A 144179-nucleotide genomic window follows, 5' to 3' on the forward strand; every position below is an offset into this window, starting at 1 on the left:
GAAAGTTTATTTTGCTGTATCACCGGTTATTTTCAGGATCATGGCCCCTGTAGTTTCGAATAGAATAAAGTATCCTACTGTTCATTCCAATTAAACAAAGAGCTATTATAACAGGAAAAGGAAACATGACGTTAGTTCTGTTCCTTAAAATATTTTACGTTATTTTTAATAATTACACATTTCGTTTTGGATTTGTGTTCAGACGCAGTAGGTTTTGAGATGACTTTAATGCGGTCGAAACGGTCTCTCGTTCGTTGCACAACAGGGACACTGCATGGCACAGAGCTACCATCACGTGTAAACAGGCGTGTCGGGGGAATTTACAGAAAGTTGAATAGCAGGAAATAACAAGATGGAAAATTCCCTGGTACGTTCTTTCGTTTTAGAGTCAACTCACGTTGAATTTCTATACCGTACCTACTCGAATTTAAATAGTTTAAAGCTTCCTTGCATCAAGACATGAATAATAAAAAGTATCTGGTGGTACAATGGAACTCGGTTTTTAACATTTCTTATCCTGATTATATGTCAGTTCAACCTAATTGTAAATTAGAACAATTAGAATAATGAAATATTATTTCAATTTCTTGTAAACTTCTGGATATATAATATTGGTTTCACAGAGTTTTCTTTTAACTGGATTATCCCATATTAATTATCAGCAACACCAGGACACTGGATGGGAGACCTCCTGGGAAAAACTAAGGTTGCTGCTGGAAGAGGTGTTAGTGGGACCAGCAGGGGGCGCTCACCCTGCGGTCTGTGTGGGTCCTAATGCCCCAGTATAGTGACGGGGGCACTGTACTGTAAACAGGCCCCGTCTTTCGGGTGAGATGTAAAACCAAGGTCCTGACTCTCTGTGGTCATTAAAAATCCCAGGGCGTTTCTCGAAAAGAGTAGGGGTGTTACCCCGGTGTCCTGGCCAAATTTCCCATTGGCCTTTACCAGTCATGGCTTCCTAATAATCCCCCTCTCTGAACTGGCTCCATCACTCTGCTCTCCTCCCCACTGATAGCTGGTGTGTGGGGAGCGTTCTGGCGCACTATGGCTGCCGTCGCATTATCCAGGTGGGGCTGCACACTGGTGGTGGTGGAGGGGATCCCCATTACCCGTAAAGCGCTTTGAGTGGAGTGTCCAGAAAAGCACTATATAAGTGTAAGCAATTATTATTATTATTATTATTATTATTATTATTATTATTTGTTAATCTGGATGTGTGAAAATACCTTTTAGATTTAAATTTAAGGATTATCTAAATTATAACATTATTCTTGGGTACAGTAAACATGGATCTACATTTGCAAGGAGGGATACTGTAAACACAGTAAAAACCAAAAAGCAATAAAAAGACTTGGCCGACAGTGAGTGAAACATGAAGCAGATGAAGCAGACAGGAGTGAAATATTTCAACAGGTCAGGATTCTAACTCTGGGATATGTGGTGCTGAACCAGAAGAATCAACACATGATAGCGATTAGGATTTTACACTATTTTACTGTTCACAATACGAAGCGACGAGAAGCAACAAAAAAGCCTAAGAAGTTGTATTTAAATCAGTTAATTTTATAACTGTAGACTTTCTGTCACTGAGGTCATCTGTCATAGTGTTACTGTCTCTCAGTCAGCCTAAGGTCAAGGCTGACTGGAACAAGCAGCCTATTATCAAATGCACAACAATACAGCATACAGCAGTAGCTGCTGTCAATGAAATGTCTTTTCTATGAGCTCACCGGGGGGGGGGTAAAAATCACACACAAAAATTCTCAGCAAATCCAGCTTCGTACCAGTCTGGACTTTTCCTCTTTTTCCTGCCAAAGGTGTCCATGGCTCTGATGTAGATTGCATCACGGATGTGGTTCCATCTCTTCTCGGCATTGCCTACTAGGCAATTCTGGAGCACTTTCTCGATGGAGTCTGTAAAACACTCGTGCAGGTCTGGGACATGCTGTCTTCACAGTATTGATGCGAAGGCAGCCTGTGTAGCCTGTGGGCTGGATCAAACAGAACTGTGGGACTGAGCCCATTTGAGATCATCATGGGACAACCAATGAAACTTCCTGGAGTTCAATACCTTCTTGGTGTTGTCATATCTATCAGCCACAAACAATAATCAGAGCTCATGTTGGGTTTGTATTGCTATACCAAGATATGCTCATGGGAGGGATTTACCATTGGCATGGGTAAATATTTCTGCTTTTAGTCTGAGTGTAGCTCAAATGTATCAGAATGCAACTAACCGTACAGCCCCTCTTGGGGAGGTTATGACAGCTGAAGGTTTCCATATCACAGACTTTAGTGCCAATTATGCTCTCCGCTATAGTCACAGTTCAAGGCCACCTTCTATTAGGCTGATAAGCAGCTGTTAAGGTGAGCGAGACTGTGCTGTTCTATTCTATGGATATAGGCGGTATCAACTTGAGCCTTCCTTTACCCTCAGATGTCACACCTAATGGGACATACTTCATTTGTGGAAAGAATGCTTACCCTTGGCTGCTCAGGTAGCTATAGGGTCCTCTCCAGGGCACAAGCCTGGGCAAAGCGTATGGAGACCCTGGGTTGCCCAGTTGGCAGAGTCCCCCTCTCGGCCTCGTCAGTGTGGTCCGAAGGAGTGCAAAGCATGACCTTTGGCACTAACTCGGTTGCAGGAGCTGCAGGAAGGATGACTAACAGTCAGACCAACCGCCTTTGGGGCTCCAATCCGGGGTTCACTCCCTTAGCCTTTACCTTTCCCTAGCCCCCCCCACAAGGCAGTGAGGCTATTTATAATAATAATTGCTTACGCTTACATAGCACTTTTCTGGACACTCCACTCCAAGCGCTTTGCTGGTAATGGGGATCCCCTCCACTACCACCAGTGTGCAGCCCCACCAGGATGATGCTCCAGTACTCTCCCCACACACCAGCTCTCAGTTGGGAGGAGAACAGAGTGATGAAGCCAGTTCAAGATGGGGATTATAAGGAGGCCTTTTTGGTAAGAGCCAATGGGAAATTTGGCCAGGACCACTTCCAGCAGCAATCTTAGTTTTTCCCAGGAGGTCTCCCATCCAGTTACTGACCAGGCTCACACCTGCTGAGCTTCAGTGGGCTTCCAGTTGTGAGTTGCAGAGTGATATGGCTGCTGGCATGTGTGTAAGTGTGGATTTACCCATAGCTGGAGGTTGGGTTCGTGGGCACCAGGGCCTAACCACTGGCCGGTGGTCCATTCTGTCAAGGGTGTGCTGGCTGCTTGCCGCCTCTTGCTTCCAGCCTCACCGCTGGCTAGCAGTGCTGCTCGCAGCACCTCGAAAAGAGAGCCGAGTACGTAAGTCTCTCCTGCCAGTACACAGACTCTCCAAATCAACCCTGTGCAGCGCCTCCTCGTGACGACAGATGGTAACTGGGTACCGCAGGGCCCCAGGCTAGTCTGCAGGTCCTCGGAGGTGGTTTGGCACTCAGATGTGTGACATGCATTTTATTTTAAACATACAGTAACTACTGTTCATCAGTGAAAAAAAATTGTTTTACGCCAGCTGGTGTCACTATAACACAAAGAATGACAACTATGTTACTGTATTATCCACACTATGCCTGTGAGAAGAATGGCATGTTTCCGAGTTTTACCTGTTATTTTATTCAGACATTGCCTGTTTATAAGACAGATTCAGAACAGCCTTTTCTTTCATTTGTTCATTATTTACAACTTTTATTCTGCTTAGTGAAAAAAAACAGTATTGTCAATTGCACTGTTTATAAGCCTAGTATGAGTAATATTCATACAGTATGTATTTTACATGTTTTTTGCTCATTTAAGGAGGCGGTTATATAGCTATTACTGTGATTTTACATATATTGCTAAACATTAATTAAACAAATCTGAGCTTAATACAGATACTGGAATACTACAGTTACATTACAATGAATAACGTGGATTCAGTACAGTAAATACAGTACTAAACATTTCTCTATCATAATTCCAAATGTTTTTTCCACTCCACAGTTAAACATTTCCTAAAGCTTCCTGGAACTGTCATTATAAGTCTCCATACAATAAAATATAAATGATGTGATAGCATTTCAAAATTAAATATTTTTAACTATTTTTGCCTTATTGCAATTATCTTCTTTTGTTTGAAAATTTAGAGCCATTACGCCTTTACACTTTCATTAATCATTCAATAAATTAGTATTATCAATCTAGGAGAATTAAACTAAATTGTAGGAAAAAGTTTAAATGTGTTTTAGTAGAGTAGATTTGATCATTTCCTGTTAACATCAAACCACCCCCGGCCTTAAACTCAGGAAATCTTTTGTCTCAATAGCAGGTCTTAACTTGGTAAAACTGACTTACAAGAGCTTACAAGAGCTTACAAGATCTCAGCAATGGGATGTCAAAGAATCGTATTAATTTGGTGCCTATTGTGTTGCACATCTCAGGCTTATTCTGGTAAGTAAGAGAAATGTATCATATTAATTAGTTTACAATGCACTTTATTGTTGGAGGGACAGGGTGTTAAAATTGAAACCCCTTGGTTTCTTAATATATTTGTATCTGAAAAATTTATCTTTTCTAGATAAAAATATGTAATTCATAATTTGTATTTCATGTAATTTTTTTCTATATCTGTAATACTGGTATAAAGGTTCAAAAAAGAGCAATTAATTTGGTTGGTATAGCTATTAAAATTTTAACTGATTTAAGTTTCTTTTTTCTTTATAACTTTTATAATTTGGATATTTGCATTTTAATTACTCTTGAGAAGTGAAAGGGACTTTTTCACAACTAACAGTAACTAACAGTAGGTAAAATAATTGCATACCTCCTTGTCCAACTGAATATTCAGTTATAGACAGATATTTTTCTATAACTATTTTATAGTTTCTTTAAAAGAAAATTGTTAAATTGTATGTCATCTTTCAAAAAGAAATTCAACTCCATTTATTCAGAATAAACTGAACTCATCATTCAGTAAGGGACTTAGAGATCTAAATAAATACAAGCTCTTAAGTATAAATTATGATTTTTTTTAAAATACAAGTCTTTGCATTTAATATCTCTATGAGCAAGGCTTAAATTGAACTACTGGATTTCTTGTTACTTAGTTTTATCTGTGAATGAATATGGTGAATATGAATGCTTCGCTTAGTTAAAATGTTTTTAAAAATTATTGTATTTGTATTTGGGATTAAAATCCCTATTGTAAACGTTTAAAAAACAATATTGATTTATATTTACTACACAATAATTAAGAACTAACCTATACTTTGGAATAATGGGAAAAAATTAATTTGAAAGATAAATTTAATTGTTTAAATATCTTTAATTTGTTAAATATAATAATTTGAAGAAAACTCCAGAAACCAATGTTTTCTGAGTGTTTCACATTAGTTAACAGTGGAATCTGTAAATTAATCACAGGTAAACTGATTTGAATTGTCCAAATTTTGCACCTTAGGTTTTTATTTAGAAAATCAATTTAGAATGTGATTAGTTGTAAAGAATACATAGTAATCTTCTTCCATACGATCCACCAATCTGTGAAGAGTAAAAACAAATAAAATCAAATAAAGTTTTTAACAGAAAAGAACATTTTTAAAATGAATAATTTGGCTAAAGCCATGTTCTTTTCACCTGTCTAAAAAGGGACAAAGTCAGGATTAACTATGGTTGTTCTAAAAAACATATCGTTCAATATATTATGTGAATATTGACCACATTCTTCAGAGAGTGGAATCCAGGCATATAGATCATTGATGTTTATAAAAGCAAATAAAATCACTTCTGAACTTCAAGAGAGCACGGTCATTTCTTTTCATCATCTTAAAAAAATATAGGAAATTTTAGGAAAAGTGGTTGGGAGTTGGTTATATTAATCTCAAATTGAAGTTCATATTCATACTGTGCCTTTGAGGCATCATACAGTATATATTTAATAAAAAAAGAGCACTGCACTTGTGTGCAGTGTAATTCAACAGTTTCTTTGAGTTTTTTTTTCAAAAGCGGCACATCAATCATCACACAATGAGATGAGTTTTACAGTATATCAGTGATTCAGTTAGCCTTAGCCTGAACATTTGGGTCATCACTGCTCAACACTAGAAAGGACACTTAGTGTAAAACAATATTGTTCTTTGTTATTCTTTTTAGCTTGATTAATATTGTCTTTTCCCTCTTCTCTCCTTCTACTCTGGATAGTTATAGATAGGTAGGCTGTTTGTTTGGTCCCCATGTTAGTGTGTTGGTTTCTCATTACATATTTCTTAAGCACACCCTTTTATCACAGAAATAAACAAATTGTGTGGATATGTATCGTAGAATGTGCACTTCCATATATGAAATGCCTATAAAAACCATAGAATATGCTGCATGAGTTTATTTTTAGACTCAGTATTTTTGTATTCCCAAAATAGGAGTTCCTTACTGCAGCAACACACTATGCAGAGACAGTAGCAGTCACATCTTCTGGGTGTTCCTGACACACTGCATATCTGAAGCCGGTGCCACCCTCACTGGTGCCTAATCAAGCAGGTGCTAATTAGTGACACAGGCAGCTGTTATATGTCAAACCCAGGACTTCCTCACAGCTTTGATCTGTTGTTGTGACGCAACTCATTCTGGGTGGGAGCTTCATGGTGATAAGAGAGCCAATTGCTTGGCTTTCTGCTTCTAATTTTCAGAGGAAAATCTGGTCATGTCTGTACTTTAATTGAATTGTTTCTAAATTGTAACAGAAATAGCAATAGATAGTGGAAAACCACGACCAAGCTAGGTTGGTTCACCACAATGTCACTGACTTCAGAATGTCTTTTTATAGTGAGGTCCTTCAGCTGTTATTGCCAGAAGATAGAAAGGTTTAGATTCGGGCGTCCTTGTTTCAATATCGCAGATGGGATATTCCTTTAAAACCCGGAAAGTGCCAGGGCTCTGTTCTTTGGACTAGTCCCAAAATAGTCATTTCTGTATTATAAGATGGCAACACAAATTCTACAGAATTTTTTAAATGAGGGCTTCCTGATACGATACAATTTCTCAAAACATTGCTTGATTTAAATGTTATACTTTTTATTATATATCCATACATCTGTAAAGTACTTCTCATGGGTAGTTTCTGCAAGTTCAGTATTTCCCATATTAAACGTGTAGTATATTTTTTTGCTACCTGCTTGTAACTCCCTACTTGTCAACATTGTGTCATCTGTTTACCTAATCTTGAATTCTGTCTGAACCTGTCTGGATCTCCTCTTCTGCATTAAGATTTGATAACTCTCCTGTTTTGGCATCATCATGGACTGCCCTAGTTTAACAACAATAAGAAATTACTTTTACTTCCATACATTAGGAAGAGCAGTGATCCTAATACAGATTCCAGAGGCTCTTCACTAATTACATCCTTTTATCCTTTACATCCATTATCTATAGTATTTTCTTTTCTTACAAAACTACCAAATACATGTATTTCCAGGCATGCCTTCAATTTTCTAATCAAGAATTAATCTTTCACAAAGAACTTTATCGAGTGTCCTGCAATGTTTTTGTTTGTTTAAAGAACTGTAACACATTATTTGAATAAGATCTTCCTTCTTTAAAACCATTTGGTCTATCACCTAGAATCTTACTAGTATAGAAATTCTCATTTTTGAATGTTGTTTCCATTCTCTTAGATGTAATAGGAGTTATGGGAGTATTGACCTGTTGGTCTTAGGCAAATTAGGCACATCTTTTGGTTTATTTTAGTCGCCTTTATTATGTATGAGTGGCTCATTCACAATGTTAGAATATACAACTAAAATAAGACACGGCTCGTTAAAATTATATAATGCAATAGTAAGACCTCATTTAGAATACAACAAAACAATTTTGAAAAAATACATCCTTTTTTTTTAGATATAGTTCGGTGGAGAGCAATTCTAGGGTTTTAAGAAATGACCTATTCCAACAAGCTAAAAGAACTTTAGTTCTTCCTTTTAGTTTAAAACAAGAAAGACTACACTGTAAGCATGCCATCTTGAAGTATATATCTGTTATGATACTGGGAAAGTCAACCCATTGAACTGTTTCAAACTCCACAGTGAAACCTGTACCAGAGGACACATGTGGAAATGATGAATTATGGGAAAGCTCAGTTGAGCTGAGAAGAGGTGGTACTTTTTTACGCAAAGCGTTGTGTAAGTTTGGCACAAGCTATCACCCATGTTTTCAAAGCTAGTACCATGGCTTCCTTAAAGAAACACCTTCCTGAGATCCTCAAGTCATTTACAGCAGCTAATAGAATCCAATCCAGCTAGATGAGCCCGATTTCCTTCTTTGATCATTCCTTCTGGTCTTCCCTCTTCTTTTTTATAAACAAATCAAGGGGAAGTAAATGACAAAAGGTATGCACAGAATTTTCTGCAGAAACAAAGGCAATATAATTATTTATTGGAATGTGTAAAGCTGAACAGTATTAATTTACTTTTTTTTTTCTTGTTCCATGTATTGTGTTACTACCAAAAAAGAAAAACGTTGCACCGTTTTGGGAAACCGTGAGGAATTGAAATTATGGGAACCTGAGAAAAAGCTCAAGGATATAAAAGATATAACCTGGAGAAACAGCACACATACTCTTGGAAGAATAAAAAATGGAGTGAAATCTGGACTCTTCAATATTTCTGAAGATGGGACTCTCCAACTGGGAATTTTACAAAATATAGCCATAAATAATTATTCTGCAAAAGTCTTTAATACACAAGGGAAATTAATTCATGAAGCTGTCATAAGTCTACAAGTCATAGGTAAGTAAGGTACCATGAGAGCTAATACAATGATTGCCACTTGTATGCATTCCCAAAAGCATTCCCTTTATAAGCCAAGTATTAGCTAGAAGGTCAGAGTTGATACAGATCTGAGCAAATGAGAACCTCTCAGCTGGTGTTCTATAACGCTGTGTGATGTGGTTAAAACATTTGATTTTGATGAAGAATGTTTTATGAATTTTACTACTAAAGCTGAAGTTTGAATTGTTTCGTATAAAGGTCTATGACATATTAGTTCCCTTGTTTTTAAGATATGCTTCAGGGTATATGCATTTTGATGCTCTACTTTTTGTTGAAAAACTTTATTAGTCTATTAATCTACTGTATTAAAAGGGGTATTTGTTTTTATTTTAAAAATACTGAGGTTACTAAAAGTGCTCACTTGCCTTGTGAAAGTGTTTTTCATGTTTTTTTATTTCAATAGAATATAAGTAACAGCTGTACTTTTATAAAGGCACCATACCTAAAATCCATAACTTTATTTATTTGTTTATTTTTACAGAACCCATTCCTAAGCCATCATTGGCATTCATGTGCAAACCAAAACTAATGATTCATTGCAATTTCACACATGCTCCAGAATCTGCAATCTATTGGGAAAGGAATGGAAAACCAGTAGATGACACAAGAGCTACCTTTAAAGATGATAAAAAAACAATGGTTTTAAATGCACAGTATGAACCTACTGATAGGTTTGCATGCATAGTACAGTACTGTGGAACTAAAGTGAAAAATGAAAGTACAGTACCTTGTACAGCTGAAGGTAAGCAAGTATTGCAAATTCAGAACAGAAGCTTTCAGTTGTCCTCAGAGATGCTACTTCATTGCTCTACTGGCTCAGTCATAAAATGAGTAGAAGTTTATAGCATGTGACAGATTTTGTTTTTCTCTTACTTTGTCTTAAATGTCATGGTACCGTACATTTTCACAGAGAGTTTAAGTCAATCATTCCTTTATGAAGGTGCAAACAGGGGCACTTAAAAATAAAAAAGTGAATTCTGAATAACTAGCTTTGTGCTTCTTTAACATTGTGTAGAAGATTTAAAATGCAGCATAAAAGTATTGAAATAACTAGCATGGTGTAGATAAGTGAAGGCAATGGGAAACAGTGGAAGAAGGGGACAGCAGGGTCAGACTGTCAGCAGCTGCGAATGGGACGGGCAGCTCTGGGGTGGGGGCTGCAGGACAGACCCCTGGAGTGCAGAGCCAGTACAGTGTGAAGCTGTGGGCCCACAGGCTGGGGAGGAGGGGGAAGGGCAGGAGACAGAAGGTGGAAGACATTGCTGTGGCTGAAAGCGGACAATGAAGAAATAAGAAGACAGGAGCAGGGGAAGAGCAGACCCGACGACCGCCAGGAAAACAGGAAGAGAAAAAGAAGGAGGGAGAGAAAACACGGGCAGAGAGAAGTGGATGGGAGGTGCCCTCAGGGGCACTGTGTGCTTTGTGGAGTGGTAACTTCATCAGGACAGGAGAATGGAGGATGGCGTGGGGACTCCAACGAGTAGGTTATTATCCATCGCAAGCAGGAACAACAGACTTGTGTGGCTGCTGGAAGAGCTGAGAGTGAATTGCTCTGGTGGGGGGAAGATTGCTGGTTTTGGCAATGTAGAAATGTGTGTAATCAGTCTGGCTTACGTTACTTGCCAATTTGGCATAGCCCTGGGGTTTGGACAGGCTGAAGGTGAAGGAGTCTTGGAGAGCTGTACAGCGAGGTCTGTCTCTTGTGAGTGCAAGAATATTATCATGCAAAAGGAAATTTGTTAGTGTAACGAAACAGTTCTTTCCAGACCCTATGCGGACGACACAATCCGGGGTTGAGTGAGAAACACGGGGGAAAAAGCCATGCAGGAATCGGGGATGAAAACAGGGGGTGTGTCCTTGGTGCGCTGGTGTTCGGGGGAGGTGTGGCCGAGGCAAACCATCCAGGAAGAAGTCCAAGGAAGAATCCAAAAGGAGGCAAAAGTCCAAAACCGGGCGGTCCATCCAAGACAAACAAGATAAAAACTGGAACCGGGTCGGAACCGACGGGGGGAACGGGAACAGGAACAGAAACTTAAAAACATGACGGAGCAAGGCGAATACAGGTCCTAGACTCGCACGATATGGGAATCAAATGCAGAGCCCCGAATAAAGTGAGCGCCTGGCTTTTAAGGAGAACTGAAAGGGGGTAGAACAGGGAGCAGGTGCGGGCGATGAGTGGAAAACAAGGAAGGGCTGGAGCATCTACGAACGTGACAGTTAGTAAGTAAGATAGAAATGTGATCTAGAAGTGGAAGAGATCACGGTTTGACCTTCCCCAATTCATTTGATTAAAACTCTGTTAAGGAAATGAAGTTGATACTCCTTGGTGTTAATACTGAGCTTTTCATGATATGGTGCTAAGAGAGCAATTAATAACCACCACTTACCTGTACTTGGAAGTTTTATATTATTTATTTAATTTCAATAGAATATAAGTAATAGCTGTACTTTTATAACTGCACTATAACGAAATCCATAGTTTATTTTCTTTATATGTTTATTTTACAGAGCCCATTTCTAAGCCATCATTGACATTCAATTGTTTTTGTTGTTGTTATTGATATTGAAAAGTAAATTAGAAAAAGTTATGATACGCAAGTTTTTCCAAATACATTTTGCCTGTTGAAAATTAACAAGCTTATATTCAACTAGTAATTATTTTTGTTTATTATTTTAATTGCTTTTTAGTTAGACAAAGAATGTCTACTGTATATTAAGAATTGTTATCCATTGTACATTATAGTTGTGCATCAGAACGATAACTGTCCCATTAAAATTTCATTTAACCCGTGCTTGTCCAGGAAACAGGAGGAACAAGATTCTGGGCCTTGAATTCTGGTACTTTGTTGCTGCAATTGCGGGTGGAGGAGTTCTTCTAATCATCTTGGTCTCAGTTCTTCTTGTCTACCAATGTCAGAAAAAGAGAAAACAGCGCCAATGTCAAGGTAAGAAGGGGAAAGTAGATCTACAAATATGTTGGAAAACATGATGCAAAACAATGTGTGTGCAGTGGAACAAATTCATTTAGGCATAATCATTTTCAGGAAAATCAAAGGAACAAGTAGAGGTTAATTACACATGGAAAAGTAGAAAGAAAGAAAACATAATGTTTTGGCTGTTGAGCTTCCTGCAGGTGTTAGACCTCACCTTCTTCTTCTTTCCACCAAGTCAGTAACCATGGAACTCCAACCTGATTTGGAAGGTAAATGCGTCTTGAACTCAACACTCCCCAGAACTCCAAACCCCAGTCTCTAACACTTGCACCCTTCTTCAAATTCTTCCTGCCCCCTGTCTCCCTTCTGGCAAGACTCACTGCAACCAGCTTCCTCCTACCTCCATCTTTCCATATGTCAGCCACACAACTCCACTCTTCCAGCAGCCAAATCCATCTTCTTGTTCACCCTCAACTTTTCTATAAGTTAGGCAAAGCCGTCCCACCCTTTCCACATGCTCTCCAGAGTGGCCATTTTCCCTTCTACTTCAGATGATAGGTCATGCCGCCCCTGCAGGGAGCTCCAGAATAGTTGCATAACAGGGGGCATCGTCTGCCCCTTCCTCTATGCCCATCTTTTCTCTCCTTCCTTCACTGTTTTGCTCTTTCTGTCACGCCCAGTACACCTAGAGGGCGCTCTACTTCTCTCCTGTTCCTAGGTCCCTGTGATTATTAATGTTTTTCTGGTGTGTCTTGTTGTGTAGCCTATTTAACTTCCTGCGTCTGCTCTGCTCCTCGCTCAGCATTGAGGTTCGGATGTCCTGAGACCCGCCTAGCACCAGGTCGCCCCACGTCCGCTACCTGAGGGCATAGGTTTCTATATGGCATTTCCTGAACTGCTGAGCCCGGGCTAACCCCTGTCTCGCCGCTAGGGTCTTTTTCCGCTCACCTGCCATTCCACGGTTCGTCCCTTCCGACATCCGTGACACTTTCTTTCCTCTGATTTTCCCTGTTCATCACAACTTCGGACCCAGCAATGTTGTGTTTTCATCTGCCCCTTCCTGTACTCACACATTCCCTCTTTGCCTGGCTGCGAGCATGTGCTCTGTTCCCAGTGAGGCATCAGACTGATTCGGGTCTGATTTCCACATTCACATAGGGTTACCATACATCCGATTTCTCCCAGACATGTCCTCCTTTTTTGGTCCTTAAATGTTGAACTGGGAGGAATTTTCAGGTATCCTGAAATACCTGGGATTTTTCCTTATTCTTTCACCCCAAAGGTTTTCAATTTGAAATGGTTCTTGGGAGCAAGAGAATGTTGGTCCTTCAAAAGAGAGAAACCGTGTGTTGATTATAGTCGTACACTTGTGTTACTCACCAGACGTTCACTATCGACCATCTTGCCACACCCACAACAGGCTTGTATTCAACTGCTCTCTGTGTGTAGTGCACTGGAGAATCAACTTCCATACATCCTTTTTCTAACCTCTTTACCTCTTTCCTCAGCATTGGGTCGCAGGGGAGTCAGAGCTTAAACCGCCAATCAACGGGCACACAGCAGGAAGCACCCTGGATAGGATGCAGGGAACACATGAACACATAAACACACACAACCCTGAGCCAATTTTCCCAGAAAACAGCAGTGTGCCTTTAGGGTGTGGGAGGGAACTGGAGCACCCAGAGTAAACCCACACAAACAAGGGGAGAACATACAAGCTCCATTCAGATAGCGGCCCAGGAATTAAAACCCAGGGTGTTAAACCATTGCAATGGTGATCACAGTGACACTGTGTCACCCGTGTGAAAGACATATATTTCATCTAAAGTTAGTAAGGAGGTTTCTCTAGAAATTGTATAAGTTGATTGGCATTTGATGTTTTTTGGTTGTAGAATGTACAGCATGAATGTGGTAACCTACTGTATGAAACCTAGTTTGTAACTGAAATTGTCAGTTTTGTAGGGCAGTTGCAGGTAGTGCTTTACAGAAGTAGGACCCAGGTTTTAATTACACCCTTGGATTCTTCCTGCATGTTTATTATGTTATTATTTTTTTCGGATGAAGCTGTGATGAATTTGACAATCGTACAATCAAGCAGACAAACCTCATGTCTTTGAAGAGGTATCATACATCAACATGTTAAACCGCTGGGGGCACATTAGTCCCACTTGAAAAAAAAGAAAACGCTGCTTTTACAAATATAGTATCAAACCAGTCACTTGAATAAGCATGTACTGTTTACATTAAAGTTTACATTGGATATGCTCTCTTAATTTAGGGCTATATGTATTTGGAAATTATTTCATATTTTAAACTGCTGAATAAATACCTCTTCAGCACCCTAAAAGGAAAAAAATGTTTTAATGTGTTATCCAATGTGCTCAATCTGTTCAAAACACAGATACAGCAGATGCATTGTGCTGCATTTCTGACTGAAGGATATTTTTCCTGTAATAAACCATGTGTAAATTTGTCTTTTCTTGTGGGGTTCAGCCTCTGAAAGGCTTTATAATTGAAGTCAGTAGGTTCAGTATTTGGAGGGGATTATATTTAGTTTTAATTTACATATATATTGTACATACTTCAGCTACTCAAAGGTCGGTCTCAGTCTGATACTAAAATATGATTTAATATTTTTGTTCTCTGAACTAGTGTTCTGGTGCCGTACATTACGTCTTCAAAGCGATTGCCCTACGACTGCTAAGTTATAGCTGTTCACTGTTCTTTAGTGTCGTCACTGTGTACCCCACCCTGACACAGAAACTCTGCTGTTGCTGTGCTGTCGGGTAACACACCAATTAAAACAAAAAGTAACTTAAATATATACAGTATATGAATTGACAGCACAAGACAATAACATTGTAAACTAAATAAGCATGTGGATGCAAATGGACATTGAAAAGAAGTTAATTATGAAGGTTACAAATAAAAGGAGAGTTTAAGGCCCATTTTAACTTGGTTGGTTGCTAGAAGCTGATTGACTCCTAGCTAATAAAGTAAATAAAGCCCCCTTTTCTTAATACATTTCCTCAGTGTCTTAAATGCACGCCCCCTTGATTTCACCTGTGCCGGCTCGTCCAGGTTTCACAGCTGAAGATAGATAGATAATACTTTATTAATCCCGTAGGGAAATTGATGAACATATGTCCAGTGAGGCTGAGCTTGGGGTTTCCAAACACGGTGCTTGAGGACACAAAGTCCTTTCAGAGTCTTAGCTGCTCAGGATGAGAGAGGTTCTTTCAGCTTGTTGGTGCTGGAAACCCCTTCTGGCCTGGAAACGTACTCTGTCACTCTGCTCTGAACAAACAGTCTCCTTCAGAACGTGGAAACTAAAACTTGTATGTGAAATCTTACTAATGTGTTCACAACTTTAGCATAAGGTTACTTGATTTGAATTTTATGATTTAATTATCTAGGACTCCTGTCAGCGGGCATCCCTTATACTGCAATGACAAGCAGTTTGAAATGGTATGGCTACCTGTCTGAACACTGGATTTACAATTTATAATCTTATTTCTAATTTACTGCACAACAAAGTGAGTCACAGAGTTGGGCTGTTCAACTTGCGGTACTTCACACCTTTGCAGTATGTTTGACAGAACTGGTACCTTAATTGCTACATTATATGCAATGTTTTAAATATCAATAAAATAATTTAAATAAGATCTGCTTATAGCAATGTTGTACAGTAATAACTGGATTTGAAGAGGCATGAGCTGAACAACCATACTATGGAGAATTATCTCAAATAAATGTTGGTGTCACATAATTTAAAGAGATCTATTAAATAAGGAGCACATTTCTGAAATATGTCTGGCTAATGCACTTCATACAGTGGTGAGAATGAAGCTGCATTTTTGTAAACAAATCTACAGCTAAATAACAGAAATGGCAGAATTTACCTGTGGTCAGTAAGGGTTAGCCACTGGCACTTGTTTCATTTATATGATTTCACATTTTATGAGGAATGGTGTCAATTATGTATACTGCAGGATGCTTCAGGTTGTGTTTTTCTTTCCTTCGATTAGACGAAGACCAGTTCCTTCCCAATTTGTCAACTCCTTCAAATCAAGGCCAGCAGAAACTGCAGCCCCCTCCGCGATCCCAGTCCCGCGGGCCTCCAGTCCACCCACACGGACCCGAGCTGCCCAAGCCCAGGGCCAAAGGGAAGTCCAGGCCCCCTCACACCGCCGGGCCCCCACTGGATGATCAACCACCACCCAGGCCGAGACCAAGGCAAAGGCCCCCGCCGCCGAGCTAGCGCCCGCAGCCGGGCTTTCCCGCGCACTGAAGAGACGCACGTGGATTCACACGAGCCGCGGTGCCAGGTGTAGGTGTGCTCTAAAAATCTCCTTCATGGTAACTCGAGTTAAGTGTTTTTAATAACCCGTTCTATCATGACATTGAAACAATGTGGTTGGTAACTGGTAACATGACCCACGGGTTGTGATAGTATCTTGCTTTAGCTACTACTCTCCATACTGTATTTGCAATGGTGAGCTGAAACCGGAGTGCCATTCTGATCTTATTCCACAAGCCAAACATATTTTTGACTAATTAATACATGACATAATATGATGTATTCTGTAACTAAATTAATACATAATAAATAAAAGAGTTAACCTGGTACAATATGTTTTTTTCAGTATTTAAAATTAGTTATAAGTATTGGAATTAGTATTTCAATTTTTTCATATCTATTATTTTCATTTAGCTTGCTAATGAAAGAGGCATTTAAACTATTCTTGTTCATTATTTGCTGAAGTATGTAATTATCTGATGTGTCACCTTCTGGACATTACTGTTTGTCATATGTTTGTTGGCAACTTCATTACTTCTGTTAATTTTTCTTTAATTTATATACTTTTTTGGACATTATCTTTACTGCACTGTTGAAAATAAAACACAAGTTTCACTAAAATCATATCAGACTTAGGCCTGGGCCAAATCAAAACCTCAAACCACCTAATTGCAAACTAATTCCATTATCTGCTGGTAACATACTGTATATATATAGTTCAGGTGGGTAGCTGCGTCACCATGCGTAGGCTGCAAAGGAACAAGTAATAGGTTTATTCCTTCCTGAAAAGAGAAGAAAGAAAATAAACCTTTCGGCCATGGAGCTTTCTCACACCTGAAGAAGGCTCCATAGCCAAAACGTTGTGTTTTCTTTCTTCTCTTTTCAGCATGGGATAAACCTACTGTATATATATATATGTATCACATAAGATCTGGTAACCAGTCACTGTGTGGACAGTTTGGGGTTGCTGGGCTGAGATTTTGAATTAACCCAGGCCTGACATCAGAATATGGCTTATGAAACAGTTATTGTATGAACTTGTTTCTTAGTTCATAATTTTTATTTTTAACAATACTTGCAAATGTTAAACTACAAGGGTATTCAGAATTAATTCATTATAATTCTGAATACTTATGTAGTAATGAATATAATGAATAAAATTAGCTATAAATAGTATGAACTGTAAATAGCATAATTTAGAAATAACGTTTAATATTTTTACAGTAGCCTAACTCTGCTGTGGTGTTTGTTTTCCTGTCCTTGGCATATTTTCTCTCTAGCGACTAATCCCATGCGGATATGTATGAATTTTAAATTTAAATCTGCTTTCCGATTGGTCTTGTATTTATGAATTTAAAGTTTGTAAATACTGTTAATGTCCGGGTAGTAGCGATTGACAGTCTATCGTTGTGGTGTTTATTTTAATTTATCAGTGGAGATACTGGAAATACTTTAATATAAACGTGTTTTACAGACATGCAGTAGTTAACGGCAATGTACTGTAAGTTCCCATCTTAAAAAACACATTTCAAAATTTGCTGGAATCCACACCATTCTGGAATTGCGCTTGTATACAGATGTTCAAAGTGAATACTATGTTGCCGTGTGTAAGTTATTCGTAAAGTTTACTGGCCTTGTGTTTGAGATGAGACAATTAAAGGTGTAACACTTCAAACTGGAAAAAAACCACAGAGTCTGCATTACGTGTATGAAATCATTTATTATTCCCTTTCAAATTTCATTTTTCCAATTGATTTTTTTAAAATTATTTTTAATCTGAATGATGGATTCTGATAACTGAAGGGCCTCCAGTGGCGAAGTTATGGCAGCGGGGGAGCGACAGGGACCAAGCAGAGGTTAACTGCGCGTCGAGCATTGAGATACGAAGAAACAAAATAGTTTCAGTTGTGGAGCCTCTTCCCGTGTGTGGGGGGAACAGGGGAAAGAGGAGAAGGAAGACATCTCCCTGACACTGGAATTGGTCACTCAGATTTCCGCGTCGCAGGGTGCCATTCTCCCGATATGCGTGACCTTTCCCGTTACCACCATCATTTTAGGGGCACCACTCCCGAAATTATCTTTTTCCTGTTTTCACTTCTCTGCACGAAATTAACCTGCCGGTTCCTGAGTAACAACACTGATGAAATCTAACACGTGTTGGATCAAGGGCTCTGATGATGAAAGGAAAGGATAGTTTTCTATTTAATACTTTTGAACTTTGTGTAATTTCGTCGTTTCATTTTTTTTTATGGAAGAAAATGCTTTCAATTGGAAATAGACTCACTCCTCGGACCATAGAAAAAAGTCAACAGACTTTCACAAACACGCGATCTTTTATTTAAGTATTATCGGACAGAGAAGTGACATAGCAACGAAAAGTATTAGAGGTTTGCTCGGCGTAACTTGCTTAGCTGAGGGAATGGCAGTCGAACCGTTCAAAGATGAGGCTGATTTTGCGGCGGCGCTGTGGTTAGCATCGCCGCTTCGCAAAGCTGGCCTCCTGGGTTCATTGGCTGGGGTGTTCTCTGAGTGAAGTTTGTATGTTTTTTTGCGTGGGTTTCCTCCCACAGTCCAAAAACACACTGTTATGTTAATTGTCTTCTGGGAAAACTGGCCATGGTGTGAGGTTGTGAGCGTTTGCGCTTGTCTGCGTGTCTGCCCGGTGATGGACTGGCATCCCGTCCAAGGTGTGCCCTGTCTTGCGCCCGTTGCTTGCCGGGACAAGTCCCCCTTCCTCAGTGTCCCTGCACTGGATAAAGTGGTTAGAAAAGGATGGAGGGACCCTCATGATGAACGAGCTCAGGGGCTGAAAGTGGGGTAGAAGTAGTGAGAGAGTTACCAGTGAGGGGAAGTTCGTGAGGCGAGATAGTTTCTCATAGGAGACCGGAGTTTGCAAGGACAAGACAAGTTGGCAACTTGTCAAGTTTCTGTTAAAAAAAGGTTGATTAAAACTTGACAATATCCTGATTAAACTATGTCTTGAAAAGACAGACAGACGTTACTTTTTTGAGTCTACACACTGGATATTTACTTTAGAGGAGGAATTGGATTTTATGAGGGAACATAATGGTAATTATTGGAATTTATTTTAATTTGATCATATGCATTTTTTCTTGTTAGAAACGAAAGATAAAATATAGAATTAAAGAGGTTAATCATCAGCATTATATGTTTAATTATGCCCTTAAACTCCTCAGTTATGTTTTACCACAATAATACCCTCTTGTCAAAGCAAACTTGGACAAATGAAAATAATTTCCAAAATAACACTTAAAGGCATTTTTAAGGCTAATGCAGTAAATGTTTATTTTGAATAATGAAAATTTTACATTTTACAATTTACACAGTAAAAGAAATTAATAGATTTTTGTATATAAACATGCACATTATAGGCTTGCAAACATACATATACAGTATATCAGGTGGGTAGCTGCTTCAGCATGCGTAGGCTGCAAAGGAAAAAGTAATAGGTTTATTCCATGCTGAAAAAAAGAAGAAAGAAAACACAACGTTTGGGCTGTGGAGCCTTTTTCAGGTGTAAGGTCAGGTTCTTCAGGTCACACCTGAAGAAGGCTCCACGGCCGAAACGTTGTGTTTTCTTTCTTCTTTATTTCAGCATGGAATAAACCTATTACTTGTTCCATATACAGTATGTACTGTACACATGTATAACTCAGACAGGCATTTGGTTGTCACAAGAAGTTATATACTGTATATACTGTAGTCTGCATTGTAAATATGACTGCGCCTAAGAAGAAACACATAAAAGGTATATGTGATATTTCACATTGTCTTCTCACAAGTGTTCTGTGATCCTTTCATTTTACAGATATTATCTGTTCGGTAAATGTGCATACACGTTCTACCATGCTTTTATCAGATGAGGTTTTGCTCTTTCCTGTTTTTATATCAATGCACATATAGTGCCTGTGACGCTCTCACTGTGGTTAAGCCTTCAGCTCTGACAATGGTAGTTTACGAGCACATTTACTGAGAAGTGCCATGTCCTTTTAGCTAGCTTTCTTCTGTTTTACAAATGACCTGTATTTTCCACTCTTGCAGGAAAAACAGTCATATTCCTCTGATACTGTGCTGTTTTATTATTTTCCTTGAATGTTTTAAGTTCGTTTTTCACTCTTATGTCAGAGTAAGCAAACATCTTCAAGTCAAGAATGGAAAGAAGACAAAAACATCTGTGCAAAGGCGTGGAGATCAGAATGAAAGTTCCTTTGTTGGTGTCATAACTTTTTACGGTGTAATGCACGTCTTTCACGAAGACACATCACAAGAGGCAATGAAAATGTGAAATGGAAAAAATACACTGACGTTTTATTTTAAAAAAAAACAATGCAAATTTAAAACGAGTTATGAGAAATCTGACTCTATGACAAGAAAAGCCAAAATCCCCATATTTTCTAGTCCCCATTGTAACAACTTTGTCTTCTTGGAAATTTCCTGGCCGTTGGGAACGGTTCTACTTGCAAAACTCACCCAGACTCCTCACACTGCGATAAATCTGCTGTTCTAATCTTGAGGCAGGAATCCCATTTCAGGTCATCAGGACTTGAACACAGAAACATGCTTACTACTGCAAGGCCAGAATACCTGACCTGCTTCTTAGGGGATTACCTATGCACTTTAAGTCACATTCATTACAATACTGTGATATTTTTCTTAATGAACTTTACTGGTGGTAAAAGTGAAATGACCTACTGTTCTAAACGTTACAATTGCTGAGTCTTAACCAGACAAAATATTTTAGATCAGTGTATTCTGGATTGGTTATGCCTTGTATCAGACCTCTCCCATTCTTAAGCAGTCTTCTAGACTGGAAATTAAAAACTGCAGATGTTGCAAACTATTGAACCTTGCTTCAATGGCTGCCCGCTCATGTCACCTGTTATGTGGCGAGACGATGCAAACCACATGTGAAGATGTGCTGCTTCCCAACAATGCCAGGTGATTCAGACAAGCTTAAACACACTGTGTGATAATCTTCTTCCTATAAGAGACAAAAATGTCACCAAACAAGTAATCACATGAATGTATAAATGCGGAGCTGAAACTCCACGATGATATTCAGGGGGGTTAAAGGAGTTCTTTATTTGAGAAATATGAATATAAGATACTGTAATTCCCCAACATTATTCCTGAATGTGATCAAACATCATCTCAACACACCCTGATGGCCCATTAAACTAGCAATACCATAATTATAGAACTTAACTCTTCTTTAACCACATAGTCTTAAAAACCATACACTGCAGAATCGAACTGTCAGAACAAATAGCGGTTGGGGCTCTAGGAAGTTTTATTTAACTGTTTAAGTCTATACTGGCACCTGGCATGCTGTTCAACTAACTTTGTCCAAAATCTCACATTGTTAAACAGTATCAGGACACTGTTGTCAATGTCCCAAACTGTTTTGAACAGACTTGGTGCAGCTCTGACATCAGTGGTTAACACAACAATGACCAGTGTTTGTAGTTTTCTGTGGCACACAGCTGAGTGATGGAACTCCTTTTGAATTGCAGGGTGTGGAAAGCGCCCAGGAAAGGGCTATAATTACACTAGATGTCTCTACATGGCCTCCAACATTGGTAAATAGTCTCATAATGGGGGATAATAAGCAAATTAAGATTTAAAGGGCAGGAATGGTGATAGTGGTGGCTGGTTTGCTTCTTTCCTGGAAAGGACTACAATAAAGCCTCCTGGACTTCACTTCTTGTGGCCATCATGTATTTTGTACATGCGGACCCTTTCGATTAGCCTCTTAAAGACATGGTCAGTCATGAAGAAATACCGGATCTTACAATCTTGCCAGATGAAGTTGTGGTGCAGAGGTTTTTGGGGGGTGGAGATGCTGGCTTCTCTGTTTTCCCAGTTTTCAGGGTTGTTTTATTACACTGACACTTCCCAGGCAGGCCGACTATTCACATCAGTGGGGAGGCTGTAGAGATGGTTAACGGCTTCCAGTTCCTGGGTAACTTCATTACTAACGATTTAACGTGGTCCCTGCATGTAAGCGGAGCTACAAAGAAGACACAACAGCACCTTTACTTCCTTAGACGGTTGAAAAATTGGGTCTATTTTCAGATATTCTTACTACATCCTACATACTTCATACTACATACTACATGTGCGCTATTGAGAGTGTGCTCACATGTGTTATTACAGTGTGGTTTGGCAGCAGCTCAATGTCTAACTGAAAGGCGTTACAGGGGGTGACCAGGTGAACCCAGTCCATTAGTGGAGTACAGCTCCCCCGTATTGTGGACATTTTTACAACCCACTGTCTGAGGAAGGCTGAGAATATTGCAAAGGGTAACAATCACCCTCGTTTTCCACTTTTCTCTCCCCTTCCCTCTGATAGGTCTTATAGGACCATAAAGGCACTGACCACCAGATTGAGGGACAGCTTCTTCCTGCAAGCTGTCTGATTATTGAATCCTGCCTCAGCCCCTTATGCACACTGATGTTTGTTTTCTTTTTGTGCTACCTTTATTTAAGTTGTGTGTTATTTAACTGTTGTTGATGCTGCTGATCTGTGTTTAAGCTTGGTGTTTTCTTAGTGTCTTTGTATAGGAGCATACATGCAAATAAGCATTTCATTGCACTTGTGCATATGACAAATAAACTGAACTGAATTCTGAACTCAATTTCTTTACATTGCAGTTTAAGCAAGAGGTGTCAACCCCAGCAACCACTTGTTCTGTAGATGAGAAAAGGTTTTCACACTTGTAACTAACCCAGAAAAAATAATCTGAATGCTTGTTTTTGTTCCTGCAGATCCATCTGTGTTATTACAACAGGAAGCTCTTTCTAGCAGAGTTGCAGACTTTACATATACCACTACTTTATGCAACTACAGTATGTATGCCTTTTTTTCTGTGTCACTGCCTACAATTAAAATACAATTTTGTTTTTTTCTTTCTCTTAATTTGTTAAGTGTACACATGAGGTGTAATTTGACAGAACCGCCACATTTTTCCTGATTCCAGGAAATACCCCCCACACACGTCCGAAACACATGCATTGTTTGTGCAGTTGAAAGCAAATGACATACGTGTGGGTGTTGCAAGTTGAATCTGAGCCCCAGTGTGAGTAAAATAAATCTTAAAGCTTCACTTCTCTGGCCAGCGTCATCTACTGTACAACCCAGACTTCAGCAAAATGTACTAGTGTGAGCGAAATGATGTTCAAAGCATGTGCATTTTATATATTAGCCCATATAAATAAAGTTTATTAATAATATCTGAAATAGAAAGGGAGAAACGTTTGAACAGTGCTATATGCTATCTCCCTGGGGATTGAAATGTACTTGTAAGTGTATATTTAACTTGATCATTTGTGTTTAGTTAATACCTCTAAATGCTGAGTTTGGAATGTTGCATCGTTTCCTGCTGTTGAAATTAAGAATTGCTCATGCATCCACATCCACAGTGTTAAACTCACAGTATGTAGTGCTTTGGAAAAGTATTCACCCCCTCCCATGTCCCATTTTGTTGAACTACAGAAGAACTAGTTCAGGTGGATAGCTGCGTCAGCACGCGTAGGCTGCAGAGGAACAAGTAATAGGTTTATTCCATCCTGAAAAGAGAAGAAAAGAAACACAACATTTCATCTGTGGAGCCTTCTTTGAGTGTGCGACAAAACGTTGGGTTTCTTTTCTTCTCTTTTTCTTTTCAGCGTGGAATAAACCTTTACTTGTTTCTTTACAAAAGAAGTACAATATACACATTTTGCGAAAGTGGATATTTTAATCAAAACCCAAATGCTCAAACTGCACACTTTTATGGGTGAAAGAAGTTATATGTCAAAAACAACAAAGCAGAATGCTGGTGCACATTTCAATCAGTCTAATTTTGCTGCCAGTTACTGCCTATATATACTTCACAGGTGTGGAAGTCCTGCTTTGTCCTACTCTCCTAGCACATCCACATACGGTATGCCTGTCAGTGCCACACACACAGCCAGTTCTCTGCTGCTGCTTGGAGCCTGTTGTCATCGCAGACGTTTTGACCTGGGAGAGCTCCCATCAGCCCACAGAGATGACCATCAGAAAGAGCAAGAACCAGATGTTAAGCTGGGTAGAGTAGACGTTCAAATCCAAGCCTCCAGCACATTGACTCACCTCACAACAATGTCTTTTGACATTATTTCTGCTGTTTATTAACACCATATTCACTCTTTGTAGGATATGCTACTTAAGAAATACATTTGATTCCACTTTATCTTCATTATTGTCACGGATGTCGGAAGGACAAGGACAGCAGTGGAGACCTATGCGTAGCAGTAACAGGGGCAACACGGGGGTTAGCCCAGGCTCAGGGGGTCGGACGATGTCGGTACAGAAACCTATGCCCTCAGGCCACGGATTATATTGGATTTGCCGCCTCAGCCTTTCCCCGTGCACCGGATCAGCACCGTCACCGCCCCCTGTCTGTCCACCCGACCGATCCTTACTGTGTCTTCCCTGATGTGCTTCTCCAGACACTCGCAGAGGGTCTTTAGCAACATGCTCCACGGATTCGTGACAGGCTCCTGCTCCCCTGCAGTGCTGTATTGGATAAAGTGGTTAGGAAATTAGTGAATGCATATACAGTGTACTTTTTGTTGTCAATAAACACACATAAAGGTGTCAGTAATTGTAAGCATATTAATATATACCTCTTTAAGGAAAAAATATTACCAGAAACAGAGCACACTGAGAGAAAACATGCATTATATTTTCTTAACTACTGTAGATTAGCAATTAATGTTGTACATCTAATGTGGGTTTGTGGTTAACCCTGTTTCTGTATCAGAGGTGTGTATAGAGAATCTGTCAGCAAATGTTTCCTATAATGCAAATTTCACACTGCTGTATCTAATAGCTCTTGACCTCTAAGTTAGGGAAAACTGAAATAATGCTTTACTCTGTATAATTAAAAATCCTCTAAAATTAAAAATGGCACACTCATATTTATAGTATGTGAACTATAATGCTATAGCTTCAAGTAATAAACAGACCAATCTTTGCATAATCATTTAAATGAATCTACGTCAGCTTTCATTTCCTCTTTGTTTGATTCCGAGGTCAAGTTCATATCAAATTAAAAGTTGACTTTCAGTATGACTGGTTGTTCGAGCGAAGCGGACTTTGAAAATCAACGACTGTTACAACCCCAAGTGTCTAGGGGTAAAGGGCTGTAACATTTAGCATGGTTTTGGATGCAGGTGGATTTCTGGTGAGGGAATTAGGAAGTCTGGTGCAAAAGGGAATTATTTTAAAGCAAATTAGTTACTGGTACCTAATAGGACATAATAACACACAGGGAAAGGAAACTAGAGTGGTGCCAAAGAAAAGAAAATAACAAACAAAATGGAGCTGGCTAAAAAAGTGAGGGAAAGCTAACCTGACTACAAAACAAAACCCAAAACACTCGGTCAGTGTCTTCTAACGCCCTGGCTAACCTTCACTGAGTACCCAAAACCATACAAGACAAAAGGATGATTCACATTCTAAATAATATTTTATGCTTTTGCTGTCTTCTCTGCACTCTGTACTTGTCCAAGTGTTTGCTCACTCCTGAATTTTGCGAAAACTTTTGGAATTTTCCTAGCAGCTTCTATAGTTTTTGCCAATCCTCCTATTTTGCTAACATCTCCAAACATGCCTAGTTTACTAAGTATAACAGAATCTAAGTCCTTTATGTGGTAAGAGCAGCCATCTTTATAAAGATTCCTGTGACAGTTTAATTACATCAGCCCAATTTGAGCATTTACCCCTTATCCCTTATCTGCACTCCCTGTATCCATTATCCTATCCATTAACCAGATCTCAATTCAAACACACACATTACCTTGAATGCATTGTGCCTACAATCGGAGAATTAATATTTTATGAGGAACTTTATTCAAAGCCTTCTGAGAATCTCAGTGCACTGCTTCAGCTCTATGTTTGTCCATTGTGTTGTTTTTGCTCAGAGAACACTGTTGAGTATCTTCTTGAATCCTATTTTCACATATAAGATCTTCTGGCTTATTTATTATTACTCTATTATTATTGTTATTGTTTATGTGCACTTATATTTAAATGAACTGAGTATTATTGGTCTATGATCACTTTTATTTATTTTTAAGGATCGGTGCAAACATATTTTCCAGTTAGTGGGATGTTGCCCTGCTACAGTATGTGATATTATGATACAGTATGTTATGCTGACCATGTTGTTCAAGTGACCTTTGACCAGCTGGTTGCAGTCTGTCCAGCGGTTAATCACGTCACTGCATTAATGCTCAAGGATGTCATACGCAATGACTACATTCATAGTTTTAAATACAGATTGTTGTGCTTCATGCAAAGATTAACATTCTTTGATCTGTATTCTTCTCTGATTGCACATGAGTTTCCTGGCTAAGTTTAAAATTTGTACATGGTGTGAACACAACATACCTGAGAGACGTATTAATGAACTAGTCAGAATCAGGAGGCAAGTTAAGCTTTTATTGGCGGAATCAGGATATGAACTAAGTTCTCATCAAATTAGAATAATTGATTTAATCTCTCAGGCTCATTTTTCTTTTGTACCTAAAGACCAGATAATTTTAATTCCATTGATGGACAAACAAACAAAAGCTCACCCAGACTGCAATTCCTTCACATGGACTTGATTGCAGCATTGATTATTTCTCAAGGAAAGACAATTTCCCTGCACGTACCACATATAATCTTAAATGGGAAAACAACCTCAAACTAATTGTTTTGGCAGTGGATCTGTCAAACACTCAGATGAAAAGCTTTGAGAAGATTGTTTTTAAAGACACTACATAAAGTAAAGCTTATTATTATATTAATGATTGCGATCTTGCACATTCCTTGTTTGTGTCTTATCATGTGTGTGTCATTTTCCAAATAATTAACCCGTGATTGTTTCAATCATCACAGGAGATAACAGTATTGATACTGTAGCTGACTTGCAGTTGTCCTTATAAAGGCTTCATTTTCTTTGCGCTTTCAGAAAAGCTGCAACTCAGGTGCATTTCTTGGGTTTCATTGAGGAACAGGGTCACAGATGGCTGCATCAGAACACAGTGTAAAGAGAAGGAGGGCACTAGCAGTTATAGTCTTCCTGTCGTTTTGGGGTAAGTAGTGGAAAAAGATTGAGGTGATAGAAATGCTTGTCTTTTTTGTGAATGAGCAGGAAACTAATTATGTAAAAACATACAACATTTTTCAATGTCTACTTGTACATATTGTTTTTCAGGGAAATCATTGTTTGATGACTTATTTTCCCTGGTGTGAAGAAACCCTTTATTTCATTATATACTGTGTATGTATGTATCAGGATGGTGTCTGGTCATTTCTCTATATGTTTCTGCTTTCTAGCTTACTGAAATCGCCAGAGATAGTTAATATTCACATTCTCATCAATTATAGTGAAAGCTTATTCATAAACACCATAATCCCTAATGGTTTTCCTAGTATGACATACAAATATATATATAGTTCAGGTGGGTAGCTGCGTCAGCATGCGTTGGCTGCAAAGGAACAAGTAATAGGTTTGTTCCATGCTGAAAAGAGAAGAAAGAAAACAACATTTTGGCCGTGGAGCCTTCTTCAGTTGTGATATATAAATAAATAAAATTATAAATATATATACTAACAAGAGTTCTTAAAAAATAAAATAAATGAAGAAAATGCAGAAAATGAATTAGTATGTAGCTGGTGAATTCTGCTATGCATATCCATAGTTCTTAATTCACTTTGGAATCTACATTTTGGAAAAAGGCTCCTTTCAGATTCTCAAAAAATAAGCTCTTATGCCCTTGAGTATACATTGAGAGCCGCAGCCTATTACTATGCAGTGTGCATATATTAATATGCGGCCTTGGCGACGCTAATTCAACCTGATGTGAAGTGTTTCACTGTGTCTGACCCCGTGGCCACACGGACAGCAGCAGGTTTACAGTTTCTAATTGCTCATTATTGCAAGAGGCGAAGACAGGAATGTGCAATGTGCAAACTGTTCATGTTGCAGCCTTGCACCGTGGGCAGAGAGTGGTGAAAACGCAGCAGGGCCCCTTGGTCCGGACACAGGGCTCCCACATCACCCTGGCCTGCAATGTCAGTGGATACAAAGGCCGCCCCAGGCAAGACTTCCAGTGGTCCGTTTACCCCCTGGCCCTCCCGGCTGTGGAGATCCACATCGTCAGCACAGCCGACCCGCACAGCACCTACGCGCTCTACCGCAGCCGTGTGAAAAACGGGGACGTTTACATCGAGAGGACTGGCCTGGACTCTGTGCTCCTGCACATCGGCTCCCTGCAGCTCCAGGACCAAGGGGTGTACGAGTGCTTCACTCCCAGCACCGACCCGGAGTACCACGGCACATACAGCGACAAGATCAATCTCACAGGTGCCCGTCACACACACCCCACAAGAACACAAATCCCATCCCCTCACGTTTAATTTAATCGACTGTGTCAAGGCATCAACTTTTCAGTTTTTTAAGTCAAGTTAGGTTATGTTAAAACCCAAAACAATCACTTGTTTACACATGTCTAAGTGTATGAAATAGCACTTTTTCACAATATTTGCAGAAGTGGGAAGAGGAAGCAGGGATTTCTTCATGGTCAAATTGAAGATGGTTCTGATGTGGAAATAAATGTAACTGATCTGTACTGAATTTGAAAGTTACAACGATACTCGGGCCAAGTCCTCTGAAAGAAATGTTTTTCACACACTGTAGTGAAGCCTTCTAAAATAACATGATGATCAAAACACCTGCAGAAACAATACAACATGCTTTTCTGTGTACAGTATGTGTAACGATCCGCTCCGAAGCCTGTCCCCACTGTCAAAAGGCACAAGACTGGAAACACGTTGGGCAGGACACCAGTGCATAACAGGGCACAAACCGACATGCCCACACTCACACCAGGGCCAGTTTCCCCAGTTTCCCCAGAAGCCAATTCACCTACCGGTGTGTCTTGGGCTGTGGGAGGAAACACGGGGAGAGCACACAAAACCCACATGGGTAGCAGCCCAAGATTTGAAGCCAGGGCCCCAGTTCTACGAGGCAACAATGCTAAGCACTGCGCCGACATGCCACCCATGTAAAGGTTGAGGTTGCATGCATATTGATATCCTTCTTTTTCCATGCAGTGATTCCAAACACTCTGCAGGTGGGAATGCGAGCCGGGCCCGTGCGCAGGGCCCCGGGGGACTCTGGGAGGCTGTCCTGCGAGGTGTCCCAGCAGGCCCCTCACCACACCCACCTGTCCGTCAGCTGGTTCCTGGAGAGGGGAGGGCAGGCTCTCGAGATAGCGACGCTCTCCAGGGACTTTGTCCTGCAGGCCGGGCAGTCCTTCCTCCGCAGGCTGCACCAGGGGCACCTGCGCGTGGACAAAAGCAGCCCCACCACGTATCAGCTGACCCTGTCTCCTCTTCACCGCTCGGACCAGGGGCAGGTTTACTGCCAGGCCACGCAGTGGATCCAGGACCCAGACAAGTCCTGGTACCCCCTGACCACTAGGAGGACAGGAGGAACGAAGCTCTACGTGGAAAACGCATTTCCGGCTATACCAGGTGAACTTGAGCTGTCGCCATTCCTCAAAAAAACGAAATGTTTTCCAATTCTCCCCTATTCTTCTGCCAAACCATCACTTGCTTCATTAATTTTCATACATAAGTTCACATAAAAATGGGTCATCTTTATTTTAACAGAACCGAATATAAGCACCCAGGCATTTGTTAATGGAACCAGGAGAGGGTAATTCCATAACGAAAAGTAAAAAGACAAATGATAAGATCAGTTAAGATTTTATTGTCCCCTGAGTGAATTTTTTTATGGACACCCAGCACTCCTGTACATTTAAATAGAATGCAAACAAACAAACTGCTCAGACCAAATGACAATGACCAGCGTTTTGAGCTCTGGAGCTTTCTTCATGCACCAAAAGAAAGTTCCATAGCTGCAACGTGATTTTATTTCTCTTATTTTGACTCAGCAGTGTGGAATTGACTCCTGCTTGTTGCTTTGCACTATGCACACTGATGCAGCCTCCTTCTCCGACCTCTGTTGTTTAGACTTGACAGGGGTGTGATATGTGACTTCCATAGAAACCAGACTGTGTGACCGAAAATACTGACTTTTATACAGACTTTTCTTAGTGTATAAGAAACGTTTTTTCTCTGGAACTGTGCAGAAGTAGTTTTGTATGTTCTAAAAATAACTGGATAATGGATAGAAACATGACATTAGAGAACACCATCTTCTCATAGGCTTAGTCAAAACCTAATACATGAATTGTGTGGAATGTGCAAATTATATTTCTATGACCATTAGAACAGTAGAAACTTTAGAAATTTAGAAATCCAATGTTACAAACAGTACCATCTAAAAGGATTTTTAATTCAGCTTTACACAGAGTGTGTTAAGCTGAGGCATTTTTTCCCTAATTTCAGTTCCTCTTGAGAGCACCAACAGATCATGGGAAAACAGCGAAGCAAACGAGCTGCAGTCAGCACACAGTAAGTCACGTGATAACAGCGTCTAAATTTCACAACGCCCAAAATGCAGAAATACACCAGATAAGCACATTTTCTTTCACAAAGACTAAAACCTTGTCTACAGTTTAACACTAGAATTATCAGTAATTTGAGCTTTTTGATAGAAGACTAAATGAGAAACAATGCATATTTACTCATAGAGGGCGCTAACTTATGAATCAAGATCAGTGGATGTTAATGTTCGTCTTCATCCAGGCTCAGACCAGGCCTAGAAAGCAGCACTATGTAACAGTCAAAGTCACAGTCACTTCAATTTTTTTTTAAAGAGTAGCAGTAAATTACAGGCAGAGTTAATTATAGTTCCCAAAACAAACATCCGAGAATGGGACGCACCTCTCATTCCCCATTCCTGCATTCTTCTCTTCAGATCCATCCTCCTCCTCACTGTAGTTCATGCACAGGCCTCTTAAAGCTGGCAAGCCAGTCTTCTGCAGACTGCTGACCCTTCAGATTCCACAGTGCCGTGGGGTTTGCCTGAAACTGTCCAAACACATATCTGGGAATATGTGAACGTACAGTAATGCGGCACTCTATTTGCAAATAATTCATTTCTGATCATCATAACTTTGACAGAATACTGGTCCAGAAGTTTTAAGAACTTCTTAATGTAAGAACAAAAATCTACAGAAAAGGTTTGTGTGTATCCGGTTCATACTGTGGTTAAAAAAACAGAGATAACGTACTGTACCACTGATGTTACTATGTAACAGCCCTGAATTTGAAGGGGGTGCTACGTTAAAATTGAGGACCACAGCTTTATCAGACATCATACAATATAGTCACGGTTACCAGCCTGAGACTTAGTATTGTATTGCAACATCTTTAAATTTTAGTGCATTTAGTCCCTTTTCTCTATGTTTTGTTATGAGAACTCCACCTACAATTTACTGCTACATTTAAAAAAAAACTATGAATTAGAAAGCAAATGAACTGAATGCGCTGGATGGCCTCCTTTTCTATGCTCTGTTATGAGCTTATGCTGTACACTAGGAGTTATTTTCAGATATATAGTCAAAGGGTCCCTGATGTCCACAGACACACGCAGACACACTTTCCGTCTCCAATTACATTCAACTACAATATATGAAGCATTTTATTTCTAAAATATTTTAACAATGATATTGCTCCCAGGTTGATCAAAAATCCTTTAATCCTCACCAGCTGTAGTGAACATTTCTAGTCTATGCATTCCAGGGTTTTAATTCTCGGGTCCATGACTGTGCATAACACATTCTTTGTAGTCAGACACTCTGGAGACACCAGACAATGTGCAAATGTAAACTTTCATGGCTGTGTTTTCATTTTACATTTTGGCGATTTTTTTGTTTCGTCTGCCTCACAGGTGTCGTTCTTCAGGCTAGTAGAGTGTGCTCTCGTGGAGCGCCGTTATCGAGCTTATCAAGCTGGCTCCTGTCCTCTCAAATCCTCTTGTCCTTTCTGATGTGAAGCGGAGGCAGCCTTGGGGAGTAGAATGTGTTCCCAACTTCAACAGTGTCTTCATTAATAGGAAGAAATATATATTTTTACCACGGAGAACGGTGTTAGGACACCTGCATGTGACAAGGTTACTGAAACACTGAAGTGGTTACTGAAGTAACATTGATAATAATCACATTAGTTCATGAAAATGTGTTTTATGAATGCAGTTCATAATTCCCAGCTTTGTCATTTTGTTATTCTTTTTTTTGCATTGCTATTTTTTACCATTGATGTAATGATGTCATTAACACTTGTAGAATTGTACACTCAATTTTTCGTACAAATTGTGTATAATCCATATTTGCGTTCCGGTAGATTTTTATCATTTGATCTTTGTATTGCTAAATCAGCAATTAAAATGACATAGAAATATTTGTCTCTTTGTGTTATCTCTTCTGAATGTGCTCTGTCTATACCTTCTTAGGTCTGAGAAGACTGCAAATGTGAGGTGGCCATTGCTCAGGTATTTACCGGCACCTGAGAGACGCAGAGCTTGATGTGTTGAATCTCTCTGTCCCTTTCTGAGTCTGAGCACTCGCCCTGCATGTGGTTTACACATTCCCACAATCCTTTGTCTAAAGAAGCGTGTCCTGTTTTTTGGTTGTGAAATTAAATTGATGAGATTTAAATATTTTTTGTCTCATTTTTAATTAGTTCCCCACAGTACTTAATTACACCACCCCAAAGTGAGCATCCAGCCCTTATTGGTATTATTTTGAATCTGTCGACCAGTCCAACTACTGTGCATGCATTGCCTTGAATGCCAACTGCCTGCAACAGGAAAACTAAATATTTGTTATGAACTTTATCCACAACTTTCTAAAACTAAAAATTTGTTTTTTATATTAGTACATTATCACTGTTGCTTTTCCAAATAACTCTTAACAGGTCTAACGGCCTCTGAATGGCCATTGAGAATTGGCCACATCCTGTTTCTTACTCCTGACTCCACCACATGTGGCATCACAATGTACAGTGATCTGATCCTTCCTGGAATTCAATGGCATCAGGCTTTTCTGCAGCACTTTGCCATCGGCTCGTAAATTTAAGCCAGGCAGGACTGCTTTGTAGTTTCTCTTCTCAGTGCTGCACATGTCATGGTGACCTGCTAACCCAGGGTACTTGAAATGTGTTAACATTTGTTAGCGGTTTACCATGGTTGTGAAACGGTTTTCCTTTTCTGAGGGATCCATCTTATGAGAATCCATCGGAGTTGCTATATTACTTGATGTCTGTGTATTTAACATTTTACGTCGAGTAACTAAAATCGAAGAAGATGTCTGGATGTACATAGGTGCAATTTTAGAAATCCCCTTCCGTGGCTGAATATTGCTGAAATGGGTTTGTAATCAGTCAGGAGCTTATGGGGTTGCTGAGCTGTTCCTCAGTAATGATGACGTCATCCAGGTCACATTGTCAAGAAGACTTGCCTTCGGAGCTGGATCCTGTGCACGCTGCCACAGAGCTGGAGCTCAGGCCACAACATGGACAAGCCTATTGCTGCGCAGAAGACCTCTTGGGAATTAATAGCGAAAACCTTTTTAGATTCTTCCCCTGCTTCAGTCCAGAGGTCCAGCTTACTGAATTAACAGCTTCCTGTTCCTGTAATGGATTTTCCTTCACAACCAGCACTCTTAGAGTTGTCCACTACCTCCACCTGCTCCTGCTTGAAATACCCAGTATCTCAATATCTGATCCAGTTGATGCACGGACTCTGCAGATACTGTTTCTTAACAGGAAACATTTTAGCTTCAGTTTCTTTCCTTGTGCTGATTGATTGTATTAACAACGACAGTGATGACTTGAGCAAAATGTGACAGTTTACTCTTAAACTTCTGAACTGCTTACACATTAGCCAGACCTTGAATGTCTTAACAAAAAAACAGCAATGGAGAGTTACAGTATCTGAAAGTATTTGCTTGTTTTCTATTTTGAATTTAAAACAGATCTTCATAAAATAATGCTCATAATACACAGTATATGGGTACATCAGTCTTGTTCTACATATAATATATACAGTATGTTCAAAGAGATCATTGCAAATGACAAAAATATATCTCACATCTGTCATTTGCACAAGTGCAGCCTGTCACATTGTAACCTATTTTCTGTGTGAATGAGAACAAATATGCTTAATATTTATTTTACACTTAATTTTAGTCTCTGGACTACAGCGAGTCAAATAACATATTTCCTCCTCTTCATACTGTTTGTTCACTTTGTTTTCTGTCTGGTGGAAAACTGTATTTTGTGATACGAATATTTACATGTTGAGAAGGAATTTATGAAAAAATTATGCTCAGATAAAGAGTTTTAATTTTGAAAATAAACCCAATTCATTAAATACTGGGCTTAACATTCTTTAACTAATCAAAATAATTTGTACATGTTGGATGCTGCTTAATTCTGAATTCCCAACATACTCTTGAAATTTGTATATACTGTATTATACAACACGTTGCTGTAAATTCAAATGAATTTTAAAAATCACCAACCTAATTCATCAATGCTAAAATGTATGTCCTTTTTCTGTCACAACACTACTTTTTTATTTACTATTTAAGGATAAAAGGAGAAACCCTCTTAGCTGTTAAGTCCATTTGATTGGAATTTGGTCACTAAATGTTCAGAAATTCACCAGTCCACCTACAGTACTCTATTGTTTCCGTTACTGACATGCAGATTAAAACCTTGTGCATTTTCAGTAGATGGCGATATTGCTCTATGCAAAAGCCACCCAGCGGCCAACAAAAAGTAATTTTTTTCATTTGATTCTCAAAGTTAATTTGTTCTTATATTCGACAATAATGCTCGTTTCTTTTTAATAAATTTGAAAAACAGAACTACCTTGTCATTTGCTCATGATTTGTCTTTAGAACAAAGAATGAAAAGGTGGGGAAAAAAAGGAAAGGAAACACTGTAGGTCTGGTTTTAATGTGGGATAACCCTGTATAACAGAGTGCAATCCTTCAATTTTTTTAAATAAAAACAAATCTAATGAAAAATACACAAGTAGTATGCTTTAAGGTGTAGCATCTCTTTTCGTTCATTGGATTTACTAGCATATGTATTTAATGAACCAATTAATTTGGTGCCATGTGCCAATTTAAAACATGAGTGAAAGAATTGCCACATCTAAAGATTGGATTCTTGTAGCTTTGTTTTTAGGCTGTACCCTGCCTCACGGCTGTGGCCCCCTGCAACCCCAAGTCGGAAGAAGCAGCTAGAGAGAATGGATGGATGGAGGGGGATTATATATTGATAATATACACTGGCATCCCAGGGTGTGGTTTGCTTGGAAGACAGAGGATTGTCAAGGCTGTCTTTCCTGTTCTATATTATATTATATGATATTTATTGTATTGTAGTGTATTGGTCACATTACCATGGTACCCTAAACACATAGGTGAAATCCGGAAACCTTCCAGGATGTGAGGGAATCTTTCTGCAACTGGGAGAAGATATAGATAATAGATATACTAGTGTTTTGATGTACAATATTGATTTGTCCATTTTTAGTCTGCATGAACAATATGATCATAAATCTATTATTTGTAATAGTACAGACAAGCAAAGGAAGCCCTTAACAGGTCAGACAACCTTCAACTATGTACAATCTATATAAATATAGTGTTACTGAATTACTGTGAGCATGTTTTATTGATTGATGTCATGATGACATCCCAGCATAAACATTATTTGAAATTCTCAGTGTTGAGGCCAACATGATTAATGCAAAATGTGCACTCGGATAACATGGTTTTTGATACGTCAGTCTGATTGTCAGTCCAGTTTGTGACCTTAACCTTTGCTGTTCCAGTGTCAGCTAGCATATTCCTGAGAGCAGCAAAAAAAAACAAACTGTAGGATTATACTGTATAATTATATATTACTCCCTGAAATGACTCTTGTTTACAAGTCTGGCATTTACAGTATATTGTGTGCAGTTTCAGCACTCAAACATAAGAGAGAAATGAAAAGAGGCTGTTCAGCCCATCTGACTTGATTCATACTCTAATAGCTACCGTGCCCTGCAAAAACATTGGAAGAGTGAAGCAATTTGAGTTATGAACTCCAATAATAATCATTTCTCGTGAAAAGTCCTGACCGATAGTTACATCACCTAAGTTTTTCATTTTTTAATAAAGTCTGAGCAGGTTTACCCGATTGGATCAATTAAAGAAATGATAGTGTTGAACCTCTTTATTTTGAAAGAGCATACTGTATGTATCGGGACATTTGGCTGACAGGTTCCTCTTATTGGTCAGGTATTTATCTCTCTGATAATTAAACATTCACAAAAGAACTCAAAACATCCTATATATTTGGAATACTGAAGAAAGAATACACAGGTATGATTACCTTTCAGCCAAAATGAAGATGGCCAAAAACATTTGTAGCCGATTACAGAAAATTTAGCAAAGCTGTTCAGGAAAACCCTGAAACAGTGAAACAGTGAAACCAACAGCAGCCTCCAGAGTGCAGAAGGTCCCAAACTCCACCGCCTGCTGAGGACCGAGACAGCAGACATACAGAGGCTGCACTGCAAGATGCAAACCTCTCATCAGCTCCAAGGACAGAAACTCCAGATCTGAATTTGCTTGGAAGCAAAAGGACGAGCCACAGAGTTTTCTGGACAGAAGAGATGCAGATAACTCTTTTACCACAGTGGTGGGAAGGTGAGCGAGACGAAAGGAGAGGCTGATGCACCTCGGCTGTGAAGTGTGCTTTAGGCAATTTCACGCCTGAACACGCACGGCTGCATCTGGAGCTGGCACACTCTTTTTTAATGATGTAACTAACGGTGGCCGCAGCAGGAAGGATTCAGAAGTCCCTGACAAACATGGAGATTATGTAGAAGAAAATGCTGCCGTATGTATTGGGTGGTGCTTCACCATGAGCCATGGCAATGACCCAAAGCAAACAGGGAAGGCAATCAAAGAGCGAGAGAACAAGGTGGGAAATCTTACACTGGCCAAGTCCATCTCTCTGCAAGCCTGAAGAAATCAATTCGAATCAGAACGCCCTGAGCAAGAGCACAAAGTAGTAGCAGCACAGGCTTGGCAACAGATTTCAAATGGTCTTGCTGAGTTCAAAGGGCTACAGACTTCATGCAGTTATTGTCTCAAAGGGATCTGCGATTAAAAACTCACACTCTGAAATTTACTTCAAGTGAATGTGGGTTACTGAAAGAGAGGACAGGGAGATAGCAATGTTTGACGAAATCTGGCCTTGAAGGGCTTCATTCCACCGGGGTTAATGTGAAATATATTTAAAACTGTTTATCTTGACTTCCCCCTACTTACCTTCTATCCCTCTGTTATGAGAAAGCCACTCTCTGGGGGCTGAGGCGAGCTGAGGCCTGTCCTGACAGGAGGACTGGGAGCACACTGCAGCCTTCTCCCAGCAGGCTGCTAGTCCACTGAAGGGTCGTTACAGGCCAGGCTTGAGGAAAAAACACATATAAAGACAGGGAGACCATGCAAACTCCACACAGACAGACATTTGAGGACAGAGTCCAACCAAGGATCGTGGAGCTGTTACGCACCTCCACCACAGTGCCACTTCATCCTGCCTCAATAAACCAAAACAATGAACAAGTCAAACTTCCATTAAGAGACACAAAACCTGAATGACAGGAAACGTAGGTTTAAGTGCTTTATCACAGGCATTCATGCCAGGAAATGGAGGTTAAGTGGTTAGGTGATTTTCCACATTCATTAAGTTTCTCAACTATCAGATAAAGTAAGCTGTGAACATTTTAGCAATGCTTTTATTCCATGTAACAGCACAGTTTGTTTCTCAAAAAGCTCATTATTAGTAGCAACAGTTCCCATAAGCAATAAAGCATCTAAAAGCAACATGTGACAAAAGAAAACAGGTCTCCTAATTAACAATCCCTTTAAGCTCACAGGTACATTTTTCTTAGGGCCACAAGGGAAGACTAAGAAGGAAGGTCAATGCCGCAGACTCAGACTGGAAAGCTCACTGGCTGGGAGCTTATCGGGACTGGCGTCACGTCAGATAAAAATAGAAACAGTGCCAGGCACTGCATTAAGAACACGTTTAACCTTTCACCACCGCTTCCACAATCTTGAGTAAAAATAAGTCATCAAGCAATTTTCCAAGGCTCATTAAGGTTAGGACCACGACTTTCTCCTCAATGATTTGACCTCAGATGTCACTGTGCCTGTCAGAACATTCTTCCTTGAGCAAAAAAAGAAACCGTGCAGGGATTCCACAATAATTCTTTGTTTGTCATTTTGATATTGTTTTTTAATGTACCACAAAGGAATGTTTAAACAAATCAGGGGGAATAACAGAAAAATGGCTTGTAACCTTAGCTAGACTAAAAGAACAAGAGGTCTGATTCTGTTAAATATAAGGTCAAAGAAAATAATAATTACAACTAAACCTGAAGACCAATGATATGGAAACAAGGTAATAGAGGACAGTTAGGATTTAGAAATGGTAGGTCTTGCTTAAGTAACTTGTTAAAACAAGCAAAAAATAATGAACACACTCACAGCATGAGATATTTAGCTTTTTAGCAGCTTTAGACAACTTTCCTCATAAAAGACACACTGTATTCTCAAATCGAAATGTTCAAAATGTGGGTATCTGGATTGAGAACTGGTAAATGTGTAAAAAGCACAGTATAGATAAGGGGCAGAATTATTAAAGTGGAGCAAAGTAACTAGTTCAGTACCACTGGGATCTGATCTGCTCTGAATCTGAATGGGAGGGCACACAGAGGTGGACAACTTAGAGACTGATCAGTCTAGTGTCTTTGGATAGCAGAAAGTAAGATTTCTTGGTGTATAATTAAGTGGTGTGATTATACTCCATTAAGCAAAGAGTAAGGTATAGTTGCAACGTACTTTATTTTCTTTAAGCGGACAGAACACAGCAGAGAAAATGAAGATGGTGGAAGCTATCCTATAATACTGGAGCAAACCACAAAGGACAGCCCAGGCCACGAGAACTGAGGAGCACGCTCTGAAGACCCGCTTGAGCAGTTAGATGGGAGAACAGAAGGCGCCACCGTCCACCGCCAGGACCCAGCAATAACACCTCAATGCCGCCCCTCCATAACAGTTCTCCCCGTAACTAGCGAGGTCATTTCTCGTTCCTCTGCTGAATTGTACGGCAGTGAAGCTGGTGGTGCTGTGCTTCAGAGAGGATGAGCTGGATTTTTTGGGATGAAAAGCTACGTGCTGATGCAAGCAATGACTGTGATTTAGCAAGTGAAGATCTCACGTGTCGTATAAATGTATGTGATTATACATAAACATACGAGTATATAAATAGACTTACAGCGTGTGCACACACCCTACAGAAGTAGCCACACATCTAAAGTAAAAAAGGCACATGTACAGTATGTGCCTCTGTGTATACCCATCCACTTACTGTTCAATACCCACATTTAAAGTTAAAGGTTTCACTTTAAAGTAACTTCTCCAGCAGCTAATCTGCATGTCTGATAACTACCCCTTTGAAAAAACTTCCTCCTTTGCTTGGGCATTTCCCTATTTTACATAAAGCATGTATTTACATTCCGCAGTTTGCAAATACAGTAGTATTAAAACATAATTGATATAATTTTATGTAACTTCATTACGGTTACTTCACTGAAATTGAATTTCTTTGTGTCTGAAATTGTTTCCCCTTTTTTTTTTGCTTGTAACTAGACTGAAAGCAGTTTTAGTGAGCTTAGTTTTGAACTAAGCAAAAGTAATTACTAGCATGAGTCCTATTATCAGAAAAAAATCGTTTTTACTGTAAGTAATATTATTTCGGCCACAGTGATCTGCTTCTACTGCTTATACGTCAAATACTGTACAGGTATCATGTGGTAAATGATGAGATTCTAGAGTACTACTGGAGAACCAGGGCAACTACTCTGTACATCCTGCTATTTACCAGTTCACATTATAGCTTGCCTTCCACTTGAGGTATTACTCCTCACCCTGAGACATCTGATAAGTTATCATTAAGCAGTACTTTCCCACTAGAACAATGCAAACCACAGCTGAATGCAACAAACCTGGGACTAGAATAGACTTCCTTAGCAAAGGCTTCATGAGGATTATGGTGCTTATAATCAGAAAAAAGAAACATTCTTTTCCAATCCAAGCTCGACCGCCCCACCACTAGCAATTCCATTAATGAATAATCGAACACCTAAGGTGTCATTCCACAGATGCACTGCTGGGGGACCTGGAGACTTGTAAAAAAGGATTTGCTTTCTAATGGTTCCCCGTTTTCCTGCTTGGTGTGGGTGCCTGTGTGGGGAGCCACTGCGGGGCAGTTTGTGCAGCAGTAAAGACCCCTGAGGGGCTGTTGAGCTTTGGTAAACTGGGGTCCCTCAGCTAACATCGCCCCCAGCTGGTCTGGGGGAACACAGCGAGATGTTTGCTGCTGAATGTGTGTGGACGTTCTCGATTTCTGCTTTTCCCAAGTTAAATTTTGCTTCATTATTAGCCGCCCAACAAACCATGGGCTTGTTTCACTTAGACCTTGTTCTTGTAGTTATCATGTATCCTAGAAAGAAATACTATCCCTTCACAAACAAAATATTAGTTTTGCTACACAATACAAAGAAATACAACAGGGACATCCTAAGTGCAATACAGTTTGCTGAGTATCTTTCAGCACAATGCGATGCTCAGCTGTCATATCTCAAAGTAGAGCTGTGTTTGAAGTTGCTCTGGCTTTCTTCCCATTACTGTAGTAGCAAGACGTATTATCTTGAGCCTTTTTGAACTGATTCATAATTAATAACAGTATAATTTTTTCTGAGCCTGTAAACAAGAAAGAATACTCCATCATTTCACATGTGAAGGCAATCATCCCACACAGCAGATGAGGTGGAGGAGTGAGAAAATGCCTCCCGGTTGAATTATGGGAGAGTTGTAGGGAAACCTCACTCAAGCCCAGATAGGAATTTAGTCAGAGCACCAAAATTAACACCCCAACTCTTGGAAAGTGACATTTAATGAACATGTCAGGACCTCGATTTAACATCTCACCCAACAGACAGCCCCTCCATGGGGCACAGGTTTAAAAACTCAGGTCCAGATTCAAGAGCACCAACCAAGATTTCCCTGTAGGTCTCCCTTCCTGACCCAACCTTGCTTAAATATAATGGCTGTTTTAATGAAAAGCGCTGCTTTTACTACTGCTCTCCATGATATCCTCCTCTCTTAGAAAGTCCTACTAAGTTCTTTTACTTTTCACTATCTACACAGTGCCCTTGGGACACGACGATTTCACTTTTATGTTGAGGACAAAAATATTACCTTGGCATTGATGGGGACATGGATTTAGAAGCCTTTAAAATTGTTCGTATACCATTAAGAATGGACAGATTATAACTTCCCACAATCAAATTTGAAGAAGTATACAGATTTCTTGGAAGGCATTTGGCATTTGATAGGTAAATTGAAAGATTTAAATTCACAACTGCTTCATAATGCTGAGATTAAATCCAATAGCCAAACTGGAAATATGGGTTTTATATATGTACTGTATATATGGCAGATTTTGGAAATTAATACTTTTCTTAATATGTGTTTTACATAATTCCAACCTGATACCTTCTTGGTTTTTATTTTAAGCATTTATATGATGGGTGGATCTACTGTAAGATTGTATTGAAAACTGACCTGAATCAAATTCAGATGCTTCAACATATAAACATACAACAAAGTTTTTGATACGTCAAAATACAATCAAAACTCTAGGCTCCCAAAGAACATATGGCATTTAACTTTTGCCCAAATAATAGAAAGAGCTGATTAATATTTTCAAAGAGTTCATTAACATGCGGTACAGCTATGTTACACATTTGAGCATTTACAGTAATTCAAATAACTGGCAAGCACGCAAAGTAAACATCTTAGAAATTCTGCAGACATTTTGGGTTTTATACACACATGGAAAAGTTGAAGTTAATCAAAAGGAGCATTAAGAATGAAAGGTTAAACACTTATACTTGACGTTCTGATATGTGTATACTTTAAAAATATTTCAAACATCCCTATTGTTTATAAATCTTTATAAAATCTCAAGATCCAACTAAATGGGAGCATAATTACCTGTGCAGTTATGCTTTACATTTAAGATTTTCAGAATAATAAAGTATAGATGTAGTTCAGGTGGGTAGCTGCGGCAGCATGCGTAAGACCCAGTAGTCACTGCAGATAGTAAACGTAAACTACATCTATAGTTGCAAAGGAACAAGTAAAGGTTCAATCCGTTCTGAAAAGAGAAGAAAGGAAACACAACCAAAAGAAGACCCCACACCCGAAACGTTGTGTTTCCTTTCTTCTCTTTTCAGCACGGATTGAACCTTTACTTGTTCCTTTGCAACTATAGATGTACGTTTACTATCTGCTTACTGGGTCCTCACCAAACACAGATGTCCCGGCTCAAAATGAAATATTGGCTTGTTCATTTTCACATGACCCACAAGAACAGGATATATATTTCAAAAACCCAGATTAGGATGAAAGGTTTGAAGAAGTTAAAATGAAAAAGTATATAGTTTTCAGTGTATATGTATTCAACAGTGCATGTATTTGTGTCTCACAGTATTACTAAAGATAATGGAGCCATGTTGGGCTTCAGAAATAAAACCAGACTTACAACCTCAGGGATAAAACGTAATGCTCTCTAAAAACCGTTTTAAAGCCCTTGTGCTTTTATTTGATATGCTACGAGTCTGTTATGCTTAAATCAGAATTAGACGTTTCTTCAGCCGAACAACGCCTGATATTATTGGATTTAATCCACTTTGACATGGCTCTATGCATGGGTGGACTAGTGACTCGGCCATGATTTTAATCCGAAATTGCATTCGGTTTTAATATAATGTTTCATACAGCGAGGAAAGAAAAATCAACAGCGACCCATCCAAGACACTTCCTGAGCTGGGGACGAACACCTCGTCGAGATTTTAAAATAAGATGCACTTAGATTTTCATTTAAGAAAAAAACAACGGAAGGAGTTTCATTAGAACACAGTACGAAACCTCCCTCGCCAGGAACATGTAATTTTCTGAAAATGGATGAATGAATTTCATTTTGTTTTCGAATGTATTTTAACCCCAGTACATAAATGCTTTGTTTTCAGAGGTTTCCTGTAAAGATCATTATTGCATTTGTCGTTTCCCACAAACACGAGAAAAATGCAGCGCCTTTAAGCTTAGTGTTGTTAACTCCACACAGCGTAACATCATTATTCAATACAGCCGTATCTCGGGACACCTCTAACCTTTTCACGGAAAAGCTACTTTCAAGTTAATTTATAGCGCTAGGCTGTTATGAGGTTGCGTTTGAAGTCCTACTAGTCATTTTCTTTTATATCACTATATCTGCAGGGGGTTATTTCAAAACACTACTCCATTCCCAGTGAAAAACAGAAAAAGTCAGGCCCTTTTATGAGCCGGAATCTGGGCTCTCTACATGTTTAATGATAAACAAGTCTATTGTGCTCAGATAATTTGGGCTCCATGAATATATTTTCTATAATTTAACCTCAAGCCATCAGAAACTTTTAAAAATCCTTATGTCTGACACCGGTACATTTCTAATGTCTTGCGGGATACTGTAGATATGCTCTGACATTTTCAGGGGCGGATTAAACTTTAAGGATACATGGGCGAGACTGCCATTCAGGGACTGCTGTTCCGCCTTGGTTACAAACCTGAGTTCCCCTTCCACATATCCCGGATTGAGCAACAGCAGCTACCTGTAGCGGTTAAAAGATCAAGTTGCAAAGTTTCTTTCCCAAGTCGCGGGGAGGAGATCAACTTCCGGATCCACTTCAGTCCCTCCCGGCACCAAACTGGCGAGAGAGGGCTTGAAAATGAATCCCAGAACTGAAACTGTTCGCGGCGGAACGGACTTATTCTACGCGTTTGTTTGAGCGAAAACGAGTATTGCTTTCGTTTAAGGACTGGACTTCTGCTGGCAGAAAGTTGGGGGGCTTTTGCGCAGTTACCGGCAGGTTTACAGGAAGACCCGGGGGATTCCTGCGGGCTGCTGAGGTGACAAAGGGAGCAGAGAGCCGGGGACGCGCCTGTAGGGATGGAGCTGCTCTGCCGGCTGCTCGCCTTCTGCTTGACTTGCGGTAGGATTTCTGATCCCGGCGTTTCCAGTTCCCACTCCTGGGAAGGTTACAACCTGCGGGAAAAGTTATGTACTCATTGATATGATCTTTTTTTTTCTTTTTGCCAGCGATCTTATTGAACGATTGAGGTCAGGCTTGAGCCAAGTGCCTTGAGTTTGATTTCAGCGTGAAATCTTTGCATTTAAGGTACACCGCCTCGTCGTTGGCGGCACGGCTTTGAATTGTGTGCCTTTGATCGGATTTGTAGCCCCATAAAAGTGATTTCTCTGTATCTGAATTCTAACTCCAGAGAGAAAAAAAGTTAGTTTTTCACCTGTGATAACAGAGGTTTTCAAACAGGCGGAAAGCGAGTTTTAACCGAGAATGTTTTATTTCATTATATGCGGTCGTTTGCTATTTTTGCATTGTTTTGCGTGCAAAGGTGGTTTAAAACGGTGTTTTCGTTTTTTACACTGATCACTTTGTTTAGATTACACTGTTTCTTTCATACCCGCAGAGATATAATACTACATCTGAGAAACAATACAATCCAGTTGTATACACGTTTTCTAGACATGTTAAAAGGCAATGAGCTGAAAGTAATATGTCATTTTCCTGGGTTTTAATCGGAGCAGTTTTTTTTTTATCGTTTGTGGTCGAGTATTGAATCGGACCTATCGTAGGCTGGGTGATAGGCTTAGTTACACCCAGGAGTTACGTAAAGCGACAAATTGACTGAGTCACGTCCAGGTCTTGGGGAGCCTGAGAACCAGAATCAGGTGTTGGCATCCCTATGGAGAAGTCTGGTGAAAACTAAAATTAGTGCATCAGAAGTGCTTTTTTTCTCCGTTGCTGTGCGTTCTCATTGCAATTCGTCAGTACATCTGTATTGTCATTGAGTCGTTATTACAGTTGTTTGCAGAATTGTATCATGTTTGACATCATTTGTAGGACATTCCTAACGACCTAATCTTCGTCTTGTCACATCCCGTTATTAATGTCACAGCCAGTGATTCATTATGGAGGTGTAGAGACCCGTTCCTCCCTGTAACGTCATTTCATGGGAAAAGACGTTGGGAAATTGACAAACGATCTCACTGGCGCGTTTCCTTGGGAATTTAAACTTAATTTCAGCTAGTCTGCAGAATTAAAAAAAACTCAATTGGCAATTATATACTTATATTTTACATTTTTGTATGATTTACATATCAATGGAAATGCATGCGGATAAAGGGTTTATTCTTATATTTTTCTAGAGATCTGGACATAAATACGTTTGCTAACCATATGTGATTGTGTCTTCGCATATGCCTGCCCATTCTGCATAATTCTTTAGTTTATTTAGCATTTTTATATTCTCCATATTTCTACTTAATTTAGCCGTTTATGGGTTTTTCGGCTTTTTAAAGCTTGGCGCCCTTTTTTGCACGCCGGTGCTTCGCACTTTGGTGAAGTACTGTACAAGCCTTCCTTTCCCTGCTGCTGCTGGCCGAGGCGACCCTGCAAGTCGCAGTGACTTTTCTGGGGGATTGTTTAGGTACCTTCCGTCCGTGCCAGAGCTTAAAATAGGGAAGTGTAACGTGAGCTGTCTGATACTTCGAAATGTGTCCATGTTTCATTTGGATGACACGGAAATCACATTTCAGAGAACCACATTAAAGGAAGTTTTGGTTAGCAATAAACAATTTGTACACGCTTTTACTGTACATCCCCTCCCCTGAAATCTCTGAGGATCTGCAAAGCTTTCACTGCAGAAAATAGGAACATACCAGAATGCAATTTGTATGCAGCTGCTACATTTTCTGCCTGACAGCTCCTTAGCAAGATGGCTGAGATGGACTAAGTGCTTTTTGTGTAAATTGGAAACACCTTTCAAAATATTTCAACCCATTATTTTTACTGGAACTCAAAAATGTATAAAACTTGAAGCCTTTGTTCACAAATACATTGTGAACAAGTGAAAATCTTATTTTTACTGATCAGTTTGGACAGCTTTTAAAATGATGTTTTAATAGACTGCAAGCCTCAAGTTGCTTATTGACCAATTCACGCTGCTTGGTTTAAAAAAAAAGCTTTAAAGCTTTTGGTTTAAAAGCTTTTGTGCTATTTTAAAATGCTTCTTCAGATTCTTTACAGTATTGTAGCATTCATTCCCTACACATCTTAGTAAAAATGTTTGCTATCACTGTGTAGTAGACTGTGTTCTGTTACGCAGTCGCATTTGTTCTCATATCTTGGGATTTTGAGAGATCCGAGGGCACTCGGAAAGGTCAAGTACTCTGAGTGTTTTTATTTTTAACAGAGTCTGCTGTGTTATTCACCATGTGTGGTTGTTGTTCAATAGTTTTTTAGATTAATTCATTTGAAAACCAATTAAAATCCATAGTATGTTTGTAAAAGTGTGACCCACCTATTTATAGCACTTTAGGCACATGCAGATGTACGAGGATTACGTTCAGTATTAATACTGTAAATTTGGTAAATCAGTTATTAAACATGTTTCAGCTCTGGTCTTTTTGTCAATGATAAAAAACTGTTTAAACTCTATGTGAAATCAGCTTCTGTTTCCAAACTTTTTAAAAGCCCTAAAACAATACTTTCTAACAGGTGTATATGATAAATTTTATGTAATACAGGCTAGTTGATTTTACATTGATTATTTCTAGGACATACAAGAACATAAATCTAAATTCAGATGATTGTTTTGTTTGAGGTTGTTGGCTGAGGCTGTTTAACAATCTATAATGGCAGAGATTGTTTCCGAATCCAGCGCGTCTCGAGTTCCAGCTCTGCGCCCTTCTTTTTTTGTTGTTTGCTTTTATCTGTTCAGACAAGCCCTTTTTCTTTTTCTTCCCACGTCTCGTTCAAGATGTGTTTCAACCAGTTCAGTCTGTTTCTTCACTTGTCCTTTCCATGCGTCAAGCTAATAGTTTTAACTTAAAGACGCAGAAACCCCCTTTTTCAGAACCGTCATTTGTCGTCTTACCAGAAGACCTCTGAGGAGTAGTTGTGTTTCTTCTCCGAGTTGAGTTACTAATGTCTCATTTAACATTTTTGGTCCCAGTCAGCCCAGATCAATAAAACGCGTTTCTGAGTTGTTTTTTTTCTCAGTGTGGCCCAAGCAGGAAGTTCTCATGCTGCACCAAATGGATTATGGGATAACCCTGTGGTGCCTTTTTATAAAAAAGAAACTCATCTTACTATTGTCAAGCAAAATGAGGTTCCATTAAAAAGGGGTATTTCTGTGCTGTATGCAAGAGTGGAGCCCATTCTAAATAACTAATTCTCCAATCCAGCCATCTTTTTATTTTAAATCCGTGTCTGTGCAGGCATAAGCAACTTTTTTTCTACTATGTTATTATGAAGCTCTTGGAAATGGTATTTTTATATATTTATATCCACTATCCAGCGCAGCTTTGGGTATTTTTTTTACTGACACCCTATTTGGCCACCCTCTGCCTTGGGGGTTAAAGAGATGTGCTTCCCTGCCAGACTCCTGCATAAACCCTCACCCCCCTCACCACTTCACAACATAGTTCAAACATTGTATATCAGACCGCAAACTTGACACTAGAGACAAAAGCTCCAGCTGTGAACAGAAGAGAGATATTGGTCTGGATTCTTACGCAATCTTTGTAAGGTGACCTGAAGGACTTCTGGACTCCTTCTCTGGTTTTCACAGCGAACTGTGAGGCTGAAACCACGCTGCTCTAAAAAGAGTAGTGTCTCAGCATGTTTCACGGTAGGATTGCCTGCAGGAACCTGTTCAGTTCGGCTTTGAATGATTCAGAGCAATATTTAATATGTGCAAAATAATGTATCTTTGGTTATACATTATGCAACATCCTTCACACTACATGATGGGCATTTCAAAGAAAACTGAGAAACTTACAATTATTCAAGACAAGCACTCCCAACCCCGACCCTGAAGAGCCACAAGCCAGCAGGTTTTAGAGATAATTGCCGAATCCTTAAATGACAGCCCATTCATTTCATTTCAAACGCCAGTCATTTAAATTTCTAAAGACTTTTCTATATATGTTATGGTTTCTGAAGACGTCGAATGGGGTTAAACTGATCCAGGTGGTTTGTTCAGGTGAGTAATGTAGAGAACATCTGGGGAAAAAAGTGGAATACCCTCCGGTCCTCAAAGACCAGAGTTTCATCGATTTAACAAACTACCTGCTCAGTCACCGACTTGGACGTCGTACCAGTCTTGAGAAACAGCAGCGTGTGTGGCGACATGGATTTTGAAATGGATTTGAGCCCCCGGCGCTGGGGACCCTGATTTAAGATAAATGTACAAGTCGGAGGTGAAGGTGTTTTGCTCTGTGAGAATGTGACTTGATTAATGCAACTCGTGTTCTCGTGTTTCTGTGCAGCGCTCTGCTTGGGGCGAACGGTGAAGGTTCCTGCGGGCCCCCTGGTCAGAGTGGAAGGGACAGAGGTCTCCATCCCCTGTGAGGTGAAGGACTACGAAGGTCCTAGAGAGCAGGACTTCGACTGGCGAGTGATCCGGGGGGACAGGTCTGTTCAGCTCATCTCCACGTTGGACTCATCCTTCACGGACAGCTCCTTCAGGAGCCGAGTCAGCAGCAGAGAGGTCACCATAGACCGAACCAGTGAAAACTCGGTCAGTCTCAGGATTAGAAACGTCAAGCCAAGCGACAGCGCAGCATATGACTGCTTAACACCCAGCACTGATTCCCAGCTGAGTGGAAACTACAATGCGACTGTGCGATTAATAGGTAAGTTCGGCTGTACGATCGCTGTTGGGCGTTATCGAGGTGCCCTTCAGTCTCGTTTTCTGAGAACACATTCTGAAATAGTCTTGTAGTTGCGTATATAGAAAATGTGTGGATAAAAGGTTTGTGTTATTCTTATGATTCATTTTTATTTCACGAGCGTCGCCTTTTGCAAGCAGTTGTTGCAGTAGCAGCTGGTTGTGTTTTGTCTTGGATATAGGCTAAACCGCCATAGATATACAAGCCGCTCCAGTTTAAAAAGGCTTATGTTGCATGTACAGAGAGAGAATGCGCGTGACTGTGTGGACGTAGCTGATGTTTCAAAGAATATGATTGCAACCGGTGCTCCTTCAGCCTTGTCTTCATACACTGGCTCATTAGCATGTCTGTCATCTGCGTCTGTAGTGGTGATCAGAGCTCTAAGCCCGTGAATCCTGACCTTGCAATGAAAGGGGGCCCATCACCCCTTACTAAGCGAGCAGTCAGAGAGTAGAAATGTGGTACATGCACAGAAATTTTGTATGTATAGAAAGTTACAGTTCTCAGATTAGATTGAATTCTGAAACCGTATCATTCTAAATTTTCTAAATAAAATATGGTCATATCAATGCGAGCACACGTCTTATGGCCGTCGTCGTTTAGTTCTTTCACTTGGCATGCTGCGCGAGTCCAGCCTCAGTAAGGTTTCGAAAGCCGTTATTCTGTTCAGAGTCGGGGCATACGCAAGATTGTGTGTGATTTCTAGGTAGATCTCTGATCCAAAAAAAAACCTGTAAACTTTGGGACTTCCGTTGAGGGACTTTTCTGTCGAGGATGTTTTAAGTTGACAAATCTAGTAGAAAATACCTCCAAAACACCCAGCATTGGGAAATGAAATTAAAACGACAGTGAAGTTAAGTTAAAGGACTGGAACTAATGACCTCCTTTTAGAAGTCCACAATCATTGTTCCATGATGTGGGAGAACTCCTTCATCCAAAATAAGCTAGAGTATTATGTTCTCACAAAGTCGCTTGCTGACAGGTGTGATTCTACTAAGAAAGAATTTCTTTTAAGTTTACAAGATCTCCGGAGAAGGTCAGCTGCAGCACTAGGAGCTGTAAATGACAAGCTTTCCCATATTTGGAAAGTTTGTTTTTGAAGGGCATGGAAGAATGTGTGCGCTTCCTGGCACACGGCACGGATCCCCTTCAGATGGAACAGCAGATGCCGTAATTAATGTGTGGGAGATAATGAGGCAGGCACTTTGGCCTGCTCTCCTCTTGATGTGCTCTGTGGCAGGCTGGAGGCAGGGGAGATGGAGAGCCCAGGAAAGACGTGATCAGGAAACTGGGGGCAGAAACATGATTTCTTATCGCATATTGTATTTCACAGGGTCATTACTAATGTCAAAAAATGTGAGTTGCCAAGAAAACGGACTCTGTTGACGGAAACAAATGGGCTGTCAGTGATTGGCTAACTCAGAGCACAAACCCATTTTTCTGCTTTTTTTTTGCAGTAATTCCAGACAGCCTTGTGGTAATCCCTCTGAACAACTCAAGCCAGGTTTCAGCGAGAGTATCAGAAGGCAGGTCCTTCGAACTGCACTGCAGAGCCTCGGTGGACTTTGTGGAGCACACCTTCCTCTCCGTCAGCTGGGCGGTCAAGAGAGGCCCCTCTACGGAGAAGATCCTCACTTACGGTCCGGGCGGAGTCGTGAGAGCCGAAAGCAGTTATCGCCAGCGCTACGCGGATGGAGGTTTGCGTCTAGACCTGCCCGGCGATGGAGTGTATAGCCTGATAGTCTCCCATGCGGTACCCTCTGATGAAGGCCTGTACGTGTGTTCTGCTGCTGAGTGGGCAAGAGATGATGGGGATACCTGGACGAGCATTCAGGAGAAGCAGACTGAGCTGACGGACGTGAAGGTGGTTCCAATAGGTGAATTACACTCCCTTTTTCTTTTAAGACTTATGGTGTCCGATTTTATGTATGTGTTTGGTGGGTATTTAAATAAAGGTCAAAACAACTCCTGAGACATTCTCTACCAATGTGTGTGAGGGCCTGAGCTGGGTATCATTCACAATCAGTGCGCCTCTTTTATCCCACAGCTATGGAGGACAATGCTGTGTTCGTTTGTTCAGAAGTCTTTGCAGACAATGTTTTCTGCAGCCGTTGAGCGCAGAGTTAAGCATGAATCGGATTGCAGTCAGCAACAAGTCAAACAAAATAAGCCTTCTAGGATACACAATTAGTATCGATTGAGTCATTCTGGAAAAGCCATGAAATAAACCCATATTTCAGGTTCAGTCTGCAACAGTTAATCTACCAGTAGTTGCTTTTTGTAAGACTGGTCGTCTGAATATTTGACTTGTTCTTGTGCTGTGCTCATCTGCAAGCCTCCTCTGAAACAAGTGCCTGTGTTTGAGCAGTAGTTGCCTAGGATTTTCCTGCCAGGTCATGTCCTCCCTGCTGCAGGTTTGTTATTTAAAATTCTGGAATATGACTCCAGTGTACATAAATGCAAGATATAGCTGCTGGTAGAATTACCTCTGCGGCCGAAAAAATCGGCCCCTGTCAGGAACATAGAATTGCATACTGAAACGTTTCAAAACATTTGTAAAATAAAGCCTTAAAGGATGTTCTGTTTTACAACCGGATGTGTTCATGTAGCCAGTGTTGTGGGCATTATGGGTGAATCAGTTTTGTATTTTGTGTGTTGATGTTGTTGGGCTCTTTTGCTGTTTAAGTTGGTTCACTGTGTCCCTTTCTGCCTTCTGTTTTTCTCAGCGCAGTCTTTCCAGGTTTCGGCCGAGCACAATGCCAGCCTCAGCGTGGGCGACGCCCTCAGCCTGGCCTGCAGGGTGGCAGCCGACAGCTACGACCTGCTCGGGCTGGAGGTCGCGTGGTACGTGGGCTCTGCTCCCGACGCCAGCCTGGACGGCGCCCGGCTGCTGGCCCACATGAGCCGCGACTCGGTCACGAACGGGACCGCAGCCGCCAGCCTCAGCCGCGTCAGCTGGGACACGTTCCGGCTGGTCGTCCGCGACGTGGGCCGCGCGGACTCGGGGCACTACTTCTGCGTGGCGGCCGCCTGGGTGCAGCACGCCAGCGGGCAGTGGTACAGAGCGGCCGAGAGGAACTCCAGCACGGTGCAGGTGGCGGTGGCACTGGAGGGTGAGTGATTTCACTCGTGCATGAGTCTGCGCTGCCGCCCCACAGCTCCTTGGCCTGGGGTTCGATTCCCCAGTGGAATCGGAATGCTTTTCACTGGCTTCTTCTGTAACTTCTCATCTTCCAAGCACGAGGCTGGGCTGGATTAAAGGTCCCTGTGAGTGTGGGCATCATGCCCAGGGTGCAATCACGCCTCTGCTTCCCTCAGCTCCCTGTGAATAAGCACTGAAGGAATAAGGCTTTCCAGTGATGGATGGATGGCTGTATTTCCTTGCGGACTGGGATATAGGCCCGGCGTTTGCTTTCTGAAGCCTGCCGGTTTTCTTTGTTTTTAAGGATGGCACATGAAATCGGATCTTTGTACACACAATTATCTAAAGTAGAATAGCGCTTTCATTTTGCGCGTTATCACCTATCTCTCTATTTTAACGTACATTGCTTAAAAACATTGTGTCAGGTAAACAGGCGGGAAACCTGTCCATTATCCTCCTAAGTTTTCAGTTTTCTTTTATTAGTTTATGGTGGTTTTCTCTCTAGAAACACATTATTATTTGAAAACGATTGTAACAATTGCTGTAACTAAGGAATTGTAGAACTTGTTCCCCATGTTTCTGTGTAGTGATTAAGTTATGATCCTCTTCTTACTGTAGTTGCAGTTCAGCCATTTTATCTCACTAGAGTGCTGCACAGGGCACTGACAGGACACGAGTTATGTGGGACTGGAAGATTAGTTTGCTTTTATCTGTCTCGTTGCTCTCCGCTCCTCCTGCACAGTAATAGGCACAGAATTATTGCCATCCAGGATATGGGAACCCAGATTTTTTATTTTTGATCAAGTTTGAGTTCAATGCAATATAAAATAGTCCATGACATGTTTAAAAAGTTACACATATTATATTTCATCACGCAAAGGGACAAGTAAAGGTTTATTCCATGCTGAAAAGAGAAGAAAAGCAACACAAAGAGCTGTACGGCCCCACGGCCGAAACATTTTGTTTCTTTTCTTCTCTTTTCAGGAAGGAATAAACCTTTACTTGTTCCTTTGCAGCCTACGCATGCTGACGCAGCTCCCCACTTGAACTACTTATATTTAATCATGTCTACCATCAGCAATATCAAGAAGAAAAATAAAATCCTGCCTTTCCTTTCCAAATAAGTTGGCAGCACTACAGCATTGTCACATTGAAGAAGGGAGACTACAGAATTTAAGTGGAGCTGACCTCCAGGAGTGAGCAGACAGCAGCATCATGCGACATCGGTGTTTTGCTGTGTGCCAGTTGAAATCGCAGTTGTCAATGCCTGATTCTCTCACTGGCCTAAATCATTAACTAAGTTAAATATTAATTTCAAATCTAAAACATAAACAAGAAGCTTCATTTTAAATCTTTCCAAAGATATAAAATTATCCCAGAGGAAGCTTGGGTCAAAGCTTGTAACGACATATCTCTCTGATCTAATTCAGATTGCTCTGTATTAATTACTTTGTCTTTTTGAGCAGCTGAAATCTTTTTTTGCTGTTGCTAATGTTTATTTTGCTTGATTAATACTGTGATTGAGGAATAATCCACCTACATACTTCCTGACCACAGTGCATAAATTCAAACATCCACCCATAATTCTCAGAGTAGCAGTGTACAATGAACAGTACAAATGAGTTCTATGAAATTCGTTTTCTTACACAAAGATCGAAGAATGGAGTTTATTTAAGAGTAAAGGGCAATTATTTGTTTTTCGGTTTGTGGTTTCAGTTTGAGGGACAGGATATTGTGTGTTCAGGTGACATTTTGTTTGCTAAACAAACAAAAGTGCGGGAGGAATAGTGCAAGGTTTCATTTTAATCAGAAGGGAAGGAGACCAGATTATGAATGTGTGGGAGATAATGCGACAGGCTGTCCTGCTTGATGTTGCCTTTTGCAAGCTTGAAGCAACACCGGGATGTGGCGCATGAGAAGAAACATGCAGATTTCTGATCACGTACTGTCTCTCATGGAGACATCCTGAATGTAAAAAATGTGAGTTACCAAGGAGTGTCAAAAAAACAAATGGACAGTCAAATCGTGGAAACATAAGTGTTGTTTTTTTTAGCAATTACAGAAGGCCTAATAGTAACACTCCTAAAAACCTCAAGGCAAGTTTGTGAGAAAGTATCCCCAGGGAGTTTCTTTTTAATTGCGTTTCACAGCCTGTGTAGATTTTGTGGAGGACACCTCTTCTCGGTCTGCTGTGCCGTTGGGAGAGAGTCTCCACTGTGAAGGTTCAGGCAGAGTTGTGAAAACCAAAAGTAGTTCTAGCCATGTGACAAATGTGAGAGATTTCATTCCTTCAGCCCATTTTACTAATTTGGGTCTCTATCCCACATGCTAGATACAAGACTAAATTCCCCAAGTTTGAAGTAAGCTCAATAGGAATGCAGGATTTAAGAGTAACTCACATACACACAGGGAGAATGTGCCAAACCCAGGATCCCAGAACTGTAAGGCAACAGTACTGTGCGTGTTATACAGTTTGAAAGTCAAACACACAGTGAGTGTAGTGATCAATTATTGATATTATGCCCAGCTTCCCCGAGACGGGCTCACCCAACCTGTCACACATCCTTTTTCGAGTGAATAGTATTTCATCAAAGACCCCCCTCAGACAGCTTTTCTATCTCAAATGAACTGCTTTTGGTTTTGTGGGACCTGGGGGGTTGTCAGGTATTCTGTGTGCTGTAGTTTAAATAATGACAACATTCATATTATTCGATTTATATAGTGCCAAACAAGTGTGGCATCCCTCGTAAAAGGATTTTAAATGGTCAGTTTAAAAAAAGTTTCCTCGGATCAAAGCTCTCCTTGCCAGTTGCTGTCCTTTCTTCTTTAGAAGGACAGATCTTACCTCTCTGATTGATTGTGAGGACGGAATTTGTTCCAGTTTCCTTTCTGTATCTTGGGAAGCAGTTTAGGGGTCTGTGTGTGGGGTTCTAATGTAATAGAAGAGCTTCTTAATCCTGCTTTAACCCTCACCAGATGTCTTGCACTTTACTTGAATTCGTTTTTTATGTCATTTATGCATTTTTAATTTATTTATGGTTCAGTTTTATTAGGGAGTTTGCTTTTGCTAAAATAAAATGTGTTCCTTCTGTACAACTAGACCTTGTTAAAATTGGCAATCTTGACTTGCAGAACATGGAGACACGAATATACTCTGTACTGTATATATACAACAGACAACTGAGACAGCAGTTTGGCTTTGTGTCATGAGCTCTTTACACCATTTCAACTAAAAGGGATGATTCTGTACAATTACTATTCGAATGGCTTGTATAGAAAAAAAACACGACCCCTTGTAAAGATACAAATATTAGTTATTAACTGATGTCAGAGGATCTGTGGAGAAAACTGCTGCAGGACAGATAACCAATGAGAAGTTCATACAGTCTTAATATGTTTCAGATGTTTCATGGCTGCAAAGTTAACGGGAAGTTATAAAAGGAAACGGTCGTTTTAAGATGGCGCCGACTAGGGCAGCCACGGTTTTTTGGTCTCGTGGAAAGTTATTAGATTTTATACATTTACGCAATATTCAGTTTTTGAACAAATACAAAAGAAAGCTCCTGGGAGCATTAACTTCAGAATCTGATCAGTTGAAATGTGTGCTAAGAGGAATTGTTAGTTCAAAACAAAAAGAAACTTTCTGTATATTCCTGCAAGTTTTTTCACCAAAGATGTTTGACACATACTCATTTATTCTTTTTGTTACCACATTTGAAACATCATTTCTGAGGGGAAAAAAAGATTTGTAAGGTTTGATTTGTGCCAGTACGATGAAACAAAAACAAAATGACTCAGTGAATCAAAGCAGGAGTAATGTTTAGGTTGTAAGAGGAACTGTTGAATTCCTCATTCAGTTTTGTTTTGTTTTTAAATTAGTAATAATTTTGCATTATGTATTTTAAACTCATCAAATAGGCAGATCTCTGTTCTGTTTAAAAATGAATAACTATTACACAGTTGTACAGCTCAGGATGGCTAATGAGTTGTCATCTTTGAATCCTATCTTGATGAATACTTCATTTATAATGTGATCTTTTAGTACTAGAGTTTTCAATGGTCTTTTTAAGTACGTGTATATCACATAGAAATTAAATCCTAATTAGTTGTTTTTTTCTTTCAAGGCCCTGCCTCATCTTCGTGATTTCTCCACTTTTCATCTTTCCCTGCCCTCAGCTCTCGTCTTTCTTCGCCTCATCTTTAGAAATGAAAGGGAGAGTACAGAGTACAGACAATAACTTCTAGCCCAGAGGGAGTGGTGGCCTTCGCTTTTATCTCTTGTGGTTGTACACGCTAACGCATGGCATTGAAAGGAGGCTCGCGCTCTCTGCAGAGGGCTCACAGAAAGGCAGATCGCTGCAGTGGCTTTTAGAGCTCTGTACAGAATAACTGGTGTGTCTAAGACCAATATTAGGGTTTGTCTTGGTGAAGTTTTAAAAGGTACAAGTGAGTGACGGTAATGACTTGGTAAAACCTGCGTTCTTCTCTAAAGCTTAGAAATGGCCGTTCCTGCTTTAATGGTGTTTTCTCATTCATTGCCTTGCCTCTGAGGAGGTGTGTCAGTCACGTGATCTTAACTTTCTTACATGTGTTTTAAGGGGCCGGCAGAATCCTAACCACATGGATCCTTATTGTTCTACACACGGAAGTGACCTGTTCTGATGGTGTTTTAAAAGGAGAAACTGGAAACCGGCATTCAGACAGTTATTAACAGTTGTGATTAAAATGCGATCTCATTGTTAATTAAAACTATAATGATAGAGTTACCTGGGTTCCTTTCAGAATAAGAAAGCTTGTTCATTACTGTCAAAGCTTTTTGCTTGATCCTGAATTTTATGCAAAATAAATTAAAATAAATGCAAAATTGAGCTTCCACTGCTTTCAGTCTGGAGAAGGAAGTCAGGTGTCTCACCAGAGAGTAAGAGAGCTAACTGACCAAAGTCTACTTCTTGTGTACTAAGATGGTTTTACAGCCAATCACCTGTGAGGCAGTCTTCCCCCCCCCGGGGTTGTCATAGTGACAGGCCTCCTGTTGGCGGACAGCTCGAGAAGACACTCTAAGCCACTTCCCAACCGACTTGTGACTTTGCCCCTGCAAAACTCTCTGCCCATTGAGGAATCACTAACCAGATGGCTTTAAGGAATCTGTTCTCCCATTGTTTCTTGTCTGCTCTGGCTAAATTCTGCTGCAGTAAATGTAGAATTGCTACTTCACAATACACTTTTGTATACTAGAATAGCCCCCAACTCATAACTTTTTATCTAGGGAAACGAACTCTTATGTAGTGCCCAGAGACTCTTGTCTAGCAAATACTGTACATTTGATACATTCGTGTTTCTAATTCTGTAGTTCTGCAGTGCAGGAACATGAGACCTGAGCAGAGAGGACTGATACAAGTATCTAGCTAGCTCTTATACCTTCTGAGTGCTGTTTCACTTCTCATTGAAGTGACTGGGGTTGAAGGTTCGATGGATATCCAGTATGTAAACATGATATAATTCAGTTGTATTAGTAAATAGTTTATCATTGAATCTTTTTGAGTAACCTAATGAGCAGAAAAGAAGGAGTCTGTCTGAGACTTGAGTTCCTAAAGTGTCCTTCAGATACTGAAATAGTAGTTCAGGTAAAATCTTTTCCTAAGAAATGTTTTCGAGGTGGCTTGTGTTGCCATTGTGTGTGTAATCAGATATGCTTTTGTGACATTGTTTGGATTCGTGAAGTTTAGCAAAAGCCTTTACTCGTATTTGAGTGAGGATTATGTTTATTTACAAAACGATCTTCTTAACACAGAGTTTTCAGTGAGATCCACCATAAAGCCTAAAACATGAAGGTGTTCCTGGTAGAAATATACAATGGTGTATAGCTCATTTGTTTTTAGTTAGTTTGTAGTTGAAGTATGAGAGAAATTGTTTGATTAACACTATTTCATTTCAAGATTGATCATGGCACATAATACATTTTGTTAATAGGTGCTCTTCAAGGGTTGCAGATTTAAGAAAGCAGTGTACATTCACCTGAGATGAACAGGTATTCTAAAATGATCAACATGAAAGACGTTATTCAAGTATCGTTTAATATAATACAGTGCTGTTTATAATTTGGAAGTCTATTAATTTCTCATCTATCTGCCAAGAAGTCAACTTGTGTATTACACCTGATACAACCAAGTAAAAAATAAAATCGCTGTCAATAACTTTGACGGGTTTCTTTTTGCCCACTCAAATCGAGGGATTGATCCGTAGAGAGTGACCTTTTGTGCTGTTTAGTGGGGTTTTTTTCTGGCAGTTAGCATCTGGGGTTTTTAAATCTCTGGTAAGATCTCAAAGTAGAGATAAAGCTTTTTTCCCCTAACTCTTTCTTGTTTTCATGCTGGCAAATAATTATGCCTTCAGACTCTTTATGGCTGTATCCCTACTGAGAACACTAAGCTTTAGTACTTAAAATGATGTGTTGTTATGTGTTGGACGTAGTGATGTGCACGCTGGATTTTACACTTCCCCTTATCTCTCGAAGGGAAAGTTATTCCAAAAACAAAGCAAAGAGCAGAATTGACAGATTAGTGTACATCTAGGTGTGGCGACGCCTACCTACCAAGTTTCAGTTCAAACAGTCTCAGGTTTCTGAGACTGCAGTAGCTGGTATTTCCAGAACAAAATGACTGTGGGTGTTATCTGAATTGCTAGCTGGGGGGGAGATAAGATCTCTGGATGTCTAGGGGGTAATCTGATCAGATAAGTAGCCCCCATCTGACTAGAGATATTGCTTTTGACAAGGCATCGGGAAATCTGAGGCTGGAATGCTCTCAGATCTGATCAGCCCAGCTCAATTGACCAGCCCTGTATTTAAAGAGGCTTTTGTAGCACAAAATAGGGATAGTGTAGCAAGAGAGAAGCAAAGAAGATAAGAGAGAGTGAGCTTTGGCACTGCGCATAATCTCCACCACATGGATTCCTCACTGGCAAAGCCTGTCAGCTGAGGGGACCTGACGGGACTCCTTTTTAATCTAGGGAGAGGAGAAATACGTGATTTCCCTTTTTAAATCTGCCAGGCAACAGTTGTCATTACGTATGTACTTATATATTCTTTTATAGGAACCTAAGGTTGTCTACTTTTTAGCATAGTTTAGATTGTGGACTTTTACTAATCCTTATTTATTTCATAAATGACAGTGTTATTTTTCAGTATAAATACACAGTATGTGTCAACCTCTGAGTGTGTTAGGTTTGTTGTTCAGAGTAACTGAAAGGGTAGGACTGGATGAAGTGTTCTGGGCTCTGGAACTCCAGCTGAGCACACTCTGTTCTGTGATTCTATAATGTGAACACAGACTGGAAATATTAATGTGTGCTTTCTCTTTTTTTTCTAATTAAACAAATTTTAATTTTCTACTTTTTTTCCACTGTTTAATAAGGATAATGCCTTTGGAAACCCAAGAACACCATTTTCACCATTATATGGTGTGCAGTGTCCCAATGTGTGTGTACAGTTTTTAAGAAACAGTATTCCAACAGGGTGTGTTTTCTTGGATGGGTTCCTCAATGCAGTAGGAAAGGGGAGAGGAAACTTTCTGCAGCCAGTGCATGGCCTGTAGGCTTAAGGGTGTTCTGAGATTATCTGCTTTCTCATCTCTTCTTTATCATTGGCTTTAGGATCTCATCCCAGGGAGATGGCTGCAATAGTTACCATGTGGATTAACTTATTCTCAGCAGAGACAGAGCATTGTGTAGAATGAAGATAGATGTGCCTCAGCTGAAACAAAATTTAAAGTTATACTAACATTGCACTGGGGAAAGTATTTCTTAAAATTGCAGTGTTATTCCTAAATTGAGATAAGACTACATGCTTAATGTAACCCTTGCAAATTGTCCTAAATATGAAAATATCTGAATATGGGAAAATAAATGTTAAAAACAGCAGTTCAATCTGATTCTTTAATATTCTACAGTAATTTACATAGAGAATATCTTAATGTCTTAAAGTAAGGTGCGGATAACTTTTCCTCAAATCAGCTTCAGGAGACAAAGATATGTTGCTTGTGCTACAGGGGTGTTATGAAGATATTTGGAACCACTGATCCCTTCATGGACTCCCTCCCATCATGCATTACATTAAAACTATGTAAGGGTAATCACACCTTTCTTATTTTTGTCATACTAGGCTGTTTCCGTTTTGATAGTAAGATGGTGCCACTTATCCACAGAGGGTTATCTGAGGAATAAACTAAACTTTAAATGCTTTAGCTTCAGCTATTGCTGTGTAAAGTACATTCGGAAATTCGCATAAAACCAGATTGTTTTAGTATTGTAATGAAACTTTTTGTCTCGGGGGGCTCTCAGGTTTTTGGGCAGACAGGAGTTAGATGTGCTTCCCTAACCCTGTGGAATTACGGAGAGGAAGAAACTCAAGATTACCAGAGAATTGCACAGTCCTGCAGCAATAACACAGGATGTCCTAAAGAGACTCCTACATCTTGTGTTTTGGCATTAGAAAATTGTTTATCTTTCCATTTGTTTGTATTTTAGACTGTCCTTAAATATACATTTTGCTTTCCAGCATTAAATATTTTAATATTGCTTCCTGTTATGATGCATTTAATGGTTACTTTGCTTGAGTTTCTGTAAATTGAAGTTAATAGTTCCAAAACTTTTCTTCACATTACAATGCATAGCCACATATTCAGGAAAAAGGTTACATGAGCCATGAAAATTAAAAAAAAAAAAACGTTGTTCTGTGGTTTTGTTGCTGCCAGGTACAATGACTAACAAATAGGATAGAGCGCTCTCTCCTTCCTGTAGAGGCAAGGGCTGTCCGTACAGAATGCAGTTCAAGGGTGGTGCAACGCTGGGGCCCTGGGATCAGGTCTGGACTTGGGGTGCGGTCTGTGTGGAGTGTGTATGTTCTCCCCGAATTCGCATGGGTTTCCTCCCACAGTCCAAAGACATGCTGGTAGGCTAGTCTGGCGTCCTGTCCAGGGTGAGACCGCCTTGCGCCAGTTCCTTCCCCTGTAACACTGCATTGCATCGCACTGCATTGGTTAAAGTGGTTCAGAAACGGGTGGGCGGATTTCATACCGAGCTTGTTTCTGCATTTCCCTCTTGCCAGCACTGGTGATTTATTTTTGTTTACCAGTGTAGGAGGAAGGTGTAGATTTAATACCGAAGCGATCAGGCGGACCGGAGGCCTGGTGCTCACGCTGGTCTGGCGGGTGTGTCCTGAAGAAGGTGCTCTGCAGCAGTCCGTGCCAGCGGGAGGCGAGTGGGTATGCTGCCTGCTGCCGAGCCGCAGCTCCGTGGGCGGCTGGGGGGCGACTTGGCAGCAGTCATGCCAACGCAGCAGCAGGAGGAGGGGGCGCCGAGCAGAGGGGCGAATGTTCATTTAAAGCCTTGCGGTAACCCCGGGCGATTCGGGCTGCTTTTCACCCACAGCACGGCAGTCTTGAAAACAACAACAACAATACTGCCATTTTTGGAACCGTTGGAGAAAAAAAAACAAAGCCCCTGACAGCATGAAACAGTACCTAAAACTCCATGTAATTTTGTACAGTAAATCCTGGAAACTAAACAGCCCAGGCAACGGTGCGAGAGAGAGACTGAGAGCAGGCAGTGTGGTCAAGGCCCCGGGCTCGGAGCTGGGAGCGTGTGCTGCTCCTCTGCCCGCGAGGGCAGTGTTCGCTCGGGTTGCTCCAGCAAAATGCCCGGTGTTGTGAATGGGTACAGCGTAAGCAGGTGTCAGCCGTGGAAATGAATCGTGATCTTCAGTGTGTCTTGGAAACGCTGGGTGCTCTACTGGTCTGGACTCATCCGAATGGAAAAGACCTGCGGATGTGGAGCAGAATGTGCCAAGTTACCGTGTCTGCAGTGTGTATTTTTTTTGTAAATGTGGACTTGTACTTTGCGTACTTGTGCATTATGCTTCATGAGTTGTATGTTTAGGACAATATCGATCCTTGTTTTTGTTGTTTTCTCACCCACAGAACCCTCGTACAGTGTGATCCTAAAGCCTGTCCTCAGCGCTGCATTCTCGGATGAGCCCACAGAGCTGGAGTGCACAGTTACAGACGTCGAGAGAGCCAGCGGAGTCCACATGACCGTCGCCTGGTATTTCGAGCAAGTGCTGCCTTCGGACGCGCCATCTGACACCAGCATGATCGCCTTGGTGGACGAAAACTGGGACCTCCAGGCTGGGGACAAATACGAAGACCGCGTGAAGGCAGGGCTCATAGTTCTCAGCAAGGTGAAGCCGGACACGTTCAAACTGCAGATCCTGTCCACACGGGACACGGACAGGGGGAGGTATTTCTGCACAGTAACGGCATGGTCGCGGATGGGAGAGGGCGGCTGGACGAAGCGCAAGGCCGTGGAGTCCGGTCGAGTCCGAGTGACCTGGACACAGGAAAGTAAGTGCTCTGGGGGTGGCTGAAGAAATCGGCAGGTTTGCCGAGAGACAGCTCTTGTTTTTCAAGTACTTGCTGTAATAGAATGACCAGTTTATAAAAGCTAAAGATTAGAAGAACGTTTTGGAGTGCAGGAGAGTTGCTCACTTTTATTGAGCTGGTGTCTCTAAGGAAAAAGCTTTGCTTCATTTGAGACCTTTCCACTGTGCCTGTGCGGCTTTACAAATAAAACGTGTTACACTGGGAATCTCCTAGCGAGCAACTCCACTTATGCATGCCTGTTCTAGAGGTGATTAACTCCTAACAGAGCAGATCATAGCTTCAGTCTTCAGTAATGTATTATTTAGACAGTGATTAGCTAATCCCAGAATGAGTAGGTGTGCAACCCACTATCATATTAAAACCTACATAATTACTTCAAACTGTAATCAGAGAACCTCAGCCTTCACTTCTCATGCTGTCTACTAATGTTTCCTTTAATATAAACCCATTAAAAAGGAATATTTTTTCAATACCTATATATTAAATTGAGAGTTATTAGGATTTATAGAAGGATAAATGTCAAAGTAGAACAAGCACTGCTGGTTTAATATATAAGGAACAAATGTGTATTGAAATTTATATTCGCTCAGGTTATAAGAAATGGCAGGTAATTCAGTTTGCAGCAGACATCTCCAAAGCTGGTGTATGGACTGGCGAGGCTTGTCAAACCCCATTATTGCTTACAAGCAAAGTAAAGGATCACCAGGAAATTGAGAAAATATGCTCAGGTCCTAGTGCTGCAGCACACCTAGCCTGGGCTGGTCATGTTTTTATCATGTAGCTTGCATTATTGGTGAGTTATCCTCCCATTCTCTTCAGTATTATGAAACAGGGTTAGAGGTTTAAAGAAACCTTCCTTAGTGCATATGAGGGACAGGCTAGGGCTGTTTTGATCTTTCATGGCTAAAACTTGAAAAAACATTACTTGAAATACAGTTAGGAGCCCTGTGCTACATTTCAGTTCACTACAAGAGCGCGTGCTGTCAGTTCTGTAGTAACCTTATCTTAAAGCACGTTTGCTTGTGATGCTCAGAGGAAGAGCTACTGCTGGCTTGTGCACCGCGGTGTATACATTGCACACAGCTGGCTTGTGTACCACGGTGTATATATCGCACCACACCTATCCTGGTGCATTACAGTATGCACCAGAAAAGAATGCGTGACAGAATATCAGAAATTAGCAATATTATTATATTGTAGACCATTTAATGTATACAAGCATTAATCCCTAAACATTTTGAGTAGCAGATTGCAAAATGAACTATTTTTTTTTAAATTTGGTTCAGTTTTTTCCTCTCCTTTTCAATGAGATTCCTAATTAGAATACCTTAATATCTGAAACTAGTTTTATTTTGTTATCCTTGTTTGTTTTCCCCTGATGTAATAGGTGCCACAACAGTATGGTGAAAAACATACGATGTACAATGTCTCAGTTTGTTTTAACAAATGAGTTCTTAGTGTCTTGCATACATTATGTTAATTATTACAATATTATTCCCCTTACCTATGGAGCTCCTGAAAGTGAACATAGTAGAAATCAGATATTGAGGAATGATATCAAAAACTAAGATATATTTTATGACTTTTGGGAGCAGCTCAAGTGCATTTTATCGCTGTGAACATTTATTCCCATCGCTGTCGAATCCTCGGTTGAATGTAGCTCATAATATCCCTTTGTCAGCAAGTGGACATGCACCGTGCTGCTGAAAGAGAGGCGGTCAGGGTCCTGGACTCCTTTGAGCATGGTGTCAGGAAAGCAGGCCACAGGTCAGACAGTTTCTGCTGTCGGCTCGTATTTTTCTGCCAGAAAAACCTTTTTAGTTCTCTCATCCACTTGGCGGCTGCCAGCATTTTGTTTTTGAGGAAGTTAATGAATTTCTTTCATAGACTAGGTTAGTGTATAACTAGTTGTTCAAAAAACTTTCTCTGATCTTTGTGTTTGTAAGATGAAGTGGATTTGTTTTTTTTTAATTGTCGTTTTTTAAAGACAGTTCCACTACCTTTAGCAAATACTTATTACATGCCTTTACATTTTGTTCAAACATATCACATTTTATAAATGACAGATTGATTTCACTTTATAGATCTCGGAGCCCTTCATTTTTTATCATGTCTCAGCTGCGTGGAAGCACTGCACTCCTGCTGGATTCAAGGGCAGTTGTATCAGCAATGAAACGCTGACTGATTCGCAGGGCAGCAGTTTATTATAATCCCGCTCACTTGATGTAGTGTTGCTCTTTCAGCGTCCGGGGTCTTAGAAGAGGGTTTTATTTTACGACCCCCTAATGAAGAATTTGTCTGTTCTCCGTTTATGCTTCATCCAAAGTTCCATGCCTTGTTCGTGTGCCGGGATCTGTTCTGAGTAAATCTTCCTGAACGGGTGAGCTCAGGCCTGTCTGCGTCTCGCGCTTCAGACCCAGTGCTGGTGGTGGTCGCCACCCACCTGAAGACTGCCTTCTCTGGCGGAGACACCTTTGAGATGGGCTGCCGAGTGACGGGCAGGAACCTGCAGACCCCCAGCTACTCTGCGCTCATAAAGGTGGAGGAGTCCCTGGGGGGCAAGGTCCGGAAGGTCGTCTCTCTGAGTCGGGATTCGGTGATGCGACTGGAGGACGGGACCGACAAGGAGCGCCTGGACAGCGTGGTGCTGCTCAAAACCAGCCAGCAGGACTTCCGCTTCCGGATGTACGGCACCCAGCTGTCGGACGCGGGATTCTACTTCTGCGAGGCCACTGCCTGGACGCCCGACGCTGGGAGCACATGGAGAGAGGCGGTCACCGACATTTCCAACAAAGTCCGAGTTTCTTTTGAGGACACAGGTAAGCATCTTTATCTCTCTTCTGAAAAGGGACATTTGTCTTCCTGCCCGCACTCACGGTCTCGGTGAAGTGGTGGATTCCTAGTGCACTTGCTTCCGAGCATCCGAGGCCGCGGTTGTCCGTATTAAAAGGGTCGGGAAAAGTAAAGATAAAGCACTGATTGGGCCGATGTGTCTCTCCCTAGCACGGTAAGTCCCAGGGCTTTCATACGTTAAGTGCAGGTTTACCCTGGCAACTTCACGCCTGGGCCTCAGTGGAAAGAAAGTAAGGTGGGTGGACTGTGGGGAACCCCCCGGGGAAGCTAAAGCTGGCTGCTTGGGTCACACATCGTGTCTGACATTTCCAGATACAGCCAGTCTGCTGTAGGTGAACTCAGGCCCTTTTACAGAAGGAGACACTGAAGAGGCTACAGCTACTCCACCTCCCCTGAAGGAGGCTCAGCGCTGTGCTTGGTCTTTCTGTTTCTCAGTGTGGAATTACCCTCTGCTTGTTCCTTTAGTGCCTCTCTAGACTGACCCTCCTGCAGCTTGTTCCTTGAGGGTTTAAAAATGCTTGGGGGGGCCTTCTGAGAAGCACTGGGCTAGGCGCTGGTTATAGATTGAGCTTTGTGGCCCAGGTGTCTCCAGCTTGGCTCTGGATGATGTTACCAGCCAGCAGTGTGCGGCAACGCCTGGGGACTCCCAGCGCCAGCTGGCTGAGTGCCACCATGGGCAGGGTCGGGGTTAGACAGCCGTGCCTGTCTCGGCTTTCTAGCGAACCGTGACTCCCTGCGGCTGCTAGGGCCTGCAGGCACTCCCGTGTCAGTCGCTGTGGGGCTTGCAGGGTGGCGGATGACATCGGCCCCACGAGTGTCCCTCCTCACTCCCCTTGTAAAGAGCAGCAGCGATTGCTGGGAGACGAGGAGGCGGAGCAATCGGCTGTCCTGACTTGACAAATCAAAAGGGAAGCCTGGTGAAATGAAGAAATTAATAAGGCACCTATCCTCTTATTAACGCAGAAGCCCTAAGAATACGTCATATCCCCTTTGGGGGGAACCCGCCTCTCAGAGTCGTCAAGTGCAGCGGAGGTCCCTCTGGCGCGCTGCGGGGCCCCTGACTCTGGGCCCCTGGAATTGTGTCTCTGCAGGTCCAGCCTTCAACGTGTCGATTCACACGGACACCTCGTCCGTGTTCCCCGGAGAGACCGCCAAAATCCAGTGTGCTGTGACTGTCCTGGGGATGGTTGCTAAAGCAGGCAAGTTTCCCCAACAACTCCACAGGGTCCTGGCCGTTTGGAAGATCGAACGCTCTGCCAGACCGCAGCGTTTGTGGGACTTGTCAAAGTCATTAGTCTTGAACATCCCGTCGCTCGTTGGATTGAATCATTAACCTGTTCTAGTTTAATTGATTTATTTACTGGTAGTTGGCAGAGCAGTGGTGCTCTAGTGGCACAATGTTTTAGTTACACAGTTATGACATTAAGTAATCTAAATCTCTTTCACTTGTAAAGTGTCTACACTTGTGGCAGAGAAGAAATGTGTTTTTTTTACCAAGCTCATAGCAGGAGTTATTTTCTTACCTGATTTCTTACTGCACATGTACTATAAAATACTATGTATATTTTCTATAACACTAAAAGAGCTTTTGAAACCAGAGTCATAATTAATCAAGTGCTTAATGACAAATCTTGCCTGTAAGCTTCTGTTTTCTGCATTATTTGCTGATGAGTTTTCTGGTTATCAAAGCAGATGAGGCTTTGTACCCATGTGTACCAGCTTTTATAAATATATATTTTAAAATACCGTCAGTTCAAGCTTAATATATGGATTCATCATTGAGATGGAAAGAGGTATCCAGACATGTCCATTCACAACTAAGAATTACCATTAAACTTGAGTACTGTACATTTCCTTAATTCCTTTCAATTTTCTGTGATGTGTGTCAATGCTTTGCTACAAAATATTCTTTAACGAGGTCAGTACAGTTGCTTTGCAACATAATGCATAATCAGAATATGAAACACGAGTTGCTGGATAGTGTTTTTATTTGGAAATGATTTGATTTTCAACCTTTAAACTATGAAACATGTTGAAGCATGCATATACAAGCAATTTGCCCACTGCCTCACCTTAAATATTAACCTGTAACACTTAAGGAGTTTTCCTAACAGAGTGGTATTTATAGGAGTGGACGCTGTCTCCTGGGTAGTTATTTGAAATCAGTGATAAGAGCTTCTGCCTTATGAGAAAAGAGAAGTAATGGATAATACCTTCATTTCCAGTGTTGTTATTTCTGGGTAGCCTGGTACACATCTCTAGATTTATAAAATGACTACATGGCTTTTCTACAAAGCTGCACCAGGTACAAAGTGAATCCTCTGTGATTGCAACATGTTGCAAAGCTGGGAGCATGAAAGCTGTAGAGTAGATCACTGAATTACAAATAAGCAGAGCAATGGCTTAAAGGTACCATGTGGGCTGTGTACTTGTACAAGGTATAAAATGAAATTAAGCTCTTGACAGACTGCAGTGTTCCATATCTGAGCATTATCACTGCCGGTATCTTCTCTCACCAGCCTTTTGCTTCCCCATTTCATCTATTTTTTTTTTTAATTTTTAGATTTGAACACTTTCTTTACCTCCAGATCATTTTCCCCCTTTTTAATGAAGCTTAGTCCAGAAATGTACTGTTGCCTCTGAAGATGCAAGAGCTTAGCAGGGCCCAGAGGCTGTGTCTCACAGAAACAAGAGGGTGATTGATAAAAGCAGCTGCTGGAGATGAGATCATAAAACTGGTGATACATGGAAGGCTCTGTTCTATTTTAGTTTTTGCAATGATGGGATTGGCAGTGCACAAGGCAGATCGAAATATCAGGAATATAAACTCTGTTTCTGATGTTAACTGCCATTCACCAGACATCAAACTGGCTGGACATTTCTGATCCAAATGGATCAAGAGAGTGCTCTCCACTCAGGAGAGTGCTGCCAATTCTCAGCTAAGAGTTTACATTAGGCTTTTGTATGCTTGATGTACCTCAGCCTACTGTAAAGAATAGTTTAAAGTATGAATCACAGAACAGGCAGCGGTATTAATCACACTTATTGCACTCCCACATTTGGCGAAGCGCTGTCCACATTAACTAAACTTTGAGGTCGTAAGAATGGTTTTGAACGAGAGGAGGCCATGTGGCCCATCAGGCCCGTTTCATTGTTAGTAGCTAATCGAGCCTAATCTCACCCTGCGCTGTCTTACAAGAAGCCAGGGTGTCGGCTTCAGCTGCAATGCTGAGTAGTTTGTGTCATTCGCCCGCAATCCCAGAGACGACCTCAGGCTGCAGTGAACCGGGAGAACTGTACTGCGAGGCCCCGCACTGTCAGCCTTTCCTAACGAGGCAAGCGACAGCCGCACACGCAGATATGCAGATGCATACCAAGAGGCATTAGACCCTTAAAAATGGTGGTTTGTTTGCATATTAAGGCCTGTCGGTACACGATATATGTGTATCGTCAAACATGAACATGGTGATGCAAACAGAAGATTTACCTTGGCGGGGGGAACAGATCACACACTTGGGGATGTCATGTGTGTGTTTAGAGATGCTTGCTGATTTTAGAGAAATTGAAATTCTACAATATTTGTTTTTCTAAAAAACTCATTGAGTACCATGAATACCATGTCATACTCCTTAACATTTCACTGGTACTGGGGGAAAGAAAAGTCTTATTGTAATCTGTCAAAGTCCTATCAGAATCCTGCATAAATGACACTGTTAGGCTAGTCTGGTTTTCTTTTCCCCTCACTTTTGCTAACTGCGACCTTTGATTTTCTTTTGTTAAATATGCTTGTTGCAGTCCGTAACGTACGTTGTGGTTTACCTAGCGGAGCCCTCGACGCGTGTTGTAGCAGCTGTGTTCCACCATGAGGAGGGGTGGCGGGGTCTGTTGGCGGCTGTCAGTGGTGTATACAGGGGAGTGTGTGGGGGCCAGTCCTTGCTGTTCTTGTTTTTAGATGCACTTCCGCTTGGTTTTCCCCTGTTTAGTCTGAAGGAGTCCTCTGGGTGGACCTCTGGCCACAGATGTTTGCCCTGTCGCCGCTGTGCGCAGCGTGGCCTTGAGTCCCAGGATGCTCAATTCAATACCTGGCACCTCTGCTAACGCTCTGAACACAGCCAGTTACAGCTCTCGGCATTCCTCCCCCGACGCCTTCAGGGAATCACTCCCGTCCATATCCTCGCTGTGGTCTCGAGTCAGAGCATCCTCTGCACATAAAAGGAATCGGAGGGGTTTGACAGATTGTGGAATCTGTTGTGACTCACTGGGATTTGCTTCCAGTGACGTTTGCTTTTCCGCCCTGAGGGAACGGGCGTTCTTGGAAAGGCAAGTCCCCGCAGGAGTCTTTCTAGGCGCTGGGCGCTGGGAGAGGGATATGATTGATTTCGGTCAGACCGGTAGGAGGGATCTGAAAGTTTCTTTTTCGGTTGAATCTCCTTGGAAGACCGTAAATGTACTGAGTATTTTTGGAAATTCGTCTTGCACAGTAGAATAAGACTCTTCTAGGAATCGACAAGGACACAGCATTTTTTCCAGAGGAGCTGCTATTGATTGCTTCAGACAATGACTTCATGCACTGCTTTGTTTTTGTTGTTGCTAATTTGGTTTTGTGCAGTGCTTCCCGAATTTCTTGCCTAATTTCCTGAAAACAGCCAAAATCATAAAATACCTTCAATAATGACGAGGGTAATTGAATTTTTTTTGCTATCCCAAAAGTCCCTTCCATTTGTTTGTGCACAAAAATGTATACATTGGAGTTCAAGCTTCAAAGTGCAAAGCAAATGAATGAGAGGATAGATGAGTAGTGAGAAGCACTTTGGAGAAGACTTCATAAAAAAATGTTTTCTATGTGTTTTAGAAGATGAAGCAAAGAAAAAAAATGTGTAGCTACATGGAGACTGCATATGTAGAATTTCATAATTTGCAATAGAATAGGTTTTAACAATTCCTAGTTAGTACTTTGAATAATGCTGTGACACTCATCCACCTGTTATTTCAGTTATTGTATTTAGAAATAAGAAGCATGCAGTGTGACAATGTAAGGATATACTGTATAGATGTGTGTGTATAATGAGGACACAGAGTAGGATGATACCAGGTCAAGGGTACCTCAGGCACCAGGATCAGTGCAGCCAATGGAACAGTATAGATCCGGCTGCTTTCTCTATTTACTCACTGTGGAACACGGGGCACTACTGATTGACAAATTCAGTGTGACACTTTTAAAAGTACAAAGGAATAATGGTAATAATTTAGGTAAATGGTTGCAGAAGCCTAATTGATATGAGCCACACTTTTCTATAGATTAATCTCATGTGGGTAACAAAGCTCTAACCCAGGCCATACCTCTAGTCCTGTAATGTAATTTTGGTAACAGTATAAGATACATTAATTGATTCTTTATGAATGCTTAATAGAGAATGAATCATAGAAAGCTAGCTGAAATTATCTTGCTTACAAATAAGTTAATTCACACAAAATGTTTGTATGTGATTGTAAGTATTTGTACACACAGTGCAACCTGTGAAATGTTTTTACTTTATTACAGTTACAGATAGGAATTAACAGTGATCAGAGTATGAGGGTGTGACAAATACAAATACTTTTTTGACAGCGTGAGCAAAGTAAGTGGCAGGATGTTCGGCTTCCTTAATGAGTGGCTTGTATTGCTGGAGGTGTGAAGAACTGCTGACACCAAGGTTGTGAAAGCAGTTTAGATGTACTGCCCACTATACAAAGTCAAAAGTGCCAGACCACGATCATGCCCCTGGTTTCCTCCCCTGTGAAACACGGGAGGGTGAACCGTTTTATGAATGTAGTTTAGCATAATCTTGTCTTAGCTACTGAAGAAACCTTTTTTTATATTTTGCATTAAATAAGGTTACTTGTACTGTGACTGCAATGTGTGTGCAGTGCAAAAATAACTTTGTCCACATTTTACACCAGCTTCAAAAAGTGTGTAGAATCAGAAACCTCTTCAGTAACCTAAATGTGCATTGCTTCACCATGTGAGTCACATGACCATGTGTATATAAAATCCCTCTACTTTAAAAATGCTTGCACCTCTTTAATCTTTGAATAGACAGAGAATTAAACTGGAGAATTTTTGTTTTACCAAATTGTTAGTCTTGGTTCTTATCAACATTTATGCCTTTTGTTGTCCACAAATATGGTAATAAAAGTGCCTGAATGCATTTTAGTTGTTGTTCTAAGTTGACTTATATTATAATTTGGAAAGGGGTCTGTACTGTTGTCCTTATACAGGTACTGTATTTTGTCATCAGCCTTAAACATTTCCTCCAGTCCTCGTTCCCCCCAGTCCAAAACTTGGCCTGATTGCAAACTGTGGTGAATGTGTACCTCCTCTTATTATGATCTATATACAGAATATTCAGTACTGCTCCTGTGGCAGTTTTCTCTCTGACTAGTAACAGCTGATGCTGTTTTTCATTCTTCAAGCCCTGTGCTTTAAATCCCTAGGGTGCAGAACATTCTTTTTACATTCTCTTCATAGCCAAATTGATTCTCAGATGGTTAATGCATAAAATTGAAATTGAAAAAAACTGAACAATGTGTGCCTACTTTCACTGATCTGCCATTGTGCTGGTAAGGACATACATTTGATTGCACAATGTTCAGATTTTATTTCCCTGGCTCTCTATAACACATTTTAGGAAAGATCATAGATAATGCTGTATTGCTAATGGATATTTCCATGCATGTGAAAATTGGAGTTCCTCAGTCTTATTTTTTGGACAGCAGGTGTGATTATGGTCGAAGCTAGGTATCTTTTGTGCAAACTGCAGCTGGCATTCAGGTGTGATATGATGTTGTTGTGTGTGTTATAAATATGCTGCTGTACATATCGGCAGTTTCTTCATCTGATTGACCTAATTGGTGCTTATGGGAGCAGTTTCAGTGTTAGGAGAGCCGACGAACACAAACACGACATAGGTGCAGTAACGAGAGCTGAGGTGATCTAATTTGTAGTTGTTTATTTCAGTGAAACTTGGAAATGACTGAAATTGATCTTTCTTTGGTTTTCTTCAGTTTCTTTTCACAGCTCTGTTACTTGTTTTTCCTCATCTGGCTGGTTTAATTTTCCAGTTTTTTTTTCCCATACATGCAAACCCAAAGGTAGGGTCTTCCATGTTTGTTTTAGGTGATTGAGCAGTGTCTGGTAGGACTGTGCCCTGCCAGCCTCTCTCTGGGTTTTTCGTCAGACTGTAATACCCATAAAGGAAACTTACTCTAGGAAACCTGGACGGAAGGCGGTACTTTTCAGGCTGTGTGTTTTCGTTCTCGCTCATTGCTCATGCTCGCTGCTGCGGATTCCCGCCTGCCTGACACGCCCGTGTTGCTCCTCAGGTGACGTTTCCTTTGAGGTGAGCTGGTTCCTCGAGCGGTCTCGCGCCGCGGACACCGAGGACGTCCACTTCCTGGCCTCTGTGGACCGCTGGGGGGTGCTGAGGCAGGCCCAGAGGAACAGCAGCAGTGACTGCAGCCTGGAGAGGACCGACGCAAAGACTTATCGCCTCAGCGTCCACAACGCGCAGGACAGCGACGCGGGAAACTACCACTGCACTGTCACGCCTTGGGTCAGAACCGCAGACGGGTCCTGGCAGAAGTCGAAGGACATCAGCTCCTTGCCGGTCCTGCTGGTGGTGAAGTTCGCAAGTCAGTTGTGACTCCATGGACTTGGTTGTTTTTATCAGCTAGTACAGTAGATAGTAACGTGCTGTATTTTTCAAATGGAATCTCCCAAAGTATTTCTTACTTCTTGACGCAAAAAGGCACATGGGAGTAGAATTGTCATTTTTTGGTTTAGAAGAAAAATGTTATATTTCATACAACATATAGTGCCTTGAACTAAATTAGCATAGAGTGACTTTTCAAAGCTGTGACCTGGTCTAGATATGGTCACAGAATTGTGGGTCATTCCTTCATTGCGTGGCCTTTCTGTGCCATTGGTTTGTGTCGTCTTTAGGTTTTGTGGTCAATGTCAAGGAAAACTGCCTAGCCGAATTACCTTTTGAGTGGCTGGAAGAAAGAAGGTTGTTTTAGCTGAGAAAATCTCCCAGAGTTTGTTTTATACTTTGATACCGAGGTAGAATCTGTTCTAACGGACCTTGTGTGTTTGTTGTTCTAGTCTGGGAGTCGCTGAAGCTGCCACTGCTGTATGGAGTTGGCGCTGCGCTTGCTGTCGGCCTGCTGTCCGTGCTGATTGGCTTTGTCAGTGCGCGCTGCTGCTTCAAGGAAGCCAGCGAAAAGGACTCGCGGGCGACGCGGCGGCTGATGGCCATGGAAATGGACTGAGACGAGGACCTCGCAAGACCACCAGCTTGTGGCTACCTTCTGACGAGCCTAGCACGATCTCATTTCTTCCTGCTCGGTCACTGTGGCAAGAAACAAGGGCCTTTTTTAATACAGAAGAACAGAAGCCAAGAAAATAAATTTTATCAGTCCTTAGGGATTGATTTTTTTTAAAAAGATAAATAAAAAAACCTCAGGTCCAGTTTTGACTATTGCCTTGTGACTGCATTAACGTAGATAAGAATTATAAAACAGATTAACGATAATATATGAAACGCAATACCACTTTTTGAAAGTCTCAGTAAGGGCTTTTGTTTCCACCATTGATAATTGCACTATACTCAGGAAAGACGTCACCAAATGAACAGAATACATGTTAAACAATTCAGGTCCAAATGGTCTGTGGTCAAAAGACTGCTTCAGCCTTTCAGTGTCTGAAAAGAGAAGCATTTTGTGGCAGTATTTCTATCCTGCACTGTTATTAAAAATGATGCAGTAGACCAGACCTGTATCTGGGATACAAGTGCAAGAACTGGCCTGTGAATGTGAGCTGTGCAGCAGGTTTGTTACTGCAGGTGTATGAACATTGTGACCTAGGGGAAAAATGTCAGAACACTTGGGCTTCACTTCACTTACATAGACTTATTCGGAGAAGGGACAAAACCATTTTAAGTATTTTAAAATGTTTAGTATCCTAACTCTTACCTACTTCTTTGATTTGTTTTCTATTTCTGTAAACGTCTTCTTCAGGTCTCTAGGAAATACTTGTAGTGCTAATCAGTGTCTTGACTAGTAGTCATCTCTGTGCCTTAAGAATGACTTATAAGATGAGTAAGGCTTTAATGTGTTTTGAGAGGTTTTTTATAATTGCTGCATATAATAAGGGAACGGATACTGTATGTACTGTAAGACACGGGAGTTAATTTAAGGATTTCACTGTTGAGACAATACATTAAAAGTTTGTTCAGGTTTATTTTTTAATAGTTATGTGTAAGCTACTTATTTTTTAACAAAATGTATAACTTACTAAAAGGTGCACATGTTGTGTGCGTGAATTCTGCATGGGTTCCAAAATTGCATTAACAGATATCATAAACGTTCCCTTTTACCAACAGTACAGAACAAAGATTTTCTGGTTAAGTGAACAGCTGTTGCAATTGTGTATTAGCTGAGAGAGGTGGTCCATCTGGACTTTGTAAACAGAATTTTTAAGTGCTGATTACACATCTTGTGACTGAAGAACTGAAAATGTACAGTACAGGAAGTTGAGGAAAGACATTCCAATGAAGGCAGTAGTAAGACTTTGGTCATTTGTATTTTGTATTTGCAGATATATGACCGCTGGCTCAATTATAATAGAAAAGGCCAAAGGTGTTTCCTAAGGATGAGAGCGAAATATAGTTTAAAGGTTTTATAGATGAAAATGTTTTTATAAATTCTGCAACAGTTTAGCTAGTATATTATAGTTTTCAGGGAATGGTCTGATTTATACATTGTCACTTTTTAAACTTTCATACCATGTTTCTAAACACTCAAAAAATTGAAACATTGATGCCATAATATTTTTTTATAAGCCGGATAGGATTCAGAATGCTAAGTTATATTTATGAGGCCTTTTCATCATGATGCTTTTGTAGACACTAAGCCTGAAATATATTTTTCTTACACTTAAATATTCATTTGGGTCCTTTTTTAATGTATCAATGTTACATTGAAGACACTTGAGCTGCCTTCTTCAGTGGCTCCTAAGGAAGCAGTTTTATTTGAAGGTAGATGAACTGCACCTCTACACTGTACAAAAGACAGGTTTTTTATTATTTCTTCAGTTCCTTATAGTGGTTGTCGATTGTTTTCCACCAAAAATGCACTCCCTGCTTTTTTCTTTGTCACGGTATCTGTGCTGTTAAATGGAGATTATAGTATTGGCAGCTGAATGCCAATGAACATTTAAACTTTTGTAGCTTATGAAGCTTTTTTGCTGTGTGTCCTGCCTGTTGTGCTGTAATCCATCTTTCATGGGAAACTGTTGCCTTTCACATAACTACACAGCTGTTAGCATTGATCCTTACAGTTGCACCAGCTAGACTCATCCATTTACCCAATCAGTTTTGGGTGTTCGAACACTTCTTTAATGAGTGATGCAATGGAAGTTTGACTGCATTTTTTTTCCCTCTTTTCAGTCAGTATTTTTTTTTTGTGCTCAGTGCTAAAGCTCCTTAAATACTGTTGGTGATCATTAGGAAAATCCCAGTTTCAAATGTGTATTTGACATTTACTTTGTCATCCTAAGTTATGCCAAACGCAAGAAGTATTGTCTTTGTTATCTGCAGTAAAATGTCCAACCGAAAAAGTAAAAACCTGCTACATTAAACTAATGTCTTTTTTTTTCATTTCATTCATACAAAGATACTGAGTATTTTTTCCAACAACCAGCTTTTGGTTTGTGAGGTTAAAGTTTAAGGCACTTGCTGATAATTTTGACCATTTAAAAATTAGATTTGGGTTATAACAATTCCAAGATCTGTTAGTCTTAGTCTAATCTGATTTAGTTCCTTATTAATATGCAATTATGAATGCTGTCTTTTACTTGCTTTCTTGCCTGCTGAGATACTAAAGCAATGAAAAACATGGAAGCATGTTCATGTCACCATACCAATCCCGAATCACACTGCTACTAGGAAAAAAAGACTTTTAAACTTATGTTTTCTTCATGCGTTCTTTCTGGTTGTTTCAGTAAGAGAGATACTCTGCCTGTCTGGATGGAGTCCTCCAGTCTGGAGGGGGCTGTAAGCATATCGCAGGGCAGAGCTGCCCTCTAAACCACTCAGATTTCCTACTTGCATGCAGCACCGTGAGAAGTCCATCATCTCAAAGGAGGCAATACCTAATTTTCATGACGAGTTGCGGTGGCTCTGTGGCTAGAAGGTTGCCGGTTCGTATCCCGTGGCCAGCAGAGGAATCCTACTCCGTTGGGCCCCTGAGCAAGGCCCTTAACCCCAACTGCTCCAGGGGTGCTGTATAAATGGCTGACCCTGCGCTCTGACCCCAAGCTTCTCTCTCCCTGCCTGTGTGTCTCATGGAGAGCAAGCTGGGGTCTGTGAAAAGACAAAATTCCTAATACAAGAAATTGTAGATGGCCGATAAAGTGATCTTACCTTATAAATGATGTTTGTATTAAAAGGCAACAATCTGTATTATCACTGGACGATATCTCTACAGTTCACAGTATTTTTCTTATTTAGTCCTTGGGTGCGCACTTTACTTTGAAAGGGAAATACTCATGTACTCTCCTTAGCTCCACTGGTTCCCTTGTGCGTTTGGACCCATCTTCTTGGAATAGTGCCACTCTTAATCCCTCTGACCCTCGGGTCAGCTGGCTAGCCAGAGCTTGAGACATTCTTCTTGCTGTTATACTTGTATTTGAAACCACTTTTGACTGCTCACAAGCGGTACTCCTACAGGTGTTAAGATCAGACATCTGCTGTTCTCAAAGGATATTTGGCTTAATTTTTCTATTTGTTTTTTCTTTTTTATATATATATATACTGAATATGACAGATATTGTTTAAAAATTTAGATTTACACTAAACAAAAGGTCCCAGCTTCAATCTTGTTGGGAAACATTCCTGAATGTTTTGTCTCTTTTAAATCGGCAGCACCTAACGAACTAGAACTAACTGGTTCAGTTAATTGTCAGGAGTAATGTGTAGAGCAGCATCCCTTCACAACACAGTTTGGGAAATCCTGACGGAAAACTGTAATGTTCCCCGAACCTCTTGCATTCCATCCTATTATATCAGCCATATGATCTTAATTAGCCAAGAACTGTTGAAATATGAAATGGGAAAAGCATTCAGATTTGGATTTATTCATCACTGTATAATGTTTTCAGTGACCTCAGAATGGCTTAGATGAGGTCAAATAATCTGCAAGGAACATTAATCACAGATTCAGATTACTTACAAATATCCTAGTTAAGAATGCAACACTACAGTGGTAAAGATGCAAGCGCAGTCCTGGCATATCAGACGATTCCCAGAAACATTATTCCTGGACATGCGGTAATGCTCAGCTGTGGAGTCAGGAATTTTCAATAAAGCCGGCTGCAGAATGTCTAGACAAAGTCAACACTGCCTGAGCAAATATTTTAACAGAAAGGCAGCAATATTGTGAGAAAGTGAGCTAGTAGGGTGCAGGTCTTGTGGGAAATGGTTAATTATGCAGTAGGCATACCAAGAGAGTCACATACAGTAATTTCAGTGACCTTCGTGTTCCTGAATTTCAGATCATGTCCTTTTTCTTGCCCAAAAGTTCTCATTTTAACATTAATTTACACTTTTACATTAAAGTTTCCTTGGCAAATCAAAGAATGCTGTTATCACTGAACATATTTAGCACTTAGAAGGCTAGAACATAGTTCTGATTTTACTCTGTAAATGCTACAATGGATGACCTCTACTGGTCAGATTAGGTGTAACAGGTATGAAGACAGGGTGGAATGCCTTCAAATTTCCAACCTACTTTACTAAGGAGGGGGTCGTTAGTCTGCACTCATGTGAGACCTGTCAAAGGTTTTCCCCCTCAGAGCGCTAGCTTACAATTTTTTTTTATTTTGTTGCAGTCTATAAAATAGACATACCCCTTTTAAATATTCCTGTGGTGATGGTAACAATCAATTTATATACCACATTTCATTGCAGTGAATCTCAATGTGCATCACATCAAGAAAATGCTAAGAGAGAATTCAAGGAATGTAAAAGTCGGTCAGAAAATTGATGCATTTTTTTGCTCATTCCTCCCGGCAGATGTGCTTGAGCTCTCTCAGTTTGTTTGGGGATCACTTATAGTATGGACATCAGTTTTCAAGTTTTTTATCAGATTACCAATAAGGTTCAGGTCAGGACTTTGACTGTGTCACTCAACAACATTCACTTTCCGAGTGTCAAGCCAGTCCATTCTAGCTTTGGCCTTGTGCTCTGGGTCATTATCCTGCAGGAAGGCTGTTTTGTTGTTGTTGAGTTTTCGGTCTGGAGCAGATTATCCTAACCTGAAGCGTCTGAGAGTGAGAGCCCTGCACAACAGCTCTCCCTTCCTCCCCCTCTTCCTGAATTCAATATCAATTATTATTCTTCAAAATTCAGATTTAGGATTTAAAAAAACGCTGGTTGTGTTATATTTTTACAAGCTTCCTCATATAAATGCAAACGGACAAAAAGCTTCAGTGCCAGACGCCACATGGAGCCGAGGCAGAGGCCACTGCAGCAGCACCTGGTCCAGCGCGTGTCCAGCCATCCTCAGGACAGTGACCAGAGCACGTTCCGCATCAGATCACAGCAGCCAGGTGAGGTTTCAGTCAGTAATCTGACTGCCGCAGGCTTCTTCCTGCACTTTTAGCAGAGATTCACTTTAAATTAGCCACATTGGAGCCGGAAGCCTTATAAAATAATGCTGCTAATAATCTCCTCTGCGGTATCTGTAGATCTTTACAAGCTAAGTTGTTCTGCTTCTTATGGAACTTTTTGCAGAAAATCAAATTATGATGTTTTAGACAACATGTTTAAATTCTAGGCAAGGTTTGATTATACGTGTCTGAGGCTTGGTACAATAAGTTTTATTGCATTTTTTTACTTTAAAGAAATGTATTTAAGCACTGGTGTGGTTTCCCTTATTGTTTCTAAAGAGTTGCCATTTTGACCCTGTGAATAATACCTATAAGCAAAATTATCCTGATGATACTGATGGGATAAAGTTGGCAGAGAGCTCCCACTTAAGGATATCTAAAAAATAAGTGGCTCACTCATTTTACATGTTATATAGACATATAAAATAACCTAGCTATCGTCTTAAAATGAAATGTAGCTGTAATGTTTTTGTGAAAAGAGAATTAGATGCCATGAATGGATCCTGGATTGGACCTCTATTTCTTAAAGTCTCTGGTTTCATGGAAATTCACAGAAAACAATTAATTTCACGGAGAGTCTAATTACGTCTAATTAATTAATAAACTAATTAAGACAACTGAAATTAATTTTCAATTGTTAACTGAAATTGCAATTTGCCATTACACTGTTGATGTATGCTCCGCTGAAACATTCTTATTTCATTTCAATTATCACTTGAAAAACAGTGGTACATGAATGGAGGTAATACTGTAGTTTCTGTACAGTATGCATACCTATTACAAAATGACACCACACTTTTAGTGTCATAAACTATTTTGATACATCTCATTTGGAGTTGTGTTAGCAATGTGGTAACAACATCCTGTATCAACAAAGTAATCTTTGCATTAAATGAAATTGTTTGTCGCCGTAATATCTCTACAGTTCACAGTATTTTTGTCTTAATTTTTCTTGGGGTATGGGCTACACTTTGTCTTTGAAAGGGAAACACTAATGTGTAAATAAACATTTAATACTGTAACGATTTTTCTGACAACCACACACAGCTGTAGTACATTAAGGATTCACTGCACCATGTGGCAGTTTTACAGAGCAGAATACTGACTGACATCTCACATTTTCTAGATGGCTGCAGTACATCTGTAGCTTCAGAGGAGAGCCATTCATTAAAGTTCTGAGTCACTTCTAATCGAAAATATGTTAAATGTTGCAAAACAAGAAAAAACGTACTCATTTTCCGTCACCGATGATTACTGATGATCAATTGAAGTGGTATTTGTAGGTTTTACAAAATGTCTGCAAATCATCTTTATCTGAGAAATGACTACATTGTCGTACACATGTGAACTAGCTATCCCACGTCTTCTGAGAGAATACTTTTTGCCATGGAGTAGATATAGTCTTTAAATACATAATGAACAGTAATTAATCTGAAGATATTTCAGTTGGCTGTAATTGAAAATATAGTATCAGCTGCACATTAACCAGTATGGCACCTTGAATAATCAACTGTTAATACTGGAGGATGTTGGTCAAGAGATTACATAAGCACCCCGTTGCCATGGTAAAGCAGGAGATGCCAGGCACTCTGCCCTTTCCGCTGGCCCTGCTGTTCACTGGAATGTCATGCTTGTAGAAGATCATCTGTGCGCTCCCCTTCTTCACAGAGGTTTGTTCTGAGATAAGTGATGTCAGCAGCAGGTATGTGTGGACGAGTGAGGCCCAGGCTGCAGCCTGAGGTCATATCTATTGATTTCTGTAAACTATCTTACACTATTTATCATTTATCCCTTACTGCCAGGCAGAGACACAAAAATAATAATAAAGACTACAAAGGCAAGCCAAGTATGAGTTTTCAGGGAATAGGAACTGCTTTCAAACCTTGTATTATGTTATAAGGCAAGTAAAGGAGGCTATCAGAGAATCTAGGCCCATGAAAAACAGCGTTGGTAGCTCCAATGTAAATGACATCACATTCTTCAATTTCAAATATACTTAGCTGATTTAAATTTAAAGATAATGCTCTTCTTAATTTAAAATAAGGGTTTGAATCATGAAAACAAAAGTCTTTTCTACTGCTTGTCTGCTCAGTTAGAAACAAATCTAATTTTACTGCCACTAAAAGCACATGACTGTGCAGGATTGATTATCTCTTTTCAACAGTGAAAAGATCAATAAGAAAAGAAAATCTTACTAAAATTGTGGGGAAAACTAAAATACATAGATATTGTACCAAGCTGATGTGATAGTGGCAAAAACTAAATAAATATATATAAGATAAATATATAGATAGGAGGTTGTGTTGTGATACAACCGTTTGATTCTGTTTTCATCACCAGATGGTGCTAAAGGTGTCCTGACATAAGGATGACCTTCATTTCTGCTGGAAAGCTTCAGCTATGCTTCTACAGTATGTTCAGTTTTGTTTAGTACCTGCTATGCACAGAGAAGATCGTGGAACAACTCGTCTTCAGATAAAATTAATACGGTTAGCAGCACAGTCATGCTGCTCAGTTTCAAAACAAAACATCTCTTAGTCTTTGGGAAGTTAAACAGTGAGAAGCTTTAATGGATTTTATAACCATATCACACAGCAAGACAATTAGTACTTGATAATAGCAGTAAGTGCTGCAAGGGGAGTTGTGAATGTTTCCTGAAGTTTATCAGACCCTTCAAAAGCACAGTAGAATGACTACATAGATGTAGATAGCAGTCTGACTTTAAACTGTTAACAAAAAACATCTTCATATGAATTAGTCCATTGAAAAGCTATTGTATGTTCAGAGGTTCTTGTCGATTGTTCCTTCCATTTATTTATAAAATGTTTTAGATATCAGTTCAGTTGTGGTCATTTACAAGTAACCTAACATTTTAATTTTTTTCATAACTGAAAAGGGAGAAATTAAGTATAGCATTTGTTCATCTAAGACTTTTGTTAAAAACAGAAACATTTGTAAAGCAAAATGGAACATTGCTGTGATTGTAAACTGTTTAAGAATATTAATTTACATGGTTAAGTATATTGTATAATGAGTGATATGGTGTTTCTGGGCCATTCAGTCATTTTGCTTCTCGTCTTTCTCAGCTGATAACGGTAGGGAGCTTTAGTTACCTGGGAGGAACAAAATCCACAGCAAAAGAATAACCGGAAACTTTGACGTTTCTAGAGATACAGTATGGCTTAGAGAGGTTGTTTTTAAATTGAATCCATTGCATTCAGAGAACATGAGATTCTAAATGAAAACAGAGTTCAATTGCTATCTGTCTCCTCAGTCTTTGATTATAACTTTTCTTTTATTTATTGCTAACAGAGAGATGAAAGAACTCCTCACTTCACCTTTTCCTCTTCACCTAAGGCGGTTGTCACATGTGCTGGCATGAAGTTTAGCTATTTCAAACAGCAGGCAGGATAGAACACTCTCCTCTCAGCACGGCTCTCTGCAGGATCTTCTTTCTGTGAGACCTTGCCGAGCTCCTGCATTGAGGTACAGTCTTTCCACCTGCTGTTAGTTGGATGTAAACATACAATTATTCATTTCGCCCATTGTCGTTCTCAATGGAAAAAAGAAATGAACTCACTGTCTGCTCCAGTTCCAGCACCCCGCCACCAGAGGGCACCCAAACCGATAGTGTGTCCCTCACCTACTCAGGGGAGGCATAGGTTAATCAGGTTAATCTTTCATCACCAAGCCTCCCCCCACCCTACTTAAACCCTGCTCCCTGTTCCAGGTTCGCTCAGTAGTGGGTTAGACTTTGAGAGCTACACATGTCCTCCTTTGCAATATCTTCCTGGGACTCTTCTAGGTTTTTGGATTTTTGGCTTGCCTTTTCGACCACGATTTCTGGATTGTGTCTTGGATATCTTTTGCCTAGTTTCCCTTTTGGCTTTTGACCTTTTGCTAGTCTTTTGACCTCTTTCACGGTAATTACTGCTTTCCTGAGATCCTGTTACCTGCATAGAGTCCATCCCCTGCCGACAGCTGATCAACAGCGTAACACTGGCATGAAGTACATTTAAGAGTTCTCCACAAATTGAGTTTCACCCATTTAAACCAAATCGATTGGGACTTAATGTTGTGTTAAAATTGTACAATGCACTAGCTGTGTCTCTATTAGAATACTGTGAACTTTGGTCACCATGTCATAGAAGAGAAGCTGCTGCTCTGTAATCAGTCCAGAGGAGAGAAACAGATACACAAATTCTCCACAAATTGACTTTCATCCATTTAAACCAAACTGATTGAGACTTCCTGCACATGCAGATAACATACCCTCACTCCACCATCCAACATAGAATAATAAACTCCTGGACATTATTAGCATAGTTATGAAGAATATTTTTGATAGTGTTAATCTACCATCACAACACAAGTATCTCCACAACCCCGGTGAGATGTAACTGTGAAGACACTTCCCCCAGCTCTTCCTTTGTGATCTCATTACAAATAAACTACACCAAACCAGGCAGTAACAACTCTTTACTAATAAGATTGATGCAGAATCCAAAATAGACATACAGTATGGAAATAGATGATATCTGCCAAACAATTATGCAACATTTGGCACAATATACAATAGGCTTTCAGATTTGCAAATGAAAATGCCAGATGGCATCACTCTCTTGAAACAGACAAATCATCACTATCGAGTTTAACTTTAAGAATAGAACAACATGTCCGCTCAACTTCAGCAAGCATACAGATTGTTTTTACGGTTTTCAAATTCGGTGAATAGACTCGTTATTATAAGCCACCAGCAACTATTAAGTTGCCATAGTAATAGGTGGAAACAGTTTTTTGGATTCTCCACAGCTTGAGATCCATTAGGATACACATTAAATAAGGGTTGTGTTTTAAAGTATCCAACTATTTTCACGGTTACGCATAATCATCACAAACTCTTGCTAATTCCCACTCAAGCAGAAGCATTACTCAATTAACCCATTAGTCAAGTCAGCATCAAACTATATAACTGTTCACCAGAGGAGCTCTACTTCCCTGTTAACCTCTAGTACTGCGCCACCTGTTATCAGATGTTCCGGTTTACCAACCCGCGCCTGTCAAGACTGGATCTGTGATTTGGATAAGTACTACTATTTCTTCCTGTAACCTCCAGCCCTCAGACCAGCCCCGATTCCACAGAAGGGTTCAATTAAAGTTAGGGCACTTCGCCATCACACTATTGAGTAGACCTGTCAAACAAAATGATGAGATAGGTATACCCACCCACAATAAAGTGAGATAACTGAATCAAGTTATTATAGACCAATACGTCTGGCCTGTATTACACGGAATGTTATGAAAACAGTTACTAGAACTAAACTAGAGGATTATCTATATGGAAATAATATCCTAGGAAACAGTCAACATAGTCTTGCCTAATCAACCAGTTTACGTTCTTAGAACAAGGAGTAATACACGGAGAATGTGTGATATGGAGTGTTTGGATTTCTGAAAGGCTTCTGATAAAGTTCGTCATGAGTGATTAACACTCAAATTGTGGGCAATAGGCATTCAAGGAAATGTGAATGTCTGCAGTGAGAAATAGAAAACAGAGGGCACAGAGGTGAATACTCAAACTGGGGTGATGTAAATATTAGAGTATCCCAGGGATCTGCACCAGGACTACTGCCCTTCTTTACTTCTATTGATTATCTAGATTCTGGATAATCTAGATTTTAATAGAGTTTAATAATGTCATCACTTTTCCAGATGATTAGCAGACACTGGAGAAGCAGCAGATGAAATGCAAAAAAATTTAGATAAAACCCAAGACACCTGGAAGATGATGTTTAAGGGTTCTGCATGCAAATAGTACAAACAAAAACTACAAATAAAAAATGGGAAACAGTAATAACAATTCCTTACACTTATACAGTATGGCACTTTTCTGGTTCACTCAAAGCACTTTACAGGTAATGGGGATCCCCTCCACCACCACCAGTGTGCAGCCCCACCTGGATGATGCTCCACTCTGCTCCCCACACACCAGCTCTCAGTTGGGAGGAGAGCAGAGTGATGAAGCCAGTTCAGAGAGGGGGGTTATTAGGAGGCCATGATTGGTAAAGACGAGGGGGGGATTAGGCCAGGACACCAGGGTAACAAAAACACATTCGTAAAAGGACAGTTCAGTAAATTGAGTTTATAAATATAGCTCTAGAGGGGGCGGCAACCAAATTCTCCTTTCTTTCTGCTCCTCTAACCCATAGTTCTCCATGACATCACTTGTCAAAAAAGTATAAATACCACAGAGGGCCTCTTTATCTCTTGTACACATTTCTGTTTCTGCATCCTTCCTCCAAAACCTCTTCACCTTTGCAGCTGCCCTTTTGATAACTTCTCTCTCTCCATATGGGAAGTCTCTACAGACAAGGCAGCCAAGCAGGTTAAGTCAAAGAGTCTACCGTCTTTCTCCTCCACAAAGATTCCCAAATGTGTGTTTTTTTAAAATTGGGTGACATATTTCTAATGAAATAAGTTGGTCAAAAAACAGACAGTTTGAGTATGTAGACAATCACTAAGTCACACTGTGGTTAATTTCTTTTTGTCTTGAAGAAGCACATTTTTACAAGACAATTTGCAACTAATGGGGAAGTTCAGGAGGCAGTTAAGTCTTGAGAAGTCTGACTGATTAACTTCACCATGCTCAAAGAGATGTTAAGGGTATTTGCAATGTTTTCTAAACCCTTCTCTTGACCTGTACCTTTATACAACTTTATCCCAAAGTGGTTTTGAATGTTCTTTGGTCTCCATGGTTGAATCTCTGCTTGAAATTCACTACCTATCTTGGGACCTTACAGAGACAGGTGTTTCTAATGTGAAACATTATTACTGCACGTACTGTAGACAAGGGCCAATCAACTAATTGTGTGGCTCATTAAGATAATCGTGAAGGGTTAAGGTTCATTTTGTTCTTCTACATTAATTTAGGTTTGCCATAACAAATGGTTTTAAATAATTATGCAGTTATGACATTTCCATTTTTGCTTCAAGCATACAAAGATTGCTTTGAGAGTGTCAAGGACATTGTGTATGTAACAAATATTGATCGCTACTTCAGAGTGTCTCAGCTGCAAGCATTAAAGCAGCAAAAGGTGAAAACTGAGCAAGAGTCTAAATATTTTTGAAAGGCTCTATTCCTGTGCGTGTTTATGAATAATGTTTTACCACGAGAGCTGCTGTTACCTTAGTTATTGAAACTCCTTTGTAGCAGTAATTACACATTTTTGTAATTCAGGAGGTACATTATTGAGAAAAATCAAAAGCATAATTCAAATATTTTTTTCACCAATGTGTAATGTGCAAGAATGGTTGATAAACCACAGAAATACAATATATGTTTCCTTCCTACAATCATGTTACTGCTTACAGTCCCTAATCATCAAAATGCACAGAGTATTATCATTCAAAAATACATGCAGTGAAAGCTATTTAATGGCAAAATAGATGTGTTTCTTTATTACTACAGTGTATGTCACTTCTCTTTTGCCACATCAGCCTGTTTTTAATAAAAGATATTAAGAGGTGGAAAGGAGATGGCCTGGCAGCACAGTGGTTAGCATTGCTGGCTTGCAGTGTGACTGTGGAATTCCAAAGTGCTTGTGACTGTTAATTGGGTTGACTTGGACCCACAGGTGTAGCGTTCGTTGGAAATACTTAAGCAGGGAGAGACAGAAAAGGAGAGATTATGTCTTTACGTCTTTTTTAAACACATCAGAACAGAGGACCTGCAGAGTTTTTAAAAGGGAAAAGGTACAGATGGAACACTCCAAAACCTCCAGTGAAATCAGAGTGGGAGTTACTGCCAAAGGTGAGTTTTTCTGGTCCAGAAAAAAAAACGTAGTCAAGCATTTTTGTGAACAAATTTTCCAAAAGAGAACAAAAAAAAACAAAAGAACATTTTTCCCAACCCACAATTTTTAAGAAAAAAGAAATATATCTTCTCTTTTTCCACCTGTTTTCATGCACAGTATGCGTGGGTGCTCCAATCAATTCCATAACAATTCACTCCTTATTTCACCTTGCCAATGAAAGGTTAACTGAAGGATATATTCATACTGAAGTCATGGAGGGCCACAGCCTAGCAGGTTTTTGTAAGTTTGCTTCAGATAAACCACAATGAAACAACCTTTATTCAGTACAGACAATAGATGTTTCAATTAGGAAGTTAGTAAATAAGGTGAAATGAAATATTTAGCATGTTGCTGCATGCAGAAAGAACTATTTTATCACCAGTCAAGCTATAACTATTACAGTCAATAGGTTTATTCCATGCTGAAAAGAGAAGAGAGAAAACACAATGTTTCGGCTGTGAAGCCTTCTTCAGGTGTGAAACGTTGCGTTTTCTTTCTTCTCTTTCCAGCATGGAATAAACCTATTACTTGTTCCTCTGCAGACTATGCATGCTGACGCAGCTACCCACCTGAACTACTATTACAGTTATTTGTCACTAAAAGATTGAAAAATATTATCTTGTTTCTGATATAATAAAAATAATTGAAATCAAATTACTTTAAGTTCCAAGTAAGATACCTTGCCTGTTTTACTTTACATCCATGTCATATACGGCTGCTGGGGATTTTGTATTAAACCTTTTCCTGTTGTCAGTTTTTAAATAAGCATCTCCCTCACAGTTGGAAATATATATTAATTTAATTAATTAAACACCCTATGAATCTGCTGACCTTAAAAATGAACATATTCACTGTCTCATGTATATTTTGATTATGATGAATAAGCTTAGTGTTTGAAGTAATCTAAACATGCTAATTCTTATGTATCCTTCCAAGCACAAGTCGAACACAGCAGTGGCACATACAGTAACAACCAGAACCCTGTTATATCAGTAGGTATAAATAAACAAAAGGAGAAATAACTAGTTATACAGCACTTAATGTTTGCTAAGAAAAAAAATCTATGGAAATAAAAGTACTGTATAAGAAGCAGCTGTACACTAATGCACCCGTGAAATCACACTAAAAAATGACAACCAAGTAAAACGTCTTGGGCATATGTAAAGCAAAAAAAAAGAGTTGTATGTGTTACAAATTGTCTTAGTCTTTCTTAAGCAACAGTCTATGTTTCTGACAGAATGTAGACTATGTCCTTCAAGAGTTTAATTTCGCCACGTTCCTGTTTGAGCTTTCCTTCAGTGTCTGTGTGAATTTAAACAAAGTGGTAAGAAAAGGTGCTAGCCTATACAAGCACTAACGGCCATGACACACAAATCTCAGTTGGCATGGTGAAATCAGATTAGAACAAAATATACAACATATGCATTCTTTACTGCAGCTACTGATATAGTTTAAATGCATTTGCAGTATGCACATTAAGTATTTAACGTCTCTGAGCCAAGACTGTGCAGGAGGCATTGCAAAGACAGCTCACTTGTGGCTTATGCTATCTAGACTGAGCTGATAAGGGCACCAGAACACAAGTTCATATATAGGCTTTTCAGATCAACTACCTCATTTTAGTATGAGAAATAGTTTACAGAATCTATTGTTGTTTGTGTAGTTTTTCCACTTCTGCTCTTTTCACAGCATATGAAATCTGGTGATATATAAGATAAGAACACTTTATTGGCCATATCCAATTTCTTGTATTAGGAATTTGTCTTTTCACAAACCCCATCTTGCTCTCCATGAGACACACAGACAGCGAGAGAAGCTTGGGGTCAGAATGCAGGGTCTTACCCAATATATATATATGTTTGTGTAAAAGCACGCTATGTAAAAGACATTCAGCCAATTGTGAAGTAAAACTGTAATACCAATACATTTTTAATAATAATAATTCCTTACACTTATACAGCACTTTTCTGGACACTCCACTCAAAGGGCTTTACAGTTAATGGGGATCCCCTCCTCCACCACCAGTGTGCAGCTCCACCTCAAGTTTTTCCTTAGTTTTTTCCAGGAGTCTCCCATCCAGGTACTGGACAGGCTCACACCTGCTTAGCTTCAGTGGGTTGCAGGGTGAAATGGCTGCTGGACATATAAAAAATAATAAATAAATAAAACAAAACACGTGTTTATTAGAATTTTCATCACGGTTGTGCCCTATTACTGTTTTTAGCATCTGATTCAAAGGTAAGCTTGCCAATGAATAATAAGAAGTGCCTGTTTTGTCTTTGTTCCTATTCCATTTGAACAATATGTAACTCCATGTTACAAGTGTGCGCTTGTGTAGCTGACAACATCATCTGTCTGGCAACTGTCTGGAGCTAGTTTACATTTTGTATGTAGCAGAAGCAGGTGGTGCGGTGGCTCTGTGGCTCAGGATCTGTGCCTGTGGCTGGAATGTTACTGGTTCGTATCCTGCGGCTGGCAGAGGAATCCTACTCTGTTGGGCCCCTGAGCAAGGCCCTTCACCCCAGCTGTTCCAGGGGTGCCGTATAAATGGCTGACCTTACACTGTGACCTGAAGCTTCTCTCTGTGTCTGTGTGTCTCATGGAGAGCAAGGTGGGGTATGTGGAAAAGACAAATTCCTACTACAAGAAATTGATCTATAACTCCCTGTAATCAATAATGGTCATTTATAATTAGGATGTCTGCATAATAACTGAGTTTTGGCTGCCTTGCAGTTCTCATGCCATTGAGGCCCCTGAAGAGAAATGGAAGCCTTTTAGTTTTTAGCACCTTCTGGTGTGCAGCACCAAATAGAGGAGTGTGTGCTTTTGAGGAAAAGGGTTAGACAGCCTTATACCACAAAGCAAGAAAGCAATTTAACACCACCATTCACAGCTCTATTCTACAAAAGCCCACCATACTATTCAGTTGCTGAAGCCCAGTTTTGAACACTCTGAAAACAATCTTCAAAACCGTTAACACAAATATAGTAAAAAAAAATATAAAATTTACTGCACATTTCAAAACAAAATCCTAACGCTAAGTGTCCCATCTCAGTCTGGCCATATTCTTTGATCCACTAGGGATGATCTCTCTGTGAACACACGTACAGTATGGAAAAGCCACCAGCTGTTCTGTATGCAGACGTGACAGACTTCGGCCCCAGTGTCGTTGTCAAGGGCGCTCTCCACAGCCAGGAGCAGGACAGCCCTGTCAGAGAGGCGATGACCTTTCCATCTCCAACACCTGACAAATGCCTCGACCGTTCTGCGTGAGGGAGAGGAGAGAGGGTAGAAAGCCTGAGAAAAAGTTAACCGTGCGCTATGAAACTTGTGCAGCACCCGCTGTGGCCGGCGAAAGCGGTCATGAGACGTGAAATTAAACTGAGTGACATCTAACGGAAGTGGTGGTGTTCTACAGCAGCAACTCACGCAGCTGTCCAAAAGTTGGGTTAGAGATAGATTTAAACTATAAGGGATCATGTTCAGCGTCTCATACCTATTGCTCTGCTCCTGACGCTAAACAATATTAAAAAAAAACAAGCTAAAATAATAATTTGGAAATAAATTAAGACAACAGACATTCACAAAGAGACAGAGAGTTCATTTCTGAAAATGAAACTAAAGGAACAGTTTTGTCAGGCAGTCCACGGTCTGCTGCCCACTTTAGCCTCCTAGGGTTTTTACTAGTTCTTCAGACATCAAATGCAAGGAGAGTTGAGGACACATCCAGGATCTTAAAGGCATTGAGTGTTATAAAAACCGGAAAAGAAATAATTTTGGAGAAGTGACACATCAGTTAAATCCATCGGCTGGCCTTGAGACCCGGCGCCTGGTATCAGCGGTGCGGTGATGTTTCATTACTTTACTTCTGCTTTCCGCTTTCTCGCTTCCCGTTTCGAGCAACTTCAGACAGCATTACAGCAACAAGGAGTTGCTGATTTCAATACTACTGTCTCCATCTGGTCTAGACTGTTAAAGACACAAAAAAAAAAACCACGACAAATATCATTAATTATTGCCTGAGATACTGGATTCATATCCAGTATGAAAAAAGCGAATTAGCAAAATGAGATTAAAAATAATGTAAAAAATATATACTTTCACGACGTCTTGAAACTGTAGTGTGGAAGGTTATTTAAACGCGATTACTGTTTAATTGTAAATATATTTAGCTCAGTAATCTAAGAATGTAACATTTGTTTAATTTATGAAAAATAAAATGAGCAAAGAAGGCCAATACACACCGATCCCCCCCTCTAAATTACCCCCCCGTCCTTCTACTGCCTACTGGGTGATGACAAAATAAAGTGCGACTAAACCAGAAGTTTAGCGAAAGTGTCGACATGCCGAATAGTGTCTGAGGGTACATGAACGGCACAGGAGCAAAAGCAACAATATGAACACAATAGTCTTTGAGACTTGATACTTGTCTGGGCTGGTAGCTGAGTTTTTCCCCTTTCTGAGTGCGAGACGAAACAAACCGCAGCTGATCATTTCCTCCCGCCTCTGAAAGAGGTCTTGTCGCCTGAACTGTCACGAATACTTGGCTTTTTCAAACCCGAGGCAGGATGGAGAGCTCAGCTCTAATCATGAATCACTGTAGCATCTTGTTTCTGTGGTCCCTTGCTGAGCTTCTGCAATGGGGTAAGTTCTGCTCGCCTGCTTTGATGGCGTCTCAAAACCGTTTCCCACCGTCACACAGTACATGGAATAATTCGTGGGGTTCAGCTTGATCCATTCAAACCTTACAAGTACTTGTTGTATTTGGAGCATGACCCACCTCATCATCCCCATGGGAATAGGAGCTTTCAAAAATCCTTCTTAGTCTCTGAAGGTTTTAATACATAATTAGCTGTTGAGGTTCTTTACTTCAGCCTTTGAAAATGAAATATTTTATTCTGTAGTTCAATATAGAGAAAAAGCCACTATGAGCTCCTTTAATGTCTTAGTGGTCTCTCTATGAAATAATTGTATTGTTAACAACAGTTTTTAGAGTCTTTTTTTATTCATATTGTTTTTATATTGTGGAATTATTGGAAATGTAGTGAACATTATACAGTATATTACTACGTGTTATGTGTTGCTATACCACCATCAAAACAGAAGATGTCTAATGCGAAACATCAACAGTTGTAAAAGATCAAGTACGGGTTAAATTCACACTGAAAAGTTGAAAGCAAGAAAACACAATGTTATGCCTGTTGAATCTTACATCTGAACAAGGCCTAAGAGCTGGAATGTTATGTTTTTTCCTTCTACTTTTCATTACAGAATGAACCTCAGCTTGTTCCTTTGTAGCATGTGTGGTGATGAGCTCCCTTTGTGAACCCCTTGAGATATAACACATACTGTACATACTCCATTGAAAAATGACTGCGATTGAAATGTTGCACACTGTAACTCTACTAGAAGTAGATCACAATCCCTCAGTTTATGGTTGAATATATAATTGAAATTATACATAAACCAATATCATGTATAAAAACTTTCAACTGTTGTTTTTGCATTTCTGTCTCACTAGATTGCTGTGCAGGCCAGAGACTGGTCCAGATGCAGGAGGGTCCATTATACAGAGCCAGAGGTTATCCAATTACTATCGCTTGCAATGTCAGCGGGTTTAAAGGAGGCGACAAACAAGATTTTGAGTTCTCCATCTACCTTCAGGAAAGACCAGAGCAAGAAATAAAAATAATCAGCACACAAGATCCTAGAATCGCATATGCTAAATATTTTCAGAGAGTAAAGGATAAAGAAATTGAAATTGAGAGAAAAACAGGTTCCTCAGTACTGCTGCACATCAAAGATCTGCATGAAAGTGATGAAGGAGAGTACGAGTGTTTTACTCCTAATACTGATGTAGGGTTTCATGGGGTCTACAGTGCCAAAATGAACCTCACAGGTAAGTTTTTTTCAGTTCTATTGCCAATGGCTGCTGTGGGTGCTATTACTTTATATACATATATTTATAAGCAAACTGGTGCACAGTGAAAACACAACAGTGTGTGATTGACACCAATAGCTGATTAGGCACCTTAATTAAACAATTTACCTTTTAAATTGTAACCTGACAGATTTGCTGACTCTGAAGGTAGTATTGTTTCTTGGGATAACACAACAGTGATCTCATGTCATGTGATTTCATTAAGATGCCAGGTACTCAGTAGTCAATATTTGAGGTGAGATATAATTCTTACAATTAGTTGATTAAGAATCTGCCCAAAGAGCCCTTCAGAAAACATGATTTTAATTAATGTATGAATGGCAAAAGGTCCCAGCATGCCTCATTTGCTTTCCTGAAGATTGCCTGGCAGTGATCAGCTTGCTTGACGATGGCCTGTTTGTGAGAGAAGAGCCCCAGATAACACAATGTTCCGCATCATCAGTCAGCAGACTAGTACAGAGAAACAGAGAAACTGGGTCTGAGAGGGATAGGCCACATCTTGGAATGTAGAGGGTCACTGCAGTGGTCCAGAGCCATCACATCTACCTGACAGATCTGCATGAGAATGTTCTGCAGGGGCTACAGCACGCACTTCCAGTTAGAAATCGTGCTTGCATGAGCAGAGCAGCCTGAGCACTCTGAGGCCATTCGGGGGAAATGATAACAGCTGTGAAGTTGACTCTGTGTATTCCATGGGCTAGAGAAAGCTGTGGATTGTTTTATGTACTGATGGATGCCCTTGACAGATCTGACCTCAGACGACATGTACAGAGACCTCACACTGGGCCTTAAGCTCGTTGCTTAAGCTGCCTCTGGCAGCCGATCGAGTCATTGCAACAGTGTTGCCACAAGTTACCGATATGGGCAGTTGTACCCGAGAAGTAGTTTCATAGTGGTTGCATCTTAGCACCGTCACCTTTGGTGCCAAAAACATACAATGATATCTGTGTTTTGTAACTCATTCACATTTGATATACTGTACCATGGCTTTGGTATTACAAATCGTATTACAAATACAGTAAAAGCACTGATTTTGGGGGAATTGGAATCTCTAACTACATATAGGGGGGTAACTCTGGCGTAACCCCGGTGTCCTGGCCAAATTTCCCATTGGCCCTTACCAGTCACGGCCTCCTAATAATCCCCATCTCTGAACTGGCTTCATCACTCTGCTCTCCTCCCCACTGAGAGCTGGTGTGTGGGGAGCGGACTGGAGCATCATCCAGGTGGGGCTGCACACTGGTGGTGGCGGAGGAGAATCCCCATTACCTGTAAAGCACTTTGAGTGGAGTGTCCAGATAAGCGCTATATAAGTGTATATAAGCAATTATTATTATTATTATTATATAAAAATTATGATTTAAAATAATTCTTGTGCTGCAGCTTTCAAAGACTGGCCAGTCCTCTAAGTGAAGCAATAAACTATTTTACGCAACAATTAGCTTAATATCAACAGTGTAGACATGTCATGGAGTTAACAGACTGGATATAACAGAAGGATATAAAAACACAGGAAAACACACACACTCTCTAATTAAAACATAAAACTACATTTTATTTCACGGCCATTCTCCTCTGTGATTCTTGCTTCCTTTCCGCGCTGGTCTTCTCTGCTGGACGGGCCAGGAGGAGGTGTGTCAGGATTCTGTCCTGCACCCCTGTGTTTGCTAGGTCCCTCTCAGGAAAATTTCCAGGCTGTGCTTTTATTTCTTTATTTCTTCTTCATTCAAGTTTTCTATCAGCTTTATCTTTCTTCCAGACACACTCTTTTTCCATTCACCTCTTTTATTTGCTAGATCCTAAGCCTTTACGTTTGCCTGATAGTTCATTCTTTCCCTCCTCTTTTACCAGAGCTCCCTATTACTTCCCTGCTCCTCGAATAATAACTTCCTGGCGACAACTGCCTGGAAAAGACATCAGATTTAACTGAAGAAATTTAAGTTTTCATTAAACTGAAGTACTTAAAGGTGTATGAATTTCTTAATTCCATTACCATGTTAGCTCCGTATTATCACTCCTACCCTGAATCTGATGGAGGAGACAAAATATAATTTTTACTACATTATCATGAAGCATAAAGCAGCCATCTTGCTTAACTAGTTAAGAACTGACACCAGCAGTTTACAGGATAACAAAAATATTATACTGTATAAGTTAATATTTTACCTTATTTTTTAATTTAATCCTAAGGAACCACAAAGGGGATGTTTTTGAATGTAAAAATGTATAACACCTTGTAAGCTTATTATTTGTTCCTGAAAAATGCTAGAACAGAAGAGATAAAACTGAATAAAAAATAAAAATTATGAAAGAAAACAGATTTGCTGTCCAAAAATCACTTTGAAACATTTTAAATTTTCAATCCTGTATTGTGTGAGGAAGAGTACACACTAAAAGTTAATGCTGTTTTTATAAACCAATATACAGCTAGTTTACTGCTTAAAAGCTGGAATAGAAGAGGTCATTGTAAATGATCTGGATGTCCTTTACAGTGATTCAAGACACGCTGACAGCATCCATGACCGCTAAGGCTCTTCATAAGAACGAAGGAGAGACTCTGCAGCTGGAGTGCGAGGTGTCAAGTCAGACCTTACAGCACACACACATATCTGTCACCTGGTACCTCAGCAAGACGGGGGTTCAACCGCTCGAGATCCTCTCTCTGATGAGGGACTTCACCCTGAGGCCGGGAGCAGAGTATGAGCACAGATACAGGTCAGGCCACATTGGGCTTGATAAAGTCGGGAGCACCCTGTACAGACTCACAGTCACTAAGCTCCTGGCGTCCGATAAGGGGGATATTTACTGTGAAGCTGGGGAGTGGATTCAAGACCCAGACCGTTCCTGGATAAAAATCGCTTCCAAAAGGACAGAGGCAACTGCTCTTGATATCCAGAGCCTGGGTGAGCTGATTTCACCTTGAAGCACTATTATTCTCACTCCACACCCTATGTCTTTTAATAGAAATGTAACAAATCTTTTTATTACGTTTGTAGGATCTGTCACCGATACGTTTACTGCACATATTGAAAGCTCAGGACCAGAATTTAAAGAGGGAGAAACTTTAGAGATAAAGTGCAGTGTGGGAGTCCCAAGAGTTCTAGACCATTACTTCTCGGTGGCTTGGATAAAAGAGGGCCAGGAACTGGCTGCAGTCGGACCCACAGGTGTCGTGATCGTTGGAAATACTTATGCAGAGAGACACAAAAATGGAGAAGTGCGAGCCATCAAGCAAAGTGACAGAGATTACATCTTTACGATTAAACACATCAGAACAGAGGACCAAGGAGTGTTCACCTGCAGAGTTTCTGAAGAGGAAAGAAGCGCTGACGGACGTTTATCAGTAAAGCAAAGCAAAACATCCAGTGAAATCAGAGTGGGGGTTACTGCCAAAGGTACGTTTTCCTGCTCTCTTTTAAAATAGAGTCAAGCATTTTTGTGAACAAAAGTTTCTTTTAAATTATCCGCAACAGAACCCAAACTACTACAACCTCCCTCAGTGCTACATCCCTCCAAGTTTCTTACTGAACGGAAAAACCACACAGTTAGACTGGAGATGTAAAACCTGAGCCAGTCAACAGCACTCCGGCCCTTCTAAACCCCAGACTGCCCTCTCTCACCCTGCACCAGGGATCTCAGAAACAGAGATTAGCTAGTTTCCAACAGGTTAATATTTGGAATACACCCTATACAACTTACGGATTTTATCCTCGGTTAGGTCCTTTGTGAGAGCTGTGGAAATCTGAAGTGTGACATTGCTGTTGTACCCCTGAGCAAGGAACAATGCCCAGCTGTATAAATGGGTGCAAATGTACTGTAATTCATTTTGGATAAAAGCGTCAGCCACATAGTAAAATATACCTCATATGAGGTTTGTGACATACTTACGCCATATTTGGTGTCTGTAATTTGTAGTTAGTTGTCCCACGGTGATGTGTTGGAAAATACTGATCTACGGTATGATCTTGAATCAGGGGAAATAGGCTTTTGTACTGTATTTGTTCTCTTAATGATGCAGAACCACTAGCTTCAGTGATCCAGATGATACACAGCCATCAATGTTGAAGACATTTAGGGTACTGTTGTTGAGAAGATGTTGATCATGGATATACCACCCTTCTTTTGATCACAATCTTATTTATAATATATATTTATATATTTATGCACAATACTTGATTCCCACAAATACCTACCTGCTTAAAGAGAACTCCTCAGAAAGCAGGAATATCTTTTGTTTTGCACCAGTTTTCATTAATACTGTCTGTGGGTGTTCCAATCAGTTCTGTTTACCACAGGAAGGTACAAAACAAAAAGATACAATTTGTATCAATGTTTAAACAGTGCGCACCCATGTCCTGGAGAGCCACAGTCCTGCAGGGTTTATAATCTTGCTTTAAATAAACCGCAATGAAAGAACCTTTATTCAGTGCACATAGTAGATGTTTCAATTAGGAAGTTACAATAGTAAGGTGAAATGAAAACCGGAACATGCATTGGCATTCTGAAAAGTATTTTCTGGCTATAACTATAATTGTCTAGCTATAACTGTTACAGCTGTGAGTCACTGAAAGAAAGCTAGAAAGATCTTGTTTCTGGCTTTGCTCCATCTGAGCTCGTTCTTTTAATGACTTTATTCAGTCATAGTTATTTAACCTTAATTATCCATTTTCAATCCTTAACCATTGAGGAGTTTAACTTAACTTATATAAACTTCACTTATATAAAATTCCCATGGCTGTTGCTCTCCTCAAACAATAGGGTATACACCATATTTAAATAATCAACAAATTGATTTTATATGTTAAAATCTCAGACGAAATAAAATTCTCTGTTGGGGCTCTATACTCCTGTATCATGTATCAGATGTAGAACAAAGATTTTCTAACAACTTAAAATACAAAGTTTATTCAATAACCCATAACCTCATCATTGCTATCAGATAATTTCAAATGATACAAAATTAATTAATTTATTAAATTTAATTAATTCATTCATTAATTAATAGAAAATGACTTGCTGTTGCAAACACTATTTTAGTTTTTCCACCAGCTGTATTATTTTTACTTTTTCTTTTTACCAGTGAAAAATACTGTACATAATATTACATTAAATGGATATCTTTACTTTTAGAACTACAGTGCCTCAGTGTGTGAAACAATGGAACAAGTAATTTCCATGCTGAATAATAAAGAGAAAAAAACAGATCATTTTCCATTTACTGTATCTGAAGAAGGCTCCACAGCTGAAACAATGTGTTTTTGTTCTCACTTTTTTGTATTGTGTCTATTTGATGTAATTATGCCAATTATTGATTTAAATGAACCACTTAGATTACTACTATTTTCTTATCATGACCCTTGAAGCAGTTTGAACTCCATGTTAAACATCCAGTTGTACGCATACACTTTTGTGTAACCTTTCTCACCCACTAACAATATTCTGCTGACACAGAGAGCACCCTCAGAGTCAGTATTTCGAATCACACGATCCAGATCAACGAGGGAGAGCCTCTTCAGCTCATCTGCGAAGCTGCTGGAGCCACGGGGCCATTATCCATCGCTTGGCAGCAGAAAACCAGTGAGAACACCGTCAGGGACGTCATCAGCCTGCACTGGGACGGGCGGCTGGAAGAGGGCGCTCAGTACCGCCAGCGCGGTCAGCGCGGAGACGTTCGCGCAGTCCGGATCGACCAGGGGTCCTTCCTGCTGGAGATTCCCAACACCCTGCCGCCCGATGCGGGCTCCTACAAGTGCATCGTTTCAGAGTGGGCTGCAGGGGCCAGTGGCGACCTCCAGAAAATACAGAGCACGTCCCAAGAGGCTTCCGTGGCTATTAGTTCTCTAGGTAAGAAAGTATTATTACGCTTTCCTGGAAAATAACACCATGTCTTTTACAGAGCAATGTAATAAAGGCAGCAAAAACAAAAACATTTATGGTCTCTTACAACATTTATACACGTGACATAACACACGTAGGTATTCTTGAACTTTTCTTGTGACTTTTCGTCTCTTGTTGGATGAAATACCGTATCATAACCCAAACATGTCTGAATTTTGGGGCAGTGTGAAATTAATTATTTCACATTCGAAAGAAACTACTATATTACTATAATATTCTGTTATGACTAATTAGCTGGAAATGACTTTACAGTTGATAAAAGACAATACTAATCTTATATTGTTCTGATAAATACAATTACAAAATTCAAATAATTTAAGTATAATAATAATTCCTTACACTTATAAAGTGCTTTTCTGGACATTCCACTCAAAACGCTTTATATGTAATTGGAAATCCCACTACTGCCACCAATGCGCAGTCCCACCTGGATGATGCAATGGCAGCCATAGTGTGCCACTATGCTCCCCACACACCAGCCCTCAGTGGGGAGGAGAACAGAGTGATGAAGGCCATGATTGGTAAAGGCCAATGGGAAATTTGACCAGGACGCCGGGGTAACACCCCTACTCTTTTCGAGAAACGCCCTTGAATTTTTAATGACCACAGGGAGTCAGGACTTCGGTTTTACGTCTCATCTGGAGGACAGCACCTTTTTACATTATAGTTTACATTATAGTGTCCCCGTCACTGTACTGAGGCATTAGGACCCACACAGACCACAGGGTGAGCACCCCCTACTGGCCTCACTAACACCTCTTCCAGCAGCAAACTCCCAGGAGATCTCCCATCCAGGTACTGACCAGGCTCGCACCTGCTGAGCTCCAGTGGGCTGCCCGCGGTGAGATGTTTCTGAAAAAAATCAAATTATTATTCCTGGAGTTTTTAACATTCCGCTCACTTGAATAAGTCTTCCTCAAAGCTCAGGCTGAGCTCTGCAGCCCAGATGTTGCGAGTCTGAGCCTGGGTAATATACTGTAACTGGCTGGCTGTCCCGGATTCCCGAAGCAGTAATGCACAGTTAGTGGAGAGCCAGTGGGAGCAGAGCAGGAGATACAGTGGTCAGTCGGGGCTCCCAACAAAACAAAATAACAGCCACGGCGACAGTCCAGGTAGCCTGGTGCATTGCAGTGAGATCAGTGAGAGATGTGCAGCCCCTCCAGTCAGAGCTGTCTCTTCTGTAGGAGCTTGCAGTATGTCCGCAGCTGGGTGACTGCACTGGGTGGGTGGGTCACAGGAGCATCTGACTATCCCCATTCTCTCCTTGGTGTGTGCCGAGGCATGTGAAAACAACTGATAACTCCAAATGATCATATAAGCATTTGCTTAAAGATTCAAGAAATATTGAAGACGATTTCAATGCGAAACCGTTGGCAGAAGCAAACTCCAATCATCTGTTCATCCTCTAACAGCTTCATCCAGGTGACAGGGGAGCCGGAGCCTATCCCAGCAAGCAGCAGGCCCACAGCTGGATACATCCTGCACAGGACGCCAGTCCCTCACAGGGCAGACACAGACACGCACACGCTCACACCAGGGCCCAAAAGCCAATTAACCCACCAGCGTGTATTTAGACTGTGGGAGGAAACCGGAGCACCCAGAGGAAACCCACACACACTCCACTCAGATAGCAGCCCAGGTCCAGAATTAAACCCAGAGCCCCAGTACTGCAAGGCACCAATGGTTGCCACTGTGCCACCCCAGAGCACAGTAAACTCATTCACAGTAAATGAGTCAATGGTACTGGCAACTCATCTTCCAATTTAGCACTTCCAGTTAACATCACCTTTAACAAAGACATATTGCTGGATGTTTAACTTTGTTTCATTATTCACATATGATGTAGAATTAACAAATATGGCTATGGCTATTTGTTTTACTGCTATGGTTTATTTAAGATTAGATCATTAACATCATTTTGAGAAGATGTCTAATGCATGTGAATGGCAGAAATAATAAGCACAAGTAAACAGATTTATTTTTATCTGTTTTTTTTCATAACTAACTGCTCTGGGGTATAATTCTTGCTGTTAATAAATCCTTAAGGGCAAGATATTTTCTGTACAATTCATACGTTTTTATTATTTAAATGATTAAAATGTAATATAAAGAGTCTTTATGACATTTGCAAGATTATTTTCTTTGCAGAAGGACTACATTTTGATCATTTTTGAACCAAATGTAATCAGTTTTAAAACAGCACTTAAAATCTTTCTGCAATGGCTACAAATACATCATAAGTGGGACATTACAAATCTTATTAAGTTTCTATTTAATTCATTCTTTGTCATTGAGGATTTAATATAAAACTATTATTTCTTTTAAACCAACCATATTTCTTTCTGTAAGCTATTTACTGTAGATGCCTTCAAGCTCACACAATGATTGTAATGTTGATATTAATTTTCATTTTTCTTTTTTGTTTTCAGATTCGCTTATAGAAGCAATTCTAAGAAGTCGCACAATGCATATTAAGGAGGGTGAAAACTTAGAATTGCACTGCACAGTCAAGGGGCCCCAGGTTCCGTTGTCCATTACCTGGACATTCGCACAGAGCGGCTCATCATTACTGGAGAACATTGTGTCCCTCCTCTACAATGGCAGTATTTTGTGGCATAAAGAACTCAGTAATTTTCAGATTAAGACTTCAGTGCAACAAAATGCAATAACCTCCATTTTGAAAGTGTCCAAAAGCCGCACCGTGGAAGCAGGAAAATACCGGTGTGTTGTAGAAGCGTGGTTCAGGGACTCCCTCAGAGCAACAAAACTGTCCAACGAACTGGCAGTACAAGTTAAAAAGCCAGGTAAGTGAAAACAAACAACAAACAACAAGAAGAAAGGAGAGAGAGTGTCTTTATTACCCCTGGAGGGGCAAGTTGTTTTACAGCAGCAGTGTTGGTGTACAGAGAAACAGAAGAAAAAAAACAACAGGAACAACAATATACATATTTGCATAGAAGGTCAAGTGTAAAGAAACAATATGACTGCAGTATGAATGAGAACTTCAGTCTGTTGGTTTTAGCGTTGGGGAGTCGGTGTCTGCATTATTATTAAAAAAGGGGTGTGAAGGATCGTCACAGATGAATTTTGCTTTAGGCAAAACACGTAAATGATAGATGGAGGAGAGGGCTGGAAGATCAGCACCAGTGACCTTCTGACGTATTACAAGCGAGGAGAGAAGTGAGAGGAAGCCATTAGGTCTGTCTAGCTTGTTTGCTTTTTTAGCAGCTAATTGACTCGAGGGTCTTGTCCAGCCATTTTTAAAACACGTCAAGGTGTCGTGAGAACTTGTGACTCAGTATCGTGTTTCACACCCCTGCTGATTTTTTTTATTGAAAACATGCTGTTGTGACATTTTTCCTCATATTCCTTGTGTGTCTGTACAGTGATATGTGTTCTCTTGGTAACTCTCAGGAAAAAAAATCCTAATCTGAAACACAATTTAAGCTCTTGTTGAAATAGTACAGAGTCTTGTTGTAACACAAAACTAATGTGACAGTTTTGGTTTGTGTTGAATAACTGTTTTCGTTACAGTTGTGATATCAAATCAGGTATGTAAACATATGCATATGTGCAAATATACATGTGCATGTTTCTTTAGCTGGGATAACAGCACAGCAGTGACTCCATCTCGGCACAATACAATACTGCTGGGGCACATTATTCCTATTGCACATGACTTCTTTAAGCAATATATATTCACTTGTGTGTATGTTATACTTACATTTCTGTGGTTTCATTGAATCCAATTGGAAAGTAAGTTTTGACACTTTCCTGTTCCTGTTCCTTGTTCCTGTCACACTGTTGAAGTGTGTCTTATGAAATGATGTATGAAACATACGTCTAATTTCAGAATGACCAATCAAAGAACAGTGTTGTCTCATGTCATTATAAAATATCACCACTGTTGCTCCTTTAAAACATATGAACAATTTTCATATTAAACAACTGTGTCCTACTACTTGTTAACCTCTTGATACTCTGACCTTTCTTATTATTCCAGACAGCAAGCTATCCATAAGCAGTGAGCCCAAGGAAATAGAAAGTACTGTAAATGCCAATGTGGGAATAGTATGTAAAATATTAGGTCTTACTTCTACATATTCTCAGTTTGCCGTATCCTGGTATTTCAACAACTCCGAGACAGGAAAACGAAGTGTTCTGAAAACTGACCGCAACCTAATCCTGGAGCCAGGAGAGATTATGAAAACTAGGGAAAATAAATACCATCTCCAAAGGGAATCTCCAGATTCCTTCAAACTGCTCATTCTGCAGACAGAGTTCAGTGACAGTGGAAAATACATCTGTGAGGTTGAGGAGTGGTTACAAGACCCCAGCATGAACTGGTACTCACTGTCACGGAGGTCCTCTACAACAAAGCTCGCCATTAAATCAACAGGTACGTCACACCGTTGTGTGCCATCAGTTTTCACTAAGCCTTGGCCTTCTAAAGCAATTATTTTTAACAAAAGAATAAACTCAAAATTCTTCAACACTTCTGCAGGTCAGGGGCTTTACACACACAAGAGGATCAAGCATTGATGAATTTCAGACAAAGCATTTGCTGTTTTGATGAGAACAGTGAGAGGCTAGTCAATTGGTATTATGGTCTGTGTTATTACAATTGAAATAGTATTAGTTTTTAAGTCACAATTTCAATTATTCTAGATAATTTAATGAATTATCTGTGGATGAGGTTTGGTGTTCGGCTTCAATTTGATATTCATTAAGCATCTCATTGAACCATGAAGGATTCATTACATGAAGCTAACAAAAAGCAAACTGAAGCAGGCCCCAGGACTCATTTCACAGCCGCCCAGATTTCATGGTATTCTTGAATCCCCTGCCAACACTAACTCCGTCTCTCCTCCCACAGAAAATAAGTTGAAAGTCATGAAGGAAAGGGCAGAAATCACGGTACGAGATAGCGAAGACTTCATCGTCAACTGCACCATCAACAGTGACGTCCAAGAAACGTCCCAGTTCTCCGTCTCCTGGTATCGTGTGTCAGCAGCTTCTGAGAAGACACTCCTACTGAAGTGGGGTAAAGATTTCGTGCTTCAGGATGGAAATAAAGAGCTTTGGAAGAGAGCTCAATTTTATAGCTCTGCTCGCAATACGCACCACCTAGCAATCCGGAACGCCGACGTGGCCGACAGCGGAAATTATTCTTGTACGGTGGAGGAGTATGAGCTTGACAGTGAACGTCGCTGGCAGTTACTCTCCAATGATGAATCAGGGTTTACTAGCATTGTTGTTCATCATCCAGGTACGACGCTATCTACCTAATTATTCATTACTGTTTAACCACATTGCTAGCATCTTAGCTAGCAGGTCTTAAACGTACACAGAAGTGTGGGATGTTCTCATTCTTTCAGCATGAAATATGACTAATAGTTCACAGCACTTTATTTAACAGTTCTGTATATACCTGTAGACTTGAAAGTGCACAGCCTGGATTTGTGAGTCTGATATTTTTCCCGAAAGACAAATTCTCACTAAAGACAACAGATTAATGGACAGTGCTCTTCACATGCTCGCTTATTGTAATGCTAACTGTACACAAAAGGGATGAACAGTAACTATCAGGCAGTTTGCAGTCTGTGATGATGTGTTAAAATATATATTGTTTATTGAGTGGGGAGTGATGTTAGTTTGTGTCCAAGATGTTTTTGTTGATTTCATTTGAAGTTTTATTATAAAAATTAGCTCTACTATCTACTCAGAGGTGGTGTACAAGAATTATTCGGTTGACAAAGAGTGTTCAGACATTTGGCACTGATAATGAAACCTGTCGTTGTGGCAGGACTGATTTTCTCCAGTGGTCAAAGATTAACCTCATGATCTGCGTTCAATTTCACACACAGAGAGCAATCTTCAAGTCCTTAAAAGGAATGAGAAGGTCAGCATTGAGGAAAAGCAGAGTGGGTTTACAGTAAACTGTGACATTATCTCATATTCGGACAAGAGGTCCTTTTTTGAGGTGACGTGGCTGAAGAGGTATGGGGAAGAGGATGCTCAGCCCATCTTCAGAGCCTTGCGAAGTTCCACCCTTCAGCTGCTCCCCACAGCCAGAAAGAGCCTGGTGTTCAACAGGCTTTCTCCCTGGAATTACAGCCTGACCTTTCCTGTGGCCGAAGTGACTGATCAGGGCACCTATTCCTGTCAGGTGGAGGAGTGGTTGTTAAGTCCAGGCAATAAGTGGTATAAAATTGCAAATGATACATCTGGAAATGTAAGCGTTACTATTACAGCAAAAGGTAAATACATATCCTTGTTCTTCTGACTTTGACGCACACAGGACATACTCATACGGTATCTACTTTAGCATACAGAACACCAAACTAAAGTGCAGCTAAAGCTTTCTCATTGGTGGTGTGAATCCATGTGTTAAGCTCCTTAGAATTTGCCTGTCTTATTTTAAGATAGATAGATACTTTATTGATCCCGTGAGGGAAATTGCAATTTATTCATTACTCATTTAAAGCATGCAGTTTGTACAATTATTACTTTATTATGTGTTTGCCTTAGTACATATTTTTTATTTTAAAAATATTTTCTTGGTAATCATGATCAATAAGGAAGCCAATGCATTTTGCCAGTGACCTCCTTCTTAAATTTAAGGAGCTTCTCGTAGCGGCTCTGGTTTCTCTCGTGGAGCTTTCAGATTCTTGATAAAATTTGCATGCAGCAAGTCAAGACAGTCGCCATGGTGATAACAGTGACTTCAATGACAAGAAATAGGTTAAACTCATAGTCTGACAGGAAATGGACTAGGTTTCCTCCTTTCATTGTAAAAGACCTTCAAGTTGTGGTCTGCCCTTAAAAAGCTTGACTTGATACAGGCCTTGAATGCCTTAAGCATAACAGATTTGAATTCTCATTACTAACTGTTTATTAGAATAGAATTTAACATTTATCTTAAAGTGATTACTGAAGAACACTGAGTTTTATTTTACAGATAACATACGCCAAGGAGCTCTAACCTATTAATACTTGTTTTTCTAAGCACTTAGTAATTTGTTTATAGTACAAGATGTCATATCCATTAAACAGATGCAACAGTAAAGATTTGAATACACAGAAAATACTTATACATACTACATATCCAGTACTGTTTAGCATAATCAAAATTTGTTTGCAATAGAGAGTGTACTCTCTGTATTCAATTGTACTGTGTTTCCACCATTTTACCTGAAATGGTAAATAAATTGCACTTGCCTTGCAATGGAAAGAGTTGACACAGTAACCATGGATTAAATATGGTGAAATTAATTACAGAACATATTCATTGCATGACATGCACTTGACAAGTGTGTACTTAAGAATTTTGAAGGTTTGTGACAAGAGAATATTAGCAGTTATCAGGCAAAGCAATGCTTGAGTCACGAAAAGAGTAATTGTCACGATCATTACTCCTCCTCTTAAGGGCGCTCCAGCCCTTCCTCGTTCTGTCCCATTCCCCACTCCTGTTCCTTATTCCAGCCCCTCTTTAGTTCCATCTTTAAAGCCAGACGCAGGCGTTTGCCCGGGGCTCCTCATTGATTTCCGCATCGTGAGAGCCCGGGGTCCTGCCGCATCTGGCTCCGTTATGGTTTTAGTTTCCTGTTCCTGATTCCCTGCCCCGCCGGTCCCGACCCGGTTCTGGTTTTTAATTACTTTGGATGGATCCCCTGGTCTTGGACTCTGCCTCCCGTGTTGGATTTCCCTGTTGGATTTATGCTTGGATTGTTCGCCCCGGACTCACTCCCCCTGGACACCTGCTCACCTCGGACACGCCCCCCTGTCTCCTGACCCACTCCTGCATGATATTTTTCCCTATTGTTTCTTCACCTTCCGGATCGTGTCGTCCGCATAGGGCCCGGAAAGAACTGTTCCTGACAGTAATCAGACGTATTCATCACATGATTTCTGCGCTCAGCAAGCACCATCCTCACTTCAGCAGCGTGCTTGTTTGTGGAAAAGAAAAGAGTTTTAAAATAGAATTAATTTAGCGATCACCCTTGTTGGATATTTGAATTTGCCTCATCTCCTGTCTTCAGCTGCTGAGCAGAGTAGTAGAGGAGTTATTGGCACATGTACATGTACATTGGAACTCTTATTCACGCTGATCTCTTGGGACACACACAGTACAGCAGACAGTGCATTACAAACATTATAAATAGGAACAACAGGAGCAATAAATAGGTGGTAGTGAGAAACAAAACATGGTAGACCATACAAAAAGTGTAGAATGCAGACATGCATTGAGTCTGAGGCCCTGCAGTTAGCTGTTGAGGATGTGTCCTGCAGTGGGATAGAAGCTGTTCTTGAGTCTAGTGGTCTGGGCTTTAGTAGTGAGGTACTGCTTGCCAGAGCGCAGGGGGAGAACAGTTTGTGGCCGGGGTGGTTGGGATCCTGTGTGATAGATTGAGCTCACCGATTGATGGTCAGTCACATCCTGTGATCCTCTGTGCCAATGCCACAGCCATTTGTAGTGCGTCTCTCTCATGCAAGGTAGTATTGAAGCACAATGACCTTGGCACCAGCCAGGCAGCTTAACAGCAGAGGCTCAGTACTGCAGCTCAGAAGCTGAAACGCCAATAACGCAGTGGAATCTAAAGGAATATACTGTATGTGTGTGCCCATAACAGAAATATTATTCAGCATGAAATTAAAAAAAATCTAACCCTGTATTATTTATAATATTGTCTCATGCTTATCAGTTATCAGTTATCTACATTATCCATATCAATGCTGGCAGTGAAGATGGAGGCAGTTAACGCAGAAGTAAATTTTGTAACATACAGTCAATACTTTGTGTGAAGACAGGGTCCCACTTGTTACAAAAAACAGTTTTGTTTTGTTAAATTCCTTTGAAAGAGACAAATAAATATGAGAATATAGTTTTTGAATTGGATTAATGCAATAGCATAAGCAGTTTGTTCACTAATTTTCTTTACCTTTTTTTCAGAATCAAGCGTATTCTCCACTGTTTGTGCGTCTCAACCTCTTTTTGATTTTGTCTTCGTCTATCCATTCATAATCATCGGGCTGCTGATGACTGCGATACTGTATCTGCATTATAAATTGAGGAAAGCTCCTGGAAGCTACTTATCAAGTAAGAAAAAAGAGGAAAAGTCCCTCTGGTCAGATGATTGCCCCCTGAAACTCAATCCAGTTTCTACTGATGCTGCAATCAAAAACAGTGACGCATAAATGCAAAGCTATCCTCTGCTTTCCACATAGGAGTAAAATATGGACAAAGCATCTTTATATAAAAAACACAAATGTTGTTTTATTGAAACAAAATATGACCTTTCAAGAAAAGTTAAACTGTTCACAGCCTAATTATTCACAATTGGCTATGTGTTTTCAGCAAGCATTTATTGCCATTGAAGAATTCAGTCTCAGCAGGATTTATGCATGCTTGATATGTAACAGGCTGTGAGGATTTGCACATTTGTGTATAATGTTTTGAAAACATGGTGGGATTGGATTAGAAAATCACCTTTCTTTTGTTTTGATTTTGCGTAATCAGCAATGAAAATTTGCACTACACAGTGCTTAAATATAATTATGAACTTGTGTCATCTCTGTGAATACCAAGAGAGAATGAATGTCTCAATAATACAGTTTTAAACATGGATCTACACCATGTGGCCTTTAGACAGCTATAAACACACTGGGACAGGCAGTAATGAACAGAAATTAACCAGAACTACACATGTATTTCAATATAAGATATTATATACTGTATACAGTATATACATCTCAATTAGCATTTCTGTTATTTCACAGAGTTATCAATCCATTTGCATTATATTTGCTTTCATATTTTGGTGAGTGAAAAAAGAGATTCATTACCAAAGCAAATATGAAAAGTGTGTATTTGAGAGCAGATTGTGACATCCTTTAATGGAAAGAATAATGGTATATTTTTCTTGCACAATATTTAATATTTTAGATTTTATAAATATTTTTTAATTATCTGTGTGCATGTTTACATTTGTGATACTCAGGGATTTTATAGATAATAAAGTCATGCTACTGTATATGGGCTGTGTAAACATGAAAGTTTCCATCACCTGTATTTTGATTTCACTGTTTAAAATCAAAATGTCCCAGTTGTAAATTAATAAATGCTATATAATTCATACAGTTTCTATTTTTTGTTTGTTGTATATTAGGATAGACAATTTTATTATCCCTATTCAAAGTTTAGAAACAAACCATTTTCTGAAATTTCTAGAAGCACATTAGCACTGTATTTTTAATCACATTCAATATTCTGGATATGCTTAACCGAGCAAATGTTGAACATTTGAGTTAGATATACTGTACCTTCTATCCCTACCTCAATAAACTATATTTGTGTGGTAATAATGGCTGTAATACACATACAGTATTAGTATTACAACCAATGTATTGGCATACCTGTAAGAAATATATTTCTTGTCTTCTCACACAATTTTGGAAAGTCAAGATTAATATTGGAAAAGATTGTAAAGGCCTATCTCTAACAATGAAGATCCACAGATATACATGTAAATCAGAAAATACTCTCAGATGACAGGAAATACAACATATGAAAGTGCAGAAAAGCCGTCTTTATCACATGCACATAAACATAGGCTTTTCATCTCACACATTGCACATGTGAACTCATATAGTATCTAAAGTGTCTCCACTCATCTCTGTATCATTTATCGATGAAGATTAATGCCAATGTTATCAAATTCAAAACCAAAACAGCAGCTCTTCTTTGTTAAATGGCTAGTTGACATTAGCTAAGTATCGTGTACTTACAGTACAAGCTTTTATGACCATTGCGGTTCCGCACGGGCTCATGCCCTCCGCCACCCGTGTCTTCCCGCAACACCTGGGACGCGAACCCGGGTCTCGGGCGTAACGCAACAGGGAACCAGCCGCATGAGCTAAAGGAGACCTCCCTCAGCCCAGGCAGCTGAGGTCTCTGCTGCGCGCAGGGAGGGCGCTGACGTCACCCTGTCCGAACTAGCTCCTCTACACTTTCACATGGAGCTTTTAAAAATACTCGAGAGACCCTGAGCAATAACTGTTGTTTGTTAAATTCAGTGTGCAAACATGCATGTGTCTGGTGTGTGCATGAGTTTTGGAAGTTGGAGAGTTGCTGGCTGAAGTTCATTGCGAGCCGTTCAAAGTAGAGAAACCGTTAAACTCTACGTCTGTCCTGTGCCTCCTTTTAATACCTCAAAGAAAAAGGCCAGCAGTACTTTTTTTTTTTCATTTAAAAACTAAGAATAAATTATTACCTGCATATACAGTGAAGCTATGCTGCATATGACAAAGTAATTCTGAATGTCAGCCTGCACACGTTAAATGAATGCTCATTGTAAAATCTTACCTTAGTGATACAATCAGTTCAAATGTTCTGATTCAGAGCCCTATTCAGCTCATTTGGTAGAACAGCTCTGCTAAATCTTCAGTAACATCAGCTGCTCTCCACCTCCCTGGGCAAGCTGGTCCTGTTCTGCAGTTTTTTTTTTTGTTATCGCAATTGAGCATATAGCTGAGTTTGTTTCGGAGACAGTGTTGCACTGCTTAGCATGCAGCTCTAAGCTATGCAGGCGTATTGCAGCTGACCCTGCACAGTAAGTCTCCCTGGAATAAGAAGAATGATGATGATGAAGATGATGATGATGATGCTTCATCAACGTTTGGCCCACTGACAGCCGAGCATGTCATTTGGGTTAAATGCACCATCTTATGATGATGATGATGGCAAGTGGGTTAAATGAAGATGGTGCTGGAAATTTTCCTGTAACTATGGAAATACATAGACACATGTTTCTGATTGCTGGAAGAGAGCGTTGCGACAGTATAGTCTTGTCGGTCCAGGGTCACACATGGACGACCTGCAGACTGTTTTATGTTTGTCGATGGAGCACCTGAAGAACTGTATTATGTCTGTATTTTTCAGGAAATGTATTTGTTTCGCCAGTGTGTGGCAGGACGTGAGCGGCCACGCCTTAACTTGATGGAGCTGCTCTGGAGTGTTAGACCTCCTCATTGATTTCTGTAAGAGCACGGACATTCCTGGGTCACTGTCTGGTCCATTGGCCAATCACCAAGCCATGAGACTCACCTCTGGCTGTAAAACTTGCATAAACTGCTTGTTTAGGGAGATTACTGTCACTTACAGCAAACATGCAGAGTTCGTAATCAGTTTAGTTTTGGCTTGTATGGTGCTATTTCAGAATCCCCTGCTGTGATACTATATATTAAATATCAAATGCACAGGAGAAAAGATGCCAAACAAACTGAGAACTGGCTGACCTCGGCCCTCTGCTTTATTGTGCTACTAAGAAAGGAGCTCTGTTAGCAAATAGTTACTGACAAGGGAACTCCTGATCCAGACGGTTTTTCCTGCAAGACAATTAAATCTTAGCCTCTTCTAACCATTGACACATTTAGACAATGTCCGCCTGGAATTTACTCCCCTTAAACATTTGTTATATCTCTGCAGCAGAACATAGCAGGAGCCTGGTTCAGGTCTTAAATTGAAGCTAAACCCCTTGGCTTTGAGTGTGACGACAAGCTTGGATAAAAATCTGGGACAAATTGATCGATTAGAAAAAATTCTACATCATGTTTTGTGAAGACTGGACCTGGAATGAAATTTCACGCCTATAATAAAAAATCATAAACATATTGAAAATAATAAGAATAAAAACCATTGCAATTGCTATAAAACCTTTAGACACTGCTAGAGAGCCTTTATCTGCTGTTATGCAATGAAAAAAAACCTCAGAGTTGCCTTCTGGTGTGAAAAAAGGAGCACTGATAAGAAACTGATAAAAAACTGATTGATTACCCCTTCTGAGTCAATGATTGACAGCTAAAAGGCAGGCCAAATGCAGCCTGAGGCTTCTAGAGGAAGTCTCACCCCCTAAGGGCTCTGAATGGCTGAAAATACAATGAATGACAGAGCTTTTTACCAATCAGATCGCCTTATTTCTCACGGTCCTTCTTCAAACATTTACTACTATTTACAACACAGGCCATAACAGTCAATAGCCTCCAGGTCTGGAGATAAGCTAGTCTGGGCTTCTGTGGATATATATCAAGCTTCAGAGTAAGGTAAAAACATGGGATATATATATATTTTGCTGGTTTTTGCTTTTGCAGTTTTGTTGGTAAAAATGTATGATATTGACATGCTGTGCTGGCCAGGTGTTTTTATTGGGATTCTGCTAGTTCATTAATTTATTGGTTTATTGCATAATAGTATTATATCTGTGGAAACAAACTTTATGGTTTTGTTGTGATGATATTGGAGAATACGTGCATGTGAGAAAATTTGTGGAGCGGTTTGAAAAAAACGTTGTTTATCTTGTGTTTATCTTAAAAATAAAAAGTGGAGTCTGGGGAGACCGGCATGGTCACCGGTGACCACGATCCGGGCTAACAGGCTTTAGAGTGTCATTTTTCATTAGAAAACCTCACCTAGCAAATCGTAACAAAAATAAAAAAGTCAAACAAAAAATATATGGGAAAATGTATTTATACACATGAAGCAATTACAAACAAAATGACAGGATCCCAGACTGGGCCACTGACAAAATGCTCCCGAGAAAACTACAGTACATCACTCCCTACCACTGCTCACAGAAATAACCATCTGGAATGAAAATGAGTTACATAGGGGTTGGGTCGGATAGCATTATGACTCCGTGTTCGGGGTGTGAAATGACCTTCCCTTTTTAATGAAGCACACAGATTTGCTGGGATGAATATTGATGATTACTGCACGTGCACATTAGACCTTAGACCTTCAATGTTGAGTACGCAGAGTGAACAGATGATCAATGTCTCTGATTTGTTCAGGCCAGTCATTAAGAATTGGGTTTCATATACAGTATTGTTCTGCAAATGACATCAACATCTCAGACGCAACTGGCAGTCGCAATTTATGTATGTTTTAAACACCAATAATTTACTGAGGCCAGAAAGCCTCTGCTGCTGTTGTAACTGTGCCGACTGTTAATAATACAGCTTAGCCTGGGTCAGAGAAAAACCAACTTCGTCATTTAGGAATCTTAATTCATATTGATCAGAACCTTCAAAAGTCTAACCTCAGCAGCTCGAGGTAAACAATACATACGAGTCAATACGATTTTGTCGCTATTCCTTCACTTTCAGCAATCAAATCTAATTGAGTCACTGTTAGGTGTCCCACATCATTATATTTATTCATTCCTCTCTTTAAATCCATAAAGCTAAGGTTACAGTTTCTAATGCAAAATATAGATCTACCAGCATTTACTGCTGTGAGTAATCAAAATGGCTAAAAATCCGATAGAAAACTAAATAGAACTTTCTACATAAAGATGGAAAAACAGTTCATGATCTTTTCACTGTAACATGTAGACTATGCTTTATTAACAAAATGCTGAGAAGATCATATGGGTACCTACAATAAACAAATATTGACAATAAAAATATACTTTGTGAACATCCATCCATTTTCTAACTCCTTCATTTAATTAATTGTTGCAGTGGAGCCAGAGCCTATCCCAGCAAGCATTGGGTTCACGACAGGGCACACCCTGGACAGGATGCCAGTCCATCACAGGGCGCTCCCTGAACGTATCTGCCTCTGTGAGCACATGATGCTGATGCATTTTCTTTTACGTAGTGATGTGAAAAGAAGATGAAACAGGAAAAGAAGAGCATAATGCTGTGGAGAATGAACTGCTGCTCTCAGTCACCTGACCAGTTCTGAGAAAAGGAATGGTGGGGTGACATTTTTAAAAACCGGGAAGAGGAGGCTGGCAGCTGTTGGTCTGCCTGCTGTTTGAAGACATGCAGTAGATCCTATGCAGGATCACAAAACTCACAAGACATTTCAGTGCTGGCTGACCAACCTACCAATCAAGGCAGGTACCGACTCACCTGCATACTCACAAAGATTAGTCTAAGGTTTGAGAAGAGAGAATGCCTCAGAGACAAACTTGTACTTTAGAGTTTTTTGAGAGGCCAGAAAGCATATATGAACTGAGATGTGCGGAATAAGTCTAGACAGAAACTCGTGGAGAAGCAATGCCTTTGTTGTTGGAGTAGGTATTTTTTTCCTCCACACTTTAAAAGAAACACTGGTTTGTACTTCATGGCTGCATTTGTTTCAAAGATCCTGTTACAGCACCCCAACCCCAGAGAGCCACAGTGCCTAAAAGATATAGAAGTGGGCGCAAGACTGAAAGGGCATAGCTTAAAACCACAACTAATCATTCCAAGATCACACACATTATTAGAAGGAAAAATAAAATCCTATTCTTAAATTTGAATTCAGTTCTAGCAGTCGAATATGTGGTTGCCCTCTTTAAATATACCCAGAGAATGCAATTAAAATTAAGAGTTTGTAGAGAATGACTTGGAAGCATACAAATACAGTCACCATGGACATTTTTAAGGTAAGATTTTTTAAATCAACTTTCTGGAGGTCAAACCCTAATCTTGCTTGCTTCTGCCTACAGTACATTTAAATATCCCCTTTCTGGCTTGCTTGTGCATTTTGCACCCCTCTCTTCACCCTGTCTTCACTCTTGCAGCAGCTCCGTGGCTCATTCCTCACAAAAAAGGGGAGCATGCTGACAGGCATCTTCTCTGCAGCCTGGTGAGGAGCCAATTCATATCAAGGCACTGGTCCAACTCAAAATAAGGTATTTTAAAAATAAATGTAAAATGTTAATTCTATGGCCCTAGAATATTTTATTGATTGTTTTTTCTCGCTCTCTGGTATGTCTGCCCATAGCCATGTTCCTCCTCCAGAAAACTCACTCAGTTTATTGCTGCTGCGCATGAGTCATGAGGAGGTATTGAAACCTTCTGCTGTTCCTTTTGTCTTCAGTGGGTACTGTGATAGCAAGATCTGAAACCCACAACCTTCCATGTGAAATTCTTGCTTTCTTGTTTTAGTTTCAGTTGAGCTGTTGAAAAAACTGACTTGCTTATCTGTTACATTACATATCAAGTATTACATAACATTGACAAATATTGAGATCACACATCATTTTATCATTTAAGCTCATGCAAAAATTATCAAATCTTACTGACACATTTCAATCAAGGTATTTCTTAATTTTTGGGGGTCCCACTTCTGTCACCAGGGATTTCTAAGAATTACTCGGACAGTAATTAGCCATACCACTTGCAGTTTCTGAGAAATGAAAAGATGGTATTTTAGGTCAATGCTGACAACACTGTAATGCTTGTAGCACTCCCTCCTACGCAAAGATGTTAAATGAACAAGTAATAGGTTTATTCCATGCTGAAAAAAAGAAGAAAGAGAACACAACGTTTCGGCCGTGGAGCCTTCTTCAGGTGTGACACAAGGATTTGATTTCTTATTAACTTTTTCTTTCTGAGTGAGTTTTTAGATATGAACTTCACATTGGCAGTCATCACTGGACTTGAGTCGGTCTTGAGGTCAGGACAAGGTGAATCTGAGCACAGGGATATCATGCAAACAGAGCTTGCAGTGCTTGGTGAGACGTAGAGGCGTAGGCGGATCAAGTGAGAATGGCGCATGATTGTAGTGGTGCTATATAAACTGTCACAAGTGGAGGAAACGCAAAGGTCTGTGCCACTCATGAGACCCACAGGGTCACCACTGGGCTGAATCCTCAGGGGCCAGTCCCTAACGTCTCCTGCTCTGTAACAGCTGTCAGCTTATCGAGTCTTGTTTCACCTCCACAGTAGGTATCCTCTAGCTTCAAATATACTTTCCATCTGGGAATAAGGTGAGGGTGTTTACAGAATGCCTTGAAAATTGATGTCTAGTATCACTCTGCTATAAGATTTATCACTGGTGTACCCTTCGCACTCATCATTGTGATCTTTATTTTATGATTGATTGGCGCTCTGTATACCTAGATGAACGCTCACTGGTTTAAATTCATCCATCCATTTTGTCTTGTTACATATTATCGATTTTTTTTTTGCTTTCACTGCTTGTTATCTGTGCAACAATGTTGCAAGTCACTTGGTCAGATCATCAATGCAAGTGAGAAAATGTTTCCAACTTTTGTTTTTTTTCCTCTTATAAAGCTGTTGGGGTAGGTTGTATCATGCTGTCTGTTTTCACCAGTGGGGATCACAGAGTAAAATACAGCCTGTCTGTCTCTGAGGGGAAGTAGGAAATTGTAGCACCCAGCACAAATGAGGAGAGGAAGCACATCACACGAACACAAAGCCAGTGTTCTGGGACTGTGAGGCAGCAGCTATACCTATAACAACACCCACATTTCATGAGTTATGAGAAATTATGACAGTACATTGACTATAGCAGAGCATCATGTGGGAGAAGGTCTGTAGCATGTTAAAAGTACAGCACGCATCCTCTGCCCAGAACAATATTATCTCCAGATTAACTTATATTTCCAGTGGTTAACTGAATAATAGGTAGTAGATATTTCCTAGAAATCCACAAACATGTCAAGACCACAGAGATTTTCATAGGTCACACTTCTGGCTTTTCTATGATCTGTAGATCTGTAGCTACTTAGACTTGAACTATGTTGAACGATGACATTTGATTACCAGGATGTTCAGGTATTAAAGGTGTATATACTGTAAAAAGGGTATCAAGGATGTTAATGATCAAACACTAGAAACTGAGAAAATATTAATTGAATGCTTGTCCAAGTGATTACATTTAGAGTGGAGTCTGGTAGCTGTATCTAAGTCATGTGACAGTAGCTTTCCAACTGTGAAAGTTGGCCATTGTTTAAGTGTTTAATATACTAAAGTCCCATAGTAATATACTACTGTCTTCAGGTTTCACTAGAATTATATTCAGTGTTGTACAGTAAATGCAAGCAGATTCATGGTCAGTTATGTGCAACAAAAAATATAATTTGCACTATTTTAATGATATCTTTCACCCCAAAATCAATATGGAAGTGTTTAAAATAGTACCCTCGACTAAAGAAAATTGCAATTGTTAGCCTTATAAAGACAAAACCGTTTCTAGCTGTGAGACCTATGTTGTTTTGCTCATGACACGATACTACCTCATAAATCTTTTATGTTGACATCTCTAACTTTCATATTTTTAGAAATCTCTTTTATAGAAACAAAAGACATTATTTATCTATATTACAATATTGTAATTTATGGCAAACAGCTCTGCTTTGAGATCACTGTGAACTACAGACATTAGTGAAAACATATGTAATTACTACATGGAACTAAAATACCAGGATGTTTTTCTTATCTTGTGACGAGAAGAATTCTATTCACATCGATCCGTTTTTCTAAAAAGTTACAGTCAAGAGCTAATCGCATTATCATGCAAACATCAGTCAGTAAAGATTTATATATCCATGAATCCATGCTTGAATTCTGGCCAGAGAGAAGAATATCGGTGTGCATGGGCCTGTATTTCTATCAATACGGATCACAACCTGAGAAAACATCCCAACCAATGTGTCATACAGCATAAGGGCATCACTGTGGTGCCAAGTTCTTTTTTCAAATAAAACCCTAAATATGTCTAAGCTACACATTACAGGTCTGCTCTCACCCCATGCGTTTTATTTCAGTGGGGTATAAGATAATAAATAGAAACAGTAAGAGAATCTGTTCCAAGTCCCGTCAAAAACAGGAATACAAACAAATGAGTGTGTGTGTGTTTGGTACTGAAAAATTAAACTGGGGAAAAGAAAGAATGAAGAATTAGGCCTAATCTTGGCAGAGCAAGTTGCATTAATAAGAACGTTGTCATCTGACAGAAACCAGAGGGCACTGTCAAGTATTGGGTTTGTATGGATAACCAACTAAGAGTCAAAGCATCAGTTTAATGAAGGCAAACAAATGCTAATAGATGGCAGTTTTTAAAATTGTACGAGCCAAAAATTAATTATAATAAAGCTTGCAGCCTTTAAGTTTCTAAGGGGCATAGATTAAGTAAGAATGTGATTTTTTTTAGTAATAGTAATTCAGTAATAATTCAGAACACCAGCAGTTTCTGAATTAATTTTACTTTTCGCAAATATGTCCATCACTGAATGTTTAGATGTAAAATGGCAGATGATTCTTGTTGCCATTGCCAGAATTGAATTAGCAATGAAGGATTGATTCAGCTTGCTTTAACAATGGTATTCTAAAAGAACACAGCGATGTGTCGAATTTAAGACTAAGACTCTATTTACAATCATAATGATGAGGGACTGAAGCTGGCAAAAGGTCATTCTGTCAGGTGCTGTCAGCATCTGGTTTGATCAAATAGCTCCCTCTGGTGGTCGGTCTCGCTTACAATCACGGAAATAACCTTGCACAACCTCCTGGTGCGGTGGGCGCCGGTGACAAACGCGTTTGATTTTCTGCTCTTGCTGCCTTATGTCTACACCCTGAAAAAACTTAAAGAACACAGTGGCAATCAATTTCCTTCAATGAAAACACTCTACCATATTGTCTGCCATCATCCAGTTTTAGCATCTCTCTAGGCACAAATATTTGGACATTTTTACAAGAGCTCATAATGCTTTTTGGTAACATACTTCCAGAACTCTGCAAATTACTGACAGAATTAAAGAAATGTGTATCTACATTCTTTAAAATCAACAATGAAATGGATCCCGTTATTTTTATCATTTAGTTGTTGTGTGCAATGACGCTGCTAAAAGAGTGCTTTTTGTTTAAGTGAGCTGGCAAGATGTACCAGAGCACAGCAATTCAAATCCACAAGCCCCTCTGTCCTGTCTGCCAAGACAGAATAAAATGGATGAAATCAAACCGACAAAAAGACTGGGTTCTTCTGAAGCATTCACATTTGGACCGAATTGCAAATTGCACCACAACAAAATCAAAACAGCTGCAAAGCGAAGTTTTCACAGCAGTGGTGCAGGAAAAATGAGCACCGTGGCACTGAAATTAGCCACATCAGTTCCTAGAACTTACTGTACACGCAGAGCGAAATCACTTTTCTGAGACGTGTGACATTTGTGAAATATCCACACAACTGTATTGTCTGCAGATTTTAAGAAACTCTAAAGATTGGCTGGCATTTTAAAGAAAACCGCCTGGCAGATTAAGAGTTCTAACCTTTTGATTTTTATGGTCTTTTGGAGACTTCCTCAGGGGGGGTAGATCAGTTTTATCTCATAAAAAAGGTCAAAATAATTGCTATAATTGTTAAAATAATATTATGGATTGATTTCATAACTGCATTATAAAAATGGACAAGAAACAGAACAGCTCTGCCTTTTGGGCTCTTACGGGTGTAGTGTTCTTATTTCACTCTTTCCATTATTATCACAAGATCTCAGAGCTCCTTCTCACTTACACTAACAAGTACAGATTATGGCTTTGCACATGAAAGGAAATTGTGACCTGTTGTGCCATTTGGACATGTTTCTGTTATTTACTGTGCCTATAAGATGTTGAAATTACCTAAAAACTAGCTTTACAACTATAGCGTGAACAGTATGTTTTTTGCGCTACAAGCTAAGCATAGTGCCTGAAATATGACAAACAACAAAATACTAAGTACTTGACCGTTTTTCTTATTTCACAATGTCTTGTAAATCAGGCTTTAAAATGTCACAAAGAACTAATTATGAGCAAATCAATATTATTTGAAGTGCAGTATACGCAAGTACAGTATATAGTTCTACAGAGAGGCATAGGTTATCACATTTTGCATTCTGTCCCTTGAAGCTTTAAAAAGCATTGTTTCTAATGCAACCAAAACTGTGCAGTTCTTCTACCTCATAAACATGTGTTCTTGTAATAGGATTGCCCTCTGAAACCATCTACTCTCAAAAACTCAGGCACAGATTCTACAATAGCACTGGTTTCCTATCTGCTGGCTAAGGCATAGCTAATTTGCTATTAGCTGTCAAATATTTAGTCTTGGGAATTGAGCAGTATAGAATGCATAAGGTAAAAGGTATTCTCTACATAACTTTAACAATGGAATTGTATAAAGGGCATGGTATATCTTTGGAAAAGTATTTAAGCTTTCCTACACTTACCTATTATTCCCAGTAGACCACTGAAATACATTGCCTGTAAAAACACTGGCTGATTGTGTTTGTCTCACCTCATATATGCAGCAATAGTACTAACATAATTCAGTGTAATTGTTCCAAATGTAGAATCCAGATCTGGCGAAGTGAGGATTTTGTGCACACTGTGTGAAGGCAATGCAAATGTCTGCTGGAGAGCATGACAAGTGTCATGAAACAGCAGTTATAAATGCTAGCAAGCATGGTCAGGGAAAAGAAGAAGCTAGAAGCAGAAGATACTGTATTTCTGCCAGAGAAATTATCCCTCCAATGAATTGTTCTGTGCGGAACTGCTTGTTTCAACCATTCATTTATTTATATTCTTAAACTATCCATCATTAATGAGCACATTATTTTCAGTTCATATCAAATATACTGTATTATTCACAAATGCATTTTTTTTTGCTGTGTGAGGCATGACTCAGCTGGGGTGAGTAGGTAGCCTCTGGAGGTATAAATAAGGTGTGGTAGATACAGCCTTTTTATCTTTTGTTAGGAAGGTTTGAATTACTGAAGCTTCAGGCTTCTTGTTGTTGCTGAAGGAAGATTAGAGAACAAAGAAAGGTTTGAGAGGTGAAAGCAAGCTAAAGGTCTCCAAAGGTGGAGCCATATTTTCTTCCCTTAGCAGAAGCTAGACGTTTATCCTTTGCTGGAAGTGTAAACAGTAACTTAATAGGAAGAAAGCTTGTGAGGCTAATTTTTCCGTTACACTAGAAGACACAACTGTAAATACAAGAACTGTTATAGATGGTCTTGACTGTCGGCAGTGTTAATGTGGCAGCCCAAACTGTCATGGGGTGAATACTCAAACTAGGGTAATGTACCACTCCAGCATGAGGAACATTGCTTTTCCTGATTTATATAGATGATCTAGATTTTAGTTTAGTTAGTAAACTGAACAGTTTGGCAGCAAATCTACCAAAATCGGTCCAGCAGCTAATGAAGGTAGAAAAAAAGCAAAATCTAGTAAAATTCAGGACAGGGCCAATAACTGCCAGATTGTGTAATGTAGACAAGAGCACAGTGTACCAAGCAGGTAGGAAAAGCAATGGATAAATACTAAATGGGAAACCGTCATTCAGAGACAACTGAACTGAAAAGAAACTGATTTTTTTGTCTCAAATGAAAACTGGAGGAAAAGAGGATTATGAGGAGACCTGATACAAAACTGTCAAATGAATTGACAAAGTCAACCTAATTGGCTTCTTCAGATTAAACAGTGGAAAACAAATATATATTGTAAGTGTTTGTTGGCTCAATTACTGTACCTACTGTACTATACTAGCAGCCAAATGAGTTAGATGGCTTGAACGGCCTCCCCTCCCCTGAAACCTGTCTGATGTCATGTTTGTAACAGGATCTTTGATAAAGGGCTCTCACAAATTTCACAATCCCATAAGAAAATAAAAGGCTAACAGAAAGAATGACTAAGGCCATGCAATATTAAAATACCTCAGCTTAGCTCTGGGTACTTGGTATTTGGATTGTAGTTTCAGCTGCTCTCAGGAATGAGTGGAGTTGAATGTGACTCCTTTTGAGAACAGACACAGAATTAACTTTAAGGTAATTGATGCGAAGCAGAGATTGTGGCCTGTGTGCATTACCATGGTAACATGTGGAAGCACCAATAATGAACACGTACAGTAACTAAAAAATCCCACTATTACTGATGACATTTTGCCTTTTCAACTGTGTTAACACTGTACTCTGTATCAGCTTACAAAAGCTGTACACAACACATAAATGCACAATAAGATTAAAATAGATCATCTGGAAGTAACACTGAGAATACAACCTTAGCTTACTTGTTTTGTAATTCCATTTACAAAGTATTCTATAAAAAAATCTTTATGTATCATATTATCATTTTATTATGTGATTATGGCGACAGTATCACAGTCGTTCGCAATGCTGGCACCCCAGGTTCAGTTCCCAGGCTTCTGTCTGTGTGGAGTCTGTATGTTCTCCACAGCTCAAAGACATCCCCTGTCGGTCTATAGTGTGTGCCCCCTGATGGGCTGGGGAAAATGAATGGGTGGATACCAGTGATTACATTGAATACTGATCAGGGAGATCCCTCGCTGTAAGGTCAAAGGAAATGGAGGGAAATTAAGAGTAATAATGGTCCCGTTTTTTCGAATTTTGCACGTTAACTGAATGATTTTAGGTGGCAGCAGGACCAGTGACAGCAGATGTCCAGCTTTGTCAAGAGGAGCTTTGGCTTCTGATACAGACCAGTGAGCCAAATCTCCAGTCTCCCCTGAAGATGATTAGGGTGATAAAGTAATACCCTCCATTATCAGTTAAAATCTATGTGAATTGTTACACAAATAACACTTTTTGAAGAAGTTCAAGTAGGTAGCTGTGTCAGGTGTCAACACCTGAAGAAGGCTCCACAGCCGAAAACGTTGTCTGTTTTCTTTTCAGCATGGAATAAACCTTTACCTATTCTTTAACATTTTGGTTTTTATCTGTTGCTCAGAAAAGTGGGTATGATAGTGGAAGTGCTCCTTTTCGTTACATTAGAACTCTACTTCAATTTGCCTGAACAGTAGGGTAGGGGAATTTCTGCAGCTTGTGGCAAAACCAGTTTGATATAGAGTATTTTTTCTTAATTGGCCCAACATCATTCTTCCTTCCAATGGACCCAGATGCTGTTCTATATACAGTATGTTGCTGTTCTCTTATCTGCATATACAGTATATAAAGAAACAATGTACTGGTGTATTTATAGTCTATCACCCTTTAAAGAATAAGCCCTCGGTACATCTTTGTCTTGATATGCTATCATCAACAGCAATGGCACAAGATAAACAGCATTATTGCTGTATTGCAGTTTTATAGACGTTCAATCCTTAACTATGCTAGAAACTATTGTGTTTGATTTTATTGTGCATTGCAGGAAACTAAACTGCTTTCAAAGTGATTTAAAAATAGCAAATGTGAAAATAGAAGTTCTATTTTTTCACTGTTGATTGAATAGATATTAATGACTTGGAAATCAAGGTAAGAAAATATTTTCATTACTGGCCTCTTCCTCTTTTTTCAGACAAAGTATTTTGGGGGAAAAAATGTAGATTTTTTAGTTCCTTCCATTTTTGTTCAAGAACAGATGTGATACAAGATGTGATGACTTCTTCAATTTTCTCTCTTTTAAATGGTGTTTTAGAATAATTATTCTTGCAGTGTTGACACTCATCTTTCAGTCGTCAACTTCTCTAGCCTGAGTTTTGTTATTCATTAGGAAAATAGTGCTTCATGTTGAAGTCATTGTTTCCATAAGTGCTGTTGTCTTTATCTCTTCTGGATTACTGTTCATAATTCATCTTCTAAGAATTTAACTGACTTGTGAGCAGTGAAAACAACAGCATTAACCTTCAGTGGCTGCACAATTGCTAGTTTTCCTCTTTTTTTGATCCTGGTGGCATGGTGACACAGTGGCTAGAATTTGCTGCCTCGCAGTCCAAAGACAGGCTGGTAGGTTAATAACTGGCCCTGGTGTGAGTGTGCATATCTCTGTCTCTGTGTGTGTCCTGCGATGGACTGGTGTCCTGCCCAGGGTGTACCCTGTCTTGTACCCACTACTTGCTGGGATAGGCTCCAGCTCCCCTGTGACCCTGCATTGGAAAAAGATGTTAAACAATGCATAGATGGATGAATCCTGATCCTCCTTAGTACCAAAGTCAGTTGGTACTAAGTTTTCAATGCTAGTATCTTTCAAAAATGACTCGCTTTTATGACCTTATGAAAGAATGTACAAGGAGAGGTAAGTGCAACCCTTTCCTGTATGTCAGCAATAATATGAAACATTAAATTCTGTTAATGAGCAAACTAAACTGAGTAAAAACTACTGTAGCTGTATAATAGATAATAGATATATACAGTATGTGTCTACTGCTTTCTGAGACTAGCTGAAGAACCAAAAAACTCAGATTTATTTATAAAACCGGGAAGCAAAAAATGCAGCATGAGTTATTTTAAGGTAAAACGAACACCCACTAATCAAAACACAAGGTTTTGCAGGTCGATTCTATTTTTAACTGTGTCTCAGAACTTGAGGTTGACAATGAGATTCTATTGCAGGTTTTGTTCTCTGTGTTTACACTGTGCTGTGGAATGCACTGACAGCTAATTCTGTTTCTACAAACATCATCTGCAAACCTTTTAATTGTCATGGTAAAGTCTGCATTTTCATTCATAGAATGCATTCACTCGCATAAGTGAAGGGAGTGGAAGCACACTACTTTACCAGAACTAAGATCGCACAAGAAAAAATACTATGTGGGATTCATCTGCAATTTATGATAACAGTTAGATAAAACAGTCTTTAAATTGCTTTGTTAGCTTTCCTTGTGACATAAATGTGTTGAGGTTCTGCTTCGGCTCAGAGCCTAGGAAAGTGCTTTTCCATTCCAACATTTGTGCCTAGACTTCAGTAGGGTTTAAGAGTCATGTGATTTATCTTAAATATTCTACACATGTTATTTTTTAAATAAAAGGATCAAAACACTATGCATTTTTTATTATTTAATGTTGTGCACAATTTGCTAGTACCTGAGTGTTAGTTGGTTAAACTATCCTCATTTCTTTACATCATGTAAAGGAACAGAAATCGTTTCAGTGTTTAATTTTATTGAGGTTTATATTTTAAAGGAGTGAACTGTTTTAAATATTGTATCCAAATGTTTTCTTACCTTAACTGAATCTTTTTTGAGGACAGCATTTCCTACATAGGCTGCAGATTCTTGAATAGTGTTATACAGTAAATATACTGGCCCTTTGCATGTATTAAGTGCAAACCAAAATAAGAAATGAAAGTTAAATCTGCCAATGATATGTGACAGTCACATGTACTGTGAATAAACAAGCAGTATACAGTGCTACTCACATTTTCATAAATAGGTGCAAGTTTTATAAACTGTGTTTAAACAGAATATGTCATAGAACAGTGTAACCCCATTTCTTTTTAATGACTGACACATAAAAGGAATGAATTAAAAAAAGAGGTGATGTTAAACACAGTAAAATGAACTGTATAAAAGGACTTCCAGTGTTTCATCCTCAAAGCACTTCATAATGAGGATGCCTTATTGATATTCAATGTAAAAATTATTTCTCTGTAATGAAACCTTTTTTTTTAAAAGTCTACAAATTTCACATTAGAATTCATACACTTTTAATCAGTATCCTAGGGGAAGAACTATATGTCTTCATATAAAATTGCATTAATCTGCGTTTTTTTTGCACTTCCAACTTTTACTCTTGTGCTTTCAATTTGCTGCAGTGGATATTGAGCTTGCTGTAGTGCAGTACAATTTTAGGCATGGTGCTGTAGTTAGTAGTAGTAAATTAAGTTGGAAGTACAAGTGTGATGCTACTGCCTGAAATAAAATCCAGGCGTGGTCACAGAAGTCATAAAACCAACAACTACGATGGACAAAGACAGTATGTGAGCAAGTGTATAAGAATTAGTAGAAGTCAGTAGAGGTCGTGTGAGGTGTTTGTGCACCTACATGCATCTCTTTTCATTTATCTGTTTGCATTAGGACAGTGGAGATCACTTTCTGACTTTCATGTTCATTCTGCAGACATAAATTTGTAATGGCTTCACATTCGAATAGTTTCCTTGCTGTACCAAAGAAAGCCTGCTTGAGCTGGTATGGAAACAACTGTTGTGCGTGGGAGCTTCATGATCCACGAGGAGAGCAGGGAAGCAGCTAACTGCCAGTTTGAAAACACTGACAGAAGTCTCTTTCGTAACACTAACGTGTCTTTTAAAGTTGTATCTGTTCCAGTTAACAGTAAGCATTCAAACTGTTCTCATTTCTAAGAAGCTTTGCTGCTTCGCGGCTTGAAAACATTTTAAAGCAACATCGGTGACAGACGTTTGTGAAACACAGTTGATGTGACCGGTGAATCCCCACAAGACAATAAAGAAGAAACGAAATCGGAATAATAAAAATAAAATCATACCTCAAACCATTCAATCTTCCAGGTGTTATAGCATTTAGCATCTCCATGATACATGTAATTATATCTATTTGAATATCATCTTTTTCTATGGACAGAATTGTAAGCTGGACCATGTTTCTCAAAGACACTGCCTCTGTGTTAATGTTGATAAATGATGATACTTCCTTTCAGACCAGCTGCTATTTGTGATGGATTTTCTTACACTCCCTCCTCTCTCTCGCTTCTGAGAGATTGGTTAGTGGACCCCAGTTTGCTGAAAATATGCCTGTAACCAGCTTCCCTGCCTCATCAGTGGTCCTTAGATATTGTGAATTATGTGATGAAAATGTTCTGAGGGAATTAATCCAGTCAGCTCCTGCATATTACTCTAAACAGACCCGTGTCCTTTAATATTTTAAAAATGCACACTTGCATTTTTACTACTATGAAATTCACTACTATGCCAGTTTTTCTTTTCCTGTCAGCTGTTTAAAACACGCATACACCTACAGAGGGACACATTAGAGACACAAATTAACCTAAGCGTGTTTTTGGGAGGCAGAAGGAACTAGAGCACCTGGAGCAAACCCTTGAGGATAAACTGAAGTGTTCATCGATCACCCCTGCCACATCCCAGCTGCAGGATAACATAATCGTGTTTATAATAATAGTGTAGTAATAGTGTAGCAATAATGCTACAGATATTGGGTGGATGATTTCTTTATGAGTTACCATGAATTCTTAACCAAGCCATGCTTGAGTACATTGTTGCTGGCCACTCTTTCTTGTTTAATCCTTGCTTTAAAATCCTGGGATACAGAATATAAAACACAGGTTTAGAAATTTCCTTTTGTAGTTACTGATTTATTAGCAAAACCAGAATGCTGATGAATATAGCCAAAAGGAAGATAGTCAGAATCACCTTTTTCTTTCTTGTAGTGTCAGTTTTAATGCCTCTTCGCAAACATCGCTTACTTTGAAAACCCACGGTAGAGTTGTCAGCTATGCCTTCCTTCATTTGCTCTTAGGTATCATTGTTATGTAACGCTGATGTGAGTTGCTCTTCACCTTGTTTCGTACTGTTACAGTACTGCTGTGGGGTATTGAGCTTTATTTACCACTTTGGTAAATGTTTACTGTTGAAATATGCCTTCATCTGCTTTCAAGAAGAGGCAGTTATTTTCTTGGCCAACTACAAGACATATTTTTGACGTAAAAACTTACAATACTGACATAACAGCATGTTTATTTCTCTAACAATTTGACAAACTTTTTTACACTATGTATAGCAAGCAGTGCGTGGCAAGGTCTGTGTGGGGTTTGAAGCAACACATGGATTGCATTTTAAAAGTTAAAGACAGTCATCTGGATTTTTTATATTTATATGCTTGAATAAAAAGAGATTCCACTTAAATCTGTATTATTACATTCTTTATCTACTGAATCTACTACACTGCTCAGATGTGAAATTGCCTCTGATTCTGAGGCCTTTGGTTCGTTACAAGGAGAGAGATGGATATAAGATGTTGGAGAAATGGAAGGGGAGCTGAAAATTAAACTCATCCCTCCCTCATCATCAGTGAAAGACAGAAGAGATGCTTCAGGCAGTTACATTTCTCCTCCAGCAATCTCCGTGTCTGGCAGCCTTGCTGGTCCCAGCAGAATTCCCTTGGACAAGGAGTACGGAGTAGATTGAGAGCTACACTAATTCACAGCCTTATCCTGTCTCTTAGGCATCAGCAACAATATTGCTTTCCTGTACAGGCATTTTAATAGGGTTTGCAAATACATTTGTCACATGTACATCTGAACTGTCACTCTATTCTCTTTTTTATAACAGGATTTACATTAAAAGGAAAACCTTGAGATTTTCCAGGGTTTGACAAGAAGTACAGAGAGAAGTGTGATGATTTACCCAGAACATTGCATGGTTCTGTTCTTTTTTTCTAATTCCAAAAAAAAGTAAGATAAGATTTTAAGGTTAGCAGAAATAAAAATCCATAAGAATGAAAGCTGTGAATTAATGGTTTGACATTTGTCACGAGCAGTTCTTTCCGGGCCCTATGCGGACGACACGATCCAGAATAGTGAAGACACAAGGGGAAAAATGGCCATGCAGGAAAAGGGTCTGGAGACGGGGGGCGTGTCCATGCAACGCAGGTGTCCAGGGGAAGTGAGTCCAGGCGAACAATCCATGTAGGAAATCCAAAAGAGTAATCCGAGACAAAGGGTAGAGTCCAAGACGAGGGGATCCATCCAAAGAGTTAAAACACGAACCGGGTCGGAACCGGCGAGGGGAACCAGGAACTAGGAACAGAAAGTTAAAAGCATAACGGGGCCAGACGGGGCCAGACGGGGCCAGACGGGGCCAGACCCCGGGCTCTCCTGATGTGGAAATCAATGAGGAACCCCGAGTGAAGTCCGCGTCTGGCTTTTAAGGGGGAACGGGAATAGGGAACAGGTGCAGGCAATGGGAGGGAACGAGGAAGGGCTGGAGCTCCCTTAAGAGGAGGGGTTAGCGATCGTGACAACATTTTGTTCGCATTTATTATGGTCGTAAAATGTATTTTGTAAATATCTAAGCTATCTCATACAACAATAACAAATAATACTGCCTACAACACAATGAAACCCTACCCCTGATTGAAGATAAAGATTAAATGGAAAAACCAAAATTTAAATTTGTTTTAAATTTGGCTTAAGATGTCGTTTCGTCATCATTAAATACGTTTCCGAAGGGAAAAATTCAGTGACACGGACAGAATAGTCCAAAAAAACAAGCCATCTACTTACATCTCTACTAAAACTACCCCCTCACCGCAAAAATACTGTTCTGTTCTGTGAACAGTGCTTAACACACTTTTGAAGTTCTTTGCTTTATGTGCAAACTCAGAGACAGGATGAATCTCGAAGCACCATCCTATACTAATGTCCAAGGAGCAGCTGTAACGCTGGCATATAAAACACAACTGGGCTGCCTGGTAATTAAGGTGCGGCTGTAGAGCCATCTGATGACTGTGATTGTGTTCAGAGGTCTTGCATGACAACCAGGCACGATGGTGTCTGCTCCCTCCGCTGCGTCTGTGCAGGGCGGTCTCGAGAGGCTCCTGTGCACCAGACCTGACTGGGCTGATCACAGGTGCTTCCTGTCAGGAGGTTACTCTGCTGGAGTCAAGTGATGGCGGCGGGAGCAGAGCAGGTAAGTGGCAACCCTCAAAGGATGTTACTGAGCAGAGGTTCAGGAGGAGAGGAGGAGGTCAGATTCTAATCTCACCCCACCTTCACTGTTGCAGCATTCCTCCCCCTGTTTCTAACTCATAAATGAGGAGGGTGTTACAGCAGTGTCATTTCTTCAGCCAGGCCAGTTAGAGCCACAGTATGAAGCACCCTCTAAATTCCTCGGCTCGTCTCGCCATCGTTAGGATCCCACAGAACTGGCTCCGAGGTGCTGGTTCTCATTCCATCTCAGTCCTTAAAGACTTAATGGAAACAGATACAGCCAGCCAGCCATTACTGTTATTGCTGGGGAATTATTAAAGTGCAGTGGGGGGGGGGAGCAAGCCCTTGAAAACTGAATTGCATTCTATTTCTTTCAAAAAAGAAAAAAAAATCTATCTGGACTTGGGGGAAAAAATGTTGTTTTTTAATCTTTACAAGCCAAGTGCAACAAAGATGGATCATTTTAATTAGGTCTCTTTTATCTACTGTATGTCTAAGGCTGCAGTGGTTCCAGGAAGGTCTATAATATTCGTCGGAGTCAGAGCCAAAGAGAAGGTGATTTACCTGGCTTTTGAGCTTTTGCTCTCAGGGAAAGTGTATGCCAGGACCGTGCAACAGCAGACATATTGCCCATCTATTACAGAAAAGCACTCACTTGGTGATTCCCGTGGTTCATAAAGAACAGAGCTCTAATGACATTTCAGACTCCCACTGGCAAGCGCCGCTACCGTGGAAAAGACCGTTTAATCATAGTAACAACGATCTGATTCGAGGTATTTCACGAGCTGAGAAATGCCCAGCGTTGAAAAACTATAAACCTTGTAAAAAATGTCCCTTTTGCCTCAGTGGTCATATATGTCCGCCAGCGAAATATTCAGTATAATCAGTGCATCCAAATAATCCAGTAAATGTAGTTCTGTTAGCTGTTTTGTATAGGACTGTGAATAACTGTGTTAATTTAATTTGCTTTATTCATATATGCACATTACATAACAGACATTTGAGTATGTTTACTAAAATACCAACAACAGTTATCAAAGTACCATCTTATACAAACACGGTTGGCGCCAAAATGTCTCGGAACCTGACATAAACCAGTTAAGTTTAACCGCTTTTCTGATGTATATGAATAGTTGGACACCATAAGTATACAGTATGTTAAACAAGTAGAATTTACTTTTTTTTTACTAATTTTTTTGCAAGCCGTTTTGTTTAAATGTATTATGAAGCAATATAACAAAAAGTAGGTATGTATATGTATCACTCTATAACATTGCTTCCTATCTTTTGGTATGCAAAGTATTTATGTTCATTTTTACATATTGTTTTAAATTTTAAGTAATTTCCTGTATGATGACTGGTTTCAGAATATATAACAACACTGACAGTCCCTTGAGGACTCTATAGATATCAGAATATATCTTCAGAGTTCCACAGAACAAGCACTGCATTTTCTATACCTTGCGTATTGGATATCCTTAAGTGACTTAATTGTAGTGACTTACTACAATGTGAATTGTCAAAACGTTCCAAGATCTGACAGGGGTGCTGTACCTAGAACTCTGAACATCACACTTCTGAAGGCAAATCTGAGACAAACAATCATTAAAATAGGTGTTCTGTTTCAAGATTTGAGTAATCAAAACTAAATTTACCTATACTTTACCTTTCTGCCCATAAGGAAAACAGATATAAATTCTCATTCTATTTATACATAACCTATTATAAGCAATTTATTTAACTTTGCATGCAAGCCAAAAACTGAGAACTCAAAAATGAATCCATCATTGAAGTGTGAGGCACTGATCAGTTGCTTCTGATGATAATGGGATGTTTGGATTAAAAATTTACAAGACTGGATTCCTTTAAGATGAAAAATGTCTTGATAAGGTTCCACATGAATGGGAACTGAAGCCAGGGCATTACTTCAAGAACACAGCCTGCAATTTGAAATCTGTGTGATTTAGTTGTCTTGTCTGTCCTACACGCAATTTCCAGCGCACAGACTTTATCTTGACAGATTTGTTTGGATTCAACATCATTCTCAAAAAGAAGTGTCTGATAATTTTTCTAATTATTCTGGTCATATTTATACAATTTAACATTCCAAAATATATTTCTTTTAAATAAATATTACTATTTAAATTTGATAAATTTTCCCAATCTCTTAAGCTATGTGAATATTGTTATGGAACATTGTCCCTCATTTTTAATAATTGCTGGGTATATGAATATATTTACTTTGATATCTGTTCTTACTGCTAATACTTTATATCAAATGTAAAAAATAAGTTGTAGAAATGTTTCCAATTCCTGGTGTACAACCAGTAAATAAAACAGTGGTGTTGGCTGAAACACACTCAATTGAAAGGTACACATTCCTGGGTTAATATACTGTTGGTTAGAGCATATTAAAACCAAACCAATCAAAAAAAATGAACCTCATGGAAACTATCTCATTAATTGCATGCACTGGAGCAGTAGCTAGATGCTTTTTAGGTGACTCAATTTTACTGAAGTAAAATTTTATCTGAAAATCTGATACATACTGCCAGGTGTCCCTTTTATGAAAAAAGGGAACAGGAATGGTGAATACATTTCTTTGAAGCTCTTTACTTTTAAAATCTATATTTTATACATTATGGTGAAATGTGGAACACATTGTTCCATGTTCAAGTTATTTTTTCATACTTTGTGTGAAGTTTAAATGCTTGGTCTTACTTGCATGTACTGTAAGACATTATGGGAAAGGATCTGTGTCTGTGGCTTTCTGGTGGACAGCAGTGTTACTACTGTACATTTTAGCCTGATCTCAAGCAAGGCCTGCCTGGTTAGCACTTGGATAAGAGACTTCTAATGTTACCCAGATTGCAGCAAAGGTGTTGGCGAACCAGTCAGTAGAATTGTTTCCAAAGTCCAGTGCCCCAGTCCGGTAATAGGTGACACTGTGCTGTAGGAGATATTATTCTTCAGATGAGATATTACATCATCTGGCCACGTCGTCGTTAAAGCTGTTTATAAGAGTGGGGCTGTTATCCCCAGTGTCCAGGCTAAATTCGTCTTTGGGGTTTCACAATCTGGTCTAAATTTCCTCCTAAAATTCAATTGATGAATCACTTCTCTACTTGATCTGTTGCATAGGAGGGCTATGATGCCTTCAACTTAGCTGAACAATAAAACCCCGTCTCCTACTTTTCCGAAGAATTAGAAACAAGTGCATACAACAGAATATCCCGGAGACTCTCATCACCCACATGACTCAGACCAGATGTGAAAAGTATCCCTGAAGGAAAGACTCCAAACACATTTGCAATCTCTTTCACTGTGCCATCATCAAAGCAGGAACCCAGTGCTGGAGGTGATGGGGGTTGGTAACTGAAGTCTCCAATGGATATTTCTGCCTTTTCTTCACAAACAAAAAAGTCACTAAGATCCCAAAAAGATAGACAGGAAATACAAAATAACACTGACAAGTTTTTTTTTCTTGTCAATCACCAAGTTCCATCCATGCGTTTTCTAACCATTTTATCCAATACAGGCTGACAAGGGAGCCAGAGCCTATCCCAGCGAGCAACAGGAGCAAGACAGGATACACCCTGCACAGGACACCAGCCCATCACAAGGCAGACAGACACAAACACGTACACTCACACCAGGGCCAGTTCTGTCACAAGCCAATTCACCTGCCAGCAACACTTTAGACTGTGGGAAGGAATCAGAGCATCTGGAGGAAACACAGGTGAAAACAGGGAGCAGACAGCACCCCAGGCCTGTAATTGAACCCAGGACCCCAGCACTGCAAGTCAGCCCTGCTGACCACTGTGCCACCAGCTCCCAAAGTTTAAAACAGAATGTAAAACAAGGAAAAAACAAAATACTGAAGTGTCTCAAGTATATATTGCAATGTTTTATTCATTAAATAAACCACTGTATAGGAAACATTGTGACATTAGTTCATTGTGACTTTAGTTGTCTGCTGTACTGATTAAAATGACTGATGTAATGACCTTGGTAACTTCTAGTGCAGAATACATTACACACTGTAGAACAATGCCCTTCAGGTCTGATGTAAATGAAATCTGGAAAAGGTATTTTGTGTTCAGCAGTGAGAGAACCCCCAAGGTAAAAACACTGTACGGGTCAACAGTAATGTACTGTCAGTGTCTAAAATATTTGCTGTCCTGCATAAGAAGGAATGTGCAATGTACTGTAGTAAAACTTATGTTTCTCAGGTTACATTAAAGACAAAAAGCTTCAAAAGAAAAAGACAATAGCATACATACAACACCAGAGTGCCATCTCAAGTAAAACAAAGGTGAGAACTAATATCATCCATGGACAATACTCACACCAGGTAAGTGTTTTCGCTCTGTAAGCCTTGTTGTGTTTGTGCTGCACACAAACCACAAATCAGCCAATATCGTATTGTGACAAAGTTCATTTTCAAGCCATGACTTTCGTGTGAAAAAAGAAAAGTAAGAAGATCAGGTGTGCAACTCCTGCATAGTACTCAGGAATCAAAGGACATAATACATGCCGGGGATTTCCCACTGGCTGGGACAGCATGGATCGTTGCCCTGGAAATTATCATTGTCTACTGATCTGATAGGGCAGTATACATAATCATTTATTGAAACCTATCTTTTTTCATACCAAACTGACTGAATCCAGGGAGCTCTGACCCAGGATATGCTTTTTATGTACCTTGGGGAACAGAGGAGGGAATCAAAGAATTTTCTTCAGTGTCAGTACTGAACTAGTAGATTATTTTCACAGGGTAAAATCAAAGACATTTCAGTGGCTTTTGGACATTATAAAACACTTTTATTATTCCTGACGTATCAATCCATATACCCTGTAGGGGACATCAGAGAGGCTAGAGAATAAAGAAAATAGATTTCAAGTGTTTTTGATGATGAATTATTTAGCAGAAAAGACCTTCAATTAAAAAAGGAAATGAAGTCCTTTAAGAAGCGTTGCCCATATAAGGCCATTGAGCTCCTCTAGCCAGTTAGCAGTTAATTGATCCAACATCTAACTGTTTCTTGAAAAAAGCCAGGGTATCGGCTTGTTCCATACTACCGCTGCCCTTGGGGTAAAAAACTGCCTCCTACTGTGCTTCTACATCATTTCCACTTGTGTCCTCTTGCATTGTGTTTCACTGTTGATGGTAGTAGCTGAGTGCATCTATGGATCACCAATATACAGCAGCTACCTGGAAGAGCTCAATAAGATTGGATAGCTACCAGTTTGAAAAGCACTTCCCCATAGTTTCCTCTTGTGGCTTCTGGTGTGCATTTCCTCGCTAAATCTGAAGAATTCCTGTGGGAAGACACTCTAAATGCCCTTGAAAATTCTGAAATCTGGAATAAAAGTAAATTTTTAGTGAGGTAAAATTGAAAATTGTACACAATATTTTATTAGATGTCTTCCTATGTCTTCCTTGTACCATTTCAGAATAAGGCGGACTGTTTGCCTGCTTGCTTGTGATGGACCGGACTGGGGTCTGATCCGGTACTGGGACCTGTGCTCATGGCTTGATGGGTGAATTGACTGATCCTTCGATTTCAGCACTTTTAATTGTTGACCCTCATATTCTGTTTGTTTCCTGTTGCACCTTAAATCTTTTTCATAGACAGCTCCTTGAAGCTCAGTGTTTCCCGTCTAATACAGTATCTTTCAAAATTGTGTATGTCTGTGTGACCTGCGTGTCTGCCCTGGTCTACAATCAATGTCATCTGCCAGGTGGTTGACCAGTCATAAAATTTAAAATCTTTTTTTCCCAATTGCAGCGTCTCCAAATCTTGTTAATTCTCCTACTTTGCTGTCTGCATATATCACTATCTTACTATGCCAGAAATAAGATCCTTAAAAATAAGGAAGAGCCTTTACAGATAATACAGAGCCTAATACAGATCCCTGTGGTGCTACACTAATCAAGCTACTTACTCCAGAAGTATTTCCTTTTTCCTTCTCCAAAACTGCTACTTTGATGTATTTTAATTTCTCTGTTAAATACAATGCATTGACAGCTATAAGCCACCTGCCTGAAAGAAATTAAAAAATGACATTTCAGCTTGATTTATATTTAATGGAAGCAATTCAAAGTGAAAATTGATTCTGGCTTACTTTCCCCTTGTCAATGCAATTATTTGTAAAATATTTCTTCAGATAAAATACAATACAATACCTACTAGGAGCAGTGTGAGTGTGAGAGGGGGCAGCAGGAGAACATTTCTGCGGACAGGAGTTGATTAATTAATGGTATTTGACATGCAATCATCAGCAAATTAATTTAAAATATTATGGACTGAACAAATACAGCGCAGATGATTTTGGCTGCTAAACTACAATTATTCTGTATTTATAAATAAAGCTGAAGGTTTCTGTTGGCAATGTACCCCTGAATAAAGCTGTCTCAAATCAACAGGAAAGAGTTTAATGTGAAAGCTTTTTAAAATTCACAGTGATCATTTTTCTAAATTCCTGGCAACAGTACAAATCTTAATATTGCAGAGCTGTGGGAGGGTAACCCTAAAGATAGCCTTCGGCCTCAGAAGTATGACGTTCTGTGATATATAAGGGGAAAGAGCAGTGAAGCAGGGAGAGTAGAACAGATGTTTCGCTTGTGTGTTTGACTCACTAGGATAATGTCGTGTCCTGTCATGAAGCCATGCTATTTTTCTTTAATCAGAAAGAAAAGTTGTTTTTTCATCCATCATGTATTCAGACACAAGAACAACTGCAAATAACTGTATTTTATACAGTAACATGTCTTTACTGTAACATTTTCACTGTATTTGGAATTTGTCTCGCTCTTCTTCCATCATCATATGAGAATCTGATACCTGATTGTGAAGCATGAGAGTGCAGGATTATAATACTGTAAACTGCACATGGAGACATAACATGTTTTCCCTCGACAGTCACATGAGAAGGGCAAGAGGTCTGATTGTGTCTCTTCTAAAAGATGGCACAGATGTCTTAGACGTTGACAGATGTTGCTATAGAGAATTAGGTAATAAATATCAATTAGCAGTGCTTTATTATTATGCTTTATGTTGGCATTATGGGTTAAAAAGGTTAAGGTTAAACAATACAATCAAGAAAGCATTCATGATTTTACTTATAAGGTTCTTAAACAGTGCTTTCTTTCATCCATCTATCCTTCCAAAAGCAATACACACCCCAAACTTTTAATTTTTATAGAACTCATTCCTCATGTCAATCATACTATCATCTCCCAGAACTAAGATGATAGACTATATACAGTATTAACCTTGATTTTGTGCATAAATGCATAAGGGCTGTAATTTGACTTGTTTTTATTTTTTTTAATCGTATAATAAAATTGTCAAATTTGTGAATCAAAGTTTTCACCACTCCTTTGCATTTGTTATCCCATTACCATCTGTCTTAAAACTCTCTCCTCTCCAGAACGGCAGAAACCATAATACAAAACATAACAAAAGCGTCTTTTTTTCAGAAATGACCTGGTTTGTTCCAGAGCTTTGACAACTTTTAGCTTTGATTTATGACTTAATTTTGAGAGCCAGTTAAAGTAGATTCAGATTATAGAATAATGTATTTCTTTAAATGTGATTTAAAAGACAGTGACATTCATTACAGACATTTATGAAAATGGAAACCATTTTACATATACATTAGCATATCAATATTTTTCAATATCATATAACCAGTAAATGTGCACCTAGTAGATATAAATTATATTACGGTTCTTGTCCTCTGCTATCATTCTTCACTATCTTTGTTTTACAGTTAACTGTCAAATGAACCCTAATTAATGGTTCTGTTTCTATAGCTTTAGTTTTATTTTTTTGCATCTAAAATAAACCCAGTAACCTTTACAGATCTTCTATTTTTAGCAATATCTGTTCAACAATTACAATTGGAAACATTCTTTTGTATTCTGATTTTCTTGTCTAAAATCTGCTTCTTACTTCTTTTTTTTATCTCTACTAGTCTGTGTTGGGATCATTAAAGATCAAGGAAGACTTATACCAGCAGTGCATATTTCAAGTCCTAAAGTTCCCAGTTCTGCAAGTTTTATAGGGAATTCAAACACCTACAGTAAATGAAAGACAAAAGACTGTGCCTTTCCAGGATCAAGTGAGGACCCAAACAGTAGAGGAACATTATCATTAATTGATTTTCGAAGAAGTACTCTTAATTTCAAGAAGAAGGGTTCTTAATTTCAGTGTTAATGTAGAACTGGATTCCATATATTTTCAGCAGAGTTTGTCTGAATAAAATAAAAGAAAACATTATAATATTCTTCACTGGTACATTATTAAAGTGTCGGAATAATGCTTTAATATCTAATCTTTAAGTTGAACATATGGACTTTTATCTTAAATATTTCTACAAAAAGAAGTACAATCCAGGAGTCCAATGCCGTAATATTATTACATATTGCAGGATATGCTAATTCATTAAATCAAATGCTGCAGACACTGACAGCAGTTAACTCAAGAAGGTGACATTTGAAAACAGATACAGTACTAGTATCTAGTGGCTCTGTGGAGCACTTTATAATAATCTACGCTAAGAAGGTAATTTCATGAAGAAAATGGAGCACAATGACATTTGACAAACGTATTGCTGAGTACTCTAAACCTCAATGCCCTTGTCAATCAATCCCAAGTTCTGTATATCAGAACAGGCAGCTGTGTTCCACAGCATGAAATTAAACCTTGAGAATAATCACTGCTTAGAGCATCAAAATCATAGCACTTGCCTCTGAAAAGAGTCTGAGATTTTTATTTATACAAAAGACTTCTGATATCCTAAGGGAGAAGTCATCAACAGTGCTGGGTACGTTGGAGAAAAACTATAAAACGTTCATTTTGGCCATCGAGCCCAGAGCACAATTCGGATACAGTCCAATGGAGATGATGGCCATGCAAATTTCACTGTAAGATACCATAAAACATTTCAACCAAAGTGGATACTTCAGCTATTTTCCCATTTGCAAGGTTCTATTTCAGTCTGACGGTGTTCTTTGCCTATTTAGATCAATTTTCAAAGAAAATATTTGTACGTTATTTATTTAGATATAATCTTGCTTCTATTTTAAGACTAGACTCCGGGCAAAGGTTGACCCCACTCTGTACCTCACACTGGTTGTATCTCAGTAGATAAAACCAAATCTAATCAGATAATATGCAAAAATTCACCTCCAGCTTCTACAGATATAAAGGCATGGCTGTGCTTTTATTGGTAGAAGCAGCAGCTGTACAAACTACAGCTCATGAAGGAAAGCTAGAGAAGAATTAAGCCACACGAGTGAAAGGCTCAGGCATCACCCGGATGACTGTTGACCAGAAAGGCTGCAAATCATGGTTCTAATACCTGTCTTCGGAAAAAAAGACACCAAAATTTAGCACAATACTTTGTGTAATTGTTGCTGACTTTGACCTCCCAAGAGGTCAAGATCCTAGACGTTTTGTTAATATAGCCCTCAATCGCTAAACAGTATCTACAACAGGAGAAAAAAAAATTCTGAAGATTACTTTGGTTTTATGTTACTGGTGTGCTTTGCAATGGAAATACAAAATAATGAAAAGGGTTTGCATTTAAAAAAATAAAATTGAGCCATAGGCACTGACTTTGTGAAACACTATTCTTTCTGAAATTTCAGTGACTGTGATTTGGGAGAAGGCTGTTAATGCAACACGGGATCACACCAACTTGTGTGGCTAAAGGCTTTTTTCTCTTTCAATTACTCGAGAATTCCCTAAAGTTATAATAAAGGACTACTGCTTTATCACACAGATTGTATTAATATTGATATCCTGTCCTGGCTGTCTGTACTTTTATGTGAGAACAAAATGGATTTCCTAAAGAACAAAGGAACCTCTGTAGGGCTCTGCGTGAGAAAATCTTGGTATGTCAAATGGCCAGACAACATCCAACTGCAAGGAAAAGAAACCACAGGGATTTTACATGAGTCTCGCCACCTGTTCTCTTCCAAGAGCAGAAGGCTTGAAGTGTAAATGAGTTAATTAGAATACCACCTGATTCGGATTTAAAGGGTATTTCTTAATATGAGCAACTGTTATTGTGTCAAAGGCAAGGAGCTTCTGGAGAGTCCTAAAACAGCAGTTCTTTTCTGTGAAAAATCCATTTTCCAGCCCCACCATTGTGAGACCTACTGGTTTTGTTTACCCAGTCTCATTTATGTTTGTACACCACTTTCCTTCCTTCTAGCAGAAATTGTAAAAAGCATTAGTACCTTCCAGTCCCTTTCGGTGCACTGTGTTTCAATTGATGGTATAACAGGGTGCCGAATGCATTAGGAAATTGAGGATGATTACAGAACATATTGGCGTTGCAGGGCCATTTCCTACTAACCTTATTTTAGGCAATTCCCATCTTGTATTGAAGAATAAAATATCACACAATGATACAAAAGTTTGAAACACTTTTCTAAAAAAAAGCAACATGTTGATGTAAGAATACTTAAGCAACATTGCTAAGCGAGAATATTTTCCAAAATACTTTTGTCTTTTAAAAATTAAAAGGGGGGAGGGTGAATTCAACACTTGAATATTAATAATATAAAACTTTCACTTGAATATTGGTACTGTAACAGGGGCCGGTCCAGGCTCCCGTGAAGCGTAGTTCTGGACCCTATGCAGACGGTATAATCCGGAAGTGAGTGGAGTAGGACAAAGGGGAGGAGACGACAAGGATCAGACAGACGGGGAAATCCGGGGTGCAATCCACAGTCCAGGTTCCGGGAGAACCATCCAACACACGCAAAGTTAAAATCCGGAACGGGATCTGGAACAGGAACAGGGAACCAGGAAGATAAAAACAGGGTAACGAGGCCATGAGCTCTGAGCCCCAGACTCAGACGGTCAGGATGCCGTGAGGAAGCCGATGCCATCGGGTCTCTCCTGGACCCGCTGGTAGGTGGGCTTCCTGGGCGTCCATCTCCCAATGCTGAGCCAGGAATAGCGGGAGCGCCCAGCTTAAATAATAGCAGGCAAAACAGGAGGCAGGTGACTGCAATAAACTAAAATACAGAAGGGTCGGAGCGCCCTTAAGAGGAGGGATGACGATCGTGACAGGTACTATTGATATTTCTGTAGTTGTAATGATCATAAAAACTCCTTGCATTTCCACAGCGCTGTGCAGCCCCACCTGAGAGACACATGGCTGCTATTCCACACCAGGAGATCACGTAGAGAAGGGAGGAAAGAGTTATGACATTTTAATGGTTTATAATCAGTCTAATTCTCTAAATGTCACCAGTTGTGTTAGACCCGTCCTGTCAAAAAAGTCCAGCCTAAGTCCACAGTCTACTCTCAATTTATGTCTACAGCTGTCGTGTTGCACCCTGTATATGTGGAATTGCTCACATTTTTGATACCTCTGTAAAATGTTGGGACTATTACCATAAACAAGCATACCTGCAATGCAAAAACAAAGAGTGCCCTGATCTGTGAGCTGGCATTTACAGTCCAGATGTCAGTATCGAGTGAACAAACAGAGGCGGCTCCCAGGAATCACTGGGGGGAAATTCTGGCACAATACTTCAAAAAAAAACTTGTTGTCTGATAAGTCAAAGCATTCCAGAGGAGGTAACACTATTCAATATCCTGCACCCTCTGTCTTTTACTCTTTTACTTTTTACACAGAAGAAGAAACAGTTTTGCACTGCAAGGCAAATGAGATTTGACCACTAGTTTTAAAAAGCACAAGAGCAGGAATGTTTCTCACGTTTTCTAGCTGCTTCTTCCAATTCAGGGTTGTGGTGGGGCCAGAGCCTATTCCAGTAAGCAACAGGCACCAGACAGGACACATCCTTGGTGTAGCGGAGCTAGTTCTGACACGGTGACATCATCGCCCTCCCTGCGCGCAGCAGGAACCTCAGCTGCCTGGGTTCGCGCCCCAGGTGCTGCGGGACGAAACAGGCGGTGGAGGGCACGAGCCCGCGCGGAACTGCGATGGTCACATTGGCATGCCTGTCCCTCACAGGGCAAACGCAGACGCACAGACACACACTGACACACACATACACACACTCACACCAGGACTAGCTTTCCTGGATGCCAGTTATACTACGTTAACCTGGAGGAAACCCACGCGAACACGGGGAGAATATACAAACTCCACATAGAGAGCACTCCTGGTCCAAAACTGAACATACGACTTATCAGTGGGCTCCTCTGTGATATATGGGATATGGAGATAAGCATTTAAAACCACACTAAACATACTGCTAATATATCATTTTTGGTGTTTAAGATATCATAATAGGAGTGTGTTGAAAGTGTTGAAATTCTTCCCTGCTCTCAGTAAAATAAACTTGGACTCTCTATCAATAGCATAATGACAGATTGGAGTCTCATCCTCACACTGGGTTTTTGCAGACACCAACTGGGTAGTGTGAATAAGACTTTTGGCTCGTCAAAAGTAACTTTGGAAGAGCAGAATGTTTCATTACTTGTATTAAATTTCATAAAGAGTATGATACTTTAAGGAAATCTTCCAATAATAAGAACCATAATGTGTGCTGGGGGTGTAATACTATCCTAATGTATGATCAAATGAACAAAGTAAAACAGGTTAGGCAAGTTTAATAAAACAACAAATCCTCCACAGGCACATTTAAAGATGATGATAAAATGGTAACCATCAAGCCCTGCAATAACACATCCAAATTTACACAAGACTGGTAAACTTTACCTGGTGGATTAAAAAAAGGTTTCCATTACATAAGCAGAATACATCCATGCTCTTTGTTAAGTTCAGATCAAGTCACTCCAGTAATAAACTGGAAGAGGGAGGAGAGTTCTGGAGCTCAGGATGCTCCACTGGAGGGGCGGAGGTCAGGGGTTCAGATGCCTGGTGGGGCACTGCGGTCGCACTGCAGTAAAGGCCAGCTGTATTCATAGGTCTCCAGGTCATCACTGACCATGAGAAACTGTTCTTAATTGACTTATCTACTTAGAGGAAATATGAAGTCATTCCTGCAGGATCATTTGCTTTTCTTATGTATCGCAAGCAGCTCTGTGTTCCTCTTGTCTTTCCTATCAAATTTAAATGAACAAAAATCAGGATCATGGGTCCCTTGAGTGCCGCCTATCCTGGCAATATAAGAACAGGATGCATTTTAGCATAATGTGAAGAAATAAATCTAAATAACCACTTACTACAGCACCAGTTCCAGACTATCTGGTAAAAGTATCTAAGGGTGGACCTTCTTATTTCATCAGGTAACACTGAGTTGTAAACGTAAATCCAAAGATAACATTCCCTGATGTGTAATCTATTCAACTGACCCACGCAGTTTTAAGACAAGAGGTGCAATAAAAATAACAAATCTGCAAAGCATGTGTGATATCCAACACACAGCAAAAAAAAATCTCTTATGAAAAGTTCTACATGGAAAACAAACAGTTGTTTTTAAACAATTTTTTGAAGAAACAAAAATCGAATATTTGTTATCTTTCATAACTAAAAAAGATTTACTGGCCTCCAACGATATTTAGTAGCTCTCATCTCCCATGAGCATTCTGTAGAGTCTTTTTTGCTTCAGGAACTCCCAAGACTGAAAAGTTGAGACCATATGTCTCCAGTAATAACGGTCTTTGTCTGGGTGACAAAGCTGAAGAAGATAGATATCAAAGTTCATACGTTGCTCATCTGTCAACATCTGGATCTGAGCTCCATAGATCTGGGGTTCCCCGTTTCACAATGAGATTCTTTAAAGCGTGGGCGCACAGCTTTTCAGGGTCTTTGGTTCACAGACTATAAGGAGTGGATCCTAAAAATAGAAAAGAATAATGGATGGCTCCACCTCTCATCACAGAGAAGAAACCCTTCTCAATGTTTTCTCACCAAATGTTCAACAGCTCCTAAATTCGACAATGATGGATCTCTTCCCATTTTCGTGTCTGATGTGTCACACAATTCTGTGAGCTACCGGTGAAACCAAAACCACCGGTAAAAGTTTCCATGCTGCAGTTTCAATGTCAACACGCTAAAAGAATATATAAGTAAAACCTTCATTTACACGTTTCAAATAGAGATTTAAATAGAGTAACAGAGCTGCATTTTTCTGAGGATAAGATAAAAAGGGATTTTCAAGGGTACCCTGGACAATTCACGCCCGCCCAACACTGCTGGGGGAAATCCTGTCATAGTCACTAATTACACAGCCCGGACTGGAACTGTTAAAGCTCAAACTGCGATCTGCGTGAGCACTTTTACCAGCTGAGCCCCCGAGAGCCTCAGTGATTACAGAAATTGAAATACAATCTTTTTCAACTGTCAGCAGCTATGCCACGCTGCGAAAGTGATTAAATTAAAAATGAAATGTTGTCTTCAGTTACTTTAGAAATGTAATTGAAATGGTATTTTTTCCAGGCAAAGAAACCCCCTCTCGTATTTTGAAATGTGCTAGATCAATTATTTATTAAACCTTCACTTAATTTTTTTATCTATTTTACTCTGCAATGTTTCATTAATATGGCATACATTAGCTACAGTATTGTCAGTATTTACATCTTGAGGATTAAAAACCAGAATGGCAAAAGAGTAACAACATGTGGCCATATTTATACTTCTGATTTAATACAGTATGTATTATGGCCCGTGCCACTATTGATTTAATTTTATATTGAAAGGTACACCTTACTACAATGTAACCAACTGTAAACTTCACTTGCTTTCATATAAAGTAAATATAATGTTTATCAATATATTTGTACATACGAAGGGAGTAAAAACACAAACATTACTCATCATCTATTGCCTTTTACAGCATGTTCAGTTACTGTAAACTCGTGTTTTGTATGTGAAAATATTTGGAACAATGGAGTTTACCGTAGTGCAAATAGGAAGCAACATATGGGCCCGGTAAGAAAATATGATTTGAGATACTTCAATCATCGTGTTAAAGTTAATTTATTTAAAATAAAGCTAATTTAGCCGGTTATAAAAAATCGCACGCAATTGAACTGACTATTAGAGCCGTGACTTCAGCATCAGTGATCAAACACTGAAGCAGCTCAACTCTACAGTCCTGCTACATCAGATCTCATGTGCTGCCTCAGTCCAGGGTAGGAGACCTTTGAAGAAAACATTTTGCTTCTGCTGGAGGTGTTGGTGGGTCAGTAGGTGTCACATTTCTCACTCAACCAGAATTTCCAAG

The 144179-nt window shown here is 39.8% G+C and overlaps 4 protein-coding genes across 4 annotated transcripts; all 4 read left to right on the forward strand.

Moving 5' to 3' along the window:
* Positions 1-4270: 4270 nt before the first annotated feature.
* Positions 4271-17709, forward strand: LOC148835591 (T-cell surface antigen CD2-like). The gene is made up of 5 exons (XM_088913932.1): positions 4271-4423; positions 8473-8748; positions 9272-9532; positions 11592-11735; positions 15752-17709. Exons 1-5 carry the CDS (start codon positions 4360-4362, stop codon positions 15982-15984), a joined length of 978 nt encoding a protein of 325 aa, XP_088770058.1. The 5' UTR covers positions 4271-4359; the 3' UTR covers positions 15985-17709.
* A 9364-nt stretch (positions 17710-27073) lies between these two features.
* Positions 27074-32026, forward strand: LOC148835592 (immunoglobulin superfamily member 3-like). The gene is made up of 5 exons (XM_088913936.1): positions 27074-27150; positions 28047-28424; positions 29174-29596; positions 30476-30541; positions 31923-32026. The coding sequence occupies exons 1-5, from the start codon at positions 27081-27083 to the stop codon at positions 32024-32026; spliced, it is 1041 nt and encodes a 346-aa protein (XP_088770062.1). The 5' UTR covers positions 27074-27080.
* Positions 32027-43866: 11840 nt separating this feature from the next.
* On the forward strand, positions 43867-76068 carry ptgfrnb (prostaglandin F2 receptor inhibitor b). The gene is made up of 9 exons (XM_088913935.1): positions 43867-44195; positions 48557-48922; positions 50416-50835; positions 51685-52071; positions 62075-62497; positions 64951-65355; positions 66481-66588; positions 72752-73060; positions 73533-76068. The coding sequence occupies exons 1-9, from the start codon at positions 44153-44155 to the stop codon at positions 73697-73699; spliced, it is 2628 nt and encodes an 875-aa protein (XP_088770061.1). The 5' UTR covers positions 43867-44152; the 3' UTR covers positions 73700-76068.
* A 15181-nt stretch (positions 76069-91249) lies between these two features.
* Positions 91250-108925, forward strand: LOC148835594 (immunoglobulin superfamily member 3-like). Its single transcript, XM_088913934.1, has 10 exons — positions 91250-91594; positions 92472-92849; positions 95384-95794; positions 95888-96286; positions 98343-98735; positions 101219-101593; positions 102793-103188; positions 103666-104058; positions 104657-105049; positions 107743-108925. The coding sequence occupies exons 1-10, from the start codon at positions 91519-91521 to the stop codon at positions 107985-107987; spliced, it is 3459 nt and encodes a 1152-aa protein (XP_088770060.1). The 5' UTR covers positions 91250-91518; the 3' UTR covers positions 107988-108925.
* The last annotated feature ends 35254 nt before the right edge of the window (positions 108926-144179 follow it).

This window comes from Atractosteus spatula, chromosome 4, assembly GCF_055471065.1.
Source record: "Atractosteus spatula isolate fAtrSpa1 chromosome 4, fAtrSpa1.hap1, whole genome shotgun sequence".
In the NCBI taxonomy this organism is placed as follows: domain Eukaryota; kingdom Metazoa; phylum Chordata; class Actinopteri; order Semionotiformes; family Lepisosteidae; genus Atractosteus; species Atractosteus spatula.

What these genes read in the sequence shown, in the direction of transcription:
- LOC148835592 (XM_088913936.1), top strand. Translation starts at nt 27,081, where the DNA reads ATGGCTGCATCAGAACACAGTGTAAAGAGAAGGAGGGCACTAGCAGTT. An exon ending in AGTCTTCCTGTCGTTTTGGG is followed by an intron (nt 27,151 to 28,046) that starts GTAAGTAGTGGA and finishes TTCATGTTGCAG; the next exon opens with CCTTGCACCGTGGGCAGAGA. An exon ending in CGCATTTCCGGCTATACCAG is followed by an intron (nt 29,597 to 30,475) that starts GTGAACTTGAGC and finishes CCCTAATTTCAG; the next exon opens with TTCCTCTTGAGAGCACCAAC.
- ptgfrnb (XM_088913935.1), top strand. Translation starts at nt 44,153, where the DNA reads ATGGAGCTGCTCTGCCGGCTGCTCGCCTTCTGCTTGACTTGCG. An exon ending in CGCCTTCTGCTTGACTTGCG is followed by an intron (nt 44,196 to 48,556) that starts GTAGGATTTCTG and finishes GTTTCTGTGCAG; the next exon opens with CGCTCTGCTTGGGGCGAACG. An exon ending in GGGGATGGTTGCTAAAGCAG is followed by an intron (nt 66,589 to 72,751) that starts GCAAGTTTCCCC and finishes GTTGCTCCTCAG; the next exon opens with GTGACGTTTCCTTTGAGGTG.
- LOC148835591 (XM_088913932.1), top strand. Translation starts at nt 4,360, where the DNA reads ATGGGATGTCAAAGAATCGTATTAATTTGGTGCCTATTGTGTTGCACA. An exon ending in CACATCTCAGGCTTATTCTG is followed by an intron (nt 4,424 to 8,472) that starts GTAAGTAAGAGA and finishes CTACCAAAAAAG; the next exon opens with AAAAACGTTGCACCGTTTTG. An exon ending in AAAACAGCGCCAATGTCAAG is followed by an intron (nt 11,736 to 15,751) that starts GTAAGAAGGGGA and finishes TCCTTCGATTAG; the next exon opens with ACGAAGACCAGTTCCTTCCC.
- LOC148835594 (XM_088913934.1), top strand. Translation starts at nt 91,519, where the DNA reads ATGGAGAGCTCAGCTCTAATCATGAATCACTGTAGCATCTTGTTTCTG. An exon ending in TGCCAAAATGAACCTCACAG is followed by an intron (nt 92,850 to 95,383) that starts GTAAGTTTTTTT and finishes TGTCCTTTACAG; the next exon opens with TGATTCAAGACACGCTGACA. An exon ending in CATTGTTGTTCATCATCCAG is followed by an intron (nt 104,059 to 104,656) that starts GTACGACGCTAT and finishes TTTCACACACAG; the next exon opens with AGAGCAATCTTCAAGTCCTT.